The sequence below is a fragment of the Synchiropus splendidus genome, chromosome 11, assembly GCF_027744825.2.
Source record: "Synchiropus splendidus isolate RoL2022-P1 chromosome 11, RoL_Sspl_1.0, whole genome shotgun sequence".
NCBI lineage: Eukaryota > Metazoa > Chordata > Actinopteri > Syngnathiformes > Callionymidae > Synchiropus > Synchiropus splendidus.
Window position 1 is genome coordinate 14,258,545 of NC_071344.1, and position 128,575 is coordinate 14,387,119.

General features: G+C 45.2%; 1 protein-coding gene across 6 annotated transcripts; it reads right to left on the reverse strand.

Moving 5' to 3' along the window:
* Positions 1-17,590: 17,590 nt before the first annotated feature.
* Positions 17,591-96,628, reverse strand: LOC128767576 (glutamate receptor 3). Of its 6 annotated transcripts, none has more exons than XM_053879686.1 (16): positions 96,376-96,627; positions 96,005-96,163; positions 75,711-75,950; positions 58,697-58,884; positions 48,586-48,639; positions 46,927-47,088; positions 46,207-46,374; positions 44,279-44,383; positions 40,841-40,945; positions 39,207-39,413; positions 36,448-36,821; positions 35,588-35,786; positions 27,001-27,248; positions 22,710-22,824; positions 20,833-21,080; positions 17,591-19,040 (listed from the first exon to the last, which is right to left on the reverse strand). In XM_053879686.1, the coding sequence occupies exons 1-15, from the start codon at positions 96,452-96,454 to the stop codon at positions 20,835-20,837; spliced, it is 2,649 nt and encodes an 882-aa protein (XP_053735661.1). In that variant the 5' UTR covers positions 96,455-96,627; the 3' UTR covers positions 17,591-19,040; positions 20,833-20,834. The 6 variants fall into 6 exon arrangements, 4 of the variants coding, with proteins under 4 accessions (XP_053735661.1, XP_053735660.1, XP_053735664.1 ...); XM_053879685.1 differs by lacking the exon at positions 22,710-22,824 and adding an exon at positions 26,199-26,313 and having other exon boundaries at positions 96,376-96,626; XR_008416145.1 differs by lacking the exon at positions 17,591-19,040 and adding an exon at positions 26,199-26,313 and having other exon boundaries at positions 20,933-21,080.
* Between the last annotated feature and the right edge of the window lie 31,947 nt (positions 96,629-128,575).

Sequence of the window (128,575 nt, forward strand, 5' to 3'; positions counted from 1 at the left end):
TCTCATTTTAAACTCCCAGTGCGTGTGTGTTTCCCTTATTTTCACTCAATAGTGAGCCTAGAACAAAGTTTTATGGCAATGGCAAGATTCACAGTTGATAGCCCTTTTGGCAGCGCGTCTGCAGGAGGAATGCTTCCAATTCTCTCTGCCTGCTTTTCCCATACTGCTGTTGTGTGAAGCCGCGACTCCTTCTGCACCCCTCTGGAAAACAGCAGCCACTAAAGTTCACACGCGGAATTAAAACTGCTTTCTTCTCTCCAGAACCCCTGAGTCCTATGCAAATGATGAAAGTTCTCAATCCATTGAAATTGTGTGACTGGAATTTGAGAGTGGCACTTTGACCCAGTTTCTCCATTATCACAAAATGTTGAACACGCAAAAAAAAAAAAAAAAAAAAGGGAAAGATGAGCTTGGAAATGAGAGGAGCGAGGATGTCCTCAAGGCAAATGGCTGGAATGAAATCTATCCAACTCAAGCGGCGTGTTTGCCAGAGAAGGAGACATTTAAGTCGTCTTGATATATTCATATTCCCCATGGTCCAGTGAGAACCAACCCTCCTGTTGTCCCTTTCTTCACCTGCTTCTTGGCTCCCTGTGTTGATGGCTCCATTCCCACAGACCCTCAGGCAATTTAGGTAATGGAGTCATGAAACAAGTATCAGTTGGACTTAAAGAATGTCTCTTCTCACTTTACTGCTGATTCCAGTGATTTATTAGAAAGGTATACACTTCAACTGATTTAAAAGGTCATATTTTACTTCTTATTTTTCCATTTTCGGAGCGGCCGGCCACTGAAGCAGATCTTTAACAATAGTCACATTAAAGAAGCATTTGTGAAATGGTCATTCATTTATGCTTTTACGCTCTTCGGTGTTGGCATAGTTCCGACTTCATACTGACTGAATCATACTGAAGTATAACTGTTTCATGTGTTTTGTTTTCAAAAAAAAAAAAAAATTCAGATTTCATTTCATATCTGTGGTGCTTTGAGTCTACATTCTTCATATTCAAATATCTTCACAGAACAGTAAAACCTTAAACATACCATGAACTGTAATATTTGTGCAAGAGAATGACCTTTCAGTCTTTTTTCTCTATAGACATGGTTTCTTTTAGAAAAGATTTCATTACAGTCTGAAGGCATATTTTGATGGACAGACAGACGGACAGAGAGGGCAAATTTCCACCCAATAGTTTCAACAACAGCAGATGCTGGGGCTGGCGGAGACAGCTGCCGTCACATATGGCGAGGAGGCAGTTCTGCGTCAGGATCTTCCTACTACCTGATACGGAGGATCCTGTTTGAAAGTTATTGATGGACGTGTTGGGTGTCTACACAACCAGGAGAGTCTCAGCGTTGAATGTGTTTCACGTCAAATTCAATTTGGCAACATCATATTCTACTCTTGACACAGTTTGGCAGTGAAAACCCAACATGAAAACAAGAAAAACGATTCACGGCGTCACATAATATTGCAGTAAGTAGTACAAAGCAGTAGATTCTGTCGAGCTAATGCTTTAGTTTTAACCTGGGAAGATATGAATTTAAATTTCCACTGCTCACCCAAAATCCCAGCTTAATGCTGACACAATAGCTGCAGTCAAAGTCGGAGGGAGACAGAGAGTCAATACAGACTAATAAAGACGTGCAAAATAATGTCTCCCCGGTCATTGCAGCAGAGAAAGATGTGCAAACAGAGTGTACTTCACATCATGCTGACTCAATCTCCGCTCTTTATTCCCTCATTCCTCTCGCGGCAACCTTTTATCGCTGATGGTTCCAAAGCGTTCCTAATAAAGGCTGGGCAATTATCGAAAACATTTTTACTCTGACTGATATGCTGAGAAGATCTCAGGGCTTTCACAGCCTCATCCATCCGGCATCATGGACGTGTGTGAGTCACGGTGCTGTTGACGGGAGCCTTCAGTAGGTGGATGGGCTGGTGATTCATTGGAAGCCACAAAAGCTCATTACAATCAGCTGTATTCTGTGCGGGTCCAGGCTTCTCCTCTCACCTCTCCCAGGGAAGCGGCAGCCTCTCTGAATGCACATTGATGATGATTGCATGATTTATGCATGGAACCTTCAGACTCACCCGCCCCACTGAAGCGCTGGAAATCCACAAATGACTGCTTTTGTCTTCATTCTCCAAATGTTTGTTTGAGGCCCTCGACATGGCTGCTCTTCGCAGAGTTTGTCACCAGTGGTCACCGAAGGCTTGCGGCTCTTCACCTCCACCACCTGTCGTCACTTTAATGGTATGGCTTGGGAGTCATGACAGGAATTAGGAAGCTGACTGATGGCCGCACGAGCCTCGCGCGGCTGACATGTACGTTGACCTTTCATCACTCGCACCTCGTGTGTCTGACCCCTTGATAAACACAGACAGGCCTCCCAGACAGATGGAGTGTCGGCTGCTCAGGATGTGACCGGGAGCGCTGATGAATAATGACGCGGCGCCACCTTGTTATTGCTGTTGAGGGCCAGACGGATGTTTGGAGCTGGCACCTAAATACGCCGCAGATAAATGCATCTCCGTTGAGCACTCACAAATCACGTTACATGCAGATGAAGATTCCGCCACTGGAGTGGATGTTTAACAACCCGCTCTTATGAATGATTTCATACTCAGGTTGGAACTTAGATCCAGCAATATTGAAGGTAACTGGGTACACAAATGTCAGATTTCATTGCTGCTTAGTGTTGTCTGTGGTGTTGGTTTACACAGCGACGGCATCATCGCAGACCAAGTTAGAAAACTGTGGGAACTTTCACAACAACACTGGCAATACACAAGGTTCTCCTCCATACTCTGCATTGATCCTCATCCATGTAAAAAAGCCATAGAGTAAACCCTGGCTGTCGGCATGTCTGTACCACATTTTGATGCTGGGAATACGCTGCCACTGAATGACTGACCATAGCTGGCTTTGCTATTGGTTTACCTACTCCCAGGCCATAAGCCAAGCCTGTTAAATGGACGTATCCTGCCTAAAGACAAGGTAATGCCCGTCCAACTGAATTGAAACCAGCACAATTCATGACCTTCTGAATGTTAAAAAGGTCACCCTATGCATACAAGGCCATTGTGAAGCTACTTTCAGAACCATCCCCTGGGATGGGGGCAATGGACATTTAACGCAGACTTCCAATATTAAAAGGAAATATTTTCTAACTTTAGACGACCAGCAGTGAATCGGAGCAGGGGCTGGGGTCTCCGGAGGACCCCCCCAGGGGGACTGATCAGAACAGGACTTACCAGGGTGAAGATAAAATAGACCCCGATCAGGAATACAGCAGGGCGATTTTTCATTTTCCCAGTACATCTGTCAAGAAGCCACTCGCTACACTGCCTGTCAAACTTTTTTTTTTCCCGATGGTGTGAACTTGTAAGCTGTCGCTAAAGATGAAGGCAGGCTTTCCCTTACATCTATGAGCAAAAGTTCAGGCGCCATTTAGCGGCGCTCCCAGAACCCGACGAGGTGGCTGCGGCGCTCCTTTCGGCGATTAGCGGGAACGCTCTTGTGCCAATCGACCGCCTTTGATGTCTGTTTGCATAGCAACACTCTTGCCTCTCGCCGCATAATTTCCCTGCCGCCCATTTGTCCCCGCCCGCTCACACTCCTCGCTCTCTCATCTCCCTCTGCTGAGCCCGATCGCTTCCACACACTTATTTAACAAGCGGCTGGCAGGTTTGGCTGCGGCAGCTGTGCCGACCCCACCACCACAGGAGAGTGAATCCCGGGGAGGGAGGCTCCAGATGGGCTTGGTTTGAAGCACTTCACCCTTGGTTGCCCTAGATGAGCCCCATATGGGCCAACGCAGCATAGTTGAATACTAAATGCAGGTTCAAAGTCATTAATTACCTGGCTGCTTAAAGGCCTGCATTTACATAACACACCTGATGCTTTTTTATCATTTACTTCTGAGAATTCACACGAGCACTTTGAACTGCGGCGTCACAGTAGAGATGAATGACTGAGTTACAGACATCCACACTTCCAGAAGCAGCCGCGTCAAATCTAGTCACAGATGAGGATGAAAAAGAAGAAACCAGAGCCAGTCGTAGACCCAAACCCAATACAGGATACGTTCATTGGACTTATCACTCAGGAATGCAAATTGGACCTGAGCTGTTGCACAGCACTACGGGACTGGGTAGGAGTAGATATTGTGAAATTCACTGAGGCCATATATGACAGCAGCCTTGAGTCTGACACCGCTGTGCTATCATGTAAACCTTTATTGGATGCAATAAATCAGGGTGGACAACGCCATGCGGAGAAAGCTGTCTCTCCGTTAAGGGGTATCGTCGATTCTACATTTCTAGATCTTGGCTAAATGCAGGTTCCAGATTTGTATCAAGGTGGAATTTGTCATTGTGGACTACAATAAACCCTTGGAGGTGCATATTGGACAGAATAGCATTATGTAGAAGAAGGAGCATCACGTGCACAGCGAGACTGCTTTATTTCCCGCCGAGTGTTCCAGGCGCACGGCACGATGCGTGAAGAGCAGTGACGGTGCCGAAAGTCACAGTGACGAAAGCGCACAGCCAGTACAGCAAGTGACAGGTGGTTACACCGAGAATGAGTGGAGCGCCACCCCATGGCTCACCTAAGCCCAACCTCCGTCTTTTCTCACTTGTCACGTTGCCACGGAAGGTAGAACGTGCTTCTGGCAGGACTCCACCCTCAGACTTCATCACCCACTGCAGCATCCCCACACCCTGAGAGGACAAGAACCTGCTCTGCCTGCCAGGTTCCACCTGACCACCAGCAGTTTGTCCAACTCCTTCTCACTCCATGTTGATGCATGACCTTTTTCATGGTGTTACCTGATGCCACAGGCAGCGGGTCATGTGCCACATAAGGTACTGTCTACCCCAGGTACTAGCTGTGATGCTCCCTAAGCCTCACCCCACCACGTCCTACCTCCAACCCTTCCCTTCGGAACATCAGATGGAGGGGAAACATTCGACTCCAGAGAAACACCTATGTGTTAACACGCCATGCAGAAAGGTTTCTTCAGTGTCAACAGTGCTGTATAGGTGCAAAGGCAGCGTTTGTCGCCATGGCAGTGGCAGAGCCTGCATTTGACTCTGCAGTGTCACACGTCACTGACTGTATCAGACATTCCACACAGCTATCCTGACTGAACATGCGCGGCCGTTTCATCGGCCCCAAAACATTTTCTAGATGATTGCTCGCCATGAACTGACCTCTCTGTCATCCTCAATATGGGACAGAAACCTTGCTGTGTTCTTGCCTCCACGCTCCTCTCTGCTCTGACTTGTACCTGGTATTCTGCCTGCGTGCTGACACTGCTTTCCTCTGCATCCCATTGATTCAGGAGACCTGAATGATAGATGGCTTTAATAAAGAAAGGTGCAGCCTTCCCAAATAAATGAGCAAACACAGGATTTATTACCAACATCTGCATGTTAAAGGGAGTAAATAGTGTCTGAGCTGAAAAACTGTCTTCCACGGCACGTGCGCCAGAGCACCCCAGACTGAACACACACACACACACACACCTTGGTCTTCCTATCTTAGTGAGGACCGTCATTGACATACATTAACATAACCCTTTCCCCAGTCTAAACAAATGGCTAAACTTAACCTTTACTCTGAGCCAAACTAAAACCCACTTATAATAACCGAGCTATTTCTAGTTTTAACCCTCAAACTCAGGCTTGACAAAGTGAGGCACACTTTGCAAAAATGCCCTTACTCTGTTGAATAAAAAGTCATGCAGGTTCTCACAAAGATAGAAGTCCAAGAACACACACACTCACGCACACACACACACACACACACACACACTTCCCACATAATTCGCCATTCATTTGCGTCCTTCTCTTGAAAACAATCCGTCCAACCGTTCTTGGTGTTTTGTCAGATTTCTGAGAGGCTTTTCCCTCCTCTTGAAGCCGGGGAGTGGGATCCCTTTGAAGCAAAGTGTTCATTATTAGTTTGCCATCAAGTATAATGGCCTCTTTTGTCATAAACAGCAGCACATTTTTTGCCCTTTCTTTCTTTGCTGTGCTCCAGTCTGTCTGCAGTGGAGCCAAATCTCTGCCACCCCTGGCACCGGAACACGAGTGTGCATGGTGTCATTTCTGCTGTGCTACAGACTGTTGCGCTCCAATGTTGAGGGGTTGGACTCGTTCATTGGTTCAAAGAAGATCTCGGTCGGTCCCGCCCAGCCGCTGCGGAGAACAGGACAATAAACACTTGAGAATCTTGAACTGAATCTTCTCAAGTGGAAATTTATGAATGAACTCAGACACAGAATATGCCATGTTGCGTCAGTCTTTAATAAAGGGCTTTTTATGCTGCGGTAGTTTATATTCAGTTTCTCAGCTGAAGCTGAGCTTCTGACAATGAGTGTGACTCCGATGGTGATTCCCAGTGTAATGACTGAGCTTTGGTAAAATGACATAAATGCTTTGTAAATCCAGTGATCTTCAGGCAAAAACTGAGGTAATTTTGGATTAACTCATGAAATATGAATGAAAAACATATTTCTTTAAAGCATTATACATGCTCTGATCTTTCAAAAGATTCGTTTTTAGTTGGAAACATCATGTCGATGGCAGTCACTGGCAGAATTTAGATGAGTTGAAAACTCTTGTGGTAATCTTTCATTTACTACGTATCTAGAGTGCAACCACTTGACATTTGGGCCAGTACGATGCTTCTGCAAATCAAAATTCACGGTGGCATTTCAGGTTGATAGCAAGTCCACAAAAGTCCCATCACTGCTGATGAAGTCAAACCTGGCACTTGACATTTGCTTTCAATAACATATTCGCCGTCACTTTTCTTTTCAACGCAGTCATGTTTGGATTTCTGGGAGGTTGAGACTTTCTTCTCGTCTTCACAGATTCGAAGACAACAAGACTACTGAAACAATTTCACCTCAACATGACAGTTGTGCATGTCGCCCCTGCTGCTTCTGAATAGCCGTGTGTTTCCATGAAGAATTAGTAAAGTGTAATAAGAATCATAATAGCGCTCAATATCTTGATAAGAAACCGCTCAGATATGTACAACCTTCATGTTTGAACCTTCATCACAACAGGGAGGTGAAGGTGGGAGGGGCCTGAGCAACACGCCATTAGAATTCAACAGCTTTGCTCCAAGTGCTTCACGCTTGTTCGACGAGTCCAGTTCGGTGGAGAGAAGCACGTGCTCTTCGCACAGATGGATTTAATCACAGCCACTAATGTACCACATGGAACTGCAGGCTCCGGCTCTAATGGCAAATTAGCCCAAATTTCGTGTCAGAGCTGTTGTCACTGAACATGCTGCTCTAATTTTAGCCTGCCTCTGCATGTCGAGTGCATGCATTATTAATGCTGCAGATATCATCAATCATTACTGACCTCGCTGCCGCGGACTCATGTTGGACTTGTGTCACGGAGACGCATCAATTTTTCAGAATACAATTTCTCACGTTGCTTCAGAAACCACCGTGAGTTCTGTGAAGTGTCTCACGTTGAATGGTGAAGATGTTTTTAGAATACGGTTAGCTTTGCCGCAGCGCTTTTTAGCATGGTAGCTCACCTCATGCTACGTGTGCAGCAAGGTGATGGCGACTTTGTCAAGTCAGAAAATGATCAAAAGCAACAAAGAAACACTGAAACATTGTGTAACCTTCGTCTCAATGTCACTGGCGCTAAATGCTAATATCCATTCAACCCATTCCATACATCTCTGTAGCATACATGAATTGGTTTTCCTGAAATAAACACACAACGCTGCGCCTGGCTGTGGCCCCTAAGGGTCACATGGTTGTCCATTCACCGCCAGCAGCATTTTAGCATGAAGCAGAAGCCTGGTAATGATTCATATTGTACAAGCAAGCACTATTTTTATGGGAGCTCTTTGTAAGAAACAGCTGGGAGCAGTGTCCGGGCCCCAGAGTAGTTGGTGAAAAACATAGAAATGAAAAAAATCCTCTTGTCGCTCATCGAGCAACGTCATATTTCAAGGCTGCAATCCATTAGTCTGGGCTGGATCTGGCTGCTTCACAATGGATCTTCATCTGTTTGGCTTGCTGAAACTGCCGCCCCCTATGGACACATGTCCGTCTGCAGGAAGTTACAACAACACCTTTGACTTCCTCCTGGGGCCCATTCTCATTTCATCTCCATCTCTTCCCTGCGCACTACCTCCCCGGCTCCATCTAACTCCATCGTGGCCATGCTTTATTCCGGCAACTCGCCAAGTAGAAGACGCCGCTGGATGCAGCTTCCACTGGTGTCTAATGAAGACCATTAATCCAAAGGCCGAGGTCTCTGTCTGGTAATGATCGTGCAATTATATTAGTTATCAATTGTATTGAGCTTCCGTGGCCGGAGGAGACACGACTGCAGTCGGGTGGAATAAGAACATTAGTCCGGTGATGGAGAGTAGATCCCGGACCGCACTTCTCTTTAGAATAAAGATGACACTTGCAGAAGCTGCTGGAACCCGCCTTGCTAAAATCCACTCTGAGCATTGCAGAGTGATGGTGCGGAAACCAACCATCTAAAAAAACATATTCTTATCGACCGTTCTGACTCGGAGGAACATTAAGAAAGAAGCAGTTGTACGCCTGGCACTTTCCAGAGTTCTGATAAAACGGCCCGCTTATATCCGCACGTTCTCTTATCTTTGTTCTGAGCTGCTATCGGAATAACCTCCCCCTTTGTTTGTGAGGCCGCTACTGTTGTGTTATTGTATACGTTATTTAAATGGCCCCGCTCGAATTCTTGCTCTGGTTATTTAATTGCATATATGAGTGCTGAGATAAAGCCAAGGGCAAGTTACGGGGACAGTGTAGCAACCGCTCTGTAAACACAAACACTTCATGCAGAGGGACAGAAAAAAAGACAAAACAAAGCAAGAAGCTATTATATATCTATACAGGGCCAGGCAAAGCTGCACTGAGCTGAGAGTTATGGCTGTTCACGTTCCTCTCATTGCCTTATTAAAAGTTCCAGGCCGGAGGCCACAGAGGTTTAGAGGAGGATTATTATTTCCAAGCTCCGTGCAAAATAAATCAGCCCGTTCTGAAAGTCCCCACGTTGGGTCTAAACATGTTCAAGTGAACAGGGTCGGGGCTGGTTGTGATCCCCCTCAACGGAGGCTTCCACAGGTGGTGTCGCAGGGAGAGCTGACAAACATCTCAACTTCAGTGGCTATGACAGGAAAACTAATGGCTCATGGAACGGTGTTTTGTGTCGGATGAATGTTTAAATGGCGCACGCACGCTGCGTTAGCGTTGCTATATTAGCGTCGCTCTTATTTTGGATCAGCAAGATTGGTTGTTTAACATTTTTAGAATTAGAGTTTAGTTATAACAATGTCAGAGTCTACACTCACTTCCACGCTTGCTGTTCTTCTGTGCCTGATCTTCTTGTTGAGCTCAAACGGGAGCGATGGTTCGATGAGGTGTCATGAAACAGTATTGCAGGGTTGATGACACTGTGTCTCAATTTTCCGGTGACAATAGGTGGCGCTCTTGGTTTAGAAATGTCAATTCAATCCTGTGTCATGAAACATCACCTCTCAAGCCGCCGGCCAGCGCGTCTGAGCTCAGTGGCCAGTGAACGTGGCCGATGGGAGAGTCTGAGCTGTAACTACTGAGGAAGTCTATTGAAAGCATTTCGTGGCCTTTTCCCTCTCTGAATGTCACCCTAAAATCTGGGTCTGATTTTTTAAGGTTTTGATGTGAGTAGCTTTGAAACACGCTGAACGTGTGATCAGTGTTGCCAACTCCTCTGAGAGGAAAGTCTCTGTTAGCGACCCCTGATGTCACAAGAACTAACTGACGTCATCTGCTAATCTACATGATGACTGCAGACGCACGAGTCACTTCCCGCCAGGAGAGGAGTGGGACCATATTCACCGCTCTCTGAGCTCTGACGCCTCAGCGAGTGGCTCTGACACCTGTGAGAGCTTTGTGACGCGGGAGCACTGCCTGCTGAACACGGCGGTGTTCTTTAAACTGCGGGCAAGAAACAGTCGCTGAATTTGCCGCCAAGTTTGCCAAGTCGCCAGCACTGTTCCGGAAGTGTTTCTATCAACTTGTCTTGGAAATATCATTGAATTCTCTCCATCCATTTTGAGTGGTTCGACAGACAGCGGGACGGCAAGACAGTGAAAGAGCGAGACAGTGAGACAATGAGACAAAGAGACAATGAGACAATGAGACAGTGAGACAGACATACAGGCAGACAGCAAGAGAGACAGCCGGACAGCCGGGTGGATGGACGGACAGACAGACAGACAGGCAGGCAGGCAGACAGGCAGACAGACAGACGGACAAACAGACAGACGGACAGACGGATGGTCGGACAGACAGACAGACAGACACGCAGACAGCGAGACAGGCAGACAGACGGACAGGGGACGGACGGACGGACTGACAGAAAGACAGACAGACGGACAGATGGACAGGCGGGCGGATGGACAGAAAGACGGACATGCAGGCAGACAGACGGATGGACAGACATACAGACAGAAAGACGGACAGGCGGGCGGGCGGATGGACGGACGGACGGACTGACAAACAGACAGACAGACAGACAGAGAGACAAACAGACAGACAGAGAGGCAGGCAGGCAGGCAGACAGACGGACTGACTGACAGACAGACAGACAGACAGAGAGGCAAACAGACAGACAGAGAGGCAGACAGACAGACAAACAGACAGACAGACAGATTGACAGACAAAGCAATGTAAAAGTAAATAGTGGGTTTCGTACCCACCGTTCTCGCTGAATGAAAGCGTAATAATGTTGGTAATGATACAATCCTAAATGAACCTCAGGCCTTATTCAAATGAGCCGAACGCGATCTGTGCTTCATGAGAGAAAGAAATCAAATGAAATGCTTCATCCAATGTGTTTGGTATAAATGGTACCATTTCCCATGTAAAGTCCCGAACTCATAACTTTGCATAAGCTGACCAAAAATGCTTCCGTGACATTTAGATGGAATATATTGGCCAGAGAGATGCCTATTGTTATATCACACATTCCTGTAATGCAATTTCTGAGCAACAATATCTCTCCTGCTGCTCCGGCTCTCTCGCTCCGCCGCGTCCGTCCTCGGCCCGTGATAGGACGAGGACTTCCTGCCGGCGCTGTGCTTTTATGCAGCCAGTTCCCTGTTGAATAGCGGGCCGTCAAGCGGCAAAGCAGATGAAGTGTTTTTGCTGTTTCGCTCATTGAAGGCAGTGACGGGGAATTTGAAAATGTGCTGATGACTCCTCTTGAAAAAGCAGTTTGACTGAAAGATAGAGAGCTGGAAGCATTTTTATCACCGTCGGCTCCAGTGCTCTGACAAGGCTTCCACAACGTACCAGCATCGATCCAATGGAAGCAGCGTGTGCCGACCGCTCCGCTGTGCTGTGGCTGAAGCAATGGCAGTGTTTGTCACAGGCTGTTCTGTGCATCACGCAGGAATGGATCACTAAAGGAACACTGAGTAGTGAGCAGAAGTCACTGTATCTTTGCAGAATAGAAGCCTCCGCATGATGTTTACAGCCTTCCGGAGGGTCAGAGATTTCAGCACTGAACGTCATGTTTACAACTATATCATTACAGTAGTGGCACGGGTTACACATTCTCACTCCTCCTGCATCTATTGGACTTTAATGTGAACAGTTGACGCACATATGTCCCCTCTTGTGGCACGTCCTGAGGGCCGAGGGCAGAGTCTCTCGTGAAAGAAACACAGAGGGTGGGGAGAGGGTATCTGCATGTAAAGGGGTCACATAGCCCTTAACACTTGAGGGTTAAAATGGAGGAGTGTTGAGCGTTAAGGAGTCCAGGTTACAGGAGGAATCCACCCAAAATGGAAACATTTGCCTCCAATGACATCAATCGAGATTCAAGTCTCAACAGTTGCAGGGTTTGGGTTGAGAGATCACCAGGAACATTTGTCATTTGTGTGATAGGAGGCTTCTTCTTCTTCATCCAAAAGGTCTCTTCATCCTTCTGCAGTGTACGACTCACTCAAGTCACAAATATTACACTGTGACCTCTGTGCGCCCATTTGTTTATTTACTAAGACCAAGGAACACATCATTCCCAAACAGGGAAAAAACATCGTGTCTTGCCCCCGAGGACGCAACACATGAAGGAAATAATAATAATGAAAGACAATACTGTGCTTAAGAAGTATCAGCCTTTCTTCATCAAAAGCCCATCCGTGTTCAACGCCGCAGATTCCTCCTCTGTTATCGCAAGGCATAATTATGAAAAGCTCAGAGCTGGGTAGTGACCACAGCGGCACCTAAACCAAAGCAATTTCCTCTGGCGAGGAGCAGAGGTGTGTGACGTCCGATGGCAGATAAACACGGCTGCTCTTCATGAATGCAGTCAGACTCACTTGGGTCAGTCATAATAGGGCTCTGTCAGTGAGCTGGGAGCCCCATCTATTATAAAAGCCCGCTGCCCTCCGCTATAGAGGCCAGATGTCGACACGCAGCGCTCCTTGTCACTTTTAATGAGGCGTATTAATGAATCCCTGCACGACTTCAAACAGTCTTTCTTTCATTTTCTTCTCTTCTACGCGACGACGTCTATCCTGTCCACGTGCCCTGCTGCCTTCAACGCGCCAGGGTTGTGTTCACTTTCATGAAACACCTGTCCCAGAGCTGTGGTAGTTCTGTGCTGTCTTTTGCTGCTTTTATTGTGAAGGTTGGGCTTCCTGTTTGATGACTGGTTGTCTTTTCTTGCTTCTTCTTGTGACAGTATATATTTTTTATTAACATGTATGGATTTGTGGCATGAATATAATTTACTGTAAATAAACCACTTATTCACATGTGCATAAGCAGCATATTACCCAGTAGTTAATTATAATAAAGTATTAACTAGATTCCTAGCCCAGAATAGTCACTGAAAACCAACTGTAAACAATCATGCACTGTAAACTAGCAAACGATAAGTCGTCGTCCCATTAAATAGATAAATAAACAAATGATCTTTACGGTAAAACATTTGTCCATTGCTTCAGGAATCGCGGATCATGACTGAAAGAGCAAAGGCCATGAGAGACGTGGCTGGTGGTGTTTGGCTGACGTTTGCTTGGGTGAGCAGCTCCGTCATTCAGCAACAGGTTGAAGTCACCAAAACCAATGGAGTCTTGTGTTGCGATGAGGCCTATAGTGGCTTCCTACTATTCCAGCCCTGTGGGGGTGGGTCGGCCTTGATCCCAGGAGTTCTGGTCTCAGCAAACTGCCATGAATGAAGAACAATTCCCAAAGAAAGCAGCAGTCAACCAAACTTTCAGAGGTCAGATGGACAGTGGTTTCAGAAGCTGCCGTGGGAATATTTACGTGGCTGAATGACGAGTCAAATTCTCCAGTGAAAAAGCCCAGACAGCCAAATGGAAGCATTGATTGCGCTGGATGTGTTCACAGCCCAGTCAGGCTCAGTCGAGCTGCCGTCTCCTCATGCTGAGTCACACCTGCGCGCGTCATCTCCCTCCATTTCAGAGCCCATAAGCCTTTTCCTCCCCAGAATTGCTCCTGTAACTTACCTTCAACAATGCCCCTGATGCCTCTCTAGCATCTGCTTAGGTTTAACCTTGCCAGCGCCTGCTCGAGCGGAATGAAAGTCTACTCTCCTCTTTCCCCAAATTGTGATGTTAAGAGGATAAAATCAAAAGGCAGAGTTAGCAACTGCGAGGAGAGGTGCGGAGAGAGAAGAGAGAAATCTGTGTCAAGCCTTTCACAGGCTGATTCGCCCGGCCTGAAGCGAAAATGTCAGAAGTTGCTTTCATTTGCCTGGACAGCATCTCAGGTGCTCTTCAAGTCCACAGAAGATTCAAAGTGGAGAAAATAGACCGATAAGAACAAGTGGGATTTGATTGACTCTTTCACTCTCCTCGCGTCCTTGGAGAGACGTGGTGCTGCAAAGTGATGGAGCCGCTGGACCGGAAAGCTTTTTTGTTCTGCGGTGCTAATCAAAGCATCCTTGCTTAAACACATCCTCTCTCAGCGTTTTTCCTCCCTCGCTCCCTCGTCTTTTTCCTCCACGCACACATCCATACCATCTGCACTCTGGTGACAAGAGCATGTTAGATCAGATTAAGTTCCGCAGCTACTGACCCGAAAGGCTAGCGCTGCACATGTGCAAGAGCAGCTGTGTGGGTCTGGGATTTGCTCCTGTCGTCCTCTTGCCAACCATGTATGCTTTTGCCAACGAATGCTGGAGTCATGGTCCCTCAAACAAACACACCCACTTGCTACCACTGCTGTGCGTTGGCCTGACTTTTCCTCCCCATGTTGTCTGCTGCTCTGTCTTCAAGAAAACACGGAAAACTACTAGCAATATTACAAAACAAATATTAGCTATTGTTTCTCGTACAGAGGTACCTCGGTTTTCAAACGTCCTGGAGTGAAAATTTCGATTTTTTTTTGCTTCGGATTTCAAACGAAAATCCAGAACTCGAACGGCCCTGAAAAAAGCTGGAAAAAACATAATGTTGCGCTTTGTCATTGTGTATAACGCAGCCTCTGTATGCAGACGTGTCCCGTCAGCTACATTTACTGACTGTTTTTTTCTTCATATTGAGGTGTAAAACCTTTCCTGTCTCCGCACTGGACCGTGGTAGAGTGTCACAGGGGAGGCGCTCGCTCTCCACACCTCAGAGGCTGGAGCGCACACTCCAGGGTTTGATGTCCTGTTGTGGGCTGGAGCTGGGACAGGGATGAGGCGAGTCTGGGACAGAGCGTGACTTGGTTTATGACTTTGTCACAGCCAAACTGCACAGAAGCGCACATTCAGAGCTGGACACGCACCGGGCACCTCTTCACTTCTGGAGAGACGTCACTCACTCGGCAACCCCTCCCACATGCAGCGACCACACACATAGAGGAACAGCGCACCTGCAGCAGACACTCTACATTCACTCCTACAAAAGACTATTTTAAGGCTTGGAACGCATTATTTCTCTTTCCATTCATTGTAATGGGAAAAATCGATTCAGATTTCGAACAAATCTCTAATGTCTATACAACAACACTTCAAACATCTACTTTTAATATCTATTTATTTTTGTGTTGAAAATACATTTAGGACAGTTATTATGTTCTAAAAATGTGAAAAAATGTGATACAGAATTTAACTACAGTAACTGCTTGTTGTGCTATTGCACAGCTGCTCATCAGAAGGTGGAGAACGTAAGTGACTGCAGCAGGTCAGAGAGTTAAACTGGCTCCATGTTCAGAACTCACAACATGTTCATTCAAGCATGAAGCAAAATACACGTTTGAAATGAACCGTTTGGGGTGTACTAACACTGAGACTTGGAATTGAGAGAATCTTTCACTGAAAAAACAAAGTTCTTACGTTTGCTCCCAAATATTTACATGACGCAACACTTTCTCAACAATCCAGCGTCTGCCTTGAGAGCGGCGTCAGCCGACCTGTCCCTGCTCAGCGTGGACCTGGATGTCAGCCTCTACTGAGCAAACAAATTCCCCTCCTGAACACTGTGTACTGCAGTGCAGCGGCGTCCTCACGCATCGCTCCCCCACATTGTCTTGTTGCTGTTTGAAAGCAGTCCAGGCATAAAAGAAAAAAAAGAAAGGAGAAGCACTGGAGCAGGGAAGAATAGAAACACAATATCATTTCATGCTTTGTCAAAAATTGGTTGTTTGGACTCTGCAGTCCCATTTCTACAGACTGTTCCACAGGACTGGCGCAGTCAAAGTCGCCGCATCCATCCAGAAATGAAAGACTGGAAAACAATGTGCCATGTTTTGGGGGATTTGTTGTTTAAGTATAGACAGAGAATAAAGGATTTTTAACCCACTCTACACCCACAGAGAGGTTAAAAAAGACTTGAGGCTCAGGAACCAATACAGTGAAGGGGGAAACAAGTCTCATGAAACCTGGTGTTTGTGACACCAGTGGAACTCTTTCCCCGCTCCTCTCCTTCTCTGGTTGCTAATTTCAAACTTGTTAAACATGTGTTTGCCTTGTTATACCTTAAATGGAATTTTTCATGGATATTGCACTTTGTTTTGGCTCTGACTATGAATATTTAATGTTATTTCAGAACTTATGGAGCGCGTTCTGTGTACTGCTGAGAAGGTGATGGGTTGCAGCCTCTTCATGACCTGTATGTCTCCAGGACCCAGAGACGTGCAGGTCGGATCAGAGCCTTCGACCCTTCTCACCCTGGTCATGGACTGTTTGTTCCTCTTCCCACTGGCAGGAGGCTACGGTCCATCCAGACCAGAACCTCCCGTCACAGGAACAGCTTCTTCCTCTCAGCTGTCAGACTGTTGAATTTGTGATCAGCCTTTGTTGTTTGTGGGTTATTTATTCATTCGTTGTTTCTATTATTATCGTTTCTTTTCTTTAATTATGATGAACATTATTATGATGTTTCTGACAGCATGCTATTCCAAAGCACTTTCCGAGTTGGTCGGATGGCAATAAAGCTAATTCTGATTCTGACTAAGCTTCATGAACATTTTGGACGAGGTCAGAGTGAATGTGAGCAGAAATTTATTGCCATGGTCAGTGGGGATTCCACCAACTAACAAAGTGCTTCTGAATAAAGTGCTGTCAATAAAATAAAATAAAATAGATAAAAATAAATAAATAAATAAATAAAATAAATACATTAAAATAAAATAAAAATAGATAATAAATAAATGAATAAATAAAATAAAATAATACATTAAAATAAAATAATACATTAAAGTCAAATAAAATAAAATGAAATAACCCACAAATTGCGGCACATTGCAGCACGGTGCAGATATAATCCTCAGCGCGAGCAACTCTTATGACAACATTTGTGGGAAACATCTCTCACTCAGGCTGTGTGGCTTTATTCTCCTCGTCCTTCTCTGAGCGTGAGTTAGAAATAATTGCACGCAGCTTGATTGAATTACCATCTATAAACCTGATTAAAATCAAGTGTAATTTGTCTAAGTGGACAGCAATGTAACTGCCTGCAAAAGAAAAGATCGTCTCGCATGGATGTGTTTATTTCCCCAGTGAAAAAGCGCAGTATTTATCGCCCTCTTTATCCTATGGCACGGTTCATTCACCGTCGTTGGCCAGAGAGGGCGCTGTTGCTGTGTATTGAACACCAGGAGCTGATGGTTGCAGTAATATGATACGGACCATGTCACAAAGCATCTCATCTAGAGGGAAGAAAGGGACGGATCACGTATCAGATGAAGCTGTCAATGCGGCCCTCAGTCACATGTTTCAGGCTAAAGTGAAGCAGATGGTGCCGACTATTGATCCCAGAGCTGCGCACTTCCACCCACTAACAGCTCAATACCGGACCATGACGGGCAAAACCCCCTCCTCTGCGTCTGGCCGCAGGGGGGCATTCCCCCTCCGGATTCTACATCTGCAGCATGTTGTGGAGCTCGGTGTGGCATTTCATGGCTCTGGTGGACCGAGTCTGTCAGCGGGCTCTTCCATAAAGACACAGCCACTTTGGTCGGGTCAGAGTGCAGGACGCCCTCTCAGGCTCAGGTCGGGCCTGGACACGTTTGACCCGTGATTTCAGTGACACATCCACCCCAGACAAAAGCCTTTTCTGTACATTTTTTTATTTACAAAAGGTATTAAAATTCTCTGTACAGCCCCTCACTAATGAGGTTCAGCAAATTCAGCATGCATCTCTTTGCTCTTTTGCTCCCGCTGCGCCTGGCGTTTTTTGATTTTGCAAAAGGTGAGTCAGGAACCTAAACCGCAAGAACAAAGTGATTCAGAAGGAATAACCAGGGCTGAGTTCCTAACATCAACAGAAGAGCTCATCAAGCATCCCATGCATTTTTTTTTTCAGAAATAAAAATAGTAAATAAAACAATCTTTCGTTGTGTTGTATAAATAACTATAATAATCTAAATGTACAGGTCTTTTTTCAAGTCAGTTTGTATTTTTCTTCACATTTTCGGTGTCTTTTTCTTTATTTATAAAACTATCTGTCCATAGCTTCAGGTGAGTAGATAAGTTTCTTCCTAAATCCTATGGAATCACAGTCTTTTTCAACGAAATGATTACAGCAATATGGACATGTGCTCAGCCTCGGGAAGCTCTTCCCCTCCCTCTTTTCAGTGGTGTTTTGTCATTTACATGGAGTCAAACGGTACAGTGTGTGTTGCAGAGATGGAGAAGCGAACCACAGCCGGTTGTGCGATTGTTCCAAATCCAAAGCCATCGGTGCGATCCTGTTGGCGGATCCAAATGGAATTTGTTTGGTTTCACTTCTGGGAAGGAGTTGGAGCGACAGACCTCAGTGAGATGGAGCTACTTTCATATTTTACAGACCGTAAATGACAAACAGACTCCATAATCAAGTCCCTTTTTTCTCTCTCATCTCGTGCGACACACTCTTGGCAGTATTGGAAGTGCGACATGTGACCTGGTTCCGTCATGCGTAGAAACCAAACCAGATCATCTTCTTATCTTCGCGAGTCACATGTTTAGAGGACGATGGTGGCGGCAGCACCAGAGTTCAACGTACAAACAGCACAATTCTCCTTGTTCTGGGCTCAATGGAGTTTCCACATCAGTGAGATCGATTTTCTGAGTACGACGGTATAAAAGCTAGAGTCTAGTAAGCAGTGTTGCACAGTGCACTGAGGGGCTATCATAAACACACGCTGAGAAACTGGCAGCAGAAAAAGACTCATCCCTTCATTCCCAATACAAGAAACCAATTCGACAAAGAGGGTTTGTCTGTTTGGCACTTGGTCATGTGCTTAGGGTTGCAATTGATGGCTTTAGTTCTCATTCATGGTGATGTATAATGTCCACACCAAACACATCTGATTGGGATGAGTTTCAGGCAAAAAAAGAAATCGTCATGAGTTGCATTGATCGGACTCGGAGTTCCGTAAGGCACTGAGAGGTGGAAGTGAGCAGTCCAGTCGTGTCAGCGCTCCAGATTCTCACGCCAGGTTCCACCAGAGGGGATTCGGCTCGGAGCTCATGTCCTTCTTCCCAGATGTTTCGTCACAGTTACAGCAAGGGATGGTGGAAATGTTTCCTAAACCTGTCTCAACATACAGAGCAGAGGCAAACATTGTGGGAGCGGAGGTTTATACAGTTGGCAGGCAAAACATCCATGTGAGTGATGTTGCATAAATACTCAGCTGCAGAAGCCCAGAGAGGCTGGATCTGCCAATGAGACTTCAGTAACACATGAAACCATTCACGTAGATTTACAAACAAACGATGAACCAGAAGTGATGCGTTTTGAGGTTGAATCAATGTTTTTCTTTTTTTTTTTTTTTATATGAGCAACTGTCATTAAAAAAATGCAACAATTTAAATATCAATGAGTTTTGTTAAATCAAATTGAATCCAAAGAAATAAAAATAATGGAAAGTACTTTTAGCAACTTGTGGCATCCATCATAAAATCTAATACCGCAAATTACGGACTATAGTGCACAGCGGAGTATTAGCTCCGCCCACTAAACTGAAGAAGGAAAACAGATGTTGTCCATCCATGAGCCGCAGCGGTCTCTGAGCCGCAGGTGCAGTGGTGCTGTCTGCGCCGTAGAAAGGCTTCAACATGCATGAGGATCACTTGTTAACTAGTTTGGAAAACATGGAGACAGACTCATGAAACACACTGGAATCATCAGCTCCTCACATCTGCTATTGACATTAAACTGCTCCGACACCACAGCCGCTCTCAGCTGCAGCTTCTCCTCTCCGCTCTGTGGGCGGAGCTGCTTTAAGGTCAATAACACATCTGTGATGTCATGGCTTTGATGGGACCAGGCTCAGTGTTTTAGCCTGTTAACATCCATATATTAGCTGAGTCGCTAACACACATGGTTCTGATCGGGAGAGAAAAGTAGCGACTTATAGTCCGGAAATTAGGGTAATTGAGGCTGAAACCAAAATGAGGCTAAAACCAACAGAAAGCCTGATTTTCCCGACAGTTCCTTTGAACAAAAGCTGTGTGTCGAATAACTAATAACACAGCCACACAGATGTGTCGATACTGAAATCTTTTGCTGTCTATTGCATCCAAGCCCTCGCACTGCTGGGCGCCAGATATTGACGATGGCCCAGTGGACTTTTCCATCCCAGACTGAGCCATTTCAGCTGAATCAATGGCTTCCTCCCCTGCAGCATCTCCTGATGCCTGATGCATCAACATGGAAGACAGAAGACTGAGTTCGGCGTCAAAAATTGGAAAAAAAGTCCACTTGACGATCGTCGATATGCGTCTCCATTTCCTTCATCCTTTGTCCAAAAATACAAGATACTGACCAACAAACAAGAAAGACAACTGGAAAGACAAATAGTTAAACTGAATCTGAAATGAAATCTCTATTAAAAGCTATAAAACACGTGGACACAAAGAGATAAACGTGTTTCTCTGTCGGTGTGTGTGCGCTTGGTGCTCAGCTGATGTGTGAGCGACGACTGCTGAGCCATCGATGACTGCTAATGCTGCCATGTCTGCCACGTATTTAATTGCAGTAATGCTCGCCATCGCATGACAATATTAGCTTCATTAGATGGTAATGTTCCTCCACCGTTTGAAAACAAGCAAAATAATAAATGCGGCTGTTAGCTCTAACCCGTCAGTCACAAGGACATCATTGCTGACATTTTCTTGTCGCAGCATTTGTGCGACATTAAAACCCAAAGTATCATGTGGCCTTGGCAGGATCTGCGTTGCCTCTGACTCCACTTGAGTTCGGATAATTCCGACGCGACATGGAACGTAGAGATGCGGGTGAATATTGGAGTCGACAGACGTGACAGGGAACTGAATGATGAACGCGCTCCGCTCCACAGGGATCAGCAAAAGAAAGCACCCACCTCTAGATCTTAACGCTCTCGGTTCCGTAGACATTGTAGCCTTCTCTGTATGTGGCAAAGTTCTGTGTGTTGGTCGGGGGAGCTGGCTTAAAGTTCTGTGCATTCTTGGCCAGTTTCAGCCGTTTGGTCTCTTGCCGTGATTTATAACAGAACTCTATCAGAGCCACCATCATGGCCAGCCCCAGCCCTCCAACCAGAATATAGAAGACACCAGCCACATTGCTCAGACTGAGAGCACTTGTCTTGTCCTGGGGAAAGGGAAGGAGGGAGTTCAGTGACTTGCAGTGGCGCGAGGACAGCAGAGTGCAATACATCCTTCACACTAAACCTCACTTGACCTTATCTCCAATATCTTCTTCATAAATATCACTTGTTTCTGACTGAGGATATGAACAGGAGCCTATCATCGTGTCGTCCACAGGATAATGCTACATGACATCACTAACGTCTGCCCTCATCATCAGTCATGCTCTAGATCTAGGTGAATGTAGATCTTGTCTTGGTCTGTGTGGGGTTCTGCTCTCCACTGTGTGGGAAGGTGGTCAGTATCGCACAGGTCGGCGCCTCCCTGTCTTTTCAATCCTGACAAAGACTTGTACGTATAACTCTGGTGTCAACATTGCTGTCATACAGTACAGTCAAATTCATATAGCAGATCAAGCTCCAGTTCAGCTACGACCATTTTGCTGCTGCTTACCTACCAAACATATTCATTAAAAATTTGTTCATTAGAGTTTTACTATTTGCAGTTTAACCCCGTGAGCACCAGGAACTGCTCTGCCTGTCGTCGTGGGCCAATGTTTGATTTGCTTTCATCTCAGAGGGTTAAATGGAGGGTTTATTACATTCCTCGACTTCCTGTATGGTGAAACTGAAGCCTCTCAACTTTAACTCCGTCCAGGAAAATTGTTTTTTTCTTTTTTAAATGGGTACGACAAAAAAACGTCGTGCTAAATATTCTGATACTTTGTGTCAGAGTTTGTCCTTCACATGCAAATTAGTGTATTCTGCAGACCTATGAGATTATAAGGGGAAAAAAAAAAAAGTAAACAAAATAAATACATTCAAAGGAAGCTAATGAAGAAGGGCTTTAAAAAAATAAAATATTTCCTCTTCACCAAAATGTTTTTCAAGCATAAACAACATTTAAAAATAAAAAAATAAAGCAGTACATACAATATTAAAAATACGAGAAAGTAATGTTTATACCCAGCAACAACTGCATATAAATGTTGCCATTGATCTCATGAAAACGCTGAAGCCACTGTAGTCACTCAATTCAGTACATTTTCTTCCCTGAACATCTAAATATGATTTTGGCCTGAATTATTATATGACAAACGCGATATTCTCCAGAAACGCTTGTCTCCTATAATGACACCACAGGAAGCCAATGAATCTAATAGACACATCTCAATGCAAACTAGTAACAACACAGACAAATCAAATTTTCATTAACAGTTTGGTAAATAGAAACAGCAGCATAATGGTCGAGGAATCATGAATGTCAAGAGTGAAAATGAGAATAAATTATTTATTTTGTCAATTCAAACCAATTAGGGCACGTTGACTAAATCCCCATTATTTAAATAAAAATGATTACATTATTATTTACGGTTGAAAGAAATGAAAACAAAGATATCTGACATTGAATTTTAAATTTATAAAGTAATATTACGGTAAAAAGAGAGTAAAGGAAAAGCCTGGGGAATCAGTGCCCTGAGAACACAGCCATCCATAACTGGATTACAGTTTGTGGCTGGAGTACCAAAAGAAAATAAATCAAATGCAGAAAATGAAAATTATCTTATCTTGCATATGAACAGTACGTCAAAATGCAATTTTGGAATCAGTACAAAAGACCTGCAGCGACTGACCTTACTTCCAGAGTCCTTGGTTCCACATTCACCCTTATCGTACCACCATTTGTTTTTCAGCTTGTCTAAGATGCCTTGTTCACTGAGTTTCAATACTGCAAGGTTTACAGGAGTTCTTCACGTGGGAAATAACATAAATAACATTATAATATGTTATTTTATGTTATTCAACTTTTAAACCACTACATTCTTGACAAAGCGATAAAGCAGGGCTCCTGGCCGAGTCAACATCACAGAGAGCAGGCATTCTACCTACAGCCTTGGTAAACCCTAGTCTACGCCAGGACCTACCCGTATCACTTTGAGTAATCGGCAGACGCTGTTAGCAAGACACCGAGCAGAGTGCCATGCGCACGCCCGCGTGAGGAACGCTCAGGCGGGACTTTCAGGGGGCAGCCTTGGACGGCAGGACCTCCGAGTTTCTACAGTGCAGCTGCTGGAAATCAATGTTTCACTAACCTGAAGCTACTATTGACCTCAGTAAGAGTCTGAAAATAAAGCTGGGTCTCAGTCCCACTCGGGAATTCCAAATCTTAAAGCGAAGCATTGACAGGGCTCTTGATCGGGTGAGACATTTGCAGGCAAATACCGGGGCTGGAGGTCGAGAACTGGGTCCTACGGTCCCTGAAAATTCATCTAGTGATGACTATGAATGGTGGCTGTTCTGGAGCAGCCCTCACCGTTACTGACTGAGTCAATACAGCAGGTCACCAATACAGAAACTCATGTTGGATGTACAAATCAGATTTCAAATTTCAACATTGCAATATTTTCCCAAACATCTTCATTAATAGTCCACTCAAAAGTGGGCTGTCTATCTTCCTCCATGTTGTTTTGAGCCTTACAACGTTGTTATTTTTGAGGTGGATCTGTCTGGACCATCATGTGTTTTTTGCTTTGTTTGAGTGACTTGTGAAGATCCAGCAGGTCAAAAAGGCATGATGCAAGCGGAGGCTTGCTGACACCAGGGCAGGAGTGACCTGCGTCCATTTCTGAGCTTAGTGCTCATGAGCCGAGCGCGCGGCCGGATGAATGAGTGACTTGACTCCTCCCTGGGAACCATGCCCCCGGGGACCTCGCCCATGCATAATGGACACAGAGAAGATTACCACACTGTATATCCCTCACAGCCAATCTGGAGAAACAAATTGTCGGGACTTGACGATTGTCTTGGCTCACGGAGACATTGATTAACAATTCAATTACCCGGTAACATGCTCTGTGTGTGAAACTCAATCTGGGCTCCAGTGTGTTTCGCCGGAGGGCGAGCAAGTGCTGTCAAGTGTGTGCGAGAGCGTGTGCCTGTGGTGGCCATGTAACAGGAAGCCGGGATGAAAACATGGCTCCAGGCTGCTATTCTGCATGACGCTGTGCTTTCAGGCCAGACACAAATCAGATTTTGCTATTAAGTGTGTTGACTCTCTGAAGGAGCCACACACACGGCACCTGAATGAGGACCACCAACAGGAAGGTCCGGACTGAAGTCGAACTGCGTCATTGGTCGACAGCGTCTGCCTCTATTCGGCAAGTCTTAGTGTGCAGTTCATGCATCGTGGGGATTTTATGCTGTGCAATTCTAAACTAACCGAGCATCATTTACTTCTGTGATATTGCGGCACCATTCTTTTATTTATCTGTTTCGCACTGGCAATTCAGTTGGTGTTTTTATTTGAGATCATTAACTGTAGCAAGGAGCTTGTTTGAAAGACTAAAATTGCTTTTGAATTATATAGTTTGAATGAATATAGGGCAACAAGAGGCTCAAGATGACTGAAAACCAAACCAACACATACGGCTGTTTAGGAATGGCTTGGTGGAGGTCGACCGTCCTGTTTAACGCAAACCCCCAATGACATGGCGAAGGCTAAAACATGACTGTCACTATCATATTTAAGCTCCGGATATACTTTGGATCACCATCGGGTCCGATCCAGGCCGAGCCCCAAGTTCACTTTGCGTGACATGCCTTTTGGATTTCAGGTTAGTAGACTTTTTGGTCATTTTATAACTTTAATATCTGCCCTAATATTTGCCCTTTCAGCCCGAGCACATGGGCATCCCTTGAGTAGTGTGTTCTTTTAAGGTGTGAGGCGCTGCACATCCATAAACCCCAGTAACACCTTGGTGAGTGACAAAAGGAGGGTGCCAGATATGGACTGAACCTTAAGGATGCACATCTGTGGTATCAAGTCAGGCCCAGTTCCAGACAGACGTTATAATTATTGTCATTATTGTTATTATACGTTTATTTTTCATCTGTTATTGAATCGTATCCAACAAATACTAGACAATATCATTGCCATTATGCTGTCTTCAGTCCATCAGCTATCCCAGTTAATGGTCCCCTCCTCTGCCACACAGTGTCTCTCAGTGAGAAAGGATGGCTTTTAAAACAGACATAAATATCTGCAGCCTCCAAACTGATTTGCTGCCGCGCTACTCTTTACTGCGGCCGGGGTCGGTCCACAGGAGCTCACAGCAGGGTGCCTGTTCTCTGGCCAGTTACCTGACCTATATCTTCACATGGGAGATGACAGCACCGTTTGTCTTCACGAGGACCTGTAGAAGAACATAGCGCTGCTGCCATGTGCCTTCTTCATTCACCGCATCAGAGTAGAGTTATCCAAAGTTATCATGGTTAAGGGGGTGGGGGAGGGGGGTTCCCCACTCTGCACCATTAGCCTCTGTAATGGCAAAATCATTCATCATCATCTCACCACAGAAGGAGAGAGGAGCGGGGGAGCTGGTCGTCGTAGGGGTCACGGTTGGGTTATTAATGTGCTGGGGAGGAGACCGACTCAAACCACAGGTGGTTGATCCAAGAAGCCATTAAAAACAAATCACACACAGTTTGTTTAATTAGAATTCTCACGTTTGCCTGCAGATGCTTCGTCCCCTCAAGACGCCGCTGTTCCCCTCGCTTTCCTTTGATGGCCTCAGCCCAGGAAAATATCTTTGCCCATTAAGAGGAGCTCTTGGGTTCTGGACCAGTGACACCGACGCCAAGAAGCCCCTGGATCAATTAATGCAAATCCATCCTTTAGAGGATTAGAAAACTTGCGCTTTATTAGGGGAAGCTGGAGATTCGGGCCTTTTAACTGGGAATATTCACGGGCAAGTGGAAGCCTGCATCTTCAGAAAGTGGTGAATCTCTGGCTGGGTCCTAATATCTGAGGCAAGTGACCTGCCCTTCAGATGTGAAAGCATTTGTTCAACCTTTAACAACTGCAGGGCTGCACTTTTCGTCTCAAATTCAGCTGAGAGCGACGCGTCTCTGCAGCTGGAACACAGTTGGCAAGCGAGGGTCCTGCGCGGTGGCTGAGCTGTCACACACTGTGGTCGGGCCAATCAGCTGCTGGCGTGACAAGCCGTGAGGCAGCAGCAGGTCAGTTGGAGTGGACAGTTGCTTTGTTTAAGCTTGGCTTGATGTAACAGCGTTGCCGATTACTCTGCACTATAGTACCCGATTGTGGTGACATCGAGGCTGACCTTGGAGTCACCTCCCCCGCTGCCGCACTCTCCCTTGTCGTACCACCATTTGTTTTTCAATTTGTCCAAGAGGCCTTGCTCATTCAGTTTTAAAACTGCCAGGTTAACAGCATTTCTTGAAACGATAAAACATAACTTGTAAGAAAATGCACAGGTCCGTGAGAAATCTAATGCAGAGAGGCATCATCATGGTAGAGAGACTACCACTGTCAATGCAGGGGGACTTATGCACTGACCGGGAGAGGACAAATTGCTTACGAATTGAAGGAATACGGAGAGATCTATAAGGTAAAGGACAGAGTTCAATCTTGGAAAAAGGTGGCATGGAGCGTTACATCGTTTAGAAGTGAAGTGTGCGGGATGGGGACACTTGTCATTGAGAAGAGAAGTAACAACAACAAACATCATGCAATTAACATTCGTCACAAGTGACAGCGCAGCTTTTAAAGGCTAAATTGAAAAACCATTGAAGTGTTAAATTAAAAGTGACAACACAACAGTCAGGTAGGACGGCACATGGGACAGCAGGAGAAGTCGAAGGAGAGAGAAAAGAAACAGCAAGAGACAAATATGAAACGGCTGTGAGCCTTAAACACCTGAGCTGGATCAGAGAGGGAATTCATATTTAGGCAGAATTTCAGTAATAACACCTTCGTAGCCAACTGAGTGAAGAGCAAACTACCATTACCTCTGTGTCCACAACAAAACAAGAAGAAGAGGAGGAGAGAATGACAACACGGGACATCAGGGTAGGTGGAATACTATAACAACATGGAGAATATTGTTATATTATTCCACCCACCTTAATGCTGAGCCTTTGGGCGTCGCCACACCGTAGCCTTTGGAGTCCAGGTTCCCACCGACTTTCATGGTGTCGCACGGCTTTCGCTGCTCGATGTACTCGTTCATGGTGGACTCGAGCAGGAAGGCGAACTTTCCCTTCGACTTTCGGACCCTGGCTACGCCATCGGGTGTGGTCTTAACAAACACTGAGGGCTCAGCGGATTTCATGTACGACCACATCTTCTCATACACTGCTATTTTGGAGCGCTGGAAAGAAAAGAAAGGGAGAAGTTTAGAAGCCTGAAACACCAGAGCCTGAAGTGGATTTTGAAGGATTGTTGAGTTTAATGATCTTTTCGCTGACGCTTGAATCGTTGAAGTATTTCTAGATATCGTTCGGAGCAAAAAAGGCGTGATATCTTTAAATACTTCACTGGTGAAGATTGTGTGTGTGTGTCGGGTATTTACAAGATCATTAAGGACAAGAATTCACAAAATCCATTTTATTCCTGCGCGTGCAATAAAACAGTTTTGAATTCTCAACCATGTTTCTACTTGAGTGTTGACAGACAGAGTGTTACTGTCTAAAGAGACAGGCAACGGACCGACGTGCTAATCTTCTCTGGGCATTCGCCATCAGCTCCAGCAAAAGTCGCACGGCTCCTCCTCACCTCATTGTTTACAGCATCTATGGCCCTCTCGGCTTCCTCCCCCCTCAAAGCTTCCCAGCTTTGGTTTGATTCAGTCCATCACGATTGAATTCTTGTTTTTGTGGTAGAGCAATACTACTAAGTGTTGAATGAGCCCCGCTGTATTAATGCATTAATAATCCATGGCCATTGGAAGTGAGAAAAGCAACCATTTTACGAGACTTTCAAGTCCACTATAAATAACAATTAAATTCACTTAAGTGAATTAAAGCAGTGTGCGGTAGTAGTTTAAAAATAGCCGCTAAATCTCATTACAGCCATTGAATTCAACAACGCAGCCCCTGACGGAACATCCGCGCAGTGACTCACAGTCAATGTGCAGAAGGAGCCAGAGGAGGGAACGGGAAGCGGGTTACACAGGCTCAAGGCGCGCCATCACAAAGTGACATAGAGGAGCGTTTTCCAAGCGCCCGGGGTCAGGCTTAGCAGGCCTGTAAGATGGAGAGGGGGACTTCAGCGCTATCTATAATAAGCATCAATTAAATTATTCAACGCCGCTGGATTATTTCGGCATAAGCATTTCACACTTTGAACAGATCTTGGTCCGAGCTGTGATGAGCCATATCCCTAGTGACACTGCAGCGCAGACTGCATCCCACGTCAGAAGCATGGTCTTTCTCTCAGGAAAGGCCAAAGAGAAGTGATAGTGTGGGATGGTTTTCAGGAACTGGCTGCCATCCACATCAGCATCAGCTGTGAATGGTTTGGGGGTGAGCGGACAAGCTGCTGTTATGAATGCATCTGCTGGCTAATACACTTGAGAAAAGAGACCCATTTGGGAAACAGGATTTAATTCCCACAGTTTTTGGATGCGGTTGTTTGACTGCAAATAACCACATGGGTTAGTTGCAATACATCTCATACCCTGCATCAGTGTACTAGCCGTATACTGTAAGTTTTCCTCAGGATACCTATTGCTAATGGATGTAAGCACTGGTTCAGTGATGGAGAATACCCAGGAAATAGGAGTCCCAAACTCACGGCCCGCGGGCCATTTGCGGCCAGAAGGATGTAGTTTTGTGACCTGCCACTAGGTGACCGAGTATGGCATTGGTGTGTGCAATAATGCAATTATGAAGTACCTTCCTGTTAGTAACATACTAAAGATGATGGAAATAACTGGCATAAACCACAGGACCTGCCACTCTGGACCCCCTGATCTGTGGCCCATCATCAACGGTGGCCCCCCCGTCATCCTAGATTGAGACTAGCTGAGAAATAATACAAGGAGGCGCACAATGAGATTAGTAGTAGATAGAGTAGATTTAAGGATGTGAGAGCTTCCAGCAAGAAACAACACAAGTTCCTGAAGATTGTTGTAAGATCTGTGTAATCTAAAGGACAGTGTTGCCACATATGATTGTGTTGCAGCTCGGAAAGTTGCTCCCCAACACTGACTTTTGGTTTGTTAGCGCTTAAGATAGAGTTTTCACTCTGAATCTTTCAGGGGAAGTTGGCTGGGGGTCAGGGGAGGTCTGCACCCCACTGACTCAGGAGCTGCAGGAAAGGAAAGGCCGCATTTGTCACTCTGGAAAGATCAATACGCTGTCTTTGGTCACCACAAAAGCAGGGTGTAAACCCCTTCTACGGCGCATGCTACATGATCTGTTTCTCTCGCTGAGTGGAAGATCAGATGTAAAATGGGGCACGTTTGTCAGCAGACTGGTGAAAGCTCTGTAAACAGGAGCATATCCACCCCTTATACAGGGCCATTAATAAGCAAAAGCATTAACCTTGACCCAGTGAAAGTGCTGCGCTGTTGTGCAATCATCCACAATTTGTGAGGTGGGCATCTGTGTTGGTGCGTCTCGCCGAGGGTGAGGATGAGATGAGACAACAACATAGCACAAGCTAATTAAACGGCCTCTTTGCTCTGATGACACGCACTGATGGTTTAAGTTGATGTGCAAGGACAACAGATAATGGCCAGATCAGACGGTGTGGAAGTGACAGTGAGAGGACACTATTTGGGAGGACAATTTCCCCACAGACCGCGCTCTCATCAGCCCGGGCGGAGCGAGCGCCTTCTCAAATGAGGGGAGGAGAATGGATCTGCGCATTGATCACGGATGACAGACCGTGCTGTCTCGGTGCTTCATGAAGTAGATTCATCAATAACGCCGCGAGGGAGGAGCGGGTCGAGTCCTAAACCGGCTGATCTGCCACACCTTTAGCCAGCAGGGACACGCCTCAGCTGAGCACCGCGGCACCAGGTGACACGGCTTGACTTCGTGGATCCAACATTCTCATCTCTGCTTTGACCGGTGGTTTTCTCAGCTCTGGTCGACGGTCATTGATGGGCAGGGATGGGATGAATGAGCTGGTATATTTACTTGCGTGGGACGCAGTGGGAAGTGTTGCACATATGACGGTCGTCCATACGCTCCAGCGTGTGCTCACACTGGATGCCGCCACTCCAAGCTTGTCATATTTGCATGTCAAATGAAACGTGAAGTATCAACAGGCACATTGTTGTCAGTGAGGTATTTGGCAATGACCGTTGTTATACCATGAATTCAGCAGCTTTGCATGAGAATCCAGGCAATCTAAGCGTAGCTAAGCCAACCCCTGCGGCACATGTTCACTCCTCAGGCCAAAACGTAGTGACCGCCATCAGGTGGACTCTTTCGTCCCGGGGGATCCCACCTTGACGCATTCGGCTTTCAATGGGATTCACCTGCCAGTGGCATTTCTGACATCTCAGGCAGTGCTTCACCACACTGTTCGGCGTGTAAAAAAACGCCGTGCAACGTGGGAATGACAGGTCAAGCTGTGGGCGGGACAGTGATTTTGGACCAAGACTGCCACTGCAGCAGCAGCAGTAGCTTCTGCATGCAGTAGACGCCTTGGACTAGTAGAGAACATTTACAAGTTGAACCCACTAATAGTGCAATTTGTTGGATAAAAGCTTGGACCTCATGGTATGTAATTGACCAGGCTTTATTTTATACTGGAAATGGCACGTAAGCAGTGTTAATATGGATATATCTCAGCCGGCATCACAGCGCAACACTGGGCCAAATTACAAACAGCTGTGGTCAGGTTAGGTCTCAGTTATCTGAGGGAGAGGTTGGACAGAAAAGGAATAACAAGTCACCAAACTCTGCATGGAACACAAGTGGAATGTGTGATGCTAAGAACCTTCTTAAAATTCCTGATGTGTGCTCCCCAGAGCAGTGGAAACAACTTGAATATTTACTAAGCCTTTTTTGGTTGGTGGACTTGACAGCAAAAATGAAGCAGCGGTGGAGCAAACTTCCAAACAGATGAGATCGACAGAAGCAGTCTTGTCAGTTCAACGAAACATTTGATTATATTATGTATTTTACATCTGCCAATACAAGCAGGGCCGAAGAAACACCCTTAAATGTGTGCTGTGTGAACAGATAAGTGCACCATGTTATCGCTCGGCAGACATTTCCAGTCAGTCACCATGGAAAATCTGCCGACTGAATGATTGAAATGTAAAATGAGAGATACAAATAAGTTGCTGTTCAGTGCCACAGCGCATTACACCCAAGCACAACACTGCTCTAATCACTTTCAATTACCCAAGTAGTCAAACTGCCTCCCACCTGAGAGAAGGTTACATCATCTGTGTAGGTGTTACTGCGGCTACAAAGCAGCCCGCATGTTTCTCCCAACAGAGGAAATGTTGGTCTTGAATGTGGCGCACTGACCTGAGATAAGAGGACTTCAGCATGAGCCAGAGTCTCCACACTCAAACAGACACGGAGAACATGCCCATTAGGCAGAGCATGGAGCAGTCGATAAGAAGAAACCCTTTCAGCACAAATCGGCATTTGGTCGCAAAGCCAGCCGCTCTGTGGTTCACATGTTACATAATTCATAAATCTGAACTGATCATTTGTTAAAGCAGAAATGCAACACAAGCCGTTTAAACAGAGGGTGGGGGGCTTTCATGCTGGGTCTCTCTGAGTGATGAGGGGCATGTCACGCCACCTAACAGTGATACATCACACGGACTTATTTAAAAAAAATAGACATGCAGTCGGTGGATCGGGGATGGTTCATGCACGTGGATCTGGTGTTTTCAGTCACTTTATCCATGTAGTGCTATTCAACCAAACCAAAATGGTGTCGACCCAACCAAGTGTCCAGGGCCACGGTTTCAATCAGCTTTCGCTCTATGCTATATGCATTTCAATTCGTATCTGCCGTACATTACAAGTTCATACTTCATATTTTATTATAGGTCTTTTTTTGCTTACTGAGATGGTTAAGCTCAGAGATGCAAAAGCTGAATCTGAACTGCTGCTTGACTTAGTACCGACTGATCCAAACCAAAAACAGTAACAATTTCCACATTCACTTTTTATGCTAACGCAATACTGAAGCATCCCAGGTGCCATCCTTCTTCTTCATGTGCTGCTTGTGCATCACAGTTCCATCTGCAGGCCGGCATGGGTACTACAGCGTTTCCAGTGGATCCGTTCTATCGGCTCCGGCTGTGACCTTTCATGTCTGCCTGCCTGACCTTGTGGGGGTGGTCCTCACCATGTTATCTCACATTAAAACTCTGATATTTAGTGATGTTCATTTATGTCTTAGCAGGTTTTGTTGCATACAGTTTTGAGGTTCTAGAACTACTTAAAAAAATTGTGCAACAATGGGAAGCGGGTGGGAAGGGTGGGGGGTAACTTCAGTCTCGGTGTATCCGCAGATATCACAGATAGCCTCGCAGCACTTTGAAATAAAGTTTGGAGGTGACTTGAAGGGGCCTTGTCCCCCGCCAACGAGATTCAGCAGCGGGCAGACGTGATTCAGGGTGAGTAGTAATTACCCTCTTTTCTAAATAACCACTTAATCTCTATTGATGGACGTCTTATTGTGCGGCTTTTTCTCCAGCATCTGTCTTGAGCAAAGTCTTTTTTCTTCTTATCCAGCGGTGTATCTGACGCCCACCCGACCCTCTGTCCTGCGCCTTGTTTGTGGACATTACCAGTTTTCCTCAATATCCTGTGCTCCAGGACAAGCTGTATCTCAAGAAATGAAAGTCGCAGCTCTGGAGGTGCACTTTGTCATTGAAGTGCCACTTGCTGTGGCCTGAATAGCAAACTGGCAAATCTTTGAAGCTTATTTCTGGACCGGGCTCGCAGCCCCCCTCGCCTGCTGCTACTGCTGGTGCCGCTCGTCTGCAGTCGGACAGAGCCTCGCTCCGAGGTTATGCCCAGCTCACAATAGTCGATCATCACTCTTGTCAGCGTTGCCTTTTATGCAAACAAGCTCTTGGCTTTCAAGGAGCTCTGCGCTGTGCTAGAACACAAAGTGACAACGGTGCTGGGAGTCGCGCTACAGTCGTCATAACTGCCTCTCAGGTTCTCACACGTTGGCGAGAATTAAATACTTTAACAAACCACAAAGCATCTATGGTGTCAAGTCAGAGACAAAATACACATTTCCTGAACATTAATTTTCTCCAAGTTATTGTTCTATAGCGGACAGCATTAGAGAATATTCTGTTATAGTAGCGGTGTATTTTGCAATCCATTCATCAACTGCAGACAGCGCACCCGCCCTCAAAAATAATGGATGTGGTTTTTAATGACCCAGCAGGATGAAGTCTGCGGGTGAACCGGAACTTCAGTGCACTAGACAGATGCGTTGGGGATAAACAAGACGAATCAAGCTCCAGGCCCTTCTGCACAGTCTCAAGGTGAAGAGCAAACAAAGACGGCAGTCTGGGGACATTCAGCCCGCAACCAGAAGGGACTGACTTCCAGACGCCGTGAGGTATTCAGCCTTTCGCTGGGCACATCCACGTCTCCCAGACCAGCTGTCCTTGTGAGCCGCAGCAGCTGATGCTCCGAGAAGATCTACTCTTACTCTTTCTTTTTTAATCCGGCTCACTTCCTTCATTCCCCAAACCCAGGAACAACACATATGGTGACGTAAGGTTCTGTCAAGTAAATAAGCCATATGTCCAATCTGTCAACTTCCCATCAAATGGGAGAGTTGGGGGGGTTTAATGTGCTCCAGGGCTGATGAAATGTGCATCAACTTTTGGAAGTAGGTTCCGCTTTCATTGGATTTTAATTGGGTTTGTTTATACCAGCTTTAAGTAGTGAGACATTTTAAGATTTGATCAGGCGGTGGGGTCGGCCATCTCGAGGGATCTGATGTCTCACCCCTGTCTTTGGGCTCTCCATTGACGGGAGGGCGGGACACTTGGAGGTGGACTGATATACTGGAGCATCGTCCAACCACAGTGAGCAGGTGACTGGATGGGGAGTTCACAGGCGACTGAAACACTGGGCTTTAGAGTTTACTACTGATGGTTGTCTATGTCGAGTTGAGTTCACCAGGACATCTGTAGCCGTCTCTTTTCCAACATGACCATCCCACAATGTACTGCCCCCGTTCAAGCTCAACTGATATCAGTGAGTCGCGGAGCAAAGAGGTGGGATTTAAAACATTGCTCTTATAATGTGGGAGAAAAGAATCCGCCACAACTTTCAGCGTCATTATCGCTGACTCAGAACTTCACTATCCAAAATGAAATTGCCTCTGCGTGTTAGTCATGGATGAGTGAAAATGAAGCAGGTGACATCATTAAAAATGAACGGCCTGGGAGTCGGTGACTCACGTGACGCGTTTGAAATGTCTGAAAGTGATTTCAAATTTCCATCTGGCTGATGTCGTACGGCTCTAATTAAACCTGAATGTGTTTCCTGAAAAACAGATCTGAAATAGAACTTGAACTCGATTAATCAGCCTGTAACCCCCCCCCCCACACACACACCCCCACACCCCCTGCCCCCCACCCCCATCAACCCTCTGCAGCTTTAATTAAAAGTCCCTTGAAATAGCAGTTCGCACATGTCATTTTCCATTTGAAGACTGGAGGATGTAACTAGAGCAGTCACTTGATAGAAAAGCAGCCGGTGTAACTTGTCGTCTCTGGCTGTTGAACCTTCTGCTGCTTCATTGTCTGACGCTAATCCTAATCTGTAATTGGCATCCATCATCTCAGAGGCGCAGATAAAAATACAACCCTCGCAGCTGTGTCGCTCTGACTCCCCTGGAAAGTCACGAAGATAATGAACTCTAGATGCTGTGTGTTGCTTTCAGGCTCAAGACACTTTCCCCTCCAACAAGTGAGTGCATGAAGGTGAGCTGTTGCAGCCCATGGACGCCACTTCAGGCGGCTTGTGCGTGTTGGGAGCCATCCATCCTGCAGCTAATAGAACAGGAGGGATATTTGTGCCAACAGGCTGCAGCTGTGGAGCATATGAATTGTTTCTCTCCTGCTGATGAATAATGAGCGAGCGCGAGATAAAAGACGTGCCACGGTGCCGAGTCTTCATCCGAGTGCTTTTTCTTAATTCCACATGCAACTGTTTGGCGCCGCACAAAGCGGAGAGCTCCGGCAATGTTGAACAGAAAATGAGATTTTTCCTGCTCTCAGGTCTCAGCTCTCTCTTAATTGACTCTCACCTAATCCAGCGGGACAAACCAACACCGCGCTCGCATCCGCTTGACCTCCGCTGCTCGTCTTCATCAGGCCCAAATTGCCCGCCACGGCCAGCCAACTAATTATATTCCAGGAGTTGACCCTTCGGAGTTTGAGGCTGATGTGGGTGCTTGGATGAGCCTCCTGTTTTTATCACCTCTGAGCTTCCCGTGCTGTTATCACACTTTCTGCTGACAAGCCTCAAGGTTGCGCTGAGTAATTTCCCATTCATGTCAGAGGAGTTCAAGAGCTGCTCCACTGTCAACCTGCCTGGTTTGGAGCGATCGAGCCAGGGTCAGCCATGTTGCACTCACGGTGCTCAACAGAGGAACCTTCATCTAGGACATTCCACCCTCGCGTCTCAGACAGGCTTTAACAAGGCGGCAAATCATGACTCGGCGTGTTTAATTCGCAACGCTCACCCTGAAGAACTCCTTGGTGGAACCTGAGTCCAGAGTGCCATATGCAATCTCCGTCTGCTTGGCCAGATCCTCGGCGCTCTCAATAGGCGAGACCATCCTCTCCACCGTGAGGAAGGCAGCCAGGTTGGCAGTGTAGGAGGAGATGATGATGAGGGTGAAGAACCACCAGACGCCACCGACGATACGGCCCGAAAGAGACCTGAGGGACAGGGATGAAGTGAATGACTCAATCCCTGGAGTTCTGCTTAAGCCGTCAGAGCTTTATGTTTCAAAATCTGCAAGAAAGTCAGCTGAATGGTATCGAAATGAGCTCCACTTGAAGAGGTTTATTAATGCTGCACTCTGCATCGGTAGAATCCAACTCTACTGTCCATGTGCTGCTGACACGAATCATCACATCCTAAAACACAACACTTCCAATGGTTACACTTATCTAAAGTGTTTCTGAATTTCCAGAATTCTAAGCTATAGACATTAAGGATGATAGAAACTAGGAGCAAATCCTCACAATCCCTTGAACATAAGGCCAGATTTAACTCATAATGTTCATTGTTCTCTCTTTAAATCTATTTTTAATTTCAAACTTAAATGTATTATTATTATGATTATCATTCAGGGCCTTAAACAAAATCTTGAATGTCTTTGCGATGGAAATTTTCAGGTTTTTCTCTTTCATAATGGATGTCTGCAACTATAACTTTACATTAAAGTGTCAAAGCACAGAACATGGATAACAATGGCAAATGTTAGAGCAGTAAAAACATCCCAGCAATTAACTGCTATCATTGTCTGCGGCGCAGTTTATTACAGATTCCATTTGAAAAGTTGCATTCCAAGTTCTGCATTCTGCACCGACCCACCTGGGTGAGATGTCACAGCCCTGCTGCATGAAGGCTCCCAGGGAGAACCACAGGGAGTTAAAGATGCCAAAGTCATTGGGTGGGTCTGGTGGAGTCTGTGGGTCTTTGGTCTCGTCCTGCTCCTCGAGATTCCACTCGTAAGGACTGAATCGGCTGACCAGGAACAGAACCACGCTCACCCCGATATAGGCAAACACTATACACATCCAGATCTCATAGGCCAGCGGGTCCAGGAAGGAGAAAACACCGGGCTTGGACTTTTGAGGCTTCTTTATCATAATGGAGATGCCCAAGCTCATAAAGGGCTTGGAAAAGTCTATCACCTCCTCTCGCACCAGAGTAATGGTGAGAGGTGCAACTGCTATATCTGCTCTCTAGAAACAGGGACATGCACAAAAACAGTGATCAGTCATGACCTGAAGCAGGTGTCGCGCCGTCTTTGTACATACAATAGTTTAGCTTCTTGCAGGAGAGAAATCTAAAGTTACAGTCACAACAGTGTTAGAAATGTCAGAGTTCATCCTAAAACACAGCAGAACACCTCACACAAATCAAAGAAGTGGGGGTCAGGACCCCCCTGAAAATGGCTCAGCCTCTGTCAATAAAAAGAATTATTTGAATTCAGGTGGTTATGGAGGTCAGCAGCAATATTCTCAGATTAGCCTTGTGTTTTGGTGTGTTTTCCAAGCTGCTTCTCTTTATCTACCTCCTTAGCTCAGCTTATCAAAACACATCCAGAGGTGGTTGTTGCCGCCGTCACTTTGGGCTTCTTTGTGAAGGCAAATAATGAATCACATTCGACAGCTGTACTGCAGCCGCCGCGTGTGTTAATTTATCAAATAAAACCCTTTGTTTTGTTGCGTCAAAGTATTGGGCCAACGCAGCGTTTTAGCCAGGGAGAACACAATAAGACGCAATAAACCGTTAGCGTGTCAACAGAACAGCGGCGTAAGCAGCTCTCAATCGATGGCCAGACAAACCACACGGCAGCAGCCTGCGGTCTAACCTTTAGAAGACAACTGAAATCAAATGAATTTACTGGTCAAAAGGTCACACTGCACTGACGCATTAGTCCCGGCTCACCTGCAGTAAACTGAGGAGCCGGGGACGACTTGACTGTGACCTGAGGATCTTTCTGACTAGTGACTGGCCAGAAGCTACTAGTGTTATGTTGAGGATTAGGACATTAGATAAACCCACTGACACATAAAAACAGTTTTTCATTTACAGTTGCTGTTTAACCAACGACATATCGTGAGCATATCTTCGGATTGATCTATTGGTTCCACCTGAGATCAGGGAACATTATTACCATATATGAAAAGTACTTATTCACACATGGTAGCTAGTACTGGTTACCATCTTGTTTTACGAAAAATTGATCTAATACCAGTGAAAAGCAAATAAATTGTTTCATAGTGGTTAATATGTTCCCCGATCTTGAGTGTGACCAGACAATAGTATGTCAACAAAATGAAGCTGAAATAGTATTCACTCATTTTCAGTCAAAACAGAACGAAAAATTCAAAAGGTTCATTTAAAGACAGGTGAACAACAAAGAATAAAAAAATACGATAATATGATAATTCTCACTTCTTCTGTGGTTCCCAGCTATTTTTAAGCTGCTAACAGTAACTCGACAACACAGGTGGTGAATCTAAAATGTGGTTTGAAGGGCAACTGTATGACTTTTGTCTATTTTTAAATGTTTCTAACCTTTCCATGTTTTGGGTCGCGGTGGCCCCGGGGCCTCAGGTGCCGTGTAGACGGCCCACATGCGCAGTAAAGAGGCCGATGACATCATGACTCCACTCTACTGACCAGTCATGGCAGCCCGTCTTCTTATGATTTTACTTTCCACTGAGAAGTTTTGAGTTGGCTAATTTAAAGTGAGCATATCATTTTAGTTCTGACCAAACTTTTTGCAGTGTAATGCAATGTTGAAATCATTTTTCTGCTCAAGTACATATTGAATGACGTATCTTTCATGTCCAGTATCTGATCATTTAATTCCATGGAGCTTTAAAGCGGACTCGCTGGCGATTCTCATTTTTGGACTCTCGGGCAAACCCTCTGAGGAGCTGCACAGAGTGGTCTTTTTCCATTTGAAAGATAATTTGGTGGCGCTAGAGCGCCACGTCGAGCCATCTCTCCTTCTGATAGTGGGGAAATTGAACAGATGAGGAGCCTCATGCATTTTGCATTTGGCCGCCGCTCAACTATTGCGGCAAATCCAGCCTGCCGGAGGTGCTGCGAGAGCACTGTCAGATGTAAAACACGGCAGGACTCTTTCCTCTTGTAAGAGGCTCAGCGTTCATGAAGCACAAGGCATATGGATCTTGTTGCTTCGCACCACCACCACGCTGCTGCTTTTCTCTCTGGACGCAATTACGCCATCACTTCAAAGGTGTTCAATTGTTGGCGCATTAACGTGATGACAGTGTGTTTGCCACATGGACCTTTGCCGTACTCACCTCTGCTGTAAGGGAAAGGCGGCGTTATTGCAATGAACAGCACTGAGAAATGATATCATTTTCTCCATCTCAAGATAATCACCAACTCCCCAACGCTTGCGGCTGCACCTGACAAATTCACTCCCAGCCAAGCTTTCTGAGGCGCGTTAGATATTGAAGAAGAGCTGATGAGTTCACAAAGAGGTTGGTGAGCACCTTGAGACAGAAAAATGAGATCTCCTCTCATGTTGAAGTTCCTTGCAAACTGTCATGTAATCAGCGAAAAAGGAGGCTCCCACTACTCACCCCATAGACCAGTTCACCCACCATCCCGTTCCACGTCTTGGTCTCGGGGTCTCGGGCTCCGTACTTCCCATCCATTACTATAGACAGTTTGTACTTAATTCCAACATGTTTGGCAATCTCAGATGCTAAATCGACGCAGTAGCCTTCATATCTGTCATTCCCCTCCAGATGCATATAATTTTTCTTGTACATCACATAAGGAGCTTCCTGTTGGTTCAAACACACACTGGTTTATTGACTCTCGTGCAAGTCACCGCTACATATGCAGTATGCATGCTCTCATTCGCCCCCGTGCACACACTCATATCATGTAATGTCATGCGCTCGTGCTCACACAGCGGAGGCCGATGAGCTCGGCGTGAGTGAGAGGTCACACCGCTTTCATCGGCCCGTGGAAGCCAACAGACACCAGGACCAATGCAGCCAACCCTGCTAGGGTGCAAGTGTGGGGTGAAGGAGGGCGGAACTAGGGAGAGACCGATTATTTAGTAGGGCTGGGAGTCATTGGCAGGCGTGCTGTGGGTGGGCTGGGTGAAGGGTGGGGATGGGGATGTCGGATGGGATCCACAAGTAAATGCCCGTGACAGGAAGGGGGACCGGACGGTGGCCAGACCATCAAGCTCATGAATGCCGAGCTGCAACGGTGTTTCAGTAAAGCAAAATCTGATGAAAAGGAATCGAGGAAAAAGATCTGCGCTCCATATGAGGGGAGCAGGAGGGTGGCAGCTTCTGCCGTCTCCTTTTCAAGATGCCGTCTCTCAGGAGAGCAGGCGTTGTCATTACAGCCACACACAATTAGAGTGCGAGAAGGAGAGCAATGGTTTGTTTGTTCTGTGTTGAATGTATTCCCTCGTCTGAGATGCCGCGAGGCTTCGCCTCGGGCCTCGTCGTGGAGATATGACGTCAATAAACACCAGCTTTCCAGAACTTGATCATGAAGCTGATCTAGAGTGGTTTGACCATGCGAAGGAGAAGCAGCTACCGCTAGCTTGACCACACTTTGATTTCGGTCAACTGGTCCTTGACAATCCAAACTTTCCTTCCTTTCTTTCCAACAAGGCAAGTCACATGACTGCAAGAGGCTCACGCCATTGGCTGACACTTTTCAGCCCGGCGTGTCCTGCAAAACGTTGCCACTTCAACACAGAACCTGCGCCGGAGCAACACAAAACAGATCAGAGAGGTGACAAAAAGGAAGAGGCTTCTTCTTACACCTGCTCGGATTGGTCTTGTTTTGCGCTGCCCCGCTGACAAAACCATGGCTTCCCCAGCCTCTATCAGTCTATCCTGAGTGTCATTGAACATTTACTTGGTGAGGCAGACAGGTCTACTTACGTATGCGCTTGCTAATTGATGGAGTCAACCATTACCATTTATACCATCATTGTGATGTCACTGCTACGACAGGCCACTGAAGTATGGGAAATTAAAATGCTTTGACACCCACACGGATACAGTTGAAACACTCTTCCGAGTGGGAGCGACTGTTTCAACATGTAGTGAGTGGATGGAAAGCAACACAAGAAAGATGTGGTTCTACCCGCCCAGGACAGAATGTATCACTCATTGGAATCAACACCATGACCTTGAGTGGCAGAATATGTGAAACATTTAAAACTGCATGAGAAGTGTACCATAATAGTAGTGACCACAATCGTTCGGTTTTCCACTGAGGAGTCGTTGGTGACCTGCGGGTCCATAATATTTACAAATCGAGTGTATTCGTTCCAGTACCCGATCTGCAAAGAGAAAGCGCGGGTTAGTGACTGTCGGGATTCTCCGGTTCAAGAGTGAGACGCAGGAGTGCATGCAGCAGAGACGAGCTTCAGTACGACCGCATTCCACCATGATGCAGGGCTAATTAAAGCATTTCCCACGGGACTGCTTCCGGCTGCCCTTCAGTTCAACTGGATCAGCGTGGAATGAGGTGAATATTAAAATCATCCAAGTGGCTCAGTGAACAACATGAAAACACACCAATGTTTTATGCTCCTCACGTCGCTCAAATGAGGATCACACTGGAGTTGAAAGTCTACTGTTGGTTTTTTGCAGTCTGGCGTGTTCAAACAGCCAAAATGCGGCGAAATGAAAGTGCTTGGCTGCGGCAGACGAACATATGGCCCGGAACTTGTGTCCCTCCCAACTTCAGCTCCCCAGGTTTTATGGTAAATAATTGATATTCTGCCTGTGAACTGCATACACGCTTAATAATTGAGCATAATATTTGACTGCCTCCTTGCTTGCCCCAGCACAGGCCTGCCGCTGCAGCTCCTCAGCATTCTGGTGTGCAGATGCTTAAGTCAAACCAATGTCAAGTGTTTGTTTGCCCATCTGAAATAATGGCTGCTCTGGCTCATGATGAAACGTGTTGCATATGTTGCTGCCAAAAGTCCAACTGTTCCTGGCAAGACTTTTTGCTGCGCACATCTGGCACTCATTTTCCCTTTTTCAGATCTTTAAATATTTTGGCGAGACAGGTGTGCAGACTTCGACACCAAATGGTGGCGCTAGAAAACAGGCGCTTCCTGGAACCTTTTGGCTTCAAGTCGTGGTGAATTCATTTGGGGTTGACTCTGGTTGGAAGCCTTGTCCACTCCTCTGTCTGCCAAGACAGTGCCTCACCAATGGGAAGATATGTCATCAATGACTGTCACTCGCTGCTTCCTCTTTCCATCTTTTGGTCTTTCCTCTTCAGTTCAGGTAATTGCTGGTGGCTGTGCTTGCCCTCCCCCTGCTGGCTGAGTGCACTCCGACACATCTGAAATCAACCCCTCTGTCATCGCCTGTACGTAAACCTGCTTCCGTCTCTACTGCCTGACAGTTTGTGAGCCTCGCTGCCACAGCCGTTTCACTTTTGGCTTGACACCGAGCTATTCCGGAAACGTGAAACAAACGTAAACAATATTTATCCCTGAACTCTCCTGCCTTCTTTCGGCAACTCAGTGACCTAAACGGAAATCTATCAGCAGACTTCCCAATGTGATATTGTCGTCGTAGATTCACTTGAGTTGAAGGTGCTTTAGTCGGGAAACCAAACGTGGTTTTAACAAGGTTCAACTGAAAGCAATAGATTTTAAAATGGAAACTTTGCTCTGTTGGTCAAGATTTGAGGAACAAATGTGGACAATAATCCTTTCTGTGTCCTTGTTATTTCCTAATTCAATTTGCTGGTGCAAGACCGCATCATATTTTATAGGGTCACATGTCTTACTTTTATGCCGTCAGTTATTTTTGAAATTATAGCGAGAGAAACGACGAGACCTCTTCAGCACCGGAGGACGAGCCATTGTGCGCACATAGACTTGCATGGCTGAAACTTTGAGACAAGCATATACTGCTGGTGGGATCAACCCATTTTGAAGTTTGCCAGGCAGCAACCATCCACAAGGGCCACGGTGGGTTCCGATAAACGCCTCCAGTCAGGTGTCTGGAGACTGCAATGTCTGGTGCGGCTTGTTTCACCTTACTGGTTTGCCTCTGTGTGGTTGTTTGGCTGGAACAAAAACCTGCACCGACTGCAGCCCGTTGGGGGCCAGTTTGAAAGAGTTCTGGGTGTGTTGAGCTAATGCAAGATTCCCCAAAGGGACGGTGTTTGAAGTGTGTTTAAACGGTATGTAAACTCGCTGCCGCCGCTGTAAAGAGTATCATTTGTCAATGAAATTATTATTACTTATTACTTATTTAGTACACCTCTGCATAACATTGTATCCTTGTTAACATTAAAGAAAAGGAAAAAGAAAGTAATCAACTTACAGAAAACAAGAACCTTATTAACATTGTTTTTATCTCTAACAGAAAAGACTTAAAGTGCATCAATTTGCCTGAAATGAAAAAAACAAAAATCACGAATGGATGTGCAATTACACTTAAATTCTAGTACGGGAAAAAAATATGTTTCAAGGTCCCATGTGCCCTGGCCCCGCCCCACTATTTGAGAAGGACTGGGTTAGGACAAGACAAGGGCATTTGCACATGAGAATGTGCTGCTTGTTCCAAGTGTCTGCACAGTACGTGTTCTGAGAGCGACAGCGAACGTTCGTGGTTTGCTTCCTAAACTCCGCGATAGATTCTGAAGTAAGGGAAGTATGAGTCCATTTGGAGATGGGCACTAACATCTCATTAGATTCTCTTCAAATCTAACGCTCTTGTAGAGAGCGATGTTTGAGGAAAAGTGTTTTAGGGAATGAAAAGGTGGTGGTGCCACGGCGGCGGCTGATCTCAGCCCCAGCTGCTGGGACAGATATTAGCCCATGTATCACGGCTGACAATCCCAGCTAAGAAGCCGGTCCTCTCACTGACAGTGGGGTTGCAGCGTCTGACAAACGGCTGTCCAGCACGTCTCGTCCTCGCTCCCTGGCTCCCGCTCGCCTCTCCTTCTGTGTGTGTGTGTGTGTGTGTGTGTGTGTGTGTGTGCTGGGGCGGCTGCTTGATCCTAATTGAAGTGTGGGCTTGAGATGGCTGGGAGGCATAATCATGTGCCATATCACAACCAACCCACACTTATCATGCTAACCACCCATTCACAGCTGCCTCTGAGAACCAGGCTTCTGGAATCAAAGCAGGAATCATAAGGCGCCTCCACCAACTGAAAGCCGTCTTGAATTTGGGGTCGAGACTGTTGTCACTTGAAGAGTAGAGCGGCGTCACAGTGGACAGCTCACAGTGTGTTGATCTTGATGTTTTGCTCTGACTTTCTTAATTGACTTTATCTTTGATCCATCATGTGCACTTGATGTATGTGGGTCTGCAGAATGCATTCAGCCTCTGGATGGAGGAGAGAAGCAATCAGCATCACTCAGCCTGGCTGTTCCACATCTGCCGCTCCGGCTCTACGCCTCACCACAGCTTCACAAATGAGCTGCCGCTTGTTTTGAAAGTGTCTCTCACTAGAATTCAGCGTAAACCTTTGGCACATATGGACATCATTCATCGCCTGCAGGCTTCTCTGCAAACCTTCAATGAATCATAAAAACAAGTATTTGGCCAAACTCCATGACTTTGACAAGAACACTTTGATGTTTAACAGCGACGTTCTGAAAAGGATGTTGGCGGAGATCCGAACTCTTTCTTACCTTTCTCGGCCCACCGATTTTCATTTCGTACACGTCTATGGTGTAGTTTGTTCTGCGGCCATAGTTGTCAAACTGGATGTTACCAGTCATTCCCTGCACTTGGACCTGCCGTGCGAAACAGACAGAGAGGAATTAGAATTAGACAGAGAGCGTCATCACGGCTGGATCTTCGGATACCTCTCCTGTCTCACAGAAATCTCTGTGTTCGACACAAACACTATTTAAGCCACAAAAGCTCCCGTAAGGTCAATGTGGAGCCGCGACTCTATAGTAGCCAGGAGGCTAAACATCTGGCGCATCAGGCGAGTGGTGGTGTAGGTACCAAATGTGTCCTACCTGCCGCGGAGTGATGACGTCACATCGGGCATATACAATATAAATATTTTTTAATGTTTTGATGAGCCAGAGGAAATTGAAATAAAGGATTTCAAGGCGATTTCTACAACATGCGTAGCATTTATTTCCACAAAATACGATGTTTGCCATCGAATCGTTTACGAAGTTTATGTCCTTTCTTCTTCGCAGTCTGCAGAACAATGCGTCGTGAATGGCTGACATGTACGGAGTTTTGTTTTTCGTTGATATCGCGCAAGAAATCACAATAGTCTCCACAGTAGGCACTTATACATATCCAGATTTTTTTTATTCATTTATTGTTGAGTGATTGTTTTTACGACTAAATGACTAAAAACACCTTCAGATGTTCATAATAATCTGCTGTGGAGTTTGTGTGCGATACAAAATAAAAACAATGCCGTGCACATGTCAGCCAATCACGACGCATCTTTCAGCTAACGCGGAAGTGGTAGGACCGATTTGGCAGGGGTGAAAACTCTTTCATAGATGCATATTTCCCCCAGGCAAATGAATAAAAATGTATCTGGATGTGTATAAGTGACTACTGTGGAGACTATTGTGATTTCTTGCGTGATGATTCGATGACAAACATCGCAATTTGTGGAAATAAATGCTACGCATGTGGTAGAAATCGCCTTGAAATCCTTTATTTCAATTTCCTCTGGCTCATTAAAACATGAAAAAAAAGATACTGTATATGCCAGATGTGACGTCATCACTTCGAGGCAGGTTAGGACACATTTGGTAAGTGGACACATTTGGTACCTCCAGCGGTGTGTTAACCAACCAGACCACCTAAAACACAATGCTCCTTTACAGTGTGATCTCACCCTCCTCGCCCCTCTCTCCGCTGAACGGGGAGGAGGGTGATTGGGGGACCGACCTCAATAGTTCGTCTTAATGGTCATCCTTCAAAAACTTCCTTAAGAGGAGGAATACTCCTTCACTTTTTCTAAACCTCAACAACCTCAACACTTGACAAATATCGAGAAAACAACAGCATAGGGGTCAAAATCCCCGACGCGGCCCTCAGGAGACCCCTGGCTCCCCATCTCCTGGGCGGACCCTTAGAGGAGGAGGAGTGTGAGTCCCACATAACTGAACTGGCTTCCTTGCTGCAGGCTGCCGGACAGCAGTGTCAACAAAGACATTGCTTCAGTATCCAGCACCGCAAATAAGCCCAAGAGGGTCCTTGTATTGTTTTGTGTTCATGTTGCTCTCACTGTCATTGATGCTTTAAATCACCAGGAGAGATGGCGGTATTAATGTTGGGTTCAGCCCGGGGCGCAGCCGAGGCTCAGCCTTTTTATCAGTTGATGAACTGGATGGCTGGTAATAACTGATGCTAATATGATCTCAATGTGGGTGAAGGATGTCTGCAGGCCTCCCAAGGAGCCCGACTCTCGCCTCCGCTCCGACGCTCTGGCCTGACCCGCTGCTGACTCCCTGAACGGATTGAATCGCCCTCTGGTGTTTTTTTTTAGGTGTAATTCATTGCTGAAAAAAGTGCCTGCCCTTTTGACCTTGAAAACCCCTTCCTCCCCCGCCCATTTGGGGTGTCATTTTGGTACCGTTTTCAGAGCCCTCTCAATGTCGATGCCCTGGCTCCAGGGTACAGCAGGGTTGGCTAGACAGTCCCCAGCGCTCCCCCGGCGAGAGACATCCACACGCTGGCGGCGCAGGTATCGGAAGGCCTCTGCGATCACCAGGATGGCATCGTGGGTCAGCGCCGAAGTGTACTGTGGATGGACACAACATCAAAGGGGTTACGTTCATGTGTTTGATGTCTTTCATCACATCAGTTGTCCTTGTTGCTGCTTGAGTGACACCAGACATTTCATGACATAATCTGCTTGAAGCGCTGTTGGAGACGGATTTCTTTTGAAACTTTCTAGCAAAGTCAGTGAGAAACTAGGCCGTCAATTTGCTATTTTATCTGCACACATTTCCCCCGCAACTAAGCCTGACCTTTTCACCACCGAGGGCTTGGAAACTTGTTTGTTGTCCACAGCGCCATGACAAAATCTAATTAAATGCCACTCAAAATCCATTTCTTTCTTGATCATTGTTTAATTAGATGTAAATTGAAGCAGCAATATAACCTCGCCTTGCACTTCCTATCGATATATTGATCGCCGGGTGGGATGCAAAGCAAAGAGGAGGAAATAATGGGAGTAGGAAGAAGACAGAATGACAAAGGCAAACAGAGGATGAGGGTCGGAAAGGGCCGAGAGAGAGCACTTCAGAGGGAGCGATCGTTGTGTTCTGCATGCACAATGAAAGCAAAGTACCTTGAGAGGAGAATTCCGGGCTTCTGGGAATTCTCTTTCATCTAGCCGCTCCCAGCGCTGCATGAACTGCTGCACAATCGGGTTCTCAGGGTTGACGATCTGGAAGCCCGAGATGTTTGCTCCACCAGCGAAGACTTTGTCCAGACTCACGTTGGTAAATCCCTGCGATGAGACCAAAGTCTTGTAACTTCTATTGCTTTGAGGTTTGTTATTATATGACCCGAGGCTGTACGCCATAAAATATCAGCCGCACTTTTATGAAAACTACATCTGGTTGCTATTACTCAGGCAAATGTTTCCCTTCACACGTTTGTATCGAGCAGAATTCAAACCTTTTGTTTCTGACAGTTAATAAAACCTCCAATGGAAAACTGAAATAATAAAGCCGAGATGTGTATCACTACGGATTTGCCATTAATCTTGCCAGCCGTGCTACAAGGGTTGAGCACACCTGGTTATGACGTCGGGCTTTCAAGTGTGTGTGTGAGCAACTACTGCTGGCTGCAGATTAAAGTCTTTTAATATTAGCAGCGATTTGATCATGGCTCCTGCGTGATGTGTCACACGACCTGGTCAGTGCAGAGTGCATCCCATCAGTCACTTGGTGGGAAAATGATACAAAACACATGGATTCAATTTTCAAGAATTGTTTTATCTATCTATCTATCTATCTATCTATCTATCTATCTATCTATCTATCTATCTATCTATCTATCTATCTATCTATCTATCTATCTATCTATCTATCTATCTATCCGTCCTTCCACCCACCCACCCATCCACCCACCAATCCATCCATCCATCCATCCATCCACCTACCCATCCATCCATCCATCCATCCATCTACCCATCCATCCATGCATCCATGCATCATCCATCCACCCACCTACCAAGCCATCCATCCACCCACCTACCAAGCCATCCATCCATCCACCCACCCATCCATCCATCCACCCACCCATCCATCATCCATCCATCCATGCATCCCTCCTTCCACCCACCCACCAATCCATCCATCCATCCATCCACCCACCCATCCATCATCCATCCACCCACCCACCCAGCCATCCATCCATCCATTCAGCCACCTACCCACCCATCCAGTTACCCACTTCCTATATGAGGTTCAGTTGTGTTCAACACTCATTGCTGCAGTTCCTGTTACCATGTCATCACAAAGCACCGCGAGGGTCTCATGGCTTTTGTGTTTCATGCTGATCTGTGAGCCTCTCTTCTCTGCACTATAAAGCATCCATCAAAGCTTGATATTAATTTTTGCAGCCGTCATCACTCGCCAAAAATGACGTTAGCGTTTTACTTCTCCTCTCCCCGGAGCATGTGAAAAGTGCTATGTTTTGTTTTCAAGCACTTTCAACTAGTCATTGCAGGCAAGGACAAATGCTGCCTGCTGTATATTTATATTCTCTAAATTCAAAGCAACAGCCGCCTGGATCAGCAACTTTCCTCTCATGCACATATCAAGGTTAAGTGTGTGTGTGCGCTGTCGTGTGATGGCTGTCCAAATTCGAGACCTGGAAACAGAGCAGTCAGTGAATGACCAGGAAACAAAAGCTGCAGCTTATCTGTGAATACAGTGGAGACGATCACATGTAGCACCAAGCCGGTTCCAGCCGAGGGAGCGCCTCGGTTATTACTCACCAGATTGGCCAGAATGTAGTGGTAACCACGGCTGTTCTTCCCCAGGGTCACAACCTGCAGGAGGAAAACATCAATAGAGTAACCCGTCCACGAGAGCAGAGCCAGGGCTTGCAGCGACCGCACAATCCTGCTGATGTACACAGCTTATAAATGAACCAACAACAGAGAAAGGGTCAGTCAAGAAATGCACATTGCAGAAGGGTTGACAACTGCGGCAGAATTCTTGAAGTGAATCGATGTCCCTACTGAGTGTTTCTAGCGACCGCTGGACAGAAAGATGAAAAGAAATCATCACACCTTCAGAGCAGAACAGCATGTTTCGTCCCACACAAGCACTCTGGAAACAGTAAGAGGAGTTCTCAGCCTCTTCCTTGCTGGCAACCATATGTTGCCTTTTATTTCACATTTCCATCTCCCTTTTGTTCGGAGTGGCTGGGCAAATTTAATTAACCTGCCTTTCTATGCATTAAATCCAAGTAATGGTTTTCAATTGGGCTGGAGAGCTTTGTTGTAAACCTTCAGTGCGCTGTGGACAGAGCCGTGACGGCCTGCCGTGTAGGAACCCGTCAGCCATGTCTGGGTCTCTGTCTGCATTCCACAAACACAGCGACACCAGTTTACAGCGAAAATCAGCCTGTTTGCACATGTTCTGGGTCTGGCCCCGTCACAAAAGCAAACTTGTCAGTTTATCATCCGTCGGTGCGTGCATGCGACGTGGGATATTTATTACCCCGGATCATTTACGACATTCCTGCTGAGCAGGGAGACCAAGCAAACGCAAACTTGTTTATCCAGCTGAAAGATGTTATGGACATTTTCAGTCTTTGTCAATTCAAATACAGTCAAACTGAAGGCTGAATTTCAAACGGCCTCTTCTGCCTTATTTGTTTTGTGACGTGAATACATGTTTCATATCTGTTTGATATCCACAGAAGGATGTGTATTTCTGTTCCTCGATCTCATCCATGGAGCACCATCTTTCTTAGACACACAATTCAGGATGTCGTCTTTACCACAACTTTTGGTGAAAGCTCTGGCAAAGAATGCGATGTGAAACTACTGTGGTGCCACTGAACTAGCAGTGCGTGGATTTAACCTTTTTTAACAGTGACCGTTCTTTCACCGCTCACCATGGCTCTTACTTGGCAGTGACATCAGGAACCTGTAGCAACATCACACTGTTTGCCATCTCCGTAGCCCATGTGAAATGATGACAACCCCACATCCGTGGCAACACCTGACCCAACCCCAAAACTGCTCAGAGATAAAGGAAGAGGTTGAAATTGAACGTGAATCCAAATTGAACTTTGAGTCCAGAAGGTGAACTTCTGGCCACTTATCAAAGGTTAAAGCAAAGAGGCCTGGACTTCTCTGTCCCTAAAAACTTACTTCCTCCCCTCCTAAGTTCCTGAGAAATTAAATCTATCCCCAAATGGCTTCTCTCAAAGCCGAGGAGCCGTGGCTCCACTTCAGCCCAGCGCCGGCCCTGTCTCTGAGGAAGAGCCCGGCACCCCGGTGACGGAAACTCATTCTGGCTGCTGGTACCTTTGATCTTGTTCTTTTGGTCTGAAGTTGAGCGGCCAGTGAATTGAGAGTAGTGGCTCATTACTGAAGTTACTCCAACTAATAAGTGCAAGGCACCTTCCAAATGTTGTTTTGTTGCCCATTAGAGATAAAAGTGGAGCCGATTTATCTTTCTCCAAACACTCCTCATCAATTCAAGCACTTCAAAGTATGACCAGCAAAAAAAATGGACCATAAAACCAGTGTTTGTCTTGACAAATGTTTGTCTTGACAAAATGGAAAGAGTCATCAGCATAAAAAGGGCAACTTTTGTGTGCGAAAAGTCCAGCTCCATCTGGCTTTGGGACAATGTGCCTTGGGCTGAAGCTGAATGCTGACTTGACAGTGTTATGATATTCCGGGCGATGCCTCAAAATTCAAGCAGAAACTTTTAATGTGAGTTACTGTTTGTCTATGTTTCCCCAGCTGACCTTTCCAGGGTGTCCTTGCCTGTCGCTGGCACAGTTGGGATAGGCTCCAACCGTCTTTGATCCCTCTGCTCCCCGAAGTGTTATACAATGATTTATTTGACTTTTTAACTGTTGGTCTTTCTGTGCCAATGCGACAGCCAAAGGAGATGAAGACTTGTTTTACACCCCATAATTGCTGAGAAGCCATCCTTTCCTTGAAGTTTTGAAAAACGCTGTGCCCTTAATGTTGTGCGTATTTCAGCTTTCATTCACTGGGGCTCTGATAAAGTAACTTTGAGTGCCTCTTTGCTAACCTTGACTCTGGCCCGACACCTCTGGATACCTGCCCAGGATCTGGCGGGAGAAAAGGCAAAGCCACTATCAGCACTTGCACAGCTCACACTCGGCCTGGCGGCAGCACCAGCAACAAGCAGCGAGCTTATGACGGAGCGCAGTCAGACTGTACTGACGGAGGAACGCTGGCTCCCTCTACTTCATTCGCTCCATGGTGGATGGTGTTGACTGTCTTTCTGTGAAAACCCATCCAGGCTGACAGGAATCATCGTTCAATAATAACTGTCTGTACTGACTCCCTTTTGTTCAAGGAATAAAATCTCATCAGTAAACGTGACCACGATCCAAATACAGATTTGGGACAATAAATAAAGGGGCCGTGTTGGGGAACAATCCAGACATTTAAATTGAAAACTTCACCATAATAATTATCATTAAAAAAACAGCAATACAACCACATAAAGTATTATTGTGGCTGAAAATGCTGATATTAATATATCTATCTGACAAGACTCTTTCTCTTCAGTAAAGCACTTTCCATTTTGTTCTTTTTATACAGCGGGCCGCCTCGCGCATCGATCCGCGAGCCGAGTCTATGGGAGTTTTGTGTTTTGCAGAGTGAATTTTCCTTTGAAAGGCGGACTAACAGGATGACCTTGACTTCAGACTCATCTCGCAGACACAGCGCCCTAAATGTAAAACTGCAGCTACACATTCACAAAATAGCAAACCTCTTTCTCTGACTTTGACCTTTACCTTCCAGCTCCAGCAGAAGACGGAAAATGATCGGCTGCCCAGAATTGGAAAATATCACCTTATTCACCCCGGGATGTAGAAGGCAAAGAAATAATGACCCAAGTATTTCTGCACCAACAATCCATAGCTTAAAGGGAGCAGCATTGATTTTGATGTATTTTTCTGCAGTAAGGAGCATTATGTATCGGTAATTCTTGAATATATTTGCAGTGTTTTTGTTTGGAGTTTGCTGAGGCTTGCCTGGGGACGTCCGACTGAAGCACCTGTGTTTTCTTTCTTGAACCTAGGTTATTGCTGACATACTCCACCTCCTCGCACCACGATCAACTCCTCCACCGGCCGGTCCTTGTCTGACCGTCCTGCCACTCATGGTTTGTCACAGGTAGCCCAGAGAATGTGACCTATCTCTCCTGTTCAACCGCCAACCACTTTCCTATTCTGTTATCGGGACCTGCAGCCAGTCTGCAAATGAAGTCTTCCTGCGCTGCCTCCAGCACCAGAACCAGCACTCCACACACTTCACTCTGTATCTGATACACTGCTGACGGTAAATAAACCTGTGTATTATTCAAGTGCTGTCTGCGTTCATGTCCGACCTCACCTGACCACAGTTTGACCTTTGATTTATAATTATATAGTAATTATATAGCAATAATAATAATAGTCATCGTCTTCTCCTCTCGGGCTGGAAGCCAGTCGCACTGAAAAAGAAAACTTTTAGGGGGCAACATCGTCCATCCAGCAAAGTGACTTTCCCATTTTTATTATCACTTTTGAGTAATCACCTCTCACTGGAGGACAAGCGGCTGAAGTACTTTATGATGAACCTCCATCGAATCGCACCCTGAAGTGTCACAAAGCGAACCTCAACAAAAAAAAAACAGCTCAGGTTCCAGGCCAGCCAGCAGCTGTCTGACTCTGACTGCACCTTAAACAGGGATCAGATCAGTGTTTTGCTTCACTTTGCTGCAGTGATGTTCCACCGCTCTTCACAAAGTCTGAGATTCACAAGGACTTTCCTCTGGTTTTGGCTACAAGGGCTCTTGGTGGAGCGCTCTCCTGTTAACTGCAGCCTCTTAAATGATTTCCCACCCATATATATATATATATATATATATATATATATATATATATATATATAGAGAGAGAGAGAGAGAGAGAGATAGAGATAGATAGATAGATAGATAGATATCTTCAACGTTGGCCTTCCACCACTCAAACGTTCCGCCCCAGTGACTACGTCTAATATTGCTGTGGGATTTAAGGTAACTTTCGAGGTGAGGGTGGAAGGGTCCATGACTGAGGAGGCGACTCTGTGTTTTACAGCCAAAACTCTTGTGTTTGTGCGCGTCACGTGAATGTTTTCACCAGTGTAAATGATCAGCATAGTTTCCATCCGTCTGTCTCTGATACTGTGAGCAGCCAGTGCAGCTGGAAATCACTCTCCGCTTCACATTCAGTCACGGACTCGGCAGGTCACTTTCTTCTTAATGATAAGGCTCTAATCCTATTTAATTCTCTAAGCACAGTAAGCAAAGTGCCCGGAACAGTCAAAGTCGGTGTCAGGGATTTAGTAAAGAAACGCGTTTCATCACTGATTTCACCCGTGGAAAGAGCTGCGTTAGATTCCTGTCAAATTCTGCGGCGTGGGACGTATAATCGATTGTAATGATGCGATTGCCAAGCACCGATCACAGCAGTGGAGACCTGAAGTCTTCGTGTCGCTTCGTTCCTTTTCTCTCAAGCAGAGGTGTCAGGCTTGATCACAGAGGAGGTCAAAACAAGATAAACCGGATTAACAGTTGCGGAAACTCCACACGTGTCACTGGAAGTTAAAAAAAGAACTCTGCTCCCACTGTGTGTTTGCTTGGGCTTGAGACAATGGGCTTGAGGAGGGGCGGGATGTGGTCTGAAGATGGGCTTCTCGACACTCCTTCTTTTTGGATCTTAAACTACCACTTTGCGTTACAACAACTGAAGTTGTGGAGGGGCTGTTTAACAGCTCATCTAATGACTCAATATTGTCAGTTTGAGGAGTGAGCATATGTCTATATGTGCACCGTGAGGGGCGGATGGACCTGCACAAGATGTCTCCCCACTTTCACCCAGGTTCCAGGACCCTGTTAAGTGAATATGTGGAGGATGGCAAATGGATGACCAACCACTTTGTGGGCCATTTATGATCATTTCAAACCAACGATTCAAATCATGCCTTTAAACACATTTGCATTTGACTTTGCCCAGGATATACTGACATGGAAGTTAAATGAAAACAAAATTATGTTATGAATCCTGGGAATCATAACATTGGGAGCAAGTTGTGAACTCCTTCCTTCATGTTTTCCCCATCAAACGTCTGGGTCTTTCCAGCGTACCTCAGCTGCACAGCACAAGATTTGCTTGCTTTTTCAAAGGCGCTGTCCAAGGTCCTAAAAGAACGGCTGAGTTCCGTGGGAAGATTCATGAAGGTTTGTATCAAAAACATTTATTCAATCAGCTAAATTTCATTTTGCACTTTGCTGCAAACAATGGGGCAAACAGCTGTGATTTTAATGAGCACACGAATGTCAGGGGCATTTTTGAGTCCAATCTCGACACAGAAGTGACATGTGGAAGATGTGGTTGTGTTTAGGTCGAGGATACACAGTGGCGACGGCGCAAGCTTCCTGCACATTACAATTTGTTGTGACACAGCTCAGTCCTGGTTCGCACAAGTGTGTTCCTGCGTCTTTATGGGCAAACATCCAATAATGAAGTGACTAAATTCCCCGTGAAGAAACAGCAACAGTCCATGGTAAACACAACTGCTGCTCCATTGTACCGTTGAGGTAAAGAGCAGACATGGACTTGGTACAATATCTCCATCGAAGCGAAGCATGCCCGCACCCCATGGCTCAGCAGGCGAGAGATTGCCGTGGAAAGAAACCCCCAGATGCACTTTTCATGTTTCTCTTTTTGTTATTTTTCTTCACACTTTTAACTATGTTGAATTACAACAGGCAGCTCTCTCATCCTTGTCTATCTTTGAACAGCTTGCACGCCCAGGGCCTGTCCCACACAAGGCTCTTTTCCCTTTTTCTCCCTCCTTTCCTTTCCCATTTTTCTTTACACTAGTGATGAGCAGGTGGTGCCTCCAAGCAGAATCCAGCACAATAATCCCGAGAGGAAAGTGGTCCAGCCAGGCGCACAGAGACGGATGCGTGTGCAATCCTGTCGACAGATCAGATTGAATAGAAGCACATATACGTATACGCAGGATATACGCAAGTTGCTTAGCGACAGAATTATTCATCTGCACATATATGATGCGCCACTTGTCTATGCAGCTTGAGGAGAATCAAACATTAAGATGGTAAAAACAAAGCCGTAATTTGCTGGGCAGGATCCCCTCCCTGCGCTGTACATTGCTTTGATTCATCTGCAGTGCAGCATCCTGATGCTCAGGTCCGACACACAGCAAACCCTCGGTGGTTGTAACAGAATCAAACGATGATGCCATGAGTGAGGAATTCTGCTCAGCATCCCAAACAAATTTGCCAGAAGACCCGCGGCGTGTACGTGCAAACACGACTGTGTCTGATGCAGCAGTATGCAAATACATGCCTCAGCGTGTTGCTACATTATGTCGAGTGAAAAATGAAGATAATAAAAGTGACATCCAGCTCAGTGTGATTACCAGTACAAAAGAGACAGTTACAACCTTTGTATTTATCTGCGGGTGAGATGTTTTTTATTTACAAACTAAGGTTGAGATAGAATGAGGAGGATGAAGAGTCACTTGCAAAAATACACAAATGCATGCATCATGCAAATAACAAAGTCAACACATTTCACATCAGTTCATCTAAGTATTCAAGCGCAGATACATGCAACGAAGACACCAAATATGGTGAGTATTGGAAACTGTTTCGCAGCAAGCATCCGTAACGCAACGTCCACCATTGTTGTCTTCCTCTTCAACTATAACCTGGTGCCTCTTTACAATGAACTAAAGTGCATGTTGAAGCTCGTGGACACGCTTAAAACACCAGAATGAACTGAGAGAAAGACTCAACAATCCGAGGAGACTACCTGAGTCTGCAGTCCTGACTCCACCGCCAGACGCGGGCCTGAATACGCCCAAGTAGTCTTAAAGTAGACATAATCAAATTAGCTGATGACACTGGATAAGACATATCTATACGTCTAAATCAAATTCATCTGAGGTTTATAAGGAATGAATCACCTTTAATCGCATTTTTCGATTTGATGCCAGAATGCTTCGCTCCGTACCCGTGCGCTCAAACAAGAGTGTGGAAGAGCTTCAGCGATGCTTCGCTGCATGGTGGGAGCTTCTTAAAACTTCATTTCTCCAGCCAACTCATCCAGTGTCCTTCATCACGGACAGAAAGACTGTTCTTTTTTTGCTTCATTTCAAGCTTGTTCCAGGCCTCAGGACTACAACTGCAGCAGGAGCCTTTGCATTCATCCTCACATCAGGAGTGAGTCAAACATCTTTGAGTCGGGAGGCTGGACAACACTCACACAGGCCGAGAGCTTGAGTATGTTTTCTGGGATTGTAGAATGGCAGGTGAAAGAACCTGAGTATCACCTCTCTTCCTGCGGTGCAAACCAAATATGTTGACGCAGGGATGAGCAATATATTAATCCAATTTAGAAGTAACAAAAGCAGGGATTAGTGGCTTTGCTTTGGCTCAGGAAGGAGGACAAGAGAGGAGCATGCTTCTAGAGTGTCAACAATATTTTATGGTCTGAAATGACAAATCAGAGATTTTAGCTTGAAAATCGGCTCCTCTCTCAGTGCCGGCTGCGCCGAAGGAAGTTCTCTGCTTCATGTTTCATCACCACAGACTTCAGCTCTGTTATTCAATGAGATCAAACATCACAGTCATGATTAAAAACACTCTCCTCGCTGGGATGAGCGCCACGGAAATGATAAAACTAAGCTGTTCAAATGAGTCCTCTGCAACCATCTGAGTGAACCGCTTCACAGGACGTGACCTTGTTGGGCCCAACCGTCACATCGCCAAGAGTTGGACAGAAAACGCCCACCCTCCACCAATGATCCGGCCTCCCGGCAGCCACTGGCTAATAGAAGCACAGCAGCAGGAGCAAGCAGCAGGTCTGCAGAAATCACAGCGTTTGGGATGTGATTTCTCTTTCACTCTGTCTTCAACAAGGGCTCGATAGGGGGCGGAGACGGAGTGATGTCCAGCAGTGTCTTCTGAATGCCTCTTGCTCATCGGTGGCAGAGCTGGACACATTACATCAATTAACTTCACCAGGAACAAAGCTCATGCTGTGGTGACAAAAACAGGGCTCCAAATTGAAAACACACTTTTGTGCTGAAGCCAAAATGGTGGTAAAACAAAGAGAAAACGCGACGATATAAAAGTCACTTGAATCAATAAACACAATAACCACCACTATTATGACTGCCCTCATTCTGGACCATTAGGAGCTGAAATTGTCGCCCTGGGTGTCCCACACTCTCAAACCAAATCACATTTGCTTTCAGATTTAGCCTCAAAGTTTTCCTCCCGACACATGAAACTCATCCCTGGTCGAGACCACGATATTAATATTCCATCTTGCTTCTATTAACTGTCTCACCCTCGCAGCAATAAGGAAACACTTGCGGAATAACAACTTGTGAATAGTCAAAGAGGGGCCCTGCTTTGGAAATAACAAGTCAGGCTCCATAAACTCTAACATTTAAGAGCAGATTTACTCAGGTCGTAAGAGGCGGATATTCAACTGTGACAAACTCTCTCCTGCAGCTGACGGCGTGATGAGCGGCCGCGGCGGGCAGCGGCGGGGCGGAGCAAGGCCGACCGACGCCGGCCAAGCAGGCCCTAATAGCCACTCATCTCCTCATGCTAATTACGCAGCCCCTACTACAAACACTGGTGGACCTTTCATGTGCTCCTCAGGCAGTGGATTTGGACGGAGGTTTGGGCTTGTTAGAATAGGATTAAAAAAGCTGCAACCGCGGTGATCCAGCCAGAAATCTTGTCCCGCGGCGGCTTTCACACGCACACACACACACTCACACTGCGTTTGAAACAAAGTGGACAGGATTGGCGTAGATGAAGAAGTGGAATGAGCAACTTTGGAATAAGAAGAACTCTCATTTGAGATAACATGTGGCGGGGCCCGCCACTTTGATTGCCCTAAATCGGCTTTGAAGTGCAATTTCCTCAGAGAAATTCCATTTGCACTCTGTAAATAACCTTGCCTTTGAACTTGATGAAGTGATGCAACAATAATATACGTTTGGCAGGTCTGTATGCACCAAGACTCATACGAATCTGTTCTCTCGTTGTAAAAATACGTACAGAGATCATACACGTTGGTTTGCGACTTTCAAATCAACCCCTCCTCACTCACATGGCGTCATATACTGAGGTTGGGAAAGTGGACTTTTGCGTCCTATACTGACGACAAAGGCAGCCCTGAGTTACATGTTGATGCACTTCTTGATTCTTCTGACCGTGACTGAAACGCACAGACGTGTCACGGGATTTAAAGAGCAACTGACACGTTCTCACAGGTGGAATGAATGGCGTGCCCTTACCCCCAACCTACAGCTTTTGTTTACATGTTGCGCTGCCGTGGACAGCAGCTCTTCAATTGAAAACCTAATGTGTCACATGCAACGGTGAAGGCTGCCTTCAGCGTCAGTACAGGACGCAAATGCCCACTTTCCCAACGTCAATATAATGCGCCATCACATCAGCCAAATAACATTTGTGCCTGAGACTTTTGCTGCGTGAAGAAGGGCTGTCGGTTTTACACAAAATATACTGTGTTTGCAGTCGAGACAACTTAAAATATACCACTGGCAAGTTATCTGATGAAACTTTTGCACCGAGATATTTTGCCATCTTTCCGAGCACATTCCAAAGGTGAAATGGTTGACTAACAAACGCTGCTGTCATGGGTCATGAAGCGTTGCACACAGAGAAGGAAGTCCCTGTGTTTCCCCTGTACAGACAGTCAAAACAAACAAAGCTGCATCTCTGAACATTAGCTCCGGTTTCCTCGGTGCAGAGGTATTTCAGCCTCGCCCGTGCTGTAAATCTCACCTGCTCCAGTATGGTGTTGATCCTGTCGACCTCGCAGTCGATCACGTAGCGCTTCTCCTGCCTCCTGTCCATCTCTTCAATGATCCGCTTGAACTCGGCTGCGTCGGTGGTGCTGCTCACGGAGCGAGCGGTCACCTGCCAGTTGTTAGCGACCGCTGCCTCCATGATGGCCTGCAGTATGGAGAACCCTGGCCAACAAAAGAGCCATTTAGCCAGGCTGAACTTTAGAAACAAAGTAGCACATGGTTAAAAGAGATTCATGAATAGCCGCTAATTTATTCTAAAGAGGATTTCATTGAATGAAGAGGTCAGAGGGCGTCGTCTTATTACAATGTAGAGTTGGCAGGTCCACTAAAATATTGTCTGGAGTCATTATATGCAGCGGTGAGTGGTGTGTGCAGCCGTATTTGCATATTTAGACGGCAATATTGTAATGAAGTGAAAGGAACTGAATTGTATCTCCATGTTATTAAAAGATCAGCGGGTGATGTTATTGCACTTGGCATCAATTAAATGATGGCATTTAGCACAGCGGAATGATAAGTCGGACAGAGAGGTGGAACACGTCTCCTCGGAGGATAGAACCCAGTCACAGTTAGATAAAGAATGAAATATTTATCCAGGCCAGAGGTAGAGAGTTGGCTAGTCTAATGATTAATTCACAAGTGAAATATTTTCTTTTAATATTAGACCCAGAAACACTCGGGCCATATCACACGGAACCAAATGAGTAACATGGAACTTGTTCTCCGGGGGTTAGAGGAAGAGCAAATCACTGGCTAAGTTCAATAGAGTCGTCATCGCACAGTAAAAAAAAACATTGGGGTCCTATTTTTTCTCATTATGTGAAGCAGGATGTTGAATACAAGCAGCAACAGAGGAGTAAACTAAGAAACAGAGAGGAGACATAACCCCAGGTTACATCCAGTCGCCAATGGAACAGATGCTTCCCTTGCTTTGCTAGAGGCAACGTCTTCCGTTTAACTTGTCTTTAGATGCGTTTATAAACTGTTTAGTGCGGGAGCATTATTAAACTACGATGAAAGAGAGTGCACTGCTTCTCATGTTTCATCCCGTAAACAGATCTGAATCGATTTTCCAGCGCAGGGCCCCATAACTATGCGCTGTATCACTACAAAAAGGCTGTCAAATTCATGTCGTTCAAACAAAACAAAAAAGTCTCGGCAATTGAACCAGTCAACACATAAAGACAATCAAGTTTCTGTACTTGTGAGTGCTCATAAAATGAGCCATTTTCACACTGAAGGTGGAGAATCTTTGGCATTTTGAGAGTGAAATAGGTGTTTGGTTCAAGGACCCACCGCCCACCCGCTCCTCATTAACACACACACATGTTTGTTTCACTGTTTTTTCTGAGGACCTCTCATGGCCATCACTCTTTCCTCAGCATCTCCTTCTAAACCTAACCATCCAAAACACATGGCTAACAAACCAGGACTCTGAACCAAACTGGAACCCAGTCAGAATCAGTACTATCCTCAAATTGAGGCTTGGATTTGTGGGGTCCAGCCAAATTCGCATAATGTCCGTGATCCGTGAGGATCAGTCAGGTACACACACACAATATGATTTGGACCCCTGATGTCTGACATTTTCAGGCTGCTTTCTGTTGGTCAACATATGGTCAAGTTGCATTGGCGCTGACAGCGTAACCTCTCCGTGAGTGGATTGGGACTCCAGCCGTAACAAAGACTATTAGGACGGTCACGTATGATGCGCTCTGCCGTTCTGATAACTGACATATCGAATCCATTTTTTTGTTTTGTTTCATGGTTTCCTCTTTCTCAACTCCAGTCGGATTTAAAAAAAAAAGGAAAATGAAAGCAGCAGATTAAGGGAAACATAAGAAGTAAACAAAAAACACTGAACATCAGTGGACGACTTTGGGATATATTTGTCTTACTGTGAAACATTTCTCTGTCCAACCTTATCTCTTTGAGCAGGCAACACTGGCAGCAAACAGTGTAGCTGAAAAAAAAGTCCCACAGTCAAAGAAATAGCAGCGCCAACAAACATCAACAACTTCTTTGCATTTCTCTGCCTCTTCAGCTTTCCATCTCAGGTTCCCATGTGCTCCGCGAGTGCACCTGATAACCTTTCAGGAGAGGAGCAGCGAGCTGTAGTTGGGTCAGAAGAGGGTCAACCCTCTGGGGACACCATCCTGTCAGGCCTCAAGGTTATCCAGCAAGTGGTTATCAGGTTAAATCTCAAAGGAGTATCTCTATTGCAGGTAACTTGTGCACAACGCTGCTTTGCGGTTTATGGGTCGCTGGACTGAAAATCCCACAATGTGCCTCCAAATTCAGCTCAAATATGAGTCCGTCTAATGCAATGGGGCTGAAAATGTCATTAGATTGCTGAAGTTATTGGAGGATTTTGCGCAGCGACGTCAGCGTTTGCTTGACAAATCCTTTAACAAGCCAGTACACGGCAGCGTCACTCTTGCTTGGACAAAACCTGCCATTCTCCTCCGGGTGAAGGAATGAAAGTGCAAGTGAAATGAAAGGCTTTCTGGAATGTCATCAATTTTGCAGTACGGCGGGCAACACCGGCAGCGCCAGTCTCTCACGTACATCCTCTCATCCTCGCTGAAGTTGCACAGTGAAGGAGTGAAAACACAAATTCATTAATACCGTTCCTAAGGCACCTCACCAGCTGCAAACCAGCTGGGTGGCAGGGCAGCTCTGCCAGGGAAAAAGCGCCATACATTCCATGACAATATGCAGAGTAACCAGGTCAAATGGTCTCTGATGGTTTTGAAGTCTATGCAGTGTTGCCCATGTACCATTGGGTCTTCAGTTAACAAACGGCATGCCCTTAAAGTGCAATATTTCATCTTGTTTTCCTCCCCCTCTCAGAGGGGCTGTGGGGGTAGCAGCTGAAGGAAAGAGGCCCACACACTCACTCAAGAACTCACCATGGTTGGAAATGGGACGCCACTGGAGTATTTCATTGCAAAAACTCGAGTATAATACTCTCCAAAATGCTTAAATAATAAGGGTATTTTTATCTGAACATCAGGCCATTTCTGTATTCACATTAAATGAGCTGTATGAAGTGATTCAGGCATGTCCGTTTTGGAAAGTCCAAGTCGGAGCTAGCTCATGTGCAGCAAAACAAATGGATAAGAGCCTCCTGTTGTGTGAGGGTCCAGCGATAGTATGTGCCCAAAGAGAAGGTCAATCTGGCCATCTTTTCTCTTCCACGGAGGCATGACAGTTTACTTTATTTTGAGTCCATCACTTGATCTTTTTTAAGCTCAACCCTGTGCACTGTATAAAACATTAAACCATTTGGTGGTGAATTTCACCGCAACACTGAGGGTTTTATCATGTAAATAAATGTTTAAATCCTCACTGTTCAGCAAAAATTCATGCTCACATTTGTGAGTGCAGGTGAGCGAGACTGACACTCAATGTTCCAAGAAATGAGGGGAACACAGAAAAAACACACCCCATCGGTCCAGTTAGAACAACGAAGAGCTTTTATTTTGAATTTGTCTCTGTTGCCTCCAGCGAGCTCCATACAGCGAGGGAACAATCGGATTCATTTGAGATTCACAGAAGATTCCATGCCTCTCTCGTTTTAAATTTGTATGGAAATTAAGGAATCTGCTCGTGGTACATAGGCGTCCGAAGACGGATTGCTTTTCTGATGCTTCCTCTCCAGTCAGCACAAAAGTTTGTTTTGTTTGATGATGAAACTATGAGCACCCCAAAAGATTATCATATATATATATATATATATATATATATATATATATATATATATATATATATATATATATATATACATTGCGATTCCAACCAAAGAAAATAGGTGCACCTTTTCTAACCATCCTCTAGTGCTGGACTAATGCCAGTGTATTTGTGATCTTTGTGATCTTATTTTGTCACGTCTTCCTGTGCCCACTCCGTCTCTGTGAGCGCTACAGGTCGTGGCTCAAACCTAGAAGGAAAGGAAAGCCTACTCCACCTGGATAAAGCCACTGCACTTCCACTGCTGAACCTCATTGGTCCTCTGCTGATCGTTGGCTTGAGTGATGAGTTTGTTTCTCTTGTGATCTGTATGTTCATGGTCCTTGAGCTTTTGCTAAACTGTGTCCGTACGCTGGTCCTCACTACCTCGTGCCTTCTGTTCCATCCCTTGCTCTTTTGATTCTGCTGCGAGTGAGTTGCTTGCTTTGACTATTTATTGTTATTGTCTTTTGTTGTATAGTTCTATAGTTTTATAGTTCTATATTTTTTTATTATAGTACAGCCATGTGTGGTCGATGGCTTGTGTCGTTCCTGACTTTTGCTCCTTGACTTGCTTTGCGTGTTCTTCTCCCGGTTTGTGACGCCCTCGCTTCTCCTGATTCTCCCTGTTTTAGTGTTCATTAAACAGCTTCCCTGCAGCTCTGCGTCCAAGTCTCACTGTGCTCCACAAACCACACGCACATGGCTTCCGCTTCCTGCAGGTCCTGGCACTTTTGTTTTGTGATATATGACACTCAATAACTCTAGACAGAGTTTTGTCCTGCGTTTCTCTTCATTCATTCCAGATATGGAACCCACTGCACACCTGATGTGATCACCATATACATTTCTGTTTCCAATATTTATCCCAAATATGTGACTAGCTGTAAATCCTCAGCACTGGAATCCCATCAATGGCATTAAAGGCCCCAATGCAATATACTGAACAAATAAAGTACAGAGGACAACAACAACAGGATCTTATTGCCTCCTGTAAATCCCAACTGTGTCCGCACCACTCAAACTCTCACGGCTGCAGGACATGTAGGGTGAGGTGTTGGCTCTTTTGACCTGCAGAGGGCCGCTGCCACTGCCTGCGTTGGAAAGTCTCCGTCACCTTCCTCATATTACTTCACTATTATCTGCTAATTACTGGAGAACATTACAGCAGATTAAAGTCGGCTCACAATGAATTACTCCGTCGTGCTCAGTTCTTATCAGTTGATAAGTGCCACTGTGCACTGTCAAATCGCACCTGCATGATTACCATCATGCACGCTCCCGGCAAGTTGCACTGTAACTTAAGAGGCGCGCGGCACTGGAGCAGCTTCACTGGCCGCTGACGTGAAACGTGTCTTTCATCCCAAGGTCAGAGAAGCCTGTCATGCTGTTAGCAAGGTCAGGTGTAACGACTTGAATTTCCACAAGTGTTTTATCACATTAAAAAAGTGATGGTTTATGAATCAGAAACTGTACATTTCAGCAGCCTGTATCCAGGATCTGGTTCTTTCAGTCCTGACCCACAGCTAGATGACTCGGGCTGCAGGATGATCCGTGTGGCGTTTGTTTCCCTCAGATATAGAGTGAAGAGTTTTGTCACTCGGGAGAGACTCGAAGTTGAGCTGCTGCTTCTCTGTGTTGAGAGGAGCCAGTTGAGGTGGTTCAGGAAGCTCATGAGGACTCAACCCTCTTATTTAGGTTTTGCTCTGTTGGTCCACTTCCTGTTTTCCCCTGAGTGTGACGCGAACTTTACAGACTCATGTTGGCTCTTGTTTTCTTCTGTGTTTGGATTATGTTCTGGCTTTGAGCAGTCAGGAACCGAGTTATTAGTCTCCTACTGTATTATTAAATTGGGATCATTTGAGTTGGGTGCTCTGTTTTACAGGTGTATTGTAATGCACCTGTAAAACAAAACATTGTAATAATCTGAAACTACACAAACAGGTTCATCCGACCTTAAATCATTATCAAGATAATGCTATGCTGAGTCAGACACGCGGCCAAAATGTAAAACAAAGTCTGAGAAACTGTGATGACTGATGAAAATTGTATTTCATTGCTGTTTGAAACCGAAAAGTCCCCAGAAAATTTGTTTGAGAAAAGCATCCAATTTGCGGTCCCAGACACGGGTGACCTCCTGGTCAGGACCGTCAGCCACTCTCGATTTAAACTCCGCTATTTAACACTAAAAGCCGAGACAATGTGAATATAAAGCGCCGCAGGGATTAAATAAATGGGAGCAAACGGTGAAGTGAGTCGTGGCTTAGACCGCTTTCACACATGAGGCCCCACGTTTAAGTCCACGCTTTTTCAAAATTGCATCCATTTGCTCTTGTGCTTTCCCGGCTGACGGTGTTTGCCAGCTCTCTGGAGGACGGGCGGCACGAAAGTTGCGCTTTTGATTCTCGATTTAGACAAAACATATTGCGGTGACTTGACTTGAAACTGTCCATGAACACATGGGTAAATGAAGAATAGTGCGGGGTTGGTTTTACACTCATCAAGGACTGACTTTTAACCACAAGCCCTTGTGTTTAGAAAAGCTTTCTTTGCTAAGGGGGTGAAAAATATGATCAGGCCTTTGTTTCGGTTCATATCTCAGTCAAAAGTTTGGGCCCTTGAAAAAACGTCCCAACTGAGTGAAATGATGAGACGTTTGCGCCTACATTAGAGCAATGGGGGGGCGACATGTTTTGGCCCAGCAGCTGAGGCAGCGCTGCAGTCTGAACCGGATCTTAACAGGATGAGTTTTGAAGCATCACCCATGGCAGCTCAGCTGTAATTGAATTGAGTTGCATCTAATCTGGCTGCCAGGCTCCTCTGGCTCCCTGCTTCTCATTCGGGCTCGGCGCAGTGTCGCAGGCCACTATCCTGCGCTCGCCCTCCATCTCTGAGCTCACGACTGATCCCAGCTCACCAGGCAAGTCAGGGGAAACCCAGCTGACATGTTGGTCTGGGTCACAACACAACAACGGAGCGTATCAGACGACCATAAGGCAAAATGAACACCCAGTTCGTGGAACAATTCAGCTGCAAATCCAAAGTGACCAAGTGATAATGGAGCCATAAACCACGATTGACCAGTCGTCCACACAATAGTCGGCCTTAGCAACACACTGGATGCAGTTTTAAATATCCATTTATAGCCATCGATCTGGTCCCACGGGAAACTGTGGCAGCTCATAAAGAAGCCGCGGCTAATTGATAGTTTATTTTGTGCACCCTCGATCAATACTGCAGATGCAAGGGGTTGGACTTCACCGTCTGTAACCAACACAGAGTTCGGTTGCTGTCCATGGCAGCTCAAATCCAAGGTTGCACACATGAATTAGAGTTGTCGCCCCACATCCAGGCGTCTTTATGAACCAGCATTTCTAGAGAAAAACATGAAGACTACGTGTGAATGCACTGGGTTCCGGTGCACCGTCAAGGTGAGCTAACAGCTGCCATGCCTGCGGAATTATTGTCTTTGTATCACTTGATTTTCAAGTGCCATTAAATAACATGGTTTTATCGCTGTCTTGTGTTGCGCTGGCGACTTCACATGCTTGTGCCTCTTCACACTCACCAAGCTGCAGACCAGGACACTGAACAGCTCTAATCACAATGGTGCTTCACCAACACTCCAGGGCGTGTTTTCAATAGTTCACGCAGTCTTGGTCAGATACAAACTGCCGTCCTGTCCTCTGAAAGACTTGACACCATTATACAACAGGAGACCCGGAGGAAGGGTGTAACTCTAGCCCTGAGAGTGCACAGTTTAATGAACGATAATAACAGTGGATTTGTTCCAGATACACTGCAGTTGTTCTGATCGATGCTCATGGAGCTGTTATTATTTTGTGAAACTAAACTGATGCTCAGCTTGAAAAGTCTCTCAAACTGTCTGTGATGAGGTTTTAGAAGTGACTGCTTGTCATTAGCCATCTTTCATTGATATCATGGATCCACAGACCTGGTTGCAAACAGTCAGAGCAAGTGGCCAAAGACGAACGTACAGTCATGAGCAGACTCAAAAGGACAAGGTATGCAAATGCAACAACAAGAAGAACTGTCTGAGAATAACAATAAGCTAATGAGGGACGGGGACACGAGGCAGACCGTCCTCTGGGACACATGATGGAGTGGGGAGACCAGAGAGAGAAGGATCTGCAGGAGAAACTAACAGTAAATTCCACTGTCAGTGTACACAATTCATCGCAGCACCATTAGTTCTGCTGATGTGTGGCGTTCAGTGATGAGCCGCGACTTAACATACTCTAATGGGGCCATTTTTCGACCTTAAACAGCGATGGATGGTGTTTCACAGAAACGTTTGGAAAACAGCAAAATTGCTGCAGAAAGCACAGAAACCTCAGCCGTCAAGTGTTAACAGGGAATTTACCTTTTCACGAAAATACAGGACAATTTAATCCGACTCTGCGGGACATGGAGAGAAACGCCAGAGGAGTCGATTAAAAACTCATTCTTTCAGTAATGAGTGGTAATATTTCCGTCGCTGAAAATCTGTTTTGTAGTTTCGGTAATCACAATCTTAACTCCAGTTTTGATCTCAAACTTCTTCATCTTGTTTCACATTCATGTTTTACATTGAGCAGCTGAAGCAATTGTTAACCGAATTACACCAAATACATAAAAAATACACATGACTTTGGCATGTAAAGTTTAAAGTCTAAAGACAATAACACTATAAAATAGCCTGGTCACATCAAAGTGATGACTTCACAGGCGTGTTATTGACCTTAAAGCAGCTCCACCCACAGCGCAGAGAGGAGAAGCAGCAGCTGAGAGCGGCTGTGGTGTTGGAGCAGTTTAATGTCAATAGCAGATGTGAGGAGCCTATGATTCCAGTGTGTTTCATGAGTCCGTCTCCATGTTTTCCAAACTAGTTTACAAGTGATCCTCATGCATTTTGAAGCCTTTCTACGGTGCAGACAGCACCTCTGCACCCGCGGCTCAGTGACCGCTGCGGCTCATGGATGAACAACATCTGTTTTCCTTCTACAGTTTAGTGGGCGGAGCTAATATGCAGCAGCACTCTATAGTCTGGTTCTCCAGTTCTTGCAGCCCACATATCAGACGATACCCCCAGAGTTTGGAAAGTGGCAGTCACATAAAAAGGAAGCCAAAACGGGCAAAAGTAGGAAGCCAAGGCTTTGATGTGGTGTTTACAGTAGGCTCCTTACCAAAACAGTTGGACTGCCAAGTGGTGTCCTAATCAAAAAGACAGCACATGTCAAATCAAACAGAAGCAGCATGGCGCCTGTATCTTCAGAGGTGCATACATGCAGACGCTTCGACTGAGAAAATCCACCCACAGACTTTCTAAAGCCTCTACATATCTTCCTGCCAGACTCTGTTCCCCAGCCTTTCTCCTGCGCTACATAAGCCATCGTGAATGGACCAACATCTGTGCACCCATTTGTGTTCGTGGCCCATTTTTTTCCACATTCTAGATCATGCAACTGTTTTCAGGTGTTTCTACATTTGCTGCCATTAATCATTTCCCAAAACTTCTGCTGTAAAAAGAAGTGTTTTTAGAATGTGCCCTGATATTTTCTGTCGCATTACATCGCCACCGCAAATATGGGAATGTCTTTGACGGATGCGGCAGATGTGACATTGTTTAAATGAATCAGCCACTGAGGAAAGCGTCGGAATGAAGACTGGATGTTTTAAGCAAAGGCTGAGACATTTTATTTTAATGATAGAAGAGCAGCTCCCAGCAGTAATTTCATGCCTGCTGAAGCCAATATCGGGTAGGTGGCTAAAAGGCTTTATTCTATCCTCAGTTTAAAAAAAAAGGGACCGTGAAAGAGTGTCAGGGTTTATTGTGTGCTTATTGTGACAGATGATGGTTGTCACATAGCTGATTTTTAAAGACTCAGGTGTTTGATTTTACTCCTTTGATGGGTCCGTGAATTAAAATTGAGAAACCAATATATCACCCCGATAACAGCATCATTTGGACAAAAAAAAAAACGTGCTGTTACATGCAGTTTTATCGGTCGCTAAATTGTTTATGTACACAATTTTCTCTTGTGCATTTCAGGGCTCTGATGTGCCCTTTCTTGTCAGGATGACCAAGCTGATTTATTCCACTGATGCATGCATAATTCAGCTGTTATGAAGGAGGCAGCCCCAGTCAAGCTCAGGAGGCTTACGTGTGTATGTTGATGTGAGAGCTGTTATACCGAGAGGAATGAAACCACAAAACCAAAGCAACAAGCTGTGGTCGATGATATGCACATGGTTAGCAGGGACTTGCATTCACACGGATTATCTCACACTGCATCTAGAGAGACTAAGAAAAAAAATCTGCTAAAACATTGCACTTGAATACATATTTCATTCAGGATCCTTTTTTCAAAAAAGGATTAGATAAAAAAAAAAGAATATATATATATATATATATATATATATATATATATATATATATATATATATATATATATATATATATATATATATATATATATATATATATATATATATATATATATATATATATATATATATATATATATATATATATATATATTATTTTTTTAATCCAACTAATTCAATTTTTACCAGTGTTCCGGAAGTCCCTGGCAGTTGTTTGAGAAGAAGAGTTGTTTGAGTGGCAAAAAGAGGACTTGTGGATCAGATGGAAACTCTGAGATAGCAGCTAAGTAACATTTCACAGGAAAAGGTTTAAAATGATCAAAACCCTAGAGGTCACTCCACTGATGAAGTCAGAATGACAAGGTGATTTCATAGTGAGCGGCATGTCATTCCTTCTCACATTCTTTAACCTGGTTTATTCCATTTGGATTATGCTCCAAAACTTCTTCTGCTTTGTCTTTCGGTGTTTCCCATCATCAGCCCTCGCCACCTTTACCTATCGTGAACATCCCTCACAAATCTGGCCACTACTTTATGGCTCCCTGCATCCAACATTCGTGATGTCACCACATGTGGCCTTCCTTTGCCAACAGCACCCTGGAATCTGGTCTGTGATGGATGACTCTCCAGCAGAACCTGGCCACCCACCGAGGGTAATGAATTTAAGACTGGTGTCCATTTCTTCTTCTTTCATGCCGTCGAGTTGGTGACCATAGTTGCGGATTGAAAGAAAAAAAAAAAACGGATCAGAACAATCTTTATTCTATGACACACTGGCGCAGCAGGGCTGAATTCCCTCCCTCTCCTGTTCCTTGTTCAGCTTTCCCAAGTTATAGGGAATCTCTCAAAGAGATTCTGTCCGTAAGATGAAGGGGGGGAAACAAGCAGAAGACCCATTTGTTGTGGTAGCACCTTTACACTCATGGTGCAAAGATGCAGATAATAATTTAGCTCTCAATAATGAACGACTGAACAAGAGATGGCTATAGCATGAAGACGATGAAGAGGAAGCAGCGCCATGTGGCCAGCGCCCTCTTCAGCGTTTGGTGCTTACAGCAGGAAGGACAGTCACCAACTGGTTCCTCACATGAGCTGGAAAAATGGCAACATTATCTCACCTATTCAGGTTCAGGCTCATTCCTCCATTGTGTGGGCACTTCACTCGGCCATGCACCGCATCAGCCTGTGTTTACAAGTGTGTGAGCAATGCCAAAACACTCCAATCAAATTAGGGCCTGACTTGACTTGGTGCGCCATCAAAGGCAAGCAGCACAGCTGCGGGAAGCATTTTGGTTTGACTCTCCCCGCGAACAAAGGCAGCTGTCTCTGGACGGCCAATTAGAAGGATTGCAGGGGGAGTTAGCGCCGTGCTTGTTGCAGGGTATCTGACTCGGCTGATTGCTCTCAGGCCTCTTCATATCTGACTCTCCATCTCACTTGGCAGGAAGTGGAAGAGATGAGGCTAACTGTGTGCGGTCAGCCAATCCCCTTATTCGCGAGGCTTTTCGGCCCTGCTGGCTCATCACTCCGCCGACTGCGCCAGGCTGGAATCATTGTGTCTGTCTGTATGGCCGATAATAATCGGTGTCCAGGGCTAGTTATAAGGGCTCATTACAAATCTAGTGGGTCGCTTATCAGAGCCGGTGCATCAATGGTGCGGCTTTGAATGCTGAAACTAAGCGTCAGTAAACAAGACCTTTGACTATAAACTGGACCATTTTGCCACAATTCAATTCCTCCTCATAATGAAAGTGTGACTCTTATATGAAGCCCACACGGTTATATCTACGGACACAGTCAGCACTCGAGTTGAGGGAGGGGTCTTTGGTTGCAAAATGTCATTGCGAGGTGAAATACTGTGCCAGTGGCTTTGTTCTGTCTTGACGGGGGAATGTAATGAATGTAAATGGAATTGTTTCAGAGTAAATACAAAAGCTTCACAGTAATGGTATATACGGCACTATTCATTCAACATGTCACACAGCCAACAACCCCCAATTTGCGCCCCCTGTTGAGATGCTGCCCCTCCTTACTCCTTCCCCAGTGCGATAACGTGCAGAAAATAATGATTCCAAAACAATAGAGGAGTCAGATTACAGGCCCCGATCACCGTCCCAATGTGCACACGGTGAGATCATCACCAGTCAAACCAAAATTAACCACTGGTCGTGCTGCTTTATTCTAATGCTGATAAACAGAAGCTCTTGCTGTTCAAACAACATGTATTTTGAGAAGCTAACGCTGCAACCTCTGACTCATTTGTCCTTCTCTCTGCTGCACAGAGCTCCATAGAAATGCTAAATATGCATGTATGATGCGCTCCAACTGACTCTCGACACCATGAAAGTCAAGCATTGGATAGACAGATTTATACCCACCATCGTCCGTCGACGCCTGAGCCAGGAACACAGCAACAGCTGAAGCCAGTCAGAGTTAAATGTTTCCATCAAATATGAAATTTCACAAATGCGCTGTTTCGATTGGGCAGCCATTTTCCTAGTGAACATCTATTCTTGCCTTCTGAGTTGGTGCTAGTCTTCAGGCCGAAGTCTTCTCAGTAGATGCGGCCAGAAGTGGCAGTCCCCTGAAAGACCCCTAGATTGGTTCAGCTACTGCAGCGGAGACATAAGCACGGGTGAAAAAAGCCCAGCACCCAGTGGCGTGGAGAGTGGACAGAGAGCGAGAAAGAGAATGTGACTCATAAATCAGGCAGGGGTGAGATTGCTGAATCAGGGTTGATTGTGCCTGGGAGAGACAATAAAGCCTATAATCATCTGTCTCTGCCGCACAGGCCTCGGCAATTATCTGCCCATACCTGACCGCCGGAACATTTGAGGTCCAGATCTGTCTACCCTCACCCTTTATAGCTGGAGTTTTTAAAAAGGAAATCTGTCTCCTGATGGAAACTGAAAACACAGTGTCGTCCCCTGCGGAACCAGGGAGGGGGATAACAGTGAATTAAAAGATAGTGACAGTCAGCTGGATTTGTTCGGAAAAAAATAAGAGCTCAGGTCTCTGTCTGCACAAACCGTCGCCTATACAAATGTGCCGTGGTAATTCGTGACCGGTGATAAATGGAAAGTAGCCTTGCATTAACAGAGCAAAGGCTCCATATGCTTTCACTGAGGCCCCTCATCACAGCGGCGGCTTTCAAATGAGCGTGTGATATTGGCATCACAGGTAAAAATCCCCCTGCATTTCCCCGCGGCACATCGGATGCAGTCATCTGACCACGTCCCAGCCTGAAAGCATTTCCGTGAGTCCAATAACCGGGCCAAATGAATATTGTGGCTGTAATTAATCTCTTCTATTGATTTAATAAACCCTCTTGATAGAACTCGGCAAGGGAACCGTCGCTTTTTTTTATGTAGTATTATTTCATGTAGCGCTCTGTTTGCCTTTCCCATTAGCAGAGCTCAGAAAATAATTGGAAGTTGCTTTCTGTTTCTGCAGATGATCAATGCTTTTATGGAAACACTTAAAAAAAAACCATGTGGCAACAAGTGATCTGAGGCTCGCTGCCTTTTACCGCGACTTCAGTCCAATTAAATACCATTAGGAATATGTTTTGCAGCGGCTGTCCGCGGTATGCATCTGTCAAATTGGTCTTCCTGTTTACTGCTGGTTTATAATAGTGATAATGGAAGCACGTTGGATTGATGAAAACCTTTCCCAGGTTCAACGCTAAATCTTTGTTAGAGTTTAGTTTTGGATCCTTTCTGATGTTATTTCAAATGTTATTATTTTATAATTATTACCACATAAAACAAAGTGGATGGTGTGTACTGAATCACTGTAAAAGGAATTGTTGTTAGTTCGGCTTGTTCGTCTGCTAGTTTTACACATTTGTTAACAACTTAGAAGTTTTGACAGTCAGTGAGTGAGGTGTTTCCCTCAACACTTTTCTCTGTTTTATTTACCCTGGGATGATGTTGAGAATTACAGTTGTTGTCGCAAAATATAGTCACAATATAGGGAAACTATATTTAAAAATGAACTTTTTTTTTCGCTTCCCAGTTTTGAGTTGGTTGTATGACCTTTTCGACGCCTCATCACGTCAGAAAATCTAGGGAGTTTATGTCTACAAAAATTCTCATGATCGTAGAATCACTCGACTGAGCATTTATTTCCAGCTGGTTCACCATACTCAGACTAATTTTTTGTACGTTTATCTAGATATTTCTTTTTACATGACACGTAAAAGTCATGTAAAAGTAACACACCAATTTAACAGACATTTTTTTGCTACAGATAAGTGTCTCACTTCCTACTCACATGAACCATCCGACAAAAAAAAGGTTGAATAACACTATGTGTTGCCAGATTGAATATGGGCTGAAGAGACACGGACCCTAAAAGACAATTTCCCACATCAATCCTGCTTTTGCCAGCAGTCAGTGCTCTTATTGCCTGGGGAGCTGCACTACCTGATAAGCAGAGGTAGCAGCTCTCTGACACATCTGTCTGCTTGATGAGCCAAGTGTCAAAGCCCCCCAAAGTGCTGGATGGAGTGCATCAATAAACGGCTTTAATCCCCTCCTGGGGCCAATGTCCTCCCACTAATAAGGGATCGTCTTACACCACTGGCAGCGAGGATAGAGGTAAAAGTGCTTTGGCATGGACTCCTAAAGGGAGATGTTCTGTTCAGGGGAATTGTCTGTACACAGGTAACAGTCTGTAAATCACACACGCCTCCTGTCGCTGGTATTGTCAACACAGTTGAGGGTTTTGTTCTTTCTTTTTTTAAGCTTTTCTTGTCTGGGTTAAGATGGAATGTCTATTTCTCTCACCCCTCGCTTTTCTACCCCGGTGTCTTGTTCTCACTCTAAAACAATTGTGTCCTTCATTTGCCAACAAAAGGAGGAAAACAGAGGGATGGGGACAGACAGCCGGACGGTATTGGTTAAGTTGAAGGATGTGTGGGTTGCTAGCATCCGCAGGGAAGAGCCAACGAGTGTTCCAGTCAGACTGACCCTAATTAACCACATATTATCTGCAGGCAGAGTGGTGGATTACAGCCTTCAGCTCTGGACCCTGCAGACTTGGACATCCAAAGACTCGGCTCTAAACCACTTTAAACTGCCTCAAAGCAAGGCAGCGTGTTCGAGCAGGAACAAATAAAATGATTGAGTGGATTAAGAAGGAAATGAACAGAACGCAAAGAGGAATATGATCGATGGCGCTTGAAGCTTCGGACCTGGATCTGGAGATGTCCTACTTTCAAAAAACACCAATGAGGTGATGAACCGATTCACACACCTTGGCCGTCAAATAGCGACTATTTGCCTGCCGTGTTGCATGTTGAGTCATATGGAGGGGGAAAAAGTTGCCCCCTCCTTCTGACGTGGGGTGACGAACAGCGGATAAATACCTGACGGCTCCCCATAATACTGAGGGTCACTGCGGCGACAGGGCATGCAGAAGAAGGCGCACGGTCCACTCGAAAATACTCTATATTTGACAGCTTTCAAGTGTGAATTTTATGAAGGTGGACAACAGGGCATTATACAGTTAAAAAAAAAAAAGGTTGATGCAAACCCTCTGCGCCAAATGCTCTCTGTAATGCCTCAACATTACAATATATAATTACTTCTGCCAATATTTATTGCCCTTCATTTGGTAAAATAGGCATAGCTGTGTGGTGTGGAGCTTCTAAATTGAACCACAATGACTTGCTAGTTCAAAAAACATATCCGGTTTCTCCACAGCTTTTTAGTCCCTAGTCTGGATTTGAAGTGAAATGTAGTGAAAAGTGACTGTGATGTCAGTGCTCCCTTGTTGCAAGTGCTCCCTTGCAGTCAAGGAGGACTGGACAAGCTTGTTAAGGAGGACTGGCAAAGATGTCCATGTGTTCTGCTGTTGTCTTATATAAATACTAATCTCCAGAAAACTTCCTGGGGAGAACTACGCCCACCTTTCAAGGAAGACTGGCCCTGATCACCCTCCCAGTCAAAGCAAAACACCCCTTAAACATCCAGGATTCAACCCTGAATAAGGTAAGTGTTGAAAGAGTGACACAATCAACACTTATATTTTCACCCAGTTTTATTTTAGGAAGAGTCTTGGGATAAGTCATTTCTGTTACAAGACTGAAAAGACTGAGGTTGACGTTGTTTGAAAAAAACACTGAATTTGTAGCTCGCTTTATTGGGGTGTTGTTTCTAAGACTGCAGCATCCTGGAAAGATGAGCGCACCCACTTATTGAGGCACTTGCATTTCCCTCCCATGTTAAAATAGATCTACCCAGGTGATGTTTCCACACACCCAGCAGTCAGAAATGCCACTGCTCTGTGATATAATGAGCTCATTTTCAGTGGGAAAAATAAATAATGTAACACGGCTCCAGCATGTTGACAGGTTGTCAAACACGCAGCCCACCGCCGTATTAAACCTCCATCTATTGTCAATGAGGCAATGCAATCTGGTAACCAAAAGAAATCCTCATTGCTACAACACAATAAGCAGCCCCCAAAGGCTGGGAGGAAATCTGACTCCTGCGGAACACACTTCACCGGCGGCCCGAAGATTCCTCATTTCCAAAGAAAGATGAGCCAATTTCAACAACGTGATTAAACGGAAGATTAACTGACGCAAACCCACCAACTGTTTGAAGAAGGGAAAGGTTAGAGCTCATAAGAAGATCTACTGCTTCAAGAGTTACAGGCGCGATCCCTGTCACACATAACAGCTTGCTACGGTGGGAAATTGTGCTGTGTTAACAGAGCAAGCATTTACAAGGTATTAAGGGGGAAAGTGTCAGAGGATAAACCTTTGCTGGAAGTGCTGAGCACCTGCTCTTCGGAATCGGTGAAACATCTTGTCTAAAACCATCATACACTTGTTATTCAAGCGCCACAGCGGCACCTACCTCGGTCCGTGTCGTAGAGGTAGACAAACTTTTGCCACTTGTAATGGGACAGCAGGCTGAGCACGGCACCCCTCAGGGCCGGACGCATCTGGATGACAAACTGCACCTCATTATCGGTGGGGTAGCTGGGAGTCACGAAGGAGGTGTGCAGGGCACCGCAGAAGGAGGTCAGAGTGTTCATGGACTTCTTGTCATAGAATCCGAAGATGGCGTAAACTCCGCGGGAAAACTGGGAGCAGACTGCGGGAAAGAGAGTTAAGGCATTAGTCAGCGGGTTGGGAAACGTGTGCATCATCACTTTTGGAGGGAAGCGATCGATTGTTTATAGCAAACTGTAATATACAATTAAAGCTCCGTTTGACTCCCAGTGACCCCTTGGTATAGCTGATATGGTAAAAAGCAATCTGTTCACTCTTGAAACTTACAAATAATAACACAAAAGTTTCTCGCCTATCGGTCTTTGATACATGGCCCAAATGATGCCCTTTGATGTGCATGACCTGGGTGAACGGGTGGCAACCACATACCAACACTAATGTTGGTGTTTTCATGAAAAGAAAAATGCAAACACTCTCAATGTAACCTGCTGGTAATTAAATGATGAATCTGGGAACAACGTTGACACTGTAGCAGAGCTGAAACAGCCACTTTGGGGATTGAACATCTGAAAGCATTTGATGACACTTCTTGAGAGGCAAAACCCGGTTTGTGTTTGTCTCCGTGTTCATCATGTCCTCCAGAGGGACGACGTGAATTGTCAGGCAGAACCAGCGGCGTTCAGCCAGCAGCTCCGCCGCTCCTACTCGGAGTAACAGGTGTGTTTGCTTTCACCCCCGTCATGAATGGCTGTTCACTTATTCTGATACACTCTCCAGTGTTCCTGCTGGGTAATCAAGCATCACTAACATCCGCAAATAGCTGGGATCTTTGAGGGAAAACGCTGGGAGGAGGAAGATGAGTTTCTTCAGAGTTGAATAATTGTAACAGCATCAATTGAATTTACATAGTCGACAGAGAACATGTGCTGTAGGGGAGTTTGCGACGTCTCCCTGCAGACGGAACTCAGCCACAGAGAAAAGTTTGGACCCATCACCGTGTTTCAAGTGAACCGGCACAGACTGAATGTTTAAGCCAGCAGTTTCGCAGCATGCACGATGAATTTATGGTCCAAGTACGGTCACGGTGAGGACACACACTGTAGCAGCTCCTTGATAAGGGAATCAACAGATGGACAGCAGTATTGTGGGTAAGTGCTACAGGGTGAGTGGCCCAATCTCTCAACAGTGAGCTCCAGCCCTCAACAGGGCCCGGTCTCTCCGCACTCCCTCTTAATTTGGGCCAGCTCTGTCACAGAACTGGTCCTGGGGGAGCAGGTCTGGCAGCCTCTTCTCCTCGGCTCAGCTGTCCTCTGCTTATTGGCTTGAGCTTTGAGCAAGGCCGTGTTTCAATAACAGATATGTCCTCCGATGCCTCCGCCCACCCAACACATGCCCCTTTTGTTCCCGTTATGTTGCCCCTGTTAGCGATAGTGGCTACACGTTTCTCACTTCAGAGTCGACACCTTATTACAGAGGAAGGTTTTCACGTGAGCTTCTGATCCTGAGAGCAACGCCATCCAGGGCGATCCGCACCTCGGGTCTAGCGTGAGAGGGGATGGATTCAGTGTGACCTGTTTCTGAGTTGGAGGCATGAAGCAGCCAGATTTACTTCTTCAAATCCGCCGGCACCTTGTTTCCTTTCATAAGACTCACAGCATCCTCATCCTGCTTCGACACCAGTGGGCAAGACAATATATGTATGACTGCAGCTGTGTCTGCTTCCTGTCCAACTTTTCTCTTTGCCATTTAAAAGAAAAGTGCTCTGCAAAGGCGGAACACCGAAGTTAACTGAAAATTCTGTGGGACATATTTGCTTCAAAAATGCCAAAAGAGTATGGATGGTATGGAACGCTGGCTGGGAATCACACCTGACAACACATTGTATGCTGTTTCCTCTGAGCTCCATCGATACTGCTGTGCGAACCGTTGTAAAATTCTGGATTGAGAAGATCCTCCAAAATGCAAGCTCCTACATTTGTTTCTGAACAGTTTTGTCCATGGTACGTACATGACAAAAAACCTTAAGTGTGTATCAAACGTTGTTGTTAGCTTGGAACAGTGATTGGAAAAGGGAAGGGAGAGTAAGGCAAGTACTTTAGGTCAAGAGGTGAAAAAGAAAATCAGTATGTACCCAGACAAGAAGTACAGCAAGTAAAAAGGAGAATCACCCTGGCAAGAACAGAATAAGAGCAGCAACAGACATCAGTAATGTAGAGAGTAAAACAAGTCCAAAGACCTAAATGTGGATTGGAACACGGTGAAAAATTGGGCACTGTGATGCGGGTGTGAGTGAAGTGAATAGTCTGTATTTCAACTGGTAGCAGTGAATTCCAGCATTAGAGCGTGAACTCATGTTGTCGTTTCATCATGTTGCACATAAAGCCCTTACTGCAGCCTTGTGTCTTTGACTTACTGCCAAGAAAACCCAACAAAAAATAATGTAGAGAGGCAGCATGACAGTTTATGAGAGTATGGCGCTCTATAAGGGGGGTGTTTGTAGGGCGACAGACCAGTGCATTCATCAATGCCACTGGCATCGGTGTTAAATGAATAGGATCTTTGCTTCGGTTTTTCGGGCGATGATATTCAGAGCTGTAGTATGGAGGACTGACGCCATCCCATATCCGCTTCATCTGACCTCTCCTTTTGTTGTCTTTTCCCGTCACCATCTGGACACCCCCCCAAAGCATGCCTCCTCTTCCAGTGTGGCGGTTTCTCTCTCCACCTTCCCTTTCTCACATTGTTTCTCTCATCAGATCAAGCGCCGCATCAGCGGAGCACAGGCGGCTGCTTGACTCCAACAGCCAGTGTTCGCTGCGGCGCAGACCAGCCTTTTTCTCCCCGTAATTAAATGAAAACAAATAAACGGTGAACTGTCAGGCGGAATGAAGAGATCGAGTGAGTGCCTAACGTTGGGGAGAACCAGCACATCCGCTTTTATATTTGAACAAAGAGCCAACTGGAATATCAGAAACACAAATGTATTCAGACAGACTTCTCTGAGTCGTTCGAAATACTGGTGGAAGAGCAAGAAGTTGGAGAGGCGAAGTCTGGTCTCCCTGCACCATCCTATTTTCCTTACTGCTGTTTTTCTTGTTTTTTTTCTCTGCAGTTAATGGTGCCCCCCCTCCGCCCCCACCTCTCTGCTGCAGGGAACCGTGCATCCCGTCTTCAGTTCACTGGTCAAACACACAGTGTGCCGCCTTCATCCACTTCTATAATCAGGCCACTCGGCAGTGCTGAGGGGATGTTACATTTCTGATGCATCACTTGAGATGGCTGGCCTGGAATACTGCTTCTGAGGGAAATGTGGCGTCCTGCAGGCACCGTGGGCTAATTCACACAAACCTTTTCATAATCTGAGGAGTATTTGGGCTGCGGTCTGAGTCGCACGGCGCCGTGGGACGAGAGGACCGAGCAGTAAATGTCAATGATGATCGCATCTCTTTAGCTGGTTTCATCAAATCCCACACTTGCTCCGCCTCTCCTTGGCATTGTTATTCCTCCTCACAGCCGCATGACCTCCATACTCCCACTTATGTCTTCCGCACTTCAAGTAGTGCCACTAACGCCGCCCGCAGCAGGCTGAACACAAAGACCGGCGCGGCCTGTTCCACTAAGGTGACGCTGTTGCAGGGAGATAGAGCCTCAGTGCTCCCGGGAAATCGGAGGCGGTGGCAATACAGAATTACAGATCTTGGCAGCGTTGATGTGATGAGGACTGAAGCACGGTAATTGAAGCAAGTATGACGAACAAAAGTGCCCTGGAAGCAGAAACAAGTCTGGTTAATTAAAAGTCTCTTCCTTTGGCGGCACTCCTGGGTCGCCTCCACGCATCGGACGGACCTCTGCCTGCGTATGAGACGCCTCAGCCTCCTCACCTGCCATCTTTCTTCCAAGTGGCCGCCACTCTTTTCAAAACAATGTTTAGACCAGGGCTCTCAAACTGCTGCTCAAAGGGCCGCGGCTTTTGTTCCAGCCAGTCACCTTTTCACCAGTCAGGAGTCTGAAGACTGTCAGTCTGGTGCTGCCTGTTTCAGATGATTGGTTAAACTGAGTGTGCTTGTTTGGTTGGAACAAAAACCAGGCCCCACTGCAGGACCTCTGCGGCTCAGTTTGAGACCCCTGGTTTGAACCATTAAATATGTCTTTAATAAAAGAGCCGCAGGCGGCGCCAGCTCCTATTGAATTCTCTTGGTTCTGCCGTCCTTTCTTCAGGTTCTCATCTTCTTCATGCCAACGTGAAAACTTCGCTCAATCGAGGCTACCGAATCTACCTTCGATCCCAAACATGTCCAATCTTCTCTTTCATTTTCTTGGGTTTCAGCAGCATGAGCAACATCAGAGGCAGACACTACAACCCACCTCAAACCCTGGGCCATTCCTTTACTGGGCTCCACCTCAACAATCCAAAGATTACACCAATCTCGACGCAGCATCCACTTGTTATTAACTCACCAAAAAGTCTTCATCCTCCACGGACTGAAAACACATTTCCCGATTAGAACTGGAAATGAACACTACAGTCATTCAAAAACAATTGTTGTCCTTCTTCTTCTTCACCATGTTTTTGAACTATTCCAACGTTGCACTGCTAAACAGTCACATTTCACTTTTTTCATTCATTTGCTTGAAAAGATTAGGCGCTATGTTATTACTTAACTTTCATTGTCTGTAAGGCGAGATTAACAAACCATCTTTGGGAATTTCCCTTCAAGAGTGGCGACAGCGAAATCAGCCTCCTCCATCCCAATCTGTCACGTGACACCTCTTATCCTCATTTATTCCGTCCACAAAGTTTTTATCTCCATCTTCTTCCCTTACAGGATCAAAGTCCTGAAAAGTGTCTCACCGGGGCTGAATATCATCTCCACTGTGTCGGTAACAGAAATGTCCTCCGACAGAACAACCCCCGTGGAATCACGCAGGGATGACAAACTTGTCTATAATGGTTATAAAAATGTGACTAGTGGCACATAGATTTACACCATAAATCAATATGACACACAAGGTTAACGATTAAAAAGCTGTAATTACATTTTTCTGGGTGAAAAGACAAATTGATTTTCTCATCACTTGAATGAAGTCGGAGGACTCTGAACCACGTGCAGGAAAATGAAACCAATCTATAAACTATTGTTATTATAATAATGATGATTATTATAATGTTATGTATTTTTATGGTTTTATTTTTTTTCTAATTCTGCATCACATGATGTCACATGTGATGTGGGTTGTTACAAATGGATCAAGTAAATTCAATTTAACCGCCACACAAAATGCACTGTTCACTACTTCTATACATCAATTTATGAGTTGCTGGAAAAGAATTGAACATAAATAGATTTTATTGACTTCATATCACTATTGGACCAGTCCAAGCCATAAACCACAAGTATCTTCTTCATTCACCAATAAAAAAATCACATGAAAGTTTACTGTCCTGTCACTTTATTGGTGCAACTCCATGCTCCCCTCTACAGTGGAAGCATCTGCATGGAGACCACAGTGGGGGGAGGAACGCTGTTGCATTCTAATGAGGGCTTGACCTTGCCTTCAGTTGTGCGTCATAAATAACAGTTTAATATCCCAAAGTCAGTCAAACGGCAATGATGGATATTTCTTTAAATAATGAAACTGCTGATGAGTGTACGACGCATCAAAGCCATTTTGAATTGTTGGAAATACCAGGGGTTTGACGGAGCCAGTCTCATTTGAAGCCATCCTTCCTTTTCAAAGGCTATAAGATACAGCAGGTGGTCCAGTGCTGTTCAAGGTCTTTCAGTCTTTTAATGACAAAGTTAAAACTTTCTGTTGAATCAATTAGGAATTCATGACAGTTACGCTGTTGTTAATTAAAGGCGCAAGTGATGGATTAATTACAGCCCAGTTTGAAAAGAAATACAGGTCCAAATCATGGCTGCGTTAAAAATAACTTGAAAGATTTATGTGCACGAATGTTCACTCATTTTGCCAGGGGGCGCCTTCAATGAAATATCAACGAAGGCCGGTTAAAGCAAAGGTTTGGCTCGTGAATATGTGATGTGAGATGGATAAAAGCCGGGACAGGGGAACGGGGTCTGAGGTCACGTGTAGTCCACAATCTTGCGGAGCTCATTCCGTATTCTCTTTCCTGTTCTGTCTTCACTCCTCCAGCCGCTGACCCTTCCCCTGCTTCACCTGCCATCCAGATGATGCAGTCCCGTACTTCTGAGAGAGGAGCTCCTCGGGGGAGTCAATGGCTCTCAGCTCCGTCGTCTCCTGACAGATAGTTTCACCTTCATGCTTTGTTTGAACGTGGAGTGCAAGCAGGAGGTTGAAAGCAGCTGTCGAGTCAAAGCTGCGCGACATGTCGCGGAGGGCTTACATGTGATTTCTGTTTGACCAACACGATCCATATGCATGACAACGGAGACTTGGGTTTGAACAGGAGGGCTGTTCAAATGGCAACTCCACAAGTGTTCCGCGATGACAGACGCGAGATGGGAATGGCTAATATGTTCCTGAGGTCCGCGCTGATACAGCCTCGCTTTGCCTGCCCTTGGTGCCCATCATTTCCTTGACACACGCAGTTTAAGTTTCTTCTCAGGCTGCGGCGCTCCACAAGCACGGGGCAGCTTTACTGCACTGCAGATCTCACAACAGCACACGTCTGTATTTGAAGCAAATTCAGGTGACGCTACTTAGCACCCAGGGGGAGGACAGCTGCTAAACAATGACCTTTCACTACGCCGTCTGTGTGCATTAGAGAGGATTCCGTGAAGTGCGAAACATGTAAGGCTTGTGATATTCCGTAATTGGATTTCCTAGAAAGCTGGTGACAAAGTCCCTCACACCCCACTAATCCTCCCAATCAGCTCTGCAGGTCTGATTTATGCTCCTCATTTCTGATGAATGTGGAGAATTGAGCTTGAACCTCGAGCTAAAGACAGCGAGCTGCTGTGTGGATACCGGCTTCAAGATGGGATACTCTATGGTGACATTATATAGTTTGGCATTAGAGGAAAGACATGTATATATTTCAGTCTCCATAAGCACACGGCCGTTTCATGGTGCGACTTGTTTCGTGGCGACACACGTCTCACCATAATAGCGACACACGGGATTGGCTTTTGCGTCACATGTCGCCGCATTGGACTTTCAAGTAAAGCATGTTTCCCCACCAAGGGTCAGTTTTCCCAATCCTGATTCGTGAGCCCATCACATGACACATTGTCCTTTCTTCTTCCCCACACCTGACATGGAGTCATGTCTTTCCATACACATATGCCAATGAGGTTGGTCTACGGCCTTTCCTTTCTATGCTCCGACAGTAAGAGCGCAGCCTCAGGCCACCTGCTTGCCTGACATTTCCCAACCTCAATAGGCTTCCATTGAACCAGTGCCCCAGGCAAACTCTAAGGTACGCAGCGAGCCCTCACCAAACCGTGGGTCAGCTTTCCAGTCCTGTCCTCTATATATCGCAGCTCCCTCTTGGGATAGTTCACCAGATTGCAGGATTCAAATTCTTAAATAAAATGTGTCTGAAATGTAAAAAAATGTCGTAGTTGAAGAAGGTTAGTGGCTGGATGAGTCAGGGAGGTTCAAAACCCAAGCAAGGCCACAAATTCCGTTGACTGAAAACAAGTTAAATGCCATTTGCAATGGGGTTCAATTGTGTTAAAACCGATTATAAATGGTGTATTACAATGTGTTTTATTTTTCAACAAAGGATGACGTACTCGATGATAGTTTTCCACTCATCGCAGGAGAGACTGCAACGCTGCAGTCATTTAATGAGTGAGTGTGTTCGCCACTGCCTTACGCACCAAACCTTTGCATGGACCATCCAGGTCCGCAATCTCCAAACATGAGGCAATGGAAACAACAGACCAGAACCAGGAAGGCAGAGGGCAACACGACATCATCCAAAACAGCGAACTGTTTATGTCAGAATTGCTCCGCCGTCAAAACAAACAGACTCAATTAGTCGAGACAAATCGCGGAAACCATCCTCTGCTCCTTCATGACAAGTGCCACAGGAAAGCAGACTAAATATATGGTGAAATAAACAGAGGGAGATAATGCAACCTGACTTGAGGAGAGCCAGGCTCGCCTGGGCCCGATGTTTCAAATACAAAGCAGTGCCCCCAACTGACTTGTTTGGAATCCAATTCCACACAGTGGGAGATATAACCGTCAGCTGAAAGGTATCATCCATCCAGTTTTGACTTGGACGGCCGCTACATCAAAGTGGCAGTTATATTTTTACATCAATGTCAAGATGCTGGCCTGTTATGCTGCCCTTCCATATATAGTCCAGTTCTCTTTAAAATTCACGCAAATGCAACCACCACGTCCGTCTCACTCGGGTGACGTCATTCTGTCAAAATAAAACTGAAATTGAGAGTGTTTCTTCACAAATTAGATCGCACCAACACATCCTCACTCCCATAGTGATGTTGGGAAAGTGGACTTTTGTCTCCTGTACTGACCAAGCAGCCTTCAGGGTTGCGTGTTGGCCCGTGTAGCCTTCCAGGCGGGGGGGCGGGTTGTGCAGGAAACCTCCGTCACTAAACTTGGAATGAATGCAGCACCGTCCCATTCGCTATACTACTTCAATGGGAGAGAGGAAACACAATTTAAGCACCAAAGTAAGAAGAGATTATTTTACATATATATTGCAAAAGGAAGTTAAAATAGAGAACCATACTGTTTTACTGATTGTGCTGACCTTTTCATTTGATTAACTGAAATCCAGAAATGAAACATGCCTCTGATTTAGCACGCCATGCCCTCCAAGACGCGTTTGTTTTTGATTTTCATGATGAAAGACAAATTCAGGGCAGCACTCCGCGGCTCCTCTGCAGGTTAACCCCAGCCACACAGCAGAGAAAGACTCTATCTGGGTCAGCCCTTCGAAGACTGACCGGCTTGGCGCACACCTTCTGTCCCCGAAATCAAAGGTCAGACATTCGCCATGTTTTCAATACACCGAATCAAGGCTCAACTTTCCTGAATAATTGTTTTTTTTTTTTCTGAGCAGCAGAGAACCACATAACAAGCACAATCTTTGGCTACATGACTCATCAACATGTCAGTAAAAGACCATCAGAAAAAATACTCTTCAACTGACATCGATGACAGCAAAATGAGAAGAAGAAAGAAAGACAAACAGTCACTTGACCAACTGTATTGCTTCACTGATGTCAGGTCAATGAATTGAAATCTTCATTCCACTAGCTTGGTATGGATCCATGGGACAATGTCCCATTTATTTATTTCTTTTTTTTACTGAGCTGACAAGGTCTTTGTTCTTTATTTATCAAAAACATAAACAGCACTTTCCTCAATGGTAGCTGAAAAATGGCTCACAGTCCATTTACAATGCCAAAAGCTGGGTTCCTCTCGTGTTTCGGGTGGGCAATGAGCACGGACAGTTCTGTGGTACTTGTTTAACCTTGGAGACATCACTCAGAGTCCTTTCCTCTCTCCAGCCTCAGTTCCATCGTGGTTAAATATGTAGCATCTCGCACCACTTTCCATCTTATTAGTGCCCTTTCTGCGAGAGTGCTTTGACACTGAATGATGAAAGTGATGGTAGCAGAGTGCAAAAGAGATGGAAAAACCGGACGGCGACTGAGCTTTAACCCCTGCGTTCCAGGGGTTCCTGACATCCAGACCTTTAAATACCACATCCAGCGCTGGAGAAAATATCCCATATAAAAGCAATAGAAAAAATAAAAAAAATATCCCTTCAATAGGTTTCGCTTCACTTCATAAAGCCATTTCATGTGAGCGGTGCGAGACGTTGTCTAGCATTAGATGAAAGATGTTCTCTATCTGACTCTCCGCGGACCTTTTATTGTCGGGAAGCATGCTGGGTGCCAGTGTTCCAAACCCTTTACTGTCCAGTTGATAGCTGATCTGAAACAGTGAGCGAGTCCTGAGCTCAACACAGATGTCAGAGCTGGGGCTTCCAATCCTATAGGGCGATTTCACGTGTATTTTTTGGGATGTTAACAATGCCTCAAACACAACCACATAGTCCAGGCCATTGAAGTCAAAGTGAAGGACATCCACAGAAACTCACTAGTGTGAACACAATGTTCGGCCGTTTCACTTATCCAGCCCAAAAAGCCTGTTCTCCTCTATTCTTTAGAGTCATAGTGAAGCCACTAAGTCCTTTTTCATCATTTTCCCGCACTGTCGGGGCTGCAAAGGGCACCAGCATTCTATTGAGGCCTTTAGAATGGATTCACTCCAAATGGCCTTTTCACTCTGCAGCTGCGATGGATTAGCTCTGTCATGGGTCTAGATGAGGTTCCTTTTCGTGATCGGAACGTCGTCGTGTTTGGGAAAACAAAGCCGTGCCATCAAAGGACAGTAGAGGAGAAGTTGAGACTTGAACCCTGCTTCGGGCCATTCACACACTGGATGATAGAACACTTTGATATTTCATAGCACAATCATGCAAACTCGGACGGCGAACTGGGAGCGACCGCCCACAGGTTTTACGTAGCCATGTGTGAAATGGCAAGAGCCGCATGACAGCTCTCTACCAAGTAACCACGGGAGGCAGGAACAGAGGAGGTTAACGGATGAACAAGCAAATCATGTTCACTTCATTTTCACTCACGGGAATAGTCGGCACAGCGGATGGCGAAAGGAACGTCAACAGCGGAAGGAATTGTAGCCACTATAAATGAATAGCCCACGAAACACGTCACACCTCTACGCCTTCATGAACAACAGCTGAAACCCAACCTCACCCATTGTTTACCTTCATGTTTACCAGACAAAAACTAAATGGATGTTTTGTTGCAACTAAATAATCAGTGCAATGTTTCTTCGGCGCAAGATGGAGCTATTTTTAGGGAGTCATCTTGTTCTGCTTGGACTTCAGAGACGTTATAATGAGCTGTAAAAGGCGACAGCTCGACTTGACTCCATGTGACAAGGAAAATAATGGCATTTGTTCTCATGAATAAACAGAAGGCACGTCATGTTTTCCAGAGTGTGACCTTGCTTCTTAGCGAGGTTCAATGAAGACGGGTTTGCATCACTGAGTTCTGGTTTTTGAAAGTGTAAGAGAGATATAGTGTGTTGCTTATAAATAATAGCTGTCCCTTCTGGTGTGGGCATCCAGAGGTTTGTTCTCTCCAGATCACAAGTGATTCTCGGTCTGCATCCCATGGACTGGCCACTAGTCCAGGGTGTCCCCGCTTCCACTCCAAAACAGCATGTGTATTGATAGGGGACACTACCACTGCATCCTCTGAGCGAGATGGTCCGTCGTAAATATTTCACAGTACAGATTCATCTCATTTATTTGTGTCATATTTGCATCAGTGCAAGGAGTATGCAAATACTGTAACGCTATTCTCCTCTTCTTCTGTGTCCAGTGAGCACTAGCTTCACAAGGTTATGCTGCTTCAGTGGCCTGGCGACTGTGAACTGTCACAAGCAATCAGTTATGATGGAGCCCTTGTTTCTGCACAGACGTGCAGCGTTGGCAAGGCTCTGCAGGCGACTGCCTCCTCAGACAACAAGCCAGAAACGTGCCCATCAATCTGTTGTCTGCATAAGCAGAGCCGGGAACTGGAATAAGTGTGATCTCATATTGACTCGGCGGCAGATGAGATTGTGCCACTCCATGCTGACGCCTCTTATTCAACACAAAGTGCATAAAAAAACTCACAAACACAAGCCAATCGTTGCGGTCCAAGTGGGCAAAAACGATAAGACAGAACATCGGCGGCAATTAATTCTTGCTTGAACTTTCCCGGAAATAAAACAGAGGCAGGGCTTTAATAAGAAGCCCGACCTTGGTTAGGACGCCGTAGTCAGCAGCTTCCACACACCATTCTTCCTCTTTCGGACCCATGTGAAGTCTGCCACTGCAGCAACTCCGGCAGATTTACTATTCCAGATCAAGTGTGGGATTACGGATTCACTTATCACGGCTATTGTCGGGTGTGAATTGCCAATTGCCAGCAAGTCTGTCTGCTACGGCTAGGGAGCAGAAACGTCCTTTGTTGGAGGGATTAAAGATATATTTAAAGCATTTTAAAAAAGACAGTGGATGGTGGAATTGAAGTGAAACGCTGACTGCATGTGCAGAGATTTCCAAACTAGACTTTTATCCCTTTACCTGCAGTCCTCGCTTTTTTATGACATAACCTCGTGATATTGAGAACAATAAAAGTCACAAACAATGCGCCACCACGTCCTTGGATGCTTTGCGATATTGAGGATGCAAAGTGGAAAGCGGCCATATAACAAACCCCTAAAGCGTTTAAGCGCAATAGTTCGGGAACTGAAAAAAAGATCGGTCCATTTCATTCTTTCAAAAAGTACAACTGTTTGGTGATTCCATTTATAATGTCTCAATTGATCTGAATGACGAGCTATTTTGTAGTTTTAACAATGCCATTTTAATTCCCTTATTTTACTAAACTAATAACAGATGATGAGAGGGATTTTTTGTCAGGAAAAGTTTAGGGCTAAATTCTTAAAGTTCAAACCTCCAGTCAGACTCAGATAATAGATACAGTGGAAATCTTGTGAAACCACGAAATACACATGATCACATACAATGATCACTGAAGTACGATACGAAAAATGCCGGTTAATACTTTGTTGGCTCTTTGTTTACCTTTGGAAGAGGAATGAAATGTAGAGAGCAGAAGGCATATACAGTGAACCCTCGCTATAACACGGTTCAACTTCCGCGGCTTTGCTGTTTCACAGAATTTTTTAGTGCAGTTTTTTTATTTATTTATTTTTTTAAACAGTGCATTGTGTTCTGCATCCTGATGGCTAAGGGACTAACCAACGTGAACAGTCTCCGCGCCTCGTCTCTGTACAGCTTGCCAAATTTACGTTTGCAAATTTACTCCATGATAAAACCATGTCAACGAAACGTTCTGCACCGACAAAGGCACGTGAGGACGCACCCAAAAGGAAGTGAAAGATGCTTAACATCGCAGAAAAAGTTAAACCTCTGGACATGCTGAAGGAAGGTAGAAGCTATGCGGCTGTCGGGCGTCATTACGGAATAAATGAATCTTCGATTTGTTCCATAAAGAAGGAGAAAAATAACATAAGGAGGACGGCAGCAATAAGTTTTAACAAGGATGAAAAAATGGTTGTAACTATCCGCAACAAGACCATTGTAAGGATGGAGTTTGGTTTGGCTTTGTGGATAAAAAACTGCAAGTAAAAGAACATTCCGCTGGATACCAACGTTATCCGCACAAAAGCTAAAAAACTTTATGAAACCTTTGCTGACAGCGATGACATTCATGACAGCGAAGAAGAGGAGACACCTGCACCACAACCTTCAGCAGAAAAAGACGCTACAGCGGAGCGGAGTGACGAAGAGGCAAAGTTAGAGGAACGGTGAAATACGCGTGAGTCACAATGTGTCCAACCTCGTACTGACTATTAAAAATATTATTTTACAGTTTTTCCAAAAACTATCATTGTTATTTGTTGAAAACGTTTATGGGTTTTTTTTTTAATGCTTGGGCCTGAAAACAGGTTTTGGTTTTTGGTTTCATTGTATACGTAGTATAGTATTGTATAATAACTGTAAAAAATAAAGCTGACTACTTCACGGATTTCGCCTATCACGGGTTCTTTTTGGAACGTAACCCCCGTGATAAATGAGGGTTCACTGTACACCGTTTATTTTTGCCTCGCAGCCCTGTTTCAGATATGCTGAACTGTTCCAGTGCTTTCACCTCAGTAGCTGCTCTTTCACATTAACGTTAGCATTCGCGAAACTAGATTTAGAGAACACAACCGTCACTTATGGCAATTTCACCTTCCACTTCATAACTGCACTACAATTTGAAGGTCACACTCACACCTTGCACCTGAAGAGTACCGGAACACAGCATTAATCCTGCGTCTACATCCTCAGAGGAGCAATGCTGAGCAGCGGCGTCACAGCTAGCCTTGTTAGCATTAGCTAGGCGGAGATCCTGGTGAACATTTGACTGGTTTGCACATGTGTCAGAACTCATCCGTGATGCCTTCAAGGGCTGCACTCGAGCTCGGCTCACCTTCTGTTTATTAAGAATCAGGTCATTGCTGCCCATTTCATTTTTTTCGGATCGTTTTTAAATAGGTTTCTCCTCTACCGTATAATTGTGGTGGCGGTGGGATCAGTCATTGTGACGTGACTGTTGGTAGAAGGCTGGTGTAACACCTGACAGCATTTCCCAACCATCATCTCACTCTGTCTTCTCACAGGAAATTTATGGCAATGGCTGACGGGAGAGAAAATGGAAATCAATGCGAGAATTAAACGACTGATAACCGGAGACGAGTGTCAGTAGAATGAAAACAAGTGCAGCGTGAGTTTAATCTTTCCTGATCCGACTCTTGTTATTTACAACAAATGTCATGTATCTTGGAGACTGTTGCAAAATGTCAGCAAGTTAAAGAAGCCATTGTTTTGACCTGACTCACGGATTCTAAAACAAATAGCGGCGCATCGGCAACATTCCTCCTCAGGTGGAGTTTAAGAGGATCTTTTGATATTCTGATTAAAAATTCATTTTGTTGAATCTGCCTCGGAGTGTGTTTTATGTTTTCCATTCTGAATCTCATTAAACCCTCAGCCTGCTGCCTGGCTGGGAAAAAAACAACATTGTGTAGGGCATATTATGGCTCGAAAATTAGGTCAAAATAATGTTCCCCTTGGAGATGTGAGAGCTGGAACATGTCCAGCCTTTATGTATTTGATCTATAAAGTAAGCTTTGTAGACACGTGTTACTAGAACAGACAACAACAGTATATGAAGCAACAATACTTTGAAGCCGCAGCATCATGAACACATGCGCTGAAATGCAGAGATCAACTTGCAAATTGTTTTGACACGGCGCACACTTGAACATAAGTAGTCATCAACAAACCCACACTCAAGACTTGTTCGGGGCCGCAGCATCACCAGTGAGAGTGCAGCTGCACTCCCTACAACTGCTGCTCTTTTCTAAGCATGTTTGTGTACTTGGTCCAGTCCAACCGGAAAAATTACAATGGAATATGAGTTTAAAAAGAGCGCTAACGCTGCACAACCAATCACTTACATGGAAGTCCAATGACACATGATTCCAAGTGTTTGCAACTCTTCTCCTTTTGCCAGGTTCTCGCCGACTTCCGGTTTGTTTATTTCAAGTTTTTCTCCGCGCTTGCTGGTGTTTTCTCTCGAGGTCCGGCGGCAGCCCTGGTTCCTCCTTCTCGTCCCTCTTTGTTGTGTAGTGTGTATCCTTGTCACTAAATATCAATAACTGGACTCTTGCTTCGGTCTCCTGTCTCTGCAAGCATTAGGGTCCAGTACTTCCAGGCTCTGTGACATCAAATGTACTTTGGACAGAAGCAGCCGTTTTGCCGACGTTTATCGGCTCCCCGATATTGTGACACAAATCAAAACGCTGAGGTTGAAACTGCACTGTCAGTCTGTATTTTGTCATCTCCCCGTCACAGAGGTCCTTCGTGTCCCAGAGCGTACAACCTCATCCCTGTAACTGCACCAGTCATCTGATGGAGGTCTCCACCTCATCAGTCTCCAGAGACGGCTTGGCCTCCCGGCCTCCAACCACAACACAGCGTCCGTAGATTCCTCCTCCTCCCTCTGCTGCTTCGGGAGTCAACCATTTTTGTGAGATGATTCATGAAGATGAAGGCTCTCTGTGCATATGTGAACAGCACATGTCGAGCATGTGCGTGTTGATCTGCCATGACTGTGTCGCGCTGCGCATATGCACACACATATATTCACACACATATCTGTGCATCAATAAACAAACCTCCAGCTGCAGTGGAGGCACAGATGGACCGTGATGACATGTCCCGGTGCAACCCCCACTGCCTGGAGAAGTCTCTCTTCCTCCAACACATGCATGAACTCCTTCACATACATGTGCCAGCAACCGCCTCCAAGACATGTTTTCTCAAGCCCCTACTTTTGCATCATTAAATAATTCAGGGGAAACAGTTTTAGTGACCAGACTCTCCTGTTCATACCTGTTGCAAACAGCACAGTGCAGAAAGTAGTTTGATCCCACTGGCAGCATTAGTAGAGGACGATACGCCTGAAGACTGACCCCATCGCTGAGGCTGTTTATGGGAAACCCCCGCACAGCTTCCAGAGTGAAGTGGCTCTAAAGGTCAGCAGGAAAGCGGCTCTGGAGGTCTGTCGAGACTGTGTTACTTAACTTCCATTGGCGCCGAGTAAAATTTGTCAACCTAGTTGTTGCAGGTCACCATGAAGTAGGCTCGGCAATCATGGCAGAAATGGAAATCACAATTTTTGGCGCTCAACTGTCAGAAACTGACAGTTGACAGAAACAACTCAGTTTATTCACCAAATATTTCTATAATAAAGAGCTTTATTTAGCATTGATAAATGTGCAAGAACACCTTCTGTCAGTACAATTTTGGGGCTAGCGCTCAGCAAAATGAGACAAAGGTGGATCTGGAATGGTGAACCAACATCTACTAACTAACTTCACGACAGTTCTGAACACAGGGACGACCCCTGATCCCAGTGATGGTGTTAATCGAGCCTCTACAACCTTTGCACAGGTATGTGTCTGATGGTGATGCAGCTCTTCAGAAAGTCATCTCTGAAATGAGGCAATACAATCTTGAGAATTTCAAAATCGATTGTGGGGGTGACTTTCAGTCATGGGCACCCAAACTAAGGTGTGCTTGAATCCGCCTTGCCACTCGGATAAATTCTAACACCCTCCCCAACATCGGCCCACCCACCCACCAAGGAAGCTCCAATGGAAATTGTTCTGACGTTCTGTTCTATTTTTCCTCTTCTGTGTATTTCATCTAATGATGAGCGAGATGAGACGCAGAGTTTAAGTCTCTATTCAAACCACTACCATATTAAGTTGAAGGGATACCTGATAAATCATGACCTGGAGGCATAATAGCAGCTAAAACCTGGACAAAAGACGATCGGTCATATCGCTCTTGCACATATGGCAGGCGATATATTCAGTCCCCAGAGCCAAAGCTTTGAAATTAAGATGGTTTTAGCGAGTGGAATTATCATACCATTAGAGTTGGTCTCCCCCATTTGCATTTTCTTACAAGACGGATGTTGGCCGATGTCATTTCCAAGCTCATATTGACATTCTTTACCTGTCACCACAGCGGCTTGTGTCTGTTTGTTTAACTGAAGGCCATGGCTGTTATTGATTCCTAATACTTTGTTACCCTCCGAACAAACAAATGCGTCGCATGATGATGAAATTTATCGGCGGCAAACACCCGGATAAATGCAGCAGAACATCAGACCAGGACATTACCCGACAAACGGCTTTGATTTTTGAGGTAATTTCCTGCGATATTACCTTGTGTGCGACCTGATGGGAACTGCGGACTTCATCCCCATTATGGACCACGAGAGGCAGTGGCTGGAAATTAGGCTGAACACACCATCAGAATCCGCTGGAAGGTGCGACAATATGCCTCAAATGCTCAGTGTCAGGATCGACTTTTCGCCACTCCTGCGCCCGATACTTCGTGAACAATAAAGCAACGTCGTCTCCACCGCGACCCTGGAGGCCGAAACTTTCATTTCTGACTTCACTGCACTTAAAGAAGCGCCGCTTTTGTTCCTAACTTTGATTACAACTGCACACCTGTCCACTAATAGAAGGTCTGGAGTTTGATATCGAGCGGCGGAGGAGGCATGCGGGACACACACCATTAGCGTAATGACAGAAAGAGAAATGAGGACTCCAGATTCAAAGACCAGGCCCTGCAACAACTGCCTTCCACAGGAATCAAGGCAACTAATCGAATCAGGGTCAGAAGCGTCTGAAGAAGGCTAGATGTCCATCTGCGCCTCAGGTAAAGAAGATTGGAAAACAGAAGGAAAACGAATGGTGGTGTCATTAGAGCGGCTGCCTGTGACCATCAGTAACATTAATGCTTTGAGTCTCTCTCTGCGATTACACCTGACTCTGAAGCCAATAGGGAACTTGCACATCGCATGACTTCTGATGTGACTTCTAAGCAACAGTCTCCACAGCAAAGCTACCGTGGACAAACCGAAGCTCCTCTCCATGCAACCAGTTTGCTTCAGTGAATAAAGAGACAGGAATCCACCTCCATTATGCAGGCACTGTTATTTTAATGTGTATTATCAAGGATCACATGATCTCAAGATGTCCCGACTCATCCACGACACCGTGAAGGAGAACATCCAGGAAATGAGAGCGACAGCTTACGGAAGACGCAGCTCACACTGACAAACATGGAACCATGCAGCATGGCAGGGCTTCGCCATGCGTTGCCAAAGCCTTGGAGCGGGCTGATATTAATGATCAATCATGAGTTGTTCTGGTGGATCATATACGGACAGGTCCAGCCTTTCCTCAGGCAGCAAGCTTCCACTCTCATCGGGATATTTCCTCCAGTGTTTCTGGGAAACGCCACACATTCATATTTACACTTTCCTGCTCCAGCTGTGGGCTGCCGACGAGTTCCCAGGCTGGAGCGGTAACCAACTTGACATATCTCTAATAATGATGCTTTGAATTATATTCACGCTGTAAAGTTCCTTATGGAGAAGAAAAAAAACCTTCTGTTGAGGCTGGAGTGGAGACTGACATGGGAATGTGCCTTCCTGCTCAACCACAGCCCCAAGACTCTGGCAACACTGCTGAAGCAGTGGTTTATAATAACATATCCTCAAACAAGGACCTGCCATTGCTTCCAGGCGGTTGACAAAATAAATAAATAAAAATAGCCCGCACTTTTAATGTCACGGATCAGAACCGCAGCGGAATAATAATGTGCAGATCTGAGAGAAATGGCTTTACATTGACATTTGAGCGCCCCTCTCTTTGGATCTCTTGTAAATGTAAATAGGTTTTCTGTATTTTTATTTCTCCATCAGATGCAATTCTTCCTCTTCATCCTAAGTTTGAAGCTGAGGTGGTTCTAAGATGTAAGAAACGGGGCCACTGCTCCCGGAGGAGCCCCGTCCTCTCACCAAAGCACTGTCTGGCCCTGGATTTAATTAGATTCTTATATCAAGACTGTTCCCTCCTATGCTTCCCTACCTCTTCAACATGCGTGAAATTGCCAAGCACTATCTGTTATTTATTCGCTCTCATCAGCTTTCATTGTTTCTTATGGACGCTCTGCTGAGGCTCGGCTGCCGGGACCCCACCTCCTCCTCTGCAGGTCTGTGTCCGACTCATTTGCCGGCTTTGGTCTGGGAGATATGGATTTTTTTTCTTCCCACTTTCACCCAATGACAGCGCGCTGAGGTGCTATGAGGGCTGGGTGCTAATGAGCTGACTCTGCAATGCTGGAGGGGATGGTCTACAGCACAGGGGGAGCCAGGGGGCGGCATGACCACAGTTGCAGCCGGAAAGGGTTCGGCCAAAGCAAACCCCTGCGGAGAGTGTTATTCCACAAAATCTGCTCTGAATTTTTCTTCTGATTCAAAGACTTTACCGGTGGAAATTTGGCTGTGCACAAGAAGCAGCTGACAGGGAGAGTGTCACGGGAGGACAGACTCATGCGTGATGAGTGGATACAACTGGACTTGTATGAATAGCAACAATCTTATAGCAGGTAACAGTGGTGGATACCTCAACTGTGTGCTGGCACAATTGACGGTAGACACTTCGATTGATGTGAGCCATTGAAAGAACCTTTGTGGCTGCACTTTGTGCATCTCTGAAGAAAGGAATTTCACATTTACATTTGCAACAAGATGATGTACAATGTTCTATTGAAAAATCTGATCATGCTTTAAAGTGATGGATCAAAACGGAATGATAATAATTTCACTTGATCTAACATAAATCAAGGCAACACAGTGATGATGAGGTGTGTTACCAGACTGTTTCTCAGTTCTGAAATCCTGGATGACAAAATTCATATTTACTGTGATGAAAACAGTGTGTGTTGCGAATCTTAGTGGCGGCCCCTGCACAGAGCCTGGATGCTGAGGTGTCTGTTTATAGATGTTCCGTAATACATATGTATATATGATTTTGTTTGTTTTGTTTTTGTTATTTCACGGGGGAAAAGTGATATGTCTGTTCCCAGCAGAGTTGGCAGAGCAGCCGCCCCCCGTCTTAAACGTCTTTCTGAGATTGACATGAATAATTCTTGGACAGAATGAGGGATGATGTGGACAGGACCGAAAATAGACGCGGACTCACACGCATGGGTGACTGAGAAGCTGTTGGACGACTCGAGGTTGTCGACGTTGTAGTTGAGGTGGAAAGGCTTTTCAGTGGCGTTTTGGTTGGTGTTGTAGAGTTGGACAGCGAACCTGAAGGCGCTGTGCTCCTGCACCGTGGACCTCATGAAGAGTCCGCCTTTATTCAAAACACAGAAGAATAAAGCCGGGTGAGGGCAACACTCGCACTCTGCGCAACTCAATTCAAGCGGCCGCGATAGTTCTCCTGAATCAGCGGCTGTAGTCTTGCAGCATTTGCAACAATCAAGTTAGTCAGCGGCGTTGCGCAGCGCTCTGGTCCGCGTCCAGTCGCTCCGGCACACGCATGCCGCAACAATTACCGTCACTTACCGATATTAATCTGGTTGGGGAAGCCCGCGAATGATCTGCCAAGGAACCAGAGAAGAAGAAAAAACAATCGCAGAGCCATTTCTGCCTCTCCTCCTTCCGGTCGGTTCAACTCCTGGAGACGCTGTGGCTGAGCAGATTCATGAATTCACGGTGCTAATCCAGTGCGCAGATGACGGTCGCTCACAGGTTCACTGGGTTGCAGTCCGGTGCGCAGCGACTGAGGAAGAGGCGAAGCCAGGGAAGAGAGAGCGAGAGAGAGAGAGAGAAGGTGCTGAGGGGCTGGCGGGGTAGGGGGAGCTTATCTCAACTCCCATTGGACCCGCTGGGCCAATGTTGGTCAAACTTGAGCTGACGTGAAAATGCTCGAGCTCCGGCTGCACTGACAGCGCGGGATGAAACGCGCTGCTTGTCAATACCGTCCCGGGATCAATAGAAGCGATGACTGCGGCGCCTGCTGCAAGGATCGCAGGAAACCTCTGGCAACCTCCTGCAAGACAGAGACGAGGGCCTCACACCCCACTGTGGCAAGTTGGTCATACTTCATTCACCGGCGAACAAACACACGGGGATGGAACTGTGAAAATCCTCTCACTCTTTGAAGAAGGGAATCAAAAAAGACATCTATGGGTGCCAACACACAAACGCCAACTGAAGCTTAGTATTTTCCTCAGTAAACTACCCCCCATTTGTGCCTAAATCTTTGCTGTATTCAGGGAAAAGTCAGCGTTTCTTTCGAACTCGAGGTGCGCGTCAGTCATCGGACGCGAAGGAGCTGTCCACGGTGCTGAATCAGAAAACAAGCAGCGTCGTTGCAATCGATATTGCCGTTGTCTTTTCGTTCAATTCCATCTTATTTACCGTCGTTTATTTGATTTATTTATTTATTTCTGAGTCCTAATGAAACATCATTGCAGTGATTCGGCCTCCGCAAGAACAATTAAGGGATTACTGGCCCATTTATCACCCTCAGCCACGCGCTTTGAAAATTAGTTTTTAATTGCTTTCCAAATAGCCTCAGCCCGTGATAGTGAAAACACTGAGCTATTACACACACTGTATGTCCAGTTTAAAGCCCGTGACGTTAATGACCTCAGTCGGCGCCGTGGCACCAGGTTAAAGAAATAGTGAAATTGTTATTGCGTGTGTTTTATGCCCTGTTTGAAATGTAAATATAAGTTATGGTGGATAAAAATGTTGAATTCATACGTGGGTAAATCCTTGGGCTCATGTGGCTCAATTTTCTCCCGTGTTATCGCTCAGATGCTGATGTGACGGATGGAGTGACCCAGTCATCAGAGGAGGACATTTTCTCCGCAAATGGGGTCAAAGTTGATGTCTTTTCCCACAACTCTCTCAGTCCCTGGAGATGAATACAGGGTGACATCGCATTGATCCTGCGCTCACAACGGATCGACTGTCAGCGTCGTAGTAGGGTGGTTGAATGACCTTAATGGCTCCAGTCATAATGACCAGAGTCAAATCACAAACCACTCAGGTCATTCGCAAACACACATCCGCGCACAGTTGGAGACTATCATCTACTGCAGTGTTTAAAATGACCGTTAACAAGAGTGATTTTCCAGAGCAAGCGTTTTTTAAAACGTAAGCGCAAGGGAGAAGCTTAATTGTTCATTCACACTGCATGCGGTTTTAACTTATACGGCTACATAAAAGCAATAAAGGAAAGGCGTTATTCTGCAAGGGGAAGAGGAAAAAAGGAATAGGTTGTGAATGAGTCAGCCAGGTGCCTCGGTTTCCCACTTCCATTAGATGTTGTGGAAATCGCTTCTGGACCAGAACATTGTAGCCATTAAGCTCGTTCTCAGAAATACAAGATATCACATACAACATTACATAAGAGAAAAAGAGGTCAAACATAGTTTAATAACACACATCAAGACATATATATTCAAAAATATATAATGAAAATAAAGTTTAATAATACTGGAGTCAAGTATCAGGTGGATCAGGCGGATGAAAGTACAGTCTGCCTGTTGGGGGTGTTCTCGACTCTCACCAGCTGCTGGTCACAGGAAGTGACCTCAACACCCAAGCATCGTAAACTACATGTAACTTTGAATGTTTGAGAGGAGATCGACTTTGTGGAGGTATGACGCTGCTTGAATGTATTAGTACTGTGTCATGACTGACATTGTGAAATAGTTATATGTAAAACTCAAGATATGGAAGTCATTTTTAGTTTTATTATTATTGTTTTTTTGTTTTTTTTTATGAATTTGCCAGCCTCCACAGCACACATCATAATCTAGGCCATTGGCCCAACCCAACTAAAACTTAAAAACGCAAGAGAGCTTTAAATAAATGCGGTTAGCGTAAAAGTGATGCTAATTTGAAACCTCTTCTAGTTCTTTGACCAGTGTCAGGACGGCTCTCACAAAGAGAGAAATTGAGTGGTTAAACCTGCTGTGCTTCACATCCTCTGAAGATATTTTCATGTTGATGGACATTCTTTCCGACCCCAGACTGCGTATGAAATCATCTCTCCTTGTGGGTTTGACGCCCCTCTAGCATCTTCCAGCAAGGTGCTGTGAATCACTGAACCAGTGAGAATCTGTGCTGGACACCACTTGACTTGTTTGCAATTCTAATTTGCTTCAAAATAAATCAAAGCCACAGTTCAGCGTGTTGTTTCTGCTGTACACTTCCCTTTGACCCGGTCTTGTTCAGTCCAATAAGTGACAAGGCTCATTTCACTTCATATCATTTCTTAAATTGTCGTTAAAAACGTTAAAAACTGCCCTGCTTAGAAATGCTTCTGCAGTGTAACAGCCTTGAGAAACTGCCTGATGTAACGTTGTGTCTGTTACAGAACAAACACACTCCGATGTGACTGGTACTGAAGGGACAGATTATGTCACAGGCAGTTCCAGATGAACGTCTTGTCAAAGCTGTTTAAACTTGTCAATGATGCTGTCAATATTGTTTGATGACAAGCAAAAAACAAGATTTTTTTTGTCAGATAAATGGAGCTTTAAATAAATCAACCACAAACAAGTTGTAAATATTCAGTGCCCCTGACAGGAGTTGCACAACGCACCGAGGAAGAGACTCACAAGTAAGACAGGCGATTTGTAATGTATAATTAATGCTGTCGAAGACGGAACTTCCTCTGTTTATAGTGCTCAACTTTCACCAGCACACACTCTCTGTGTGTGGGGACGAGTTAAAGTTTGATCTGCATTTATGTTGTTGTAGTGTAAGCACAATCTCCGGGGTGGAAAACGGCCATAAATCAGATGTTAGAAGAGAGTTACATGGTGATGTGGGCTTTTTTACAATCGCATCATCATCTAGCAAGTCTGTGTAATCCTTTCATCCAGACCTCTGCTGGAATTCTGTGGAGTGTGGGACTTCCTAGATATGATCTACCTGAAAACAAGTCATTCCATAATGGAGCTATTTTGGAAATGAAAACCTTCACAGGAGTGCCACACTTGCAATGAAACAGCCTGAAAAATAGATGAAAAGACGCTGCCTTTTATCTCATGATGGGGATGATTCACACGCTGTGGCTCTGAGCAAAAACGGAGAATTCATTTGCTCCTTTCCGTCGCCTGCTAATACAACACGATGGAATCTTTATCTGTTCGGGAACAAATGTGTTGGAAACTATAATCAAATTCAAACTCTGTCACTCTGAATGAATAATTGTAATATTTCATGTTTGATAATTATCGTGTCATCGCGACAGTACAGTACATTCTGCCAGCTCTTTGATGTCATAAGTGACACATCAGCAACAAACATCAAAGGAAGACAGATTACATTTGTGCATCATTGTTGAAAATGTTGAAACCACAACGCGGCATGAATGTTCCTGTTTCCACTGCTTGTAACCAATGTTACTGTTCAATGGAACAAGTGGTTTGCTGCCTCTACATTTGACCCTCGTAGTTAAAACCTTCCATGTCCTCCTCACCACAACTGCTGCTCTCTTGTCATGTCTCACTTCTGAACTCTTGTTCTTTAGTTCTGGCCCAGGACCCAACAGCAGCTAACACATGGAAAAATCCGAGTTCACCTCTAAAGTCCTTCTTTTGCTGAAAGTACAGGAATAAAAAAAAATGCACAGAGAGAGAGAGAGAGATGAGTCTCAGGGACGGAACGGTCAATCTTGGTTCCTGGATTAAGGGGTTCTCATTTTTAGTTTGTATGTATATACCTTGTTTTCTCCGTGTCTTTTGTTCTTTTCTGTTTCCATACCTGGACCAGTCAGTTTAGTTGCCATTTACACTTTGGATTTATTTCCCTTGGATCTTTCCTTTGACTCCAGTTTTGACTCAGAGTTTGACTGTTATTTGGTCACTACACTGTGAAGACTGCAGCAGCTCTGCTTAGTTAAAATGTTTTTCTGCCTCTTCTTATACGCCTACTCATAGTAATAAACTAATCTCAATACTTCAACAAAACAATCACGTATTGTATTGACAATCGTCAAGTGGACTTTTGCGGTCGGTATTTCCTGCCACTGATGGCAGCGCTTCACTGAGCTGACCAGTCAACAAAAACAAAGGCTTCAGGGGCTCTAACCACATGGGGGCACTCCACAAGGCTCCACTCTTGGTATAGACCGTGCCTTCTCAGCGTCACATTGAGAGCCTACGATCGTGACCCTGCATGACTTCATCCAGAACCCAGCAATTGTCTTTGACCTGCTGTGGGAGGGGAAGCATTTGATGAAGTTGTTGTAATGTGGAGTCCACATCGGACACATGACACCACTTGTCGATGTCTGCCACCTTAGAAGCGACTACAACTATAAATATTACAGGACTAATCTGTGGTAAAGTATTTTTATTATGAGTGTAATGTATCATGCATTTTTATTAGCAGATTGACACTAGAAATCTCCTCAACGTGTTGTTCTCAAATGTTAATCTGGAAATAAAAAATGAAATACTGATGCAGGTGTAAAGGAAAGAAAGAAAGAGAAAGGGTAATAAATGATGTTCACTTTAAAGTTAAACTCTCATGGTGCTGTCGTTCATGCTAATGAACAAAATAAATCAAAAATTTAATAAAGTTAAAGTAAAAATTTTTAATAATAATAATGATAAATAACACTCTTATATGCATTAATTCAGTTGTGGATCAGAGCAGCGTTGAGCTCCAACTTGCTGCGGCACAACAACCCTCTGCCATCACCTCCAAGCATCCATTTCTGGCACCAGCACTTACAGCTCCATTCATGTCCACTTGGCAACATGCCCCGCGGCGGCACTGGTGACTCCGACTGGTGGGCGGGGGCGTCTGGAGGGGAAGCATGGGGGAGATTCTGTCAACCTCGGAATGATGCACCTCCCGACCGTCGGCTGACAATGACAGAGACGAGGACTCCATGTGAATCAAAGGAGGCACGTGTGTGTGTGTGTTGCTTTCCTCGGCAGGAAGATGCTGCCAGTTCAGTAGTTCAAAAGACTGAGGCAGCGCTGGACTCTAACGTCTCAGCTCATTCGCCTTTACGTAGTTAAAGTAGGTGAAGAAATGCATGATAATTCAAGACTTTAACGTAACATCAGCCAGGCTGGTTTCAGAGAAGAACCTCGTCCCTACGAAACTGCCAGGGCCATGGGAGGACTTGCGAAAGCCCTGGGGAGACACTGCATCAAAGACCTGGCCATTGTCTGCCGCCAGCAGGGATGAAAGGCTAATGGCAGGCCCGTGGTTGGCTGCAGGAGCGGTGCAGGGCGGCAGCACGTCCAAGCCTAGAGCACACTCGCATCGCTGCAACGGAGAGAAGCGGAGCCGCTCTAAAGGCCTCACCGTGGCTTTAAGATCAAGCCGGAAGATCCATGAAGGGAATTAAATTCCTCCCGAACACATGCCATGGTCTTTTCTTGCGGATGACCTCTGGGAGTCTCACCTCATGGGCATCAACACATGTGCTTTGAACACAATGTGGAGCGACATCCCTGCCTTGCTGGGACGACGGTTCCATACACAGTAATGTAAATGATGCTATGTGACAATGTCAAGAGCCATCACGCTCTTCGTGGTTTACTGAACGGTGCGTGTCAGGACCACAGACAGACAATAGTCCAAGAAGCTCACTAGCACCCGTTTCTCCCAGGTCTGATGTGCAGACAAACAAGTCATTAGGTGAGCACACGGAAGCACCATATGAATTGATTAACTCGATTAGAGGGGACCTGTCTAAGTGACAAGAACAAAATGAACTCGCTGCGGGAGCCTGAGGACAGCTTCCTTTGAATCTGTTGAAATCATTGAAAAGACATGAGGGATATGAATACACACACCTGGCAGCAGGTCGGCGTTCCATACCGAATTCCGCCTGGTGTTTCACCCAACATGTTGCATCCATCCTTCAACTGCTACTCTGAGCCTGCAGCTCAGGGATTGTGTCCACATGCAGCCTGCAAGGCACTTGATGTGGTCCACAGGCTATTTCACTGCATATAGCAGCAGAAAGAGTCAGAGTTGCAAGTGTAGGATCCAGGGTTTGCTTCTCTGAATGGAGAGGAGCAGCAGACAAAATTGTGTTTTGTCATCATCAAATGTTGGGGAGCCTTTCACCTCAGCTCTGTCTTTAGCAGAACGTACCCTATTTCTCTTTGGTGAAGGCTCCAGTCCAATTTGGATCGAAAATTAAACCTACCTAACCTTAACAGATCAAGATATGGACGGATCCTTCTGTCCGTGCTCTGCCTTTATTCCCTCCATATTCCTGCATGTTTTCACAAAGATTACGAATATGGACCAAACGGAGCAGTACCAGTGGAAATCATGGGGGGCAGTGTTGCTGTTACTCCCCGATATGTGGCCTCCGTTTCCTCTTCTGTGTAAGATCTGCATGATCAAGACTGACTCCCCAGTTGCCATGTTGGTTTGGGAGTTTTGACTCTGGGCTGCTCCCCCTGGTGGTACTTTGGTGAACAGCAATACCAATGTCAAGAAGGCATGGAAACATGTGAACAGTGATGGTAAGATTTGAAACGGATGAGTAAAAGTTCGTACTTAAGGGGAGCAGAAATGAGTCTTACATCTCCAACAAATCTAACATGCCTCTCAGGCAGAAACAAGCTCCCCAGGTACGTTTGGTTCCATTAGGCACTTGAACGAGTCAACCAGATCTGTCGCGAGTCATACACCACATGGAGGTTGGAGATTAGGACGCGGGACAAGACGAATGGAGGAGGGGCTAGAAACAGGAGCCTCAGACACTTTATTCAGCAGTTTTCACCATGACTTTATGTGGTAGGAAAATCTTTGTTCCAAAAGTTCACAAGTGAGTCACTTATTTATTTACAAGCTGCAGTGTGTGAACGCCCCGCTGGCTTTCACTGGATAAATCATCCAACTCACACCGTGTCAGGGAACACAGAGAGAGAAAGGGCAGCACGTGAGAGGCCAAACGACGCTGCGCGGGCTCAAACCATCCGAACAACGTCACCCCTCACTGTTTTGCATTTCTTTCCTGTAAATATTTTTTCATCAAATTTGTCTGTTTAGCTTTGAGTTAAATGTCACCTGTTATACATGACGGTTGGGCCTTGCCGTTAATATCCATCCATTGATTTTTCTCTTAAACTTAATCCTGGTGTTTCAGGCTTGTGAAACCACGGCCGGCCTTCAAATGTCACACGAACAATCACTCACAGCTACTGAGTCATTTTAATGTCTCTTTGTTTTTGTATTCATTCGAGCGTGTGGAGGACGATCCACGGAAGCCACCAACCCACACACTGACGGAGAGGCTGGTGGTGGACTCACACTGACGGTGCTCATTTTAAAATCATGAGACGTTAGCTACCTGCTCCGACGACAAAACAGTGATGGCGTCACTTGTCATCTCATGTCATCACAGCGTATCCTATAGCCATGAATCCAGATTTTAAGATCCATGTTTTGCCGTATCAATCTCATCTTGTCTTTCGACGTTGCTCCTCCACAGTGGTGACGGCAGCTGTCAGATCAAGAGAGGTCCGTCCTAATTTCCAGAGGCTGTCAGACAGTCGTCAGAGGTTATATTTGGCTGCTCAAATGTGTCACCAGTCGATCCTGACCCAGGCAAAGATGGCGATGTAGAATCGTGTCATCGCGACTTCAGATACTGCCACGTTTCTCCCGGGAGACGTATCTGCTTTGGTGACACAGAGGAGCTTCATGCACACAGAAGGTCTCGATTTCTGAGGTTCCAGCTCGGCTGTGAGAAGCCTCCCCATCATACTGTGAGTCTCGTTCGGACTTTATCTGTTTAAATGGAAACTCCTCTTGACTGTGAGCAGAGAAAAACCGAGCAGCAGCAGCGACTTAACAGCAAAGTCCAGTTCAAAATGGGCAACAAAACCAATCGGAAAGTTGGCATCTGGTGATTTGTGGATTCAACACCAGGTGTCTGGATGAGGCATGAATCTGCTGCAGATTAATGCGGAGCCATTTGAAATTATTTGCAAAAGCTCCAGCCAACATTTCTTCATTTCAATACATTTGTATCGGGAGGAATTGCAATCGTGAAGTGCCCTTTATCTATTCTGCATTTTTTAATTTGTCTTTAAATTTTTATTTTCACCTTTCCTATGCTGAATTATTTTAAGCAGGTCACAATTCAGCAAAAATAATTCCTCCTTTGGTTGAGAGAAGATAAGAAGGTTGAGGAGAATTAGAGAGGAAACGGTTAAAGCAGCATTATGCAGCTGATATTTGAAGAGTCCCTCAGTCTTGGCCAGATGCTGGAAGCCGATAAGAGACTGTGCTCTCAAGGAGCTCTTCTTTATTCTGTCAGTGCCTCTTCCATGAAAGGCACCGTGGACGGGGAAAGGAAAAAAGACAGCCTCCGCTATTGTTGCTGTCGCTGATGTGGAAAAGATACAAAAAAAAAAAAACTGCATCAGGTGAACAAACGATGCAGTCAAGTGTGATCAGGAAAGAAGCGAGAGGAAATCAAGTGGTTTTTTTTTCTTTTCTCGTTGAGTAAAAATGAAATGCATCGTGAGGAATTAAGATAAATGACGTGACAGAGTTCCGCCGTTTGACTACGGCTGCACGCTGCGTCAGAGAGCCGCCATGTGCTGCGGCTGGCCTGCAAACACTCTTTGGCCTGAGTGTGACAAGAGCTGTGTTATCAGCTGCACAGCCTGACACATTTCACTCTGCTGCCTCGGGCTCTGCACAGTCACAATTATGTGACCGCACAAGTCAGTGCGGCATGGGATGAAGACATCTTCACCACAGGAGGCTCCAGCTGGAGCGTGGAGGAGGCTGTTTGCACACGCGCGCCGCACAAATGCCCAGGTTTATGTGTCGCGCTGCTGGAGAAAATTTACCACCGATTAACTCGAGAAAGTCTGCGAGCGTCCCTTCATCGTGTGCTGCCTCCACATCCAGTCTTCACTTCATGATTCTTCTGCAGTTTTATTTTAATGTTTCGACAACCATGTCTGTTCAAACAGGGACCGGCAATTAGATTTAGAGAGGAGGTCCATCAAAATAAATAACTAAATAAATACATTTTTATGAGACTCGCTATGTGTCTCATACTTCAAGATAATGTTCAATTCCATTGTACTACAGAGACTGGAAATACTCACAAAGAAGGGCAAATAAAACCGAATGACATTTGAGTTGTACTCGCAAACAGTGAAATCAATGTACAGAATAAAAGTGTCAGAGACTTTTCTTTACCATCAGGAGTAAAACTGTAAATGGATGCCAATGAACCAATGAATCACCCTTTGCTTCATGCCAGGGACCTTTTACTTCCACCAAGAAGGCCGTGTGACAGTCATTTGTCTGTGTATAACGTCATTATTTTCGGTGTGTTTCGTGTTAAATAAGAATCTGGAGGTTTGACAACTGTCCTTTTGCTTTGAATCTTGGAATGTGTTTTCCTCAGAGTGCAGGCCTGCTTTTGTGAAGTCATGGGACATGAGCTCCCCGATGGAGGTATGCACTCCCTGAGTACTTTTCTAGTTCAATATTTATCCGCACATTGACACCCCCATCGATCTTCTGGCTAATGAGGCCTAGAGGAATCGATTTCAGGTTTACTTGCCGTCGCCTTTGCCTTCCTCACCGGGGACTCTATTTCTCATTTTCAGTTGCATGTTTGGAGTAACTGGATTCAACAATCTACCACAACTGTACCGCCATCCTCTCTCTCTTCAGGACCATCGGTTTCTGTCTGTGCACCACCAGAGGGCCACCCTTTCACGGCTCCAAGGCACGTCCCAGCCACGTCACCCCTTAGAGGTGGAACCCCAAACACAACACAAACTTTAAGAAGATCAATTGTAAATAGAAGACAAGATATTAAAGCAGTTTAGAAGAAAACCATATGCACCAGACCTCCAAACTTAAACAGGCAGGAATGACACTCATCCAAAGAACAGACTTTTTGGTGTCTGTCTGTTTATGTGGCTTTCCCTAAAGCCATTGATCCACTGTTGTGCATTACGATAATAACAGAGTGTAGATTAAATAATGGTATTCATGATAATGGAATCATGAATTAAGGAAGACAGTGATTCATTTTAATATAAAAAGCGAACTGTGGAGATCAACCTCATCTTCTCTTGCCAGCACGGCGAGGAAGGCTTGTCTGGACGGGCAGCAGCAAACACCCGTGTCTGTAAACTGTACTTACTAATGAGAAGTGAGGCATGTAAATATTTACGGTGCCAGCCGCATTTTAAGACATGATATAAACCTAATGGACTTAAATGTCATTTATGCCGGGGACACTGAGGACATGTCCCGAGCAATTACTGGAAAGCTTTGTTCTCCCTTTGACTTATAAAGATTCTGGCACAAATCCTGTCATTAGGAGAGATGCGTATCGATTGGTCATTTTATCGTGAAACACTTAAGTTGCTTTCATTTAAACACGCATACAGGAGGGAGGGGCGAGAGAGCGCAACAGAGAGTGAAACTCTTCCTCCAGTTTTCCAAGTCTGGGAGCAGCAGCAGGAAAGAAAATGCGCTTCCAAGGTGAACCGTGAATTGTTGAATTGTTGGTGAACGTTTTTTTGTTGTTTATATTCAAGTAAAAATCTGTATAAGAAATGCATATATATATATATATATATATATATATATATATATATATATATATATATATGCATTTCTTATACAGATTTTTACACACACACACACACACACATATATATATATATATATATATATATATATATATATATATATATATATATATATATATATATATATATATATATATATATATATAAATGGTGTTTGGACTCTGAAGTACACAAATATAGTTCGAAGTATTACTGCAGTTTTCTAATCGACTGAACTAAAAAGCTACATAAGAACAGAGTTACTGATGTTTTTTTTTTTTTTTAAATCATGGGGAAATCTCCTCTTGTGTTCACAATAGTAGGTTTATGGTTTAATGGCCAATAGAATTATAGTGTTGAAGTTCAAAGGACTCCATTTGCGAACTCAGGAGGAAATCATTTGTGAGATAACTGTGAGTTATGGCCCTTTAATCCTCACCAAATTTCAAAACCTTATTAAACCCTGGACAGGCTTCTTTTTAAGTGAACTATTGAACCATGAGTTTTTTTAGTCTTTGTTATTGTGTTTTGGGTTATAAAATAAATGTATTTATGTTTTAATTTATCTGAATGCAGGCCATCTTTTATCATGTGACATGAGCTCCATCATGGAGGTGTGTACTCCCTGGAGTTCAATATTTGTCCACATGGTGACACCCCCATCCATCTGTGGCATTATCATATTTAAATCACATTAAAATGCTCATGCCTTTGCATGTACTGCCTTCATGGAGTCATTTTCAGTTCATGCACACTCCCATCCAGCAGGTGGCGGTGACTTCACCACCAGCAGGTGGAGCGATCCACTCCAAATTAAGACCCTCTTATATGAAGCTCCAGAAAGACAAGGTACAGTGGTCTCATCTGTGAGTGTGAGTGTCAGACACTCCTTGTAAACAACGAAATAAAGCGACTCAAGTTCGCACCAAGCTTCAGTGCTGAGATAAGTGTGCAGTGTTGGTGCGATGGTTTGTGCCACCCAGCAGCTGCAATGGTGTTGTGTGGTGGAATCTCTGACCGAGATCCCCAGCCACTTTTACACATTACCATGACTGGGCTCTGGAAGCCACACATGTCATTTATTACCTTGTTATTGTCTGGCATGCTCTGCCACTTTCCGAACACCAGAAGCAAAGACCAGATTTAGCATGATCCATCACGTCCTCCACCGGAGAAGGTTAAGATTAAAGCACCCGCAGCACATTAATGGGACGCAAGGCTTTTAAAGATAGTCCTCAAAGGGATGCTGATGTTCTTCTTGGCAATTTGGAAAACAAACCGACATCCTTGCTAATGGCACTTCCTTTGATTCCCTAACATGCTTGGCTGCATGAAAGTAGCGGCATTATTCAAGGTCGAGCTGCTCAGCGGAACAGCGCATCAAGGCAAAAAGCCAGTGATGAATGATAAACCTGGTGGAGATGGCCGCGCTACTGCACATCACTGCAGTCAGAATGCAACATTCATTAGAAGCCAGCATGAATATTGTATGCCATTAATGGATCAGAGAATCGGGAGAGCTGATATGCTCTTGCTTATGTCCCTCCCTGTGTTGCACCATGTGGAGAGGAGCCCAGCCAGACTGCACCTGCCATCACACAGAGGGAGAAGCGTTGGAGCGTAGCTCATTACCGCCCTGCTCTAATGCAAACAACAGTTGCAGGAGAATCCTCTGCTGCCAATCAATGCAAAATTGGATTTGCAGAATAATGTCACGTCAGCCATTTCTCGGCACTCGCTTCCCAGATAAAACTGCAATCAAGCTAATGCAGCGTCCTCGGCTGAAATAAAGCCACTTTTGAGCGGCTTTTCCATCGGGACTGCGCTTGTCCCCCGTCCATAACAAGAGGTCCTGTTTAAACAGCAATCCACTTGGGAATGTGAAGCGCTGGTGTTTGTGGGTCAGGGGTGAGCGCAGCAGGGCGCGCGCAGTAACGCTTACTTAGTTACTTAGTAACTATGTTACTCTTATATCACAACCTTTTTCATTAACTAGTAATCTAACGCATTACTATTTCAAACAAAGTCATCACATTGAAGTTACTTATCAAAGTCACCGCGCGTTACTATTGTCGGGAAGAGAAATATTACCATCCGCTTTCTACAACTGCGTCTTTGGGCACGACGTCATATGCGGGACACGCCACTCATGGTGTCAACATGGGGGCAGCTCACGTGTCAAGCTGCCGGCTACACGGCAGTAAATAAGAGGCGTGAGGAGAGAGATGCACATTTCTAGCTGAAAATACAGCCACTACTTTGAATTAGAGTCTGCTATAGATGACAATATTAACCCTGCAGGGTCCACCACCGTGCAGATTCTCTGGTTAAAGAGAGTGAAATAAAGTAGCCTTGCAAATGTGTCGGAAGTGCCTACTCAAAAAACTATGTCACAGTTTTTTAAAATCCTCTTGATAGGTGAAGTTAAACAACACTTATGGTAGATGTTTAGACTTTTATAAATTATTTTTTCTTCAGTGCAGGAAGAAACGGTACTGATGTAATGTACTGATAATGCATTTTGTCTCGAAAGTCAGAAATAAAATGATCCTCTGCCGCGACAGAGCATAGAGGCGAGTAACAGCAGCCACTTAAGTGCAAGGTGGCCAACAGGAGACGTGACACACTGAGACTTAAACTTCTGCCTTGTAGTTAAACAAAAGCAAAAAAGTAAAATAATTGTTGCTTTTTGTGTGTTTTTTATTCAATGGTTAGAGTGTGTCAAAGTAAAACATTGACTGTACATTCATATAACTGAGATTGTGCTAAAAAAAATGACCTCAAACATGGAAATACACTGGACCCCCAAGAACTCCAACCTCAAAATTGACATAAAAGTCAAAGTGAGCTGTAGTCGGCTGCCAAATGTAACTTGACAAGTAACTTGTAATCTAACTTAGTTACTTTTAAATTCAAGTAATCAGTAACTAAGTTACTTTTTGAGGAAGGAATCAGTAATCAGTAGTCAAGTAACTGTGGCAACACTGGTGGTGACTCATCCTAGAAAGCGGTGGACAACGGAAGCTCTGAACATGAGAAGCATGGCGCATTGAAGCGCAGAATGTGGAGGTAGATTTGGAAGGGAATTGTCAGAGGGAAGATCACTGTTTTGCCTGAGTCGCAGGAGAGAGGCATCTTGGCAGCCAGGTGTCTCAGTGCTGCTGATGCTATCTAAATTATACATAAAGTGAAGCTGCGGATGCACAGGAGCGCATATTTACCCAGACCTGCAGGAGAAATACAGTCGCTATGATCAGCTCGGAGCAGTCAGCAGGAGCGTAGGAGCACTGCACTCTTCCTTTCTCTGCTGTAACATTCCAGGTCACACCTTCCCTCTCCATGTGACCATTAACCCAATTGTCTTCCACGCCCCGTTGGCGCCTGCAGCACCTCTCCCTTCTCAACATGCTCCACTCATCTTCCTCTGCTTCTCCACACGATACATCGATATCTGATATATCAATTTGTGATCTTGACCGTCCGCTCCCTTGGCCTCTTCTCCCTGACTACTTCACATTCACTCACATTTCTTCAGAAACTCACCACTCTTCAGCAACCGTGTTCAAATTCTTCTCACTTTTTTTCTTCAACTCTCTTTGTCTTCCAATAGAAAATCCAATTTTATTCTGTTTTAGAGCTATGTTTTATCATTTTGTCGAGCAAATTTCATGAAAACATACTAAAAGAAAATGCGACTTTATGATGGTATTAAGGCACTCAGCTGATGCTGCCTCTTTGCTGTGTTCCATCCACGACAGCATCAGGCCACACCCACACAGAGATTTTCCTGTCCGATCATTTTTCGTGTCAGTTTCAAAGGTTTCAGTGCTCTTTGTCCGCATGGATCCGATCTAAAACGCTGTAGTTCTTATGCCGGGACTGTAGAGGCGCTGTGGTGCTCCACCAACAAACCATGAGACGGCATGGCGCAAGACGCGTTTTTCCTGCTCCAGAAACGGCACCTTAAGTAACCAACTTGACTTTAAATTCCATAACTTCATGTTTGACTGTGGGAGATTGAAAATTAACATTTGCATGCAATATCAAACTGGTGTTTGTGACTGGCTTCTCTGGAGAATCTGTGCTGCTCACATGTCCGAAGTACGTCAGGCTCCACAATTGTTCGCAGCTTATAATGACAGAGTAGCAGAAGATGTGTGTTAATATTGACAATAGCATGAACAGTTGTTGCTGAACATACACCACTCTCACTTACGCCACTAAAAGCGTGAAGTGGCAACTTTCGGGGACCGAGCCGAGGTAGAGGGGGCCAGGACGTTATCCTTTTTCTGCAACACCTTGCAACAACCATTCCTGTGTTTTATTCCGGTGTTTATTTCGCTCTATGTGAAAATTCAAATAAGAATCTGCGGATGGAAAAAGCCCATTACTGTCACCATGAACAGCGTGTGTGAATGAATGAATGAATCCAGAGAGGATGAAACAAGGTTGCTCTATTTAAAACGTGTTGTTCTTGCAGAACGCCTTAGTTTATCACATTTCTCACATCACTTTTTTTTCCCCTCTACACTGCATTCCTCTTAGAGCCATTAAATTTTCACCAATTTTCTCATTCCTTCTTGAAGTAAAGTGCACTTGATGTGTCAGCCCCGTGATCTGATTGGTGCTGACAGAATCCGTTATTGCTCATCCGCATTGACTCCACATGTACGTATGTCCTTGCAAAATAACCCTGAATCATTTCCATTTGTAGCGACCGGTGGCGCAGGCAGCCACGCCGGCATTAAAGCGGCTCCTTTATTTGACATGAAAGCTGATGATTCCTAAAGACAGCTCGGGTGGCCACAACAAAGGCAGAGGAAATCCAAAGAAGATAGGGTTGGATTGATCTGCCTCAGAGAGAATATACGACCCTGTCACCGAGCGGGAGACTTACACTTTATCCTCGATTGCCCAGATCTGTTTGAGGTTATGAAACAAAGAGGCCGATTGAGCACAAAGCTAATAAGTTCTAATAAGGTTTGTGCTTGCTGTTGTACAAGTTCCACAATGAATCTTCGAGCAAAGAAAAACAAATTTATCATCGACGTTTGTCTTAAGACCCTGTCTCCTTGAAAGTTTAGGGTGAAACTCTGAACCATAGCTTTTGGAACTTTTGTCATCCAATGTGTCTGAAGATCGGACACTATCAGCAAAACCCATTGTCCGTGAAAGCATTTTCTTCCGGGGAGAAGTTTGAGTGTCATCGTTGTTCGGGGAAATAAGAAGCACGACGCTGATCATTCAAGTTGGAGGTGGAAGTTAAAATCACCCAAGACATTCCTCCTGTCTGAAAGCATCATGTCAGCAATCATCACCCCAGAGCACCCGCAAAGCTTGACTGGGCTTTTGCCTTAAACCAAGTGTTGTCCAAAATTCTGTGTAGACAGAATGTATCATATTCAGTAGTTCAGTAGTAGAACCATGAATGACTTGAATCCTGGTTTTCCACAAGGTCTCCGCCCTGGTACCGTTCTTCTTCTTTTACCCTGCCTTGACACCATGTTTTGTTTGGCAGTGACATCAGGAAGTAGTCATGAAGCAACTGCACACACGCACACACTCACGCACACTCACGCACACGCACGCACGCACGCACGCACGCACGCACGCACGCACGCACGCACGCACGCACGCACACAGTGGGACTTGAGTGGACTGACCCCTCACACACGCGATAGTTTCACTTACATTTCTTACCCTGTGCCATTCTACCCCTTTCATTACCCATGTACCTCGGGAAAGGTAGATGAGGTGGGTACATGAGGTATCATGAAACACTACTGCAGAGTTGACGAAACAATGTCCTCATTTTCAGAGGACACTAGGTGGCGCTCATGGTCTGGAAATGATGTGAATTAGTGATGGGTGGATGAGGTTTCATGAAACAGTATTGAAGGGGGGGATGAGGTTTCATGAAATTTCATTTCTAAACCAAGAGCTCCATCCAGTGGCCTCTGAAAGTCAGGACCCTGTTTCATCAAGCCTGCAGTACAGCAGTTTCATGACAGCTCATCCACCCATCGCCCTGACTCGACCGTGCACTCAGTAGCTGGACCTGCTGTACCAACCCACAGCATGCAGACCGGGGGCCTTTGTGAAACTGTTGAGGAACCAGAGGCTCATTGCAGTGAATCCGGTCTCCAATTAGAAGCCCTCCACATCAAAGGTGACCACGTTTCCTCTGCGTCCATCACATGAAGGATCCTGTTCAGTGTGATCGCAGCGCCAGTAATTGCATTCAGCGTGGCATAAAGGTTAGTGAAGATTTAACAAGCCAGGTTACGATAGCGGACCGTTCCACCAGACGTGATGAAGTGGATGAGGCCGATGGACTAATGCAGAGTGACACTTGCTCTTGCAGTCACTCTCCTATTAGCCTTCAGACAGAAGTACAGCGCACGGCTGGCGTGAAGGGCACTGGGTTGCAGGTTGACTCCGTAGAGTCACATGTCCTTCACTGGAATATATGAGTGATTTCATGGGAAATGTGGGTTATTCTATACGTGTGGCTCCATCCAGAGTGAAGATAAAGGTTGTGTCAGTGTTGAGACGGATACACACCCTCAGCCAAGTACACAATGCCCACATGATACCTGAATGCCATGCTAAAAGAAACAGAACTTGTGAGATACTGTGATAAAAATCTCCTTAAAGATGGATCGATGCTAAAGTGAAAGGTCATGGGACTCTAATCTCACACATCAAGCCTCAGATTTCACTCGTATGTTGTTGTCTGTCACCACATAACATTATTGATTGACAGACATTTATCATGTGGCTCCGTGGGCAGCCATCCAGCGAGTGCAGGAGAGAAAGCAGCCTTGCTATCAGACCTCTCCGTCCACCATTATATAATCTTCCCATGCAGTGGCCCTGAGCGTCATCAAAGCTGCAGTAACTTCAGAGTGGGCACCTGTCTGCATAAAATGTCCTGGAACTAAAAGCTTGCTCATCTCAGCCGCCTGGTGTTCTCAAGGGACACTGTGAAGGCTGAGGGCTGCTTCAAGCAAAGAGCTCTGCTGTGGCGCAGAGAAAAAGCAGCTCATGCCGCAACAGACGACGCTGCTGCTGCTGCTGCTGCTGAGGGCTCAAGTAGGTTTTTATTCCACAGTTTATGACAACAGCGTGATGACTTTGAACGTCCTAGTGCGCCGTAAAAACAAGGAAAAAAACTTGCTGAGGATGCATCCAGATTAACTGTGTGATTTCACTCCTCCGCTCCTCTTCTTCCTCTGGTGCTGCCCAAAAAGGATAAAATTACCAGGTCACAGCCATGGAAAGCCCTGCATATGTGATAGAGCGCTGAGCAAATTAAAGCCAGTAGAGCTTGAGGTTCACATCTTTTCCTTCTGAACAAAGCAATTATTTCCTGGTCATGGAACTTGATGGCAGCTTCGGAATAACGCCGCCCCGTCTTTATGTGCTGTGGGTTGAAAAACATCTGGTTTGTTTAAAGGCGTTGCTGCGGAGGACTGCAGTGAGGGAGGAGAGGATGCTCAAGTGTTTGTCATTAGAAGTACATCGAACTGAGTCTGGGATATTGTTAGCTCACAGTGCTCACAGAGGCCTTTCCTTCTTGGGCAGGTTTGAGGCCACTTGAAGCGCATTCTCACGAACGCTGATGACTAGTCAGTCGGCCAGTAAAAGGCCATCACCGGAGATATATGTATATATTTACCAGCCTCACCGACCACCGCCTCCTACAACGCTGCCTCCGTTTCCTCTTCTGTGCAAGAGCTACATGATAACTACACTGACTCCACAGTCGCCATGTTGGTTTTGGACTTTGTTGTTGTCATCCTCTTCTGACTCTGGGCTGCTCCCCCTGGTGGATATATTGGTGAGCAGCAACACCAACATGAAGAATGCAGGGAAGCATGTGATCAGTGACATGTTTGAAAAGGACAGGTGTCATTTGTACGTACAGGGAACGTAGATGGGACTTAAGCGTCACCACAATGTAGTGTTAGTACAAATAACAGAATACCACATTCTGCACCTAAAAGTATAATTCTAAAAATAAAGATTATAAACCATTAATACCTGGATAAGGTCTGCATGTGACCGCCTTTATTTTTAAGCCTTTTTTTTTTTTTTTTAAGCAAGTATCAGAGCTCGACAAGGCAGCTCCTGAAAAACACACAACTAAACCGAGCAGTGTTTGAAAGATGAACAGAGACATAACAAACTCCTGTGAGCATATTTAGAGAGTGAATTTAGAATCGCTAAACATAATTGTAATTTCCCAACACGAGCTGTACACATGTCCTGGTTGGTTAGTTATGATCAAATGTTCCACATAAAAAGTTCCTGTTTATATTCGCCGTCCCCACAAAGCTCCAGTGTAATTGAATTTTGTATAAAGAGTTGGCCCTGCCACTCGCAGCCCCTGCGAAATGTCTGCTCTATGAAACAAAAGCAACATTAAAACAAAGGCTCTGCTCTTGTGTGCTAACTTGACAGGCAACTACAATCATTGGTAATTGGATTTCAGCTGAGCTCCAAAGCCGGCGCCCAAAACGCCACTGTATGAGAAAATGATTAATGTCTGCACACGCAGCAATTGTAACACATTTGTTATCTGGCTGAAGTAACTGCACCACGCTGTACGACACGAACCACCCGCAGCGCTCTGCTGGGATACGTCTCTAAATGAAGGACATTAAATCAGTAGGTGCAAAGTTACTCTGCGCTGGGAAGGAAAATGACGGTCTTTTTAAATGAAGTCTTTTGCTCCGCTCCACTCATTGCTGCTGTGCTGTCACACACACTGGGATCTCGCCAGTGCTTTGTGACTGATCTGTAGCAATATTACAATTTCAGTAATTTGGTTACGCTTGATAAAACACTTCAATTTTGCACCTTAGAAAAGATGAGACTTCCATGTTGTGTTTTTTTTTTTCATTACCTCTCACATCAGTCAGAAAAATAAGTCCTGAACAGAGACCAAAGAAACAGTGGTTCAGTATTGAAATATATAATACACTGACTGTTAACACTATCACTCGTCACTATTTGTGACTTTGTGCAAAAAGAAAATCCGACTTTATGCCCATTTCCTTGTGATTATTGAGGGTGCGCCATGAGATGTTTTCCATCCAGAAGAGCATCAGGCTACATCCACACGAAGCAGCACATTTTCCTGTCTGGTCACTTTCCATGCCGTTTTCAACAACGTGCTCTGTGAAAACGGCTGTTTCTGCTGTACGCACGGATCTGCTGGCAACAATCTAAGATGTAGGCAGGACTGTAGAAGCGCTGTATTGCTCTCACATAAGAAGACGAGACGGCGCATGTGCACACGAAGCTAAAATGAGCACTGGAGCCTAACAAAGCCGTCGCTAAAAGAGACGCCAGTGTTTAGCAATGATGCAGTTCAGCTTTTGTGACACAAGTCAGAGACATGAGGGGAAAAATATTCCCTTTGTCAATACACAGACAAATCCACTGCTTACAAGCGTGAAACCCTTTTTGGTATTAATGAAAATTCTAATAAGAATATATGATTCTAAGAGTTATTGATATTTCCAGTGATGAAAATGTCTAAATAGAATGTGTGGCAGGAGTCTGCTCTCTCTGAGTGCCTTTCTAATTCATCCATGACCAATTGGCCAGGCCCAGAGCCTCTGGAGGGGTGGAGCATGTCCCAGCTTCCCGGGGCAGGAGGCGGTGGTCTTTGCTGGGCGCTCGCTTCCACAGACACAATGACAATAAAGAGTCACAAATTCACCTTTGTAACCTGATTTATTATGAAACAATGAAGTGATGTCCTTTAAAGACTAAACATTGAGGAATCATGAACCTGCTCCCGGGACAATATTAATCATCATATATCCATGCTATTGACTGATGCCTCTGATTGGACATAAAAAAAGAAGACTTTAAAAGACTTTGTCTCATTTAAAGTTATTGTTATATGCTTGTTTTGTTGATTTAATTCCACCTTTATCCTGAATCATGCGTCCAAACTATCCTGGGTTTGGTTTGAGTTGCATTTTCTGGTGTATCGACAAAAACCAGCACAAACAAGTGAGTGGCTATGTGAAAGCATGTTTATCGGCTCAATTAAATGTCAGTTATTTAGGTATTATTTCATATCTGCTCAGCAAGTTGGTTGTGTTACTCACCACGAGGCCATCGGGGGAAAAAAGGAGAAGGTGGCAGTCACTTCCTGGTTTTAGCACCTTGGTGATGTCAAGTTCCAACTGTGGGGGTGGCCAAGGTAGGGGAGTGTTTTGTTTTGTTTTATTATATATGATGGAGTGATGAAACTGGGTTGAGTGTTACGCAGCAGGTTGTGTTCGAAGTATGGTGAGCAGTGGACTTTGTTTCACACTGCAGGAATGAGTTGTGTTTCTGGGTGGTATTTGGGATTTACCTGTTGAGAGGTACAGTCCAGATTCAAACCCTTAAAGAGAGAAGCAGGCAGGCCAGAAAGGGGGGGCTTGCAGTGTGCAGAGGTGTGCACAATTGCTGAAGAATAACCTCTGTCCTTTTCAGTTAAGATGAGTTAACTGTTGAGTTTCTTTGCAATCTTTATTTTTTTTCTTTTTGCATCCTGGAGCACCTTGATAATAAACTTTCTTTGGTGAGCAAGAAAGGTGTCTCCTGCTTCCTTTAGACTTTAGACTGTAGACTTTAGAGACTCTATTGTCATGCCAGTCACATTTCCATGCTCATTGTGCGAAACTAGTATTCAGTACTTACCACAAAGATAAATAAATAATAGCAAAAATCTAAAGGTTTCCCTGCCTGACTCTAAACAGTCTGCCCCTTCAACACATTGCTCTGCAGCTCCACTCCCTCCACACAGTCCTTCAGAGTTAGAACCGGCTTCCTGTTCCACTGGATCGTACTTGCTGCAAAGTGCCTCTCAGAACGGCAGATTATTGACACGTGCTTCTTGCTGTGTTTCCGTGGGCAGAGCTCCAGCCCTGCACAGTGACTCTCCCTCTAACATGCGCTGTGTTTAGAACACGCGCCACCAAACGCTGCCCACACTTGGGCTGGTGGGAAGTGATGCATTTGAGGGGAAAGGAAGTTATTGACGGATGAATATTGTCAAACGTTTTCCATTTCATCCGCTGCCGCGCCTCGCTTGAGGCTAAATACGCCGATACTGCAGGCCATTGTGGCTGCTGGAGGAGAGTTTGCCACTTCTGCATCTCATTTGATTGCATCATTATGAAAGGTCAAATTCTGTCTGCCCTCAAATCCAAATGGCCCTATGAGTTATCCGGGCGGTGAATCAGCCACCCCGAGCAACGGCTTACTCATCAGGCGGAGCTTTTTAAAGACAGGTTGGTTGATATGCAAATGTGATGTTCTTCTAGGATACTGGCTCTTTACAGGTTGCAATTAAAGCGCCATGTTTATGACCTGCTGACAAGGGTAAAAGCAGAGTTGCAGCTGAAGTGACGGGGAAGCTTCACAGAGCCGCAGTGCCACCTGCCCTCATGAAAGGGTCTGGAGCAGTGGCCTGTGAATGAGGGGGTGTCGTCATGGCCAACACACTGTACACACTTGGTACCTTCAAAACCTTTCCATTGCTCCAACAACATCACCTCACCTCCACCACTACTGCAGCGTGGCACATGGTTCGCAAGGTTACATTTTAAGCTATATTTATACACAAAATTGTTGACAGATTTTGGCCATTTGTGCGGATCAATGGACCTCCACCATGTTGGAAGCTTGAGGATGCAGCATGACATCAGACAGTAACACACAAAGACGTTTCAAGTGACAGGTTTAATTGTGTTTTTGTGATATTGAATGCACGTTGCCAAGCTTAACTGAAGCTGAATTCATTGAAGCAAACAGTGTTGCTGCAGTGCTGTAGTGTACTGTATGTCAAGGGCTGAAACATTGCTCTACAGAGGTTGAGGACCTCTGGTTTAGGATCAGTCTTGAAGATGCTCAGCTTTCCACTGGGAATGGCCTGGAAGGAGAAGGATCAGAAAGGAGACGACATTGAGACCGACAAACTTCTCAGAACAAAGTTCTGCTGCCTTGCAATTCAAGTGAATGTAACTTCTTCAGGAACATGGTGCTGTATAGTTTTAAGTCTTGATGCCTTGTGACCCAAATACAGAAAAGCCGTGGGCCGCGCTTTGGGGAGGCACCAAAGGTGAACGCAATCCAGTCCCCGAGAATTTAATTCTCATCAACAGTTCACCCGATGAGAGCTTGAAGAGGTGCAGTCAGTCACTGATACACACCGTAGCAAAAGGCTCAATACCAGAAAGACATTTTTCACGAAACAAAGCCTCTGAGGAAATGAATTTGGGAAGGTATCAGCAATGAAGGAACATTTGATCAGTTATGGAAGCAGCAGGAGAGAAGGCGGATATTTCTCTGACAAAGCTGCCTTCAACACGTCTGTTTACAACAGCAGTCGCAGCAGATTACAATGTTTCTGTGTCAAAATCCATCCATTAAACAGACAGCCATTTTCCATCCCCGTCCACGGCTTTTAAACCACTTACAGTACTGAAGGAATTTAAACTGCGCTGTTAAAAGGATTCACTCCCTAATTCCTGTTTGAAATGGAAAATAGCAGCTCTATCAGCACTGAGGCAAAAATGCAGGGAGCAAATTTGCATTCTCAGGATGAAAAACCCTGCTAAAACAATCGGCGGGCTCAGCGGGAAACCCCGCCGTCCCGCCACATATTCAGAAGCAGAGGGTTTTAAAAACATCCACCTGACATTAGGAGCAGCAATTAAGCCATCTCTCAACCTGCCGTCACCTGGGCTCGGATCGCTGTGGCCAGCAGCAGGTCTGGATGTCTTTTGCCAGTAAATGAGAGTTTAATATGTTGCACCATGGAGATGGGACGTGGAGTGTGTGGCCCCCGCTGATGCCTTCATCAATAGCTCATCTCGTGACTGGCTGCTCCGCGTGACTCCACTCTCTTCTTCAGCTCTGAAAGAGCACACACACCTCTGTTTCAGTGGGCTCCATGACAATATGCCTTCACCTCAGCGCAGGTCTCTACTGACAGTTCCACTGACTCTCCAGACCATCTTCTCTTTTCCATATGATGCCAAAGCAAAGCTGTGCTAAGCAAAGTAAACTGCACTGTGCAAAGCAAAGTAAACTAGCCGTCCCTGTTTCAGACCAGCAAATACACTGACAGAACTATTACCGTGGCATAAAGTCAAAACAGCGGCAATTGGAAATCATGATTCTTTAAACAAGCAAACTGAAACGACACTGTCGATTTTGTGGCGTCACACTGAGCTCCATGAGGATCACACCACAGTCAGGTGGAACCAGGGGTCAGTGTGCAAGTACAGATCCAAGCATATCACTTTCTTCAAGCAGACGCCATGAAAAATACAGCGTATTTTTTACTTTTCAACTTTTTCAACTGTGCACAATGTAGCACGGTAGCTGGCACTAGAATGTCACCAAGCAGTCGACACAGAAGCAGCGTTCAACACTGGCTAACTTATTTTTCACTGGTTTACAATTTACACGGGAGCTTTTCAAGGTTGTTCATCGCCAGACGGACGCAAGTCGGTGAAAATACAACCCAAAGTGACGAGTGCCGTCGCATCTCACTGTTTTTTTTTTTTTTTTTTTTTTTACACGGCTTTAAATCCTCGTACAAAGAAAGGATCAGATAAAGTGAGAGAGTGATCCAGTGACTCTGACGTTGTTTCTTTGAACTATCTGATGAAAGGCTTTAAATGAGCCACATTATCTTTGATGGATTATGAAAGGATAATTAGACATGTCAAAGTTGATCTTTAACACCCATAGTTTATAATCGCAGTTTAAACACTTGGGACACTCACTGTCCCGGGGTTTTGTATTGGAGATAAGACTTTGATCTGTAGAATATATACGCAGCACATGTTCCACTTATATGTGTGGAATCAAAGTCTGCAAATGAGAGGAGGAGGAACCGAAGTACGGGGGGGAGAGAGGGGTGCTACGTGTATGTATGCTGCAGTGGATTTTCAATATGGGGTTTTATGCATGGTTAGAAGTTGTCTTTTGTTTTAGCATGGTTGTTAGCATCACCTGTGTGGATGTGATATTGTGTGAACTTAGCTGCAGTGACTTTGTAACCATTGCAGAAAACACTAATGTCTCCAGGTGAAAAGTCTGTAGTTGTACATTCCTTTTTTTTTGTTTAATGACTGTGATCTTCCTCTAGGAGGCGCTCTGTGCACTATAATTGTTGATTTTCCTTAAGTCCTTAGCAGCACCTGCTGAACGCTGAAAATGAAGCTTCGTGAAGCTTCACCATGTCACCGCTTGTGGAAGGCATAAAAGCAAATGGACTCCGCTCTCCTCTTCTTCTACAGACAAACATTTGTACACCTGCCCCCATGTGATGTATAAATGAAACATGTACAGTGGTACCTCGGTTCTCGACCACAATCTGTTCCAGAAGGCTGTTCAAGAAGCAATTTGTTCGAAATCTGAATCGATTTGTCCCATTACAATGAATGGAAGAAGAAATAATGCGTTCCAAGCCTTAAAATAGCCTTTTGTAGGAGTGAATGTAGAGTGTCTGCTGCAGGTGCGCTGTTCCTCTATGTGTGTGGCCGCTGCATGTGGGAGGGGTTGCCGAGTGAGTGACGTCTCTCCAGAAGTGAAGAGGTGCCCGGTGCGTGTCCAGCTCTGAATGTGCGCTTCTGTGCAGTTTGGCTGTGACAAAGTCATAAACCAAGTCACGCTCTGTCCCAGACTCGCCTCATCCCTGTCCCAGCTCCAGCCCACAACAGGACATCAAACCCTGGAGTGTGCGCTCCAGTCTCAGAGGTGTCGAGAGCACCTCCCCTGTGACACTCTACCACGGTCCAGTGAGGAGACAGGAAAGGTTTTACACCTCAATATGAAGAAAAAACAGTCAGTAAATGTAGCTAACGGGACACGTCTGCATACAGAGGCTGCGTTATACACAATAACAGAGCGCGTCGTGGGTCAGCTGATTAATCCGCGCACGTTATGGTTTTTCCGTCTTTTTTCGTGGGCGTTTGTGTTCTGGATTTTCGTTCGAAATCCAAAGCAAAAAAATCTAAAACATTTTGTTCAAACTCCGATTTGTTCGAATTCCAGAAGGTTCGAAAACCGAGGTTCCACTGTATTGAGTTGACTCCTGATGGAAATTCATCTCCGGCTCTTCAAAGCGTTTGGAAATAATTCCAGTCTTTTGCTGGTGTAATGCAGTGTTGTTATATGGACTGAGACCATTCCCAGCTAATTCCCTCACGTGTTAATGCCGGTGGATGGCTGTTAATTTCGTCAAGGGCAGAGTGGTTTACTGGGATGTCTTTCATTTCATGGTTCGCACGCTCAATGTTATTAATGAGCGAAACGCTGCTGAAGAGGGACAAAGGCCACGATGCAGGACGGCGGACTGTCCTCGGCTTCTACACACGCGTGTCAATCATAGCACGGGAATCAAGTACGTTGAGATGTGGCCTGATCTTCTGCTGTAATGGCGGGAGACGCTTCCCACATGAGATATATGTCTGTGGTCCCCATAGTGTTTTGTCAAGAATTGGTCCTCACAAGTGAGGGTCAACCAGGTAAACACACACACACAGTTTCTGTTCTCATGTTTTGTGAGGACCTCTCCATCACCCTTTCCCCAGCCTCTCCCCCTGAACCTAACCATCCAAAATACAGGGCTCACCAGAACCCGACTGGGACCCAGTCAGAATCAACCATCTGAAGTGTCATCCTCAAATTGAGGCTTAACCTTTTGTGGACTGACAAATCCATACGGTCCCCACAAGTATAGTTCTACATGGACCACACACCCACAGTGTAAGCAGGCACTGTTGTGGCACACTGGCCCTCTAAAATGTCAGCAGCTCTCACGGCAGCTTCCAGGCCGTCTAACTGGAAATGGCAGCAAGACACGACTGGCCATATGGTTCAGGTAATTGTGTCGCTTCACTTTTGGCAACATATCAGCGGCCGTTTGGGCCTCACCAGAACCTGATGAGCAAGCACTTTCCCCAGCCTGTCCAGGGAAACATTTGTATGCAAAGAAAAGGTCATTGATTTAAAGCTAATGCTGCATGTCTGTTGCAGCCCATCCAGAAAAAGAGACTCTGCCTCCCCAGGGCTCTGCCATTTGTGGAGGGAGTCACAATCTGTTGGGACTAAAATGGCCACAACCTCCACAGCGGTTTAGACTACAGGCCCACCGGTTGAAGCCGGCGTTTTTTAACTACTCATGAGTGTCACCACCATATTTCTGCTCCTTCTTTGAGGTGGCATTCAAACATGCAGTATATTCACAGCCTGGGAGGGTAATTAATAGCCAAAACAGCTCAGTTCATAAAGTCTCCAGTCAAATGAGAGTCTGCTGTTGACAAAGTGCTGCAGCTCTGCTTCCTCCAGGGAAGCTCTCGTCACCCTCCCTGCACTGTCATCTCTCATTGCCTGCGAATCCTGTCTAATGTCCGGGATGGAGTCTGAAACACTTCAGAGCATGAGACCTATCCATTACGTATTGTTTACAGCCCGTCTGAGGACATACATTCATCAGAAAGATGAGGCCTAAACCTCATCTTCATTTATTAAAGCAAATGTATTCACTTCAAATGCCCCCCTGGACTGTTGCTATTGGATTTTGGAGCAGTCTGCAGCGGCTGTGCCACCTTATGAGTCAGAGTAGGGTGGCCGCTGAATATCTTTTGTAGGAAGCATCATGGAGCTTCAGAGATCATTTTTAATAGGAGCGTTCACGGCTTTAGAATAAAAGCTCAGGTGGAAGGTCTGACAGGCTTGTAGTCTGCTGACAACATCTCAGGGAGACGTCAAGAAGGTGCGACGCTTGCTCAGAGAGCAGGAGGGGAATGTTCCAGAATAGTGGAGGGAGTCCCATCTGGAGCTGGAGTTTGTTTCTTTCTTGCTTATATTTCTGGTTCTTAAAAGGGACCCTGCTCTCACGCCACCAACATTAAAGGATCTCCAGGTCATTTCCTGTCGCTGCTATGCCATTGCTGAGGATTGAAGTTTCAACAGCCGACCTGCTCTTGGGACCAAGTCAGGTGGGGGGGTTCGCTCGCGGCGGTGCACCTGTCACAGAGTGATGTTCTTTGGTGAGCACGGTGAGAAAACCTGGCAGGCTTGATCCTGAGTTTTGCTGTGAATATACTCTGCTGGGTTGACGTTGGGATTTCCACCCAAGTTCCTGCAGTGATCCCACCATCTCCCTCAAGATAAACACACACGTGGCCATGACTGATGCATGACTGTTCACACACTCTTCCTTCTTGCTTCAGACATGCTGGACAGAAGCAGTTGTGAGGCGCTGTGTTTGCCGTTCTTTGTTCTTCTGAATTAAATTGAGTTTTACATAAGAAAAAAGGATTGCACTTCATAAGCGCCGGCACTAAAGAAAGCCTAGGATACACCTTATCTGGCTCCGTGCGCTTACTCCTTTTATTACAGAGGCAATTTGCATTTTAATTTGCTGCACGAACCTGTGCTTAATAGAATTAAACAGAGAAACACACTGCCATGGCTGCCTGACCCTTCAAGAAGCCAGGAGCGGGTGTGGGGGGCAGACGCTCCAGCTGAGGCATATGTTGGACCTGAGGTGAGACAAGTAAACATCAGGATATGAGACTGAGCAGAAGACGCTATTTCGAGTGTGTCCTCATGATCAGAGGTCAGGAGTTGGCGATCTTGGTTAAAAACAAGGTGAAATGCCATTAAAATAGCCAGAGATTATCGGGAAAGTCCCTCAACTGTATCGGAAATTGAAGACTCTGCTTCATGAAGCTTCATCGTCGTAACCTTTGACCTGACTTTTTTCAAGCCACGATGATGGTGACATGTTGCGTCTGTGTCGCAGAATGATTGTTGCTATATACTTTTATGCCGATGATCTGTATTTGTCAAGGCTGATTTACCCAGAAGGACTGGGTTATTGACCGCGATTAATAATTTTAAAGACCGTGGTGTTGACTGGATGAATGGGGCGAATAATTGTGCAACATTACACTTCAAATCAGCCACAGCGAGAAGCTGTTTGTCCTCAGTGAAAGATGGTGGTGGTGTTTAGATAGACGCTGAGACGTGAGATTTCATGGTCATAAAAACAAGCTCTGTATTTTGGCTCATCAGTAACAGCCCTTTGGATCAGTTTTCATCTGAACATTGTGCTTGTTGCATTTGAGTTTTCTACTAAAAAGCCCATTCGACTTGTTTTAAATGTTTTCCCTCCAGTAGTGATGAGAACACTTGCAACATTTGTGCCGTAATATGATCTGGCAAAAGTTCTGGCAAGATTCAAAGGTTTGAAGTCAAAACAAATGTCATATGATTCACTGATGCGAATGTGTGTTCGGGGAGACACGTGTTTATGAGGTGAGCCACATGAAACAGGACCATGGACAGCGCAAGGCTAAGAGGCTTCACCGGAAGTATAGTGGTGAACTCAGTGGAAATGAAGCCCAAAATGTTTGCCTCTCACAACCATCCCCACTTAAAAACACATGGAAATGTTCTTTTGTCTTGAAAATGTGCTCATGATGCTGATGCTTTCTGCATGCAAAGCATTTTGCAATACGGCACAGTGCTGGTCACACATGAGGAATCACGTCGAGTGTTTGTTGCCAGCACTGGTATTAACGCTTGGCGGCGGAAGCACCAACTGGGCGACGCGATTTTTGCCCTTATGAGAGACAGTATCTATTATTGCCCCCTGTGGTTCCAGGCTGTGTCTTGTAAATATATACTCATCGGAAAACTCACTAGAGGTCAATAAGAGATAGTTGATACCATGGGTCACCAACCTGCGGGCTGCTCCATGGGACTGGTGCCACCTGAAGGGCTACTGCACTTCTGAAATATATGACTATGGATGATGCAGAATATCGCTCTAATACAGTAAGTAGATCACAGGTTCTTCACAGTAATACACAAAAACAAAATCAAACATAAACATCAGACGGTTATTACATGATTTATTATTATATTTATATATTATTTATTATTATAGTGACTTATTTTTAAGGCCACAGGCTGCTCCCTTTGTCTCTGCAGGCTATCTGGTTTAGAAGTGTTGAGGTTTCTAGTACCTTAAGTGATCAGTACTTTCCTTATCATGTTCCGTTTTAGTTTGTTAAGTTCATGTACTTTGGCTTATAAACAGCAGCATCATTGAAAGTTCATTAAAGTCAGAGGTGAATAAGCATGTTAGTCTGAGCCAGCTCACCGCCTCTTTGACACTTGCATTTGTTCTGGTTTCTTCTGTCTTATTAGACAACAATAACCATGAATGATAGTATTTGGTGTCCAGTTCTTCCTCCTCAGGGAGCTGACAAGCACACAATGTTTGCACGATAAATGGTCAATTAAACGGCTTGGAGAAATTCCAGTGGCAACAAAGTAGGAATGACACTGGCAAAAGATAATATTTCCGAGTCAATAAAATCCCAGCACTGATGGAACGATCGCGAAATAAAGATGTGGAAGGCGTCGTAACAAGAACATGGTTTTGCTCTGAATCCAGAAAGACAGAAGGTTGTGAACGGATGAAAAGCAGTTGGCAGGTATTCAGATTACGCTAAGTCCGAGAAGATAAGAACATTCTGCTCTTATAATGAGCTCTTCTTAAAAGTCAATACTTTGTATGTCTGGGCAACAGACGGTAGAATCACTTTGAGTTATTCACTTTGAAGTCCCAGCTTTCCTTTGAGCCTTTCCCGTCTGGATGAGACGGTCTTGATTTTGAATCGTCGTCTCCTCACGGCGAGCAGTTTAGAATGTGAATGGGCTTTGTGTTTGTTTTGCCGCGGAAACGCATGCAGTCCAAAGTATGATCTGACAGAAAGTAGATTGAGGCCGGCACAATCCTGATCTATAATTGGAATCTGTTCTTGGATGTGGAGTGTTTTTTTTTTTTTTCTCCCATCGCCCAAAAGCCTTCCACTTCATAATAGAGTGCGCAGATGCATCTTTTTATATTTGGACTTTTGTTAGGTCCTTCCAAAATTCCTGCCTCTGAATCACCAGAGCAGAAAATTCAAACTTAAATATCCCTTTATCATTTATGGTGAAATGACTTACCAACATTTGATATTCTCACCACATTACACAAGCACACGTTAAGATCATTACACCATGAGTAGATGAGGCTTCATGACACGGTAGTGTAGGGTTGAAGAGGCTTCATGACACTGTAGTGAAGCGTTTATGAGGCTTCATGACACTGTAGTGAAGGGTTGATGTGACTTCATGACACTGTAGTTAAGGGTTGATGTGGCTTCACAACAAAGTATTGAAGAGTTGATGAGGCTTCATGACACGGCGGAGAAAGGCTGATGTGGCTTCATGACAAAGCACTGAAGAGTTGATGGGGTTTCATGAGACTGTAGTGAAGTGTTTATGAGGCTTCATGACACTGTAGTGAAGAGTTGATGTGGCTTCATGACAAAGCACTGAAGAGTTGATGGGGTTTCATGAGACTGTAGTGAAGTGTTTATGAGGCTTCATGACACTGTAGTGAAGAGTTGATGTGGCTTCATGACAAAGCACTGAAGAGTTGATGGGGTTTCATGAGACTGTAGTGAAGTGTTTATGAGGCTTCATGACACTGTAGTGAAGAGTTGATGTGGCTTCATGACAAAGCACTGAAGAGTTGATGAGGCTTCATGGCACTGTAGAGAAGAGAAGGGGAGGCTTCATGACACTGTAGAGAAGAGAAGGGGAGGCTTCATGACACAGAAGTGAAGAGTTGATGTGGCTTCATGACACTGTAGAGAGGAGAAGGGGAGGCTTTATGACACAGAAGTGAAGGGTTGATGTGGCTTCATGACACTGTAGAGAGGAGAAGGGGAGGCTTTATGACACAGAAGTGAAGGGTTGATGTGGCTTCATGGAACAACATTCTGATTGTCAGAGGCCAGAGCAAGTTCAACGATTCCTCAGCTTCGTTGCGTGTCCACTCAGAAATGAAAACAGCTGAGCTCAACTCCAAATCTTCTCAGTGGGCTCCATGAGTGCATTACCAATTGGCTCATCAGTGCATCAGTGCTCTGGGTGTACCTTGTTTTCTTGTCTATTCATGGGCACTTTATATTCCCCATCGTAGCTCGCCGCATCTATTTGCCAGCTCAGCCTCAGCAAATGGCTTTTATCAATATTTATGCAGC

Bases quoted from the DNA above. Each gene is read 5' to 3' on its own strand.
- LOC128767576 (XM_053879686.1), bottom strand. From the start codon at position 96,454: ATGGCTCTGCGATTGTTTTTTCTTCTTCTCTGGTTCCTTGGCAGATCA. The intron at 58,885-75,710 runs GTAGGTGCCGCT...TTTGTTGGCCAG, and splicing joins CCTCTACGACACGGACCGAG to GGTTCTCCATACTGCAGGCC. The intron at 44,384-46,206 runs GTACCAAAATGA...TTCGCACGGCAG, and splicing joins TTGAGAGGGCTCTGAAAACG to GTCCAAGTGCAGGGAATGAC.